The sequence below is a fragment of the Homalodisca vitripennis genome, chromosome 3 (assembly GCF_021130785.1).
Source record: "Homalodisca vitripennis isolate AUS2020 chromosome 3, UT_GWSS_2.1, whole genome shotgun sequence".
NCBI lineage: Eukaryota > Metazoa > Arthropoda > Insecta > Hemiptera > Cicadellidae > Homalodisca > Homalodisca vitripennis.
In genome coordinates, this window is record NC_060209.1 from 161,814,008 (window position 1) to 161,958,186 (window position 144,179).

The 144,179-nt window shown below is 32.6% G+C and overlaps 1 protein-coding gene and 1 non-coding gene across 2 annotated transcripts; one reads left to right on the plus strand and one right to left on the minus strand.

Moving 5' to 3' along the window:
- Nucleotides 1–24,892: 24,892 nt before the first annotated feature.
- Nucleotides 24,893–75,281, minus strand: LOC124357711 (adhesive plaque matrix protein-like). The gene is made up of 3 exons (XM_046809719.1): nt 75,241–75,281; nt 66,402–66,488; nt 24,893–29,190 (listed from the first exon to the last, which is right to left on the minus strand). Exons 1-3 carry the CDS (start codon nt 75,253–75,255, stop codon nt 28,408–28,410), a joined length of 885 nt encoding a protein of 294 aa, XP_046665675.1. The 5' UTR covers nt 75,256–75,281; the 3' UTR covers nt 24,893–28,407.
- Nucleotides 75,282–80,611: 5,330 nt separating this feature from the next.
- On the plus strand, nt 80,612–80,685 carry Trnai-aau. The gene has a single exon. It is a non-coding gene; the product is annotated as a tRNA-Ile (tRNA).
- Nucleotides 80,686–144,179: the final 63,494 nt, after the last annotated feature.

Here is a 144,179-nt window from a genome sequence, read left to right on the forward strand (position 1 = left end):
AGCTAACACAATAAACCAACTCAAGGTATTTAGCCCAAATATAAGCCTAAATACTTGAGATGTGTTGTGGGCAATTTAATGTCTTCAATTTCCAAAATTATAGGGCAATGTGTAAAAAGTAACTACACAAAACAAATTGAGGACAATATATTTGCACACGTGAATTGAGGATGTTTTTCTATTGCACAATGGACAATAAGTTAGTTTTGATATTTATCACGTCAGTCATTGACTCAGAGTTGAACTTTTAGCCAAAGTTACATAATTAACCAATTTTAAATATTTAGCCAAAATATGACCCTATACACTTAAGGTGTGTTGTGAGCAATTACATCTCCTGAATTTTCAAAATTATATTGTAATGGGAAAAAGTGACGACACAAAACAAATTGAGAACAATATATTTGCACACGTGAATTGAGGATGTTTTCCTATTTCGCAATGTACAATAAGTTAGTTTTAATATTCATCACGTCAAATTAGTCATTGACTCAATGTTATATTTTTAGCAACATGTAATACAATAAAGCAATTTTAAATATTTGTATAAGCTTAAGCACTTGAGATTTGTTGTGGGCAATTTCATCTTCTCAATTTCTAAAATTGTAAGGAAATGGGTATCGGTACAAAACAAATTGCAATTAAATCTGCGCACACGAATTGCGGCTTTATTTATTTTACACTATGGACAATACATTAGTTGTAATATTTAGCACGTCCAAAGTTAACACAATAAACCATTTTAAAATAAAACACATAAGGACTGGTTGGTCTACTTGGCATTCAGTCTGTAGATGATACTGTTTCGCGTATTTTACCCGAATTTGTCGACATTTAGACTTTTGTGCATATGTAATTTCGTAACACTCTTCTAGGGTATTTAGACTTACCCTGGACATTTTTACGGCAACATTTGGTATAAAATAAGTCAATACTAAAAAATATATATTTAATAAGTAGGCAATTACACACTGAACAACATATAAGTATGAACGCTAAAACTTTTTACAGAGTTTTAAACTTATGTTTTACAACGTTATCGAGCTATAAAAATAATTTTAATACAAGTTTTCATACTCAAGTTGTGTTTTGATTCTATAATAACTACAATGATATCAATATGGGTCAGTTATTATGTGATCAAACAAAATAACAACATAATTTAGCGGGATATAGATATTCATACAAATTACGTGAGATGAGAATGCTTTTGAGATAACAAAAGTTAGAGATTTAGGCAGGGTTTAAATATTTAAACCAGTGTGTATACAACTGCTTGTCAGCGAAACTTCAGTTTATTCCACAACACCAACATTTGTCTTGAAGTGCTTAAGTATTGTTGATGACAAGAGTAATTCCCATCTCCTTATAACACTACTGTCTGCGCAAGTCCCTGCTTAACTCTCGTTTGTTTAAACTTCTTGAGAAACGTTTCACTGCCTTTTCCGCAAATAACCGTCTTTCAACGTTTATCTTGTGGCATTTATTTTTCATTGATATTTATTTTACTCGTAGAAACAGTGATTGTTTGAGTATTGTAAATAGAAAAATAAAACTAAAAGAATAATAATTATAGGTGAGCAGCTTGTATTTTAATGCAAGATTTAACACATGTTGGTATTAAATAAAGAAACCCTTTGAAACAATCTAAATAGAAACATTTGGAAAAATTACAATCAGTAGTTAAACCATTAGGTATCTTACACAAAATGGAAGAATTAAAGGTATTCAAAAAGGGGTGATTTTCAATAAGTATGACCTAAACAAAGTGCACGTCAAAAACGCTGAAAATCCAAAAATATCAGTTCAAAACAATAAATTTAATCTTTAATTAATAAGAATATTTTGTATCAAATTGCACAAGAATATAGAATTAATAAATTGCCAATATGGCCGACTTCCGTCTTAAACTAGTAAATTGCCAGTGTAATGAATAGCTAACGGAAGTTGTACCATACAGGCCACAAACTCCAATATGTCCTTCACTTTCCCTTCTACAGATTTGTCAACACAGCTTATAAAGTAATATTAATATTCAACAATAAGCCCAGACATTTTGTTAAACTATGCTCATATATAACAGTGTTATGAAGCTAGACATATCATCTGAAACTAATTTAGGTTAAAGAAAATAACTTATCCATTTTGCGCAATTGGGTTATTTTAATTTTTGTTACGTTAAATTTTATGTCACTAACCTTTTTAATTACAGACCATCTGCTAGATGTGGCCTGAATCAAATTCTTTTAATGATTTAATGAATCCGATTGCCCGGAAAATACGGAGACCATGAAACCCCTTGCGACGGTACAGAAATGCAAAACCTTATGCAAAAGTAGATTAATTAGATTGCGTGGGTCAGTATAATTAAAGGGTTGAATTTAAACTGGGAGGAGCACGAAACTACCCAGTAGTCACAATGTGAACATGAACAAAAAAATTTTACACACAGCGATGTTTTTTTGGTTAGCTGGAAATAATTTTCTAAACGTAAGAAAAGTTCAATCCTAGTAATAAAGTGTTTATATTTCTTATCACAGCTATATTTTTTATCTGAAAATAGACATTGGATCTAAATAACAGGAAACTAACTTCTACTGTGTTTTTTTAGATTACTGATAATAACAATATCAGTTATGTATTTAAACAATAATTATTACACGCAGGATTTTACGCACAACACATGCCATCACATGTTGTGTCCTAACTAGCATTTATGACAGCAGTATTATGTGCTTAGTGGCCTATAAAGCTATGATACGGTGGTGACATTACGATGTACTCTGTTTCTAATACAAGATTCACGAAGGAGCTACACCAAGCCTTAACCATGTTTCAGTCTTACAACAGTATATATGTTATAGAAATTTTATCCGTAGACACTTAATGTTAAAAAAATGCCATTTAAATGTATACGCACAGATTCCAGGCTTAATCTTTACCTACGTACTTTAGTGTTTTTCTTATTACTCAGGGAAGTTTTACATATATGTATTTTGTGTTTCATTACAATTATTACCATCTAAACTGAAAAAAATTAAACTATTAAATTAATAACATTTATCTTTGTCAATAACTAATGTAAGCAACATAATAAAGAACAGTATAATAATTAAAGGTGAATATTAAGTAACATGCATTGACTGTTAATTAAGTTCACTAACAAAAGTGCCTAGGCAGTTGTTTAAAAGCATCCGTTTTATTTGAATATAATTTGTACCATGAAATACTATATTATGTACAAATTTCAAATTTTATATCATATGTGTTATTAAGAGATACATAATAATAAAAATATAAATAAAAAGCAAAACAATGAAAAAAATAAATTAGCATGTTACATTTAAACTATACCAAAAATAATATTCCTTCAATGCAGCCTTATCAAAGGCTTGAAGACTAGAATTCCTGCTTCAAAAATTCTGTACCAAAAACAGTTTTCAATATGATAATTCTTATTACTCAATACATACTTAAACACTATCCTTCTCGAGAGTAATACGTGTAAAGACAATACATTTATAGAATAAACAAACTTGTGACAGTATACAACCATTGATACATAATAAAGTTTAGATGTAAGCAATAAAAGAATATACAAACTGAAAATGATTTAAACATTCTAGCACATAACTCGAGTTGAAAAATGTTAACATAATTGATTTGCAATGCCGTTTTAACCCTTAACTTAGTATGTATCTATCTCGTATATATATATATATAGTACTCACCATACGAGTTAAATCAAACCAAATCGAGAAACTGCAAAACAAGCTTTCATTTATTGATATGTAGAAGGTGGTAGAAAGTTGGAGTAGCCTCAATTCACGTGTTAGGCAGAGTTTATCTGCCTGCCTCTGGATCTCACTCTCATCATTAATTTTACTCTCATAAATTATTTACCGTTGAGTCTCGCTCGTAAATCTACATCGACCGCGGTATCAGATAACGGTCACGTGACGTGGCGCCAAAATAGCTACTCGGATTGATTATTAATAGAAGGTGACAAAAGTATCAGAATATCCATTGAATATGCGAAATAGATTGGATTTATATATGCAGAAATCGAAGAAATAGTTTACCTAGTCCTAGATCGCTATTACGTTTTCAAATGTTGAAATATTACAAGTTTATGAGATTGAGGATGTTCTATTTGTATATCACATAGTCTTCTTTTCTACATTAAAAGTAAATTCAAACATCAATTTCTCTGAAAAAACTATATAATTAAGTTAAATATAATGTAAATCGCTCTACCACAGGTAGTACGGTAACAAATGCAGAGAATTTTTTTTCCAAACACTGTCTATAAGTATTTACTAAAATATCATAAGATATTACAAAATGATTCACTCGTGTTATTAATAATTTTAATTATAAGTATTGAATGCTTAATTGGAATTAATTAAGCAATGCATACCATATCCACCTAGAGCTAACTATAGTAATATAAGTGAATCAATCCAGCCAAGCTGAATATTATAATTAAGCCAACCATTGTTACATCACTAATGATTTGAACAGAAGGCATAATTTAATTTAATATTAAAATCAGTCGTATTATTAATGATGGCCTTCATCATAATTAAACTGACTGTGTCATTACCAAGTACTATATGCTCTGCGTACAGCCTAGAACAGTCTAGAATGTGTATGCTGCTGTATACGTTGAATGTCCAAACCAATTATCACATGTAACTTCCACAACCTTTCACAACGTATTTTAGTTGATTCGCCCATTTTTTATTCATTCTGTTATAGATTTAAACTTAAAGTTACTGCCCTCTGGATGTCATTCTTAGTTTTCTGGATTCAATATTCCTTTAAAAATTATATAACTCGAGTCATACAATTTTCAAGTTAGTTTTTTATTATACACTCTTCATTTATCCAGCTTTGTTTGTCTCTAGAGATTCTAACTCGTAGGCACTTCAGCAACTCGAACAGTTTTGTACTAGAACTGTGTCAACTTCATAAAAGCATTCATAAGATGTTTCTAGTATTTTTACAGGAAGCGAATCAGAACTATCCGTTTCATCTTCTTGCAACAAAGGGTAATTAGTAGTTTATTGGTTAGTATCTGTCCCGCAAGTCAATATTATAGAACCATGTTTGCCTAAAATTCACATCATATCTATATATTTTAATTAAGACACATAAAGATGAGTTATTCTAACAAACTTTTCTGGGGTTCCATTCCTTTAACTTCAAAGACGGTAATAACTATCCAACTGTTCTCTCCATAGACCACCAACGGTATTTTTTATTAAAATACAGGCATAGGGTTGATATCTATGGTATATATATATCTATATGAAAAACTGTTTACCTTTTTCAGTTCAAGGGGAGGTATTTGGAAAAGTCCATGTTTACATAAAAAATCAACGCAATATGTAACTTAGATATCTAAAATAGGACCATTTACAAACGATCAGTAAATAAGACACGTTGCACGAACAGCCATGATTGCATGTACTGTATACTAACCATATTCTGTCACTTATGAAAAGTCCTATATTGGTATAGAGCGAATGTATTGTCTTTGTTAACTATACACAAAATATAACTTCCTTGATACGAAATGTTTTTTAGTTTACGTTTTTAATTTACTAAAAACTAATAATTTAAAACTCCATACATTCCATTACAAAAATAGGGACCCAAAATAAGTAAATACAAATTTTAAGTACATTTTTAAATTACGACTATGGCTATTTTATATATGACTTAACTTAAGTGCAAACGATTTAATTAAAAGTAATGATATAATAGTGATAATTTCAATATTATGGACGAATATTATAACTAGAATATAAGAACCTAGTTTACTCAACATAACCCAACAATCAAAAAGAAGTTAAATTCACGAAGTGGTGCACAGCTTATTTTTTTCTATCAATTAATTGACAAACGTAATTTTAAAAACATGAAGTGATTTTTTTTACTTACAATTCAATGATTAAAATTTTAATCCACCAGCTAAGAAAATGTTAATTATACTAAAAAAACAGACAAAGAATAAATTTTAGCATGCATTTCTGGAACGTTTGTCGAGAATTAGTTGCAAACGTCATATTAAATTAATATCTTAGGCTACTAGAATATAGATTACTAATCCTGATCTAATTCGATTAATTAAATCTGACCGACGATAGTTTCTTGCTGTCTAAGAACATTTTTAATCAACAGGTATCTTTTTTGTACATAATTATTGGCGAATCTAGTGGAGTGAGGATGAAATTTTCCTTGAAATTGTTTTTAATTGATGTCTTTAAATTAATGAGAGAGAACTCATTAATGAGAGAATTAATGATACAAGAATTTTTTATCAATAATAGAGTGCACTCGTGGAATATTTTGTATTAAATCAGCTATGTATTTCTAATAAAGATTTTACAGAGAGAGTTAGTGTAGATATATTCATTTTGTTTCTCTGCAAATATAGCATTTTCTGACTTACTATAAAGTGATATACATGAGTCACTCTTTTAATAGTTTTGTGAACACGTGTGTGTGGCTTTAAACATAGCATATAAAGAAATTAGTCTAGAATTTAAAGTGCTTGTATGTTCATTGATAACAATTAGTAACATATAAATGTTACTTTACTGATCCATAAACTATGAAACGATGATGTGTTAAAAAGAAGCCAAATAAATCCGTTAGTACGAAATTTTTTGTTGATAATTGGATTAGGGCGCCAATCAGTCTAGGATCAGCTCTCTCTGGCCTGCCATGGTGATTGGCAGTTAGTCTGGCTGCAGCTCGGGGTACGCGATTGTTATCGAACTGATCTATACATCATCCCTTGAAGAGCTCTTTACTGACAATCCGTTTACAGGAGAATATCTTACTTCTTCTAAAATGCCAATATATTATAATCTGTTATTATTCCATTTAAAATACCGACGATCCATTGAAATTCTAACCCTTATTTCCAAGTCCCAGGAGGGTTCAGATAAAAACCAACGTTTCAAATGTATATGGTCAACCATCTGAATGTCCAAGAACGGAATAACACTAATCGCAAATGTCGAGATATGGAGGTAAAAGGGTGGATAAACAGGTCTGGACTAACGCGGAGGATGGGTGGAGTTTAATGTAATGGTCAACTTAGAGTTGAATTTCGTAAAATACCTTTTTTTCTAATTATGCCTCCTGTGCGTGGTCTGTAAGGCCATTCCATTAAAATTAAACAAAATAATGCTAGTTAAATGGAGCAAAATGGGTCATGCATACTTTTATGTAAGTATGATTAATTTTCAGGACGGTATTTTTCTTATCATAATTTGCAGTTTATTCATAATTCAATTTTATGTAAACATTACAATTATACTTAGATACACTACAAAGTTCTAAATTATTCACATTATTCTGCTAAATCGAACAAAGTAACACATACGCTTTTCCTCTTTCTTACTGGTAGAAAAAATAACACTCCATAAAATACAAAATTTACCTTAAGTTATTTCTGCCCTTTGCATTTATTGTGCATTACGTTATTATTTATTCAACCAAATTTTAATGAAACAAAATGTTTATAACATGCTTATAACACGATTTTATGTGTTCTTGAAATACAAAAGCGTGCAAGTTAGGCCATGTATTGTTTCTTTGATGACGTATGACACTCACGAGCTGGATGACGTTTGAAAGCACACCTCGAGCGATTGGATTTTTCTCCCAACTCGTTAGTCGTCAACACCCTGGCAAAATATTTTCGGATGCATCTAAAAACCTATCGACATTTAACTTATCAAGTCTTGAAACATAGTTTCATTTAAACGCAAACAACAATGTATAAATGTACCATCATGAAAGTTAAGTTAATATGTACAAACATTAAGTACGATATCCGTCTACTTCTTAAATCCTATGGCAGGTAAATTTTCTTCCTTCAAAAACTAATATAATTTAATTGTATCATAGTTTATTGAGTTATAACTTTTTATGAGTGAATTAAATGTACTGCCAAAATTAATATCTACATATTTTATTGTACCTCCAACTTTTTAACATACAAGTAACAGAATTCTATGATTAATTATAACAAAAAAACAACAACAAAATAAGTCTATTATCGTGCAAACTATATACCATCAGAGTACTCCTATGAACTTGTTCTAATTTTGCCTCCTTCTTTCTATTCATAGCTGCTGTATAAGAAACATAGTAGCCCCGCTCCATCGATGGCTCACGTCCAGAAGGATCAGGTAATGTCCATCGTGTCAATAAAGAAAATTCAACATTACAAAGAAGCCCTTTTAGGATGGAAATTTTAATTAATTAGGAAACATTTTAGGGAACTCTAGTTTCTAAATGTAGGATGGGCAACTGTATGTCTCTCAAGAAATGTGTTTATGTACAAAAGTTTTTTAGGGAAAGTACATATCTACGCCAAGGAATTATCTGACTAAAGTTCAAAGATTATTGAGTTAAATAATTAATAAAAATTTTAGCAAATTCAGATGACGGTCCCGTAGTCAAAATTGCAATTTATTAAATATGTGAGTCAAGATAAAAGTAAAGTACGTGAACCTACACCCAGTCAATGTGTTTATGGAAGGTAAATGTCAGTAATGGTACATACTTTTTCAGTGTTTATTTTCTTTCGCTCTGTTAAATATTAAAAGGACTTCTCAGATAAGATTGATCCTCCTAGATTAATTAACACGACAGAGACAGAGTCCCTTACCTCTCCACCTTCCCCCCTTCCATTACTCTTGCCCAATGTGCAAACCGCAGTGGTCTGTAATGTAAATGCAAGCACTTCCACTTTGCTATCAAGACAGAATATCTATAAGACAGTGTGATGACATCGCGGTTGTGAAAATTCCCACTGGAAGTTCCCCTAGTCTCAACATCATTTATGTTAAATTCGTGTTGCAAGCATTTTCATTCACTGAATTATCATCTATCACGAACAAATCTAAATATGGCACTCACTAACTGAACTCAAATGAATATTTCCAGCAAATTCTCAAATAAAAATTGTCTACAAGATTAAATTCTTAAATCCTTTACTAACCACATATAAGAAAACAAATAGTTACTTTTAACATACAGGTATATTAGAACATTACATTTAACTCCTATTTTAATCCTTAATGATTAACAACGGCAATGTACTAACACGTCTTTCAAAATCAATATATAGGGAACTGACGCAATACAGTAATAAATATGTGTCAGCAAGTGAATTAATCTTTACATTAAAAATATATTTTTGTGTTCAATACACTTCACATAAAAGTGTGTTCAATAACGATAAAGGTCAAAACCTAACTCCTAAAATCTGCAAGATTACAATTTTAATAATTATTAGTTTTATTAGCTTTATGTATTTCAAGTATTTAGTACAATAGTCGCATCGTTAATTGAATACCCCTACTCTTTTCATGTGTTTAGTCTAGTTATAGTGTGATTTAGCATGTGTTTATAATAGTCGGGGAGCAAAACCTTATTTTGCACGGTTTCAACACACAACCTTGTTTCTCTTGAAATCGGTAGAGACATTTCCTGTAATAAAAATCTATCATTAGCTAGGCTAGTTATTGTGGTATTGAAATGGGAGAATATAGAAAGAAATAAAAATATGAAACTATTATTTTCTGAGATAAAATTAGTCCTAGTTTGATACAGTCAACGCTGACGTCAGAAACTTAGGGGAGTCGGATTACCCTATCTTTCCCATGTTAAATAGTACAACTTTATGTACCATTTTCTAAGAAACCGTTACAGATAAAAACTTAAACCTTTTTTTGTTTTATTATGCATATATTGTTGTACATTTAAGGCACAGCATTTCAAGGTATCATATATTTAAGTTTTTTTTTAAAAATTTTTATATTTTAGCATAAAACATTTTAAAAAAGTTACCGTTTGAACGTATGTGACTTGGAACTGAAAATAATAAATGTAATTTCCTGTGCCTTAAATCTGTATTTATATATGCCAATCAAAACAAAAAAATTTAGGGCAATATCTTTTTTGGTTTAGGAGATAAAGGTATACATTTGTGTAAAAAAACACCGTTTTCCGGAAAACGGATTTAAAGTCAAAACGCAGGTTATCATATGACAATAACTCACCCTAGTGCATTCCAGCTCCATATGCAGGGTTGTCAGGGTCTTCCTGCTGTTCATAATGGTCCTCTAGTTTCCTTTTAGCTGAGGTCAATTCCCGACGACACTTTTTCTCTATGTCTTCTATTGCTTTATCGGCTTTCCAAATCCTAGTATTGTCCAATCGCGTCATCACTTTCACACAGTTTCTCCCTGGTCTAATGTTTAGCTTAATCAAAATTCTACACTTAGCAATGTTTCCATCGTTATAACAAGCTACAGCATCATAAGCTCCAAATTCTAAAGTGGTTTTCATTATAAATGTAGTTTTAGGGAGCCTTGACCAGATAATGCTGTTCAGTGATTCGCACGGGTTTTGAGTGCCTCCATGTAAACATTTAGATAGGAGACTTGTTTGGCATAAGTCTCTGAAAATTGGTTTTATGGACTCCATTTACAAATGACTCCATTTTGCTCACAGTTTACAAAAAGCTGTATATATAATAATGTATAATGTTGTACCATAAGTTTGTTCAAACAGCTGGTGACTGCCGACCGACCCCACTAAAAGTTGAGTGCGCGCATTTATAAAAATGCCAATAAAAACTGTTCTAGATGTCAGAACTTAATAACTTTGGTGTCAAATGAAACTTAAAAGTCCAAATAATAAGAAACACGCAAAAACTAAAAAAACATTTTTGCCCAAAAAGTCATCCGACTCCCCTTATAATGTTTATGTCACTATCAGACGACTACGTAAAGAGAGTGAAAGTCTCCACTTTAACGATCTGTATATGGTCCACTGACACTGATTTAACATTTATTTGTATGTCACTATAACTTGAAAATACTTAATTTGAGACTATAAATAAAGATAAAAATCAACAAAGAATATTTTGTACCGCATATGGAACTTACCTTGTATATTATGCGTTTCATAGTTGTATTTCCTATACCATGTGGCAATCATATTGACTAGTTTTTCTTCTTTTACACACATGGTGCCTTCGCTTTCGAAGCGTATATTTAAAAATCAACACGAATTATAAAATACGCTAACTAATAACAATACTTATACTTTAATGCGTAAACTATCATACAACTACACAGCATACGTTAAGGCAACTGCTACAAGAGATACGCCATATCACGTGACGTGTGATAGCCTTCGTCAAGGATAGAATGAGGGATATCCTATGGAGAGACACGCATCATCATCGAACTCGATACTGTTATTTTATAAAGGAAGTTTCGTACAAAATTAAAAATATATAACTTAATTCATTTTTTCGAGATATCCTTTCTGAGATAGGCTTCGCTAACGCTTAACCAAACCCGATGCAAGGACATGCACCGTCACCGAACTTTTTTTTGGGCAGCACGCGCATTTCCATCACAAAACCCGGAAATAAAGTGCATATCAGCGTATTCTCGAGTAGTGCACTCCATGGCAGCCCACACTTGACTAAATTGAGCAGAAAAATAGTTTATTGGAGGTAGAAGTAATTCATGTGGACACTGGTCTTACAAAACAAGATAAGGAATAAATGTACAATACTGGTGAAAGTGATAAGATAAGGAATTAAAACATTGATAAAGGATGTGACCATTAATTCGTAACTAGCATCCACAAATTATTTTAAACTTCTTTACTCTTTTCTTCAATTCCTTGTTTTATGAGGCAGTTGTATAAAACATAAAAATTAAGTACAGTTGTTATTAAAATTAGTTAAATTGATTAAAAAGATTAAAATTTAAATTGATTTAATCTTTTCGTAGCTTGCATGTTTTTTAATATTCAAACCGATAAAAGTAGGTAACCGAATACTTAACTATGGTCATATGGCCTACCATTTTAAAGCCTATTAAATGGCAAAGTTTGTAATATCACTTGACACATTCTTGTGTACAGGGTGTGGTAAAAAGATGGGGTTCAATGATATTTCAGTTTTTCTGAAACTTAACAACTTTACCATTTGAATCGACCTGAAGCCTAATTTTCTTTTCTTACCGTTTGAACCGATAACTTTTTCAAATTGAAAATTTAACGGAAAATCTAAAAATGATGTAGTTCGCTCACATATTTATACGTTGCTGATAAATATCAGAGTTACGTACAAAAACACGGGTTTTTTAGAGACACTGAAAATAATTCATTTCAGACCTAATTTTTGGAGTTAGACTTTTTTATAACCGTATCACATTTACATTGCATTATAACCCAAAATATTTTTTCACACCAAGAGCCACTCACCCTGTATAATAATAATAATTAATTTCCCCCAAGAAATAGTTGGAGAGCCAGCTGCGTTAGTTGTGTTGGAGGTCTAAATGGAATGTTATCATAAGGGTTAACAATGCGAAATGCTAACTTTTTTATTTTGGTTAGCTTGACACACTCAAACGCAATCGCCAGACACTTAAATAAATCTTAAGAATATTACAGGCTTTTCATATTCTTTTACTACATAACTCTTTAAACAGAATACAAAATTGAAATTAAAAGCTTTAACAACACTTAAAGTGAGATACAAACTCTGAGTAAAGCTAGGGTCGTACTGAGTTAGTTACATCCTGTAACTCATTAGGGTCCACACGGCTAAGGGGCTTAGTTAACACAATATTATGTCGGCAGCTCATTGTAATTACCACATGTATTCAAGGTTATCTTGCAGGTAGAGGCTAATTAATTTACCTTAAGAAGAATTATTCAATGATATAAAATATTTTTAAAATACATTTTATGAAATTTTACGATCAATTAAAAGATGTTTTAAAATTATTAAATGTATTATGGTGTAAGTTGATATTATTTTATTTTGCTTTTTGTTTTGTAAATCATAATATGTCAGTATTATTTCCATATATTAGTAATGCGCATATAACATTAAATTTAGTAATTCACATGTTGTTTGTTCAAAATAATGAACAGGCTTATAATACAAGTATATTGTATCGTAATAGAGAGATAGCATTTAGTAAATTGTCTTTGAAATTGATAATATATTCTGCGATTATTTTTAGAGACATTTAGTTTTTTATAAAGCTATAAGGTTATGGACACTTCATTTTCGTATGAAGTTGAGAATCAAACATAAAATATGTGCATGCAAATTAGTTGAGCCCCGAAGTCCCATTAATCACATCTAGTGAAAAACTGGAGCCAGTAGACTTTCCAGTTGCGCTTGGAACACCAGTGTTAAGGTTAGATTTTTATTTATATTCTCGTCGTTGCTGTATGCAAAATTCAAAACAACTAAAGGAAGACATTTATTCTCTCCGTCCTTTACATTCAAAGTTGGTTGGATGATATTCTTATTCCGGAATATATATGTTCCTAAGACTTTCTTAGTTTTTAAATGGTTTTATTGTTGAACATTGTGATTTATGATAAAGCTAATTTGTTTCTAAAGTCAGGCTAGATGTGTGGTACAACAAATGGTATTTAATTTATATTGTATCTTTTGGTTGAGTACAAAACAGATGAACAGTACTTTAGCAAAAAGAAACCGTACTATTTTTAAATCCGACTTATATTTTACAGGTTACTCAATCATATTTATTTCAAAATATTAACTATATAAGTAGATATTGGTGAAGGAAAAGTATAAAGTGGAAGTCTAAGGACTGACCTATACCGAGAGTAGGTATGCATAGTACACAGTGTCCCACGAATAGGTATATTCCTCTACCGATTTTTTCAAAAATCCACACACAATCTAGTTACCTTAGTACTAAATGTTAAGCACAACTCTCTAACGCTTACAGAAACAAAAAGCGACCGAATGAATGGTTTAAATGAATTAAAGTTATGTTTTGTTAGATTTATAAAATATACTTGAATTTGATTTGATACATATGTTTAGAAAATAAAGTCTGAAGACAATTTGTTTTTTATAATCAATTTATTCAAACTTACTAAACCACAGTAACACGTTGTAACATTGCAAAACAAATTACCCGTACGTTCTGCGAAAATATATTCTAAGTTATCCACTGATAAGTTTATTTTTGTTAACTCATTTTCAAATCCACATAGTTTTTTTTTCATTCTCACTTCTTTTAGGTAAAATAATCCCCTATACTTTGCGGGATATTGGAATTAAGAATAAAAAAATTTGTCTAATAACCAACATGTTTTTTGGGCTCCAAATTATGATCTGATTGTGAGAAATGTATGATGCTTTGGCAGACTTGGCTACGCAAAAAAACTTTCAGGAAAGAACCATCCCATTAAATACCCATGTATGTACAGAGCTACATAGAGCTTTAGAAACCTAAAGGAAATACATAATTCTGCCAGACCTAAGTATGAGTAAACTTATTTTTTTATCCACCTTCTCACTGACTTGATTTTTCATAAAGAGAAATTTTATCTTTATTAGTTATCGTGATCACAGGACAGACAAATCATACGAGAAAACATCTTCACAGAGTGGGTGTATATCGAGATATATAAAGAAATGTGTTACCTACATGTACAAAGCAGTTACAATAAAATCAAGTAAAAGAACAATATGTAACCTCAATTAATTAAAAATTTTAGTACTTTTTGGACATACGGTTAGCCATAAATACAAGTTTTTTTGCTACAATAATAAGGATCGAAGGCCTTTAAAGTACCACATAACCTACGTATGCTATTTAAAAATACTTAAAAATCGAGTGAATTTTCAAAATTTGTTATTTTTTAGCGTGTTCACAAAATTACTTCCCTGAGTTTTCTGGAGTCGAGGATTTGAGGTTACATTTGAAACAGATAGTATTTCAATTCGTTTGGCTGGTCAGACAGGTAGAGTCGCAGATATACTAATACCCCCTGTATAACGGCAAATGATGATTATTATTAAGGCCTCTGCGCTTTGCGACTATCATAATCAATAAAAAACGATCTTGCACGGCAAAAGATGATGGTATTAAAGACAACACTATACTACTGAACAGGTTAAATCTCAACTAATGAGTATTTTTACATACGGCCACCTGCTGTTGTTTAATAAATAATACTTTAAGAACATATTGACGAGCTTACAATATCCTTCATCATGTTGAACAACTGCTCTTGAGTCACAGCGCTGACAGCATTGAATAAAGTTGCAGCCTGCGTGTCCTATTCAGCATCATAATGCCTTAATGCGACCACCATGCGTTCGATGACACCTCTGTATTGCATGGGCATCAGCCTCCAATACACGGTAACGGGCGCAGAATAAGGCATCTACGTATACATTCTAGATGGAAGGTTATTGATGTACAAGTTGTCAAATGCCTACAATTCCAAGGTGTAAAGCCCATTCAGGGTACATTTGGACTCACTCTAGGAAATGCTCTAGACTTCATTTTTGACGTGACAACGTCTTAAATTAGGTTGCGGCTCGGAGTCACTCATGAAAAAGTGTAACGCCCGGTAACGTTACGATGCCCGTCCAGTGGGTCCGCCGCACGGGATCCGCACGGGATAAAGCAGATAACTGTGGGTCCGCCGCACGGGATAAAGCAGATAACTATGTTTATTCGTGAAAATGTGGAGTGCTTAGATTCGTCATTTACAACAACTACAACAATAAAGGTAAATAATTGTACACTGATATTTCATTATCGTAAACTATGATTGATTGATTTATTGTTAGATTGACACAAAAGTTGAGAAACTGAGTTTATAGGTTATGTCATACTATTGACAAATGTTGATAGTGTTAAGTAAATTATTAGTTTAAATCACTCTGCAATCAATCGTAATTCAGTCGATTGAGAAGAAACAGCGCGTATTGCTAGTCAAACATTTAAAATAACAAATTATAACCTCTAACCTGTCATAACAGTGCGACCAAACAAACGAACTAAACCGACCAATCACCACACGCGAAGTTAGAATTTAACTGTGTTTAGCAAGAATTTCAAATTCCAATTTTAGTAAATGTTTTATTCAACTTTACCATTTACAATATCAAATTTTAATTAATTTCAAATTATGTACAATGTTTTAGTAAACAAAATATATTTCTATAGTTAAAATTTGTGCAATTCTTATTTTCATTCAATTCCTTGTTCCTATTGTCCAATTTAATAATATTCATATCAATAAATATTCTACCGAGAAAAAGACGTTGTCACGTAAAATCTTCGCCCGTAAAACCGACTTTACAGGCAACCATAATTTTTTTTTCCGCAATATTTTGCTTCCAATCCTAGAATTTCGCCACTGCAACTCAATTGATATGCGAAAGTGTTATAAGGAACTGAGATCAGATAGGCTGTTTTGGCAGTGATTTTTGAACTTTTAGACCTTAGGAGTTCACTGGGCCTCCACTTTTCCCCCGCAGGTGTTTTACAAAGTTTTCCAAACTGACATGAATAAATGTATTTCAAGCCCAAGAAGTTTGCTGCTCAAACCCACTCGGAATATAAAACGATTATAAAAAACTGAAATCACCTAGGAGTCCTTATAGTCTGTTTGGCCAGTAACATTTGGACTCTCATTAGGGACTGCTATAGTCTCTACTTTTCCTATAGGTGATTAAAATATGTGTGAACATTTAAAGAATTTTAAATATCAGTTGTAGCGGTATGAGACGATGATAATCTGTATAACTATCACTCATATAACAAGGGAAGTAAATAACTACAGTAGATAGTGGACGCTCAGGCCACCATAGTTCACTATATCAATCGAAATCGACAGCAATTTGGCGTGTAAAAAGTTAGTTCCAATTAAACTACTTTAATTCCAATTCCAATTAAAGTAATTGCAGTTCAACCACAACGACAGTCTGCCGTTTTTACGTAGAGAATTAATCCTTTTTTCCGAATTCTATTCAAACTTTTTTCTGGACGTCCCTACATTACTGATTTGAAAACATTTAATTGACTCTAGGTCTTGACTGCGGGTGCGGATACTTCTCTAAATGTAGCGTGTACTCATAGTTAAAGAAAATCAAGTTATTCACTGATACATGATGAATTCCACCATAGCGGGAAAACCTAACTTTTTATGGCGGAGAGTCTCTGATCACATCTGAGACTATTTATTAGACCTACAATATATCATATATCGACCTACAATATATCATATATCGCTTAAATAGCCCGTATGATCTCACGATAACCAACAGAAATCTCGTCAATTTCTCTCATCATGTCCAAAATCATTCTGAACATTATTGAAGATCATTTCAGGAAATCATCAACACCACAAATTATTAAAATTTTATTTGCTACGAGGCTCTCACTGCAAACTCTTACCTACAATTTAATGTGTTTATGATAGCAATGAAATTTTAGAAACCTGTAATGGAAAATCTCACTACCCCCCTCACGCCATGGCCCATAGCCATGATTTCTTTCTGAATTACCAGGGTATTTATAAGAAACTATTCCCCGACAATCTTACCAAGCTCTAAAAAAGTATACTCTCTTGTATACCATGAAGTTATTACGGTACGCTACAGTCCACTCCAACATTCAGTTTTTCTGCTAATTCGTCAAGTAAAATTGGTATAGATAAAAGGGTCATACTGTCGCCACGCTGTTACTGCAGGCAATGTTCACTCATATTGTACTGAGCAACTAAATGATCAAATAATTATTGATATGATCAAATAGTTTTTTATAATAAACATAAATTCAAGTACATACTGCTATTGAAAGTTTGAAAGATAATAGTATAGACAAATTATATGTTATAATAACATAATTAGATTATATTCGTTTCATTCACCATTACGATAAAGGCTATATCAAAACTTACAATAAATAAAGTTATTAAATCCTTTGGTAATTGCCTGGCTGAGCGTTAACGAGTATTTTAACATTGGTTTTATGGGTAAACGCGATGACAAGGAGAAGTGGCAGGATAAGTTAGTATGTAAACAAATTTAGTACAGTCATAAGACTTTTTAACATATGACATATATTAATATCTGTAGCTTAACACATTAATACATTTTGTGGTGTCATGGTATGCAGGCTTTTCGTTATTCAAACACTGATATGAGTCCCAAATTAATTAACAAAAATGAGAATGTATCAATATCTCAAGAAATATTTTATCTTTATACTTTTGCATGAAATTACATTGCGACGTTGACAATAATGAGTTCTATGATGGTGCATGTACTACCGTGGTATTTGGCTGGCCGTCTTTTAAGCCTATCTTGGTCACACTGGAAGTTGACATAATTTTTCTTTTGTTTTCCAGGAGTGTAAACATATCATTTCCGCAAGATTAAATGTCAATCTCTCTGTCATTATGGTAATGATATAAGCCATATATAGACTTATAATTTTTCTTCGAACCTCATCGAATCCTGTTATGTGACACATGGTGTGGAGTAGTCATACCTTGTATATTAGTTCACACGATCTAAATCTTAAATAAAACTAAGAGTTATAAATTACAATTCAGTTATTAGAAGCAAGTACAAGTATACACCGTATCAAAATGTCTAAAGAGTAACCAAGCTTTTTGTTTTATGCACAAGATTGCTTCTGATGCCAAAGCTTCAAGAGCGGGAATTGTATGCGAGGTACCGAATGAGGGCTTAACATAACTGTTTGAGTAGCCAGGGTTAGTGTTTATGTATTCACGTTCAAGTTAGCCATCCTAAAGCTTCGAGAGCAGAATTTGTATGTGAGGTACGAAATGAGGGCTATACATGATTTTCTGAAAACCCAGGGGTAGGGTTCACGTATTGACGTTAAACTTAGTCATCCTACAGATTCGAGAGTGTGATTTGTATCCGAGGTACGGAATGAGGGCTTAACATGATTGTCTATGTAGCCACTGGTAGGGTTCACGTATTCACGTTTAAGTTAGTCCTCCTACAGGTGCGAGAGCGAGATTTGTATGTGAGGTACGAAATGAGGGCTAAACATGATTGTCTATGTAGCCACTGGTAGGGTTCACGTACACGCGTTCAACTTAGTCATCATACAGTTCCCAGAGCGGGATTTGTATCCGAGGTACGTAATGAAGGCTTAACACGATTGTCTAAGTAGCCAGGGGTAGGGTTCACGTATATGCGTTGAACTTAGTCATCTTACAGATCCAAGAGCGGGATTTGTATCCGAGGTACGGAAAGAGGGCTTAACATGATTGTCTAAGTAGCCAGGGGTAGGTTTTGCGTATTTATTTATTTATTTATTTATTTCCTTCCAACGTTAAAAAACCAATTTACATTTGTTAACTTATAATAGGATTAAATCATTCTTAAACAAAAGGGCCAAACCAAACATGCAACTGGACTCTAAATCAGATCTAGGCATAATTAACGTATAATTAATTGTAATAAGAGAGTATAAATTATATTAAAAATTAGTGAAAGTATATAATAAATTAGTGATAATATTAACTTAAATACACTACTGTAAGATGTGATACCATATGGAGGAACAAACAGACAAACAATAACAGTGCAAATAAACTATAAAAGTTATTAACAACAATGAAAGATAAACTTTAAATGAGTAACAAGAGTAAAAAATATTGAAATTAATGACTGATAGTGGTAAATAAAAAAAATTGAAAAAAAATATATAACTTAAATGCATGCACATTATTGTCTAAGACGTGACATATGAATAAATAAAGAGATAAATAGTAACTGTGCAAATAAACTATATAAAGTAAACAACAATGGGGAAAAATACTGTAAATAAATAACAAGAGTAAAATATATATAGGTACCAACAGAGAGAAAAAACTATAAAAACAACAAATGCAAGCAATAAGTTAAATGTAAATATATAACCAAGAGGCACAGTCGTAATTATAAATGTGTAACAAAAGATAAGCAGAAACAATAACAGAGCAACACAACAAGAATAATGGGGTAAAAGTTCAGACGATATGTAAGTCATGACAGGCCAGTCTCAACTCTCTCTTGAAGGCATCACAGCTCATGTTAAAGAAGTCCAGATGTCTGGGGAGGTTGTTTGCCAGGCGTTGAAGACGTGGAAAAGCACTGTGAAACATGTACTGTGTGGTGTAGTGCCGCCTTGCAAACAGCTGGGGGTGACGAAGATGACGTGATGCCCGGAAGTCCAGCAATTCGAGCAGATCAGGCGCATCAATGACAGAGCAGATCAACTTCTTCAAGAAAATTCACGTTCAAGTTAGTCATCCTTCCAGATCCAAGAGCGGGATTTGTATCCGAGGTACGGAAAGAGGGCTTAACACAATTGTCTAAGAAGCCAGGGGTAGGTTTCACGTATATGCGTTCAACTTAGTTATCCTACAGATCCAAGAGCGGGATTTGTATCCGAGGTACATAATGAAGGCTTAACACACGATTGTCTAAGTAGCCAGGGGTAGGGTTCACGTATATGCGTACAACTTAGTCATCCTACAGATCCCAGAGCGGGATTTGTATCCGAGGTACATAATGAAGGCTTAACACGATTGTCTAAGTAGCCAGGGGTAGGGTTCACGTATATGCGTTCAACTTAGTCATCCTACAGATCCAAGAGCGGGATTTGTATCTGAGGTACGGAAATAGGGCTTAACATGATTGTCTATGTAGCCAGGGGTAGGGTTCACGTATTCACGTTCAACCTAGTCGTCCTACAGATTAGGGAGTGGGATTTGCAACCGAGGTACGGAATGAGGGCTTAACATGATTGTCTGAGTAGCCAGGGGTAGTGTTTACGTACACGCGTTCAAGTTAGTCCTTCTAAAGTGGAGAATGCTGCGGGCCTGCGGTTCATCTGACAACAATATTACAGCTCGCCTGCTAAATCTTGCCTGCAGGCCATGATGCTTAACTGCGATTCATTCATTGTTGTGGCAGTTATTCGTGTAACTTTCTGATCATATTTCTAACCATGAAGTTATATACATTCCATCTGGCAAGTTGCTTAGTTTGTAACAGTGGAAATAAAAACGAGAAATGTAAATTAATAAGTCACCCTTTATGTTCAAGAGTTGTACAGGAACTTTATAAGTGGAGTGAGTAGAATTTTCTTTACCACAATATTATTACGAAGAAGAATATAGTAATTAATATCATTCTACCGCAGAGAATAGTGTTATCTTTTAATTAATCTAAGATATACACGAATCTATTGAAGATGAATATTCCACATCTAATGCATTAAATATCCGTTTTCATGATTTTTAATTTAACAGTACACTAATAAGTTTCTAAGATGTATGTGGATGTTATTTACAATAAACTAAACAACAGGTATAATCATTACGGTGAATAGGAATATTGTTTAACTACAGAGAAACATAGAAATTCCATTGTATAATATTTATAACTTTGTGTCTTCATAGATAAGTTATTTCACTTTTAGATTGATTTAGTTCCAATTTTGTATTTTTGTACTTAATACTCAATAGGTTCCATTGTAATTGGCTGCATAGAAGCAGATGATTGTGTAGGATCAGGTGATTGCTTTCTGATTGGTCAACGCATTAATTGGCCGTAACCCTATATACGCTACTGACATTGTGAGCTCGGCGAATTCTAACAACCAGCTAGCTCAATCGAATTTTAACAATTTGGAGCTAGAGGGGAGTTAACGGCAAAGAGCCGACGGACAAAAATATTGATTGAAAGCTAAAATAAATATTATTTTTGACTTAGTATTGGTATACGATAGGTTGTAAACAAATAATATAAACAAACAATTATTGCACCCCAACAACAAACCTCATCAAACAGAAAAGGGGGAGAGTCGATATAGGACAAGGTCGATGATACTGATAAAACTTTCTGAAGTCACAAACAGAAATTTAACCTGCATAATCTCGGGCATCAGAGGTCCCAAATGATATACAGTGCTGTTAAATAAGCAGCTGATAATAATGGTGTAGGACCATAATAGTAAATAATCTAATGATATAGAACCGGATGTTAGGTACACTTAAACAAATTATTAGTGCTTCTTTAAAAACAAATACTCGAATGTACAATGAGATTAGTTAGTAAATTCCTGATAATAGTATAAGGCCGTATGTTTAATACACCTAAAACAAACAAACAGTTATTTATTGCATCATTAACAACCAACACCTGGCAGTACAAGGTATTTACTAAATCAGATCCTGACTTTGGTATAGGACCACCTGTTTCATACGAAACTAAGTTCATTTGAATTAGCTTTTTAGTATCTAAAATAATCGAATTACTTTCTTTTTTTAGTAATACTCTCAAGTATAAACTATATTTATTTTTTTTTTAATTTTCTATACTCGTATATAAGGATAGTATAGATATAATTTACTAGGTAAACACAAGTATTAATGTTTACTACACGTTACCTAGATGTAATATTTTGGTACACAAGTCGAGTAACAAGGAAGTAGGTAGAGTGGTGGTGAAGGGGCGGAAGTGTGGGTGGTTGAGCGGCTGCCGACAGTACTTGTGCTGTAGTCGAGGGGAAAATTGATGACAAGCAAGAATGTATCTTCTTCTTCTGATTCTTCTTTCTCACATCTTAATCTGATAAGAGGTGATATCACATTGTCATTCTAACTTCCTATTACTTTTTTACCCTTACCTCTTTAACATGTGTACGCATTTAAATGCAATTTATATCTAATCTCTACTAACTAAAAAATAATTTTTAGTTACAATATTTTACTTGTACTGATTGTTAGAAATAGCATATGATAAATATTAAATTCCGTATCGTCTTTAAACTAAAGAACACGTCTAAACTTTAGGTTTAACCAACACATGCGAAGACGGGCCTATCTACAAAACAGTAATACCTAATAGATGATGAAACCAAATAATAACCGTTATAATAATAGACAAAGTACACTTAATACTTATAATATGTGTTTTAAAACCTACTCAACTGTAGTTTATTCAGAAAAATTATTAGATTTAGAAAATCTGTTTGAGGGCTTCATGATTTATATTATTCTATATTGTACTGTGTTATTGTGTTATCTTTTCTTTAAATAAACCGCGTTTAATGGCACTGGCAGCGTATATTTCGTATTTAATTTTATACATAAGGTTTTGATGCAGCTTAACGGACACTGTTACGTGATAAATGTATATTTGCATTTAAAAATAATAAACCAACCCATATATTTGTTTCAATGACGTGATTCCAGTTTTTTTTCTGGGTTGGTCTGGATTTTTATGTTTTAAAGATTCGGCTTACAAAATTAAATAACCAAATGCATTACGATATGTACTGAAACTTGAAACTAATATACAACGTGGCTGAAGCTAGCTAGCCCCTCTCGCTCGGTCATATATACACAGAAACACTGTTGGTCCCCGTGCTTCACCTCGGTTCTATCTTGGACTTAATTAATCTTGGATTTTTCCTGGATAGACTAAAGAGAGTATTTCATTCACGGAGGATTAAGCATTTGAAAATGCAACAAAAATTGTGGTTTAAGCCTAGCTATTTCCCATGCTCGTATGAAAAATGGAAACTGAAATAACGTCAATGTGTTTTCTTTCAACCTTTTTTGTGTATTTACGATTAAATTGTATTACAATATTTAATCTAGCATATCTTAAATTTATGATTGTTATCATAATTTAATAATAGAAAATTCAATCCTTTCATATCTCAACCTTTGTAATATACTCACAAACTCATCATCATGTTTTAATAAGTTAAAATTAAATCTTTAATTTGCATACATTTATTTTTAAATGACCAAACAACTTGGTACAGAGATAGTACTTGCATATAGCTCGTATAAGTTCTTTAGTAAGTATTAACCAATTAAAGTTTCAAGATGGCGGTTATTAATACTCGAGCAACCATTTTAACTCAACTCATTCTCAACATTGACCCAAAACTATTACATTTTTACATATATTACGTAATTAAAAACAACTTTTATTGTTTCACTTCTTTCCATATCTCTTAAGGTATTAAGATGATGGTCATTCTCAGTTTAGACAATGAATTATTATGAATAAGTTATTATGCGTTATAGTGCAAAACAAAAAAGTAATTTAGAAATCTCAGGTCATTTACAATAATGTTTGTTTCAATGTGTTTTTGATATCATGTATGGTTTCGAGATAGTGGGCATACACAGTTTTATTCAATATACAAGATAGTAGGAATGACATTGCCAGCACAATAACTATCGTAGTTCAGATACAGACTAAACTATAGATTCAGACTGTACGTCGTTTTTGCAGTATTTGCATGTATTTTGGATGAGTTCGTCAGCCAGTCTTAAATAATAAAACATTTCAAGATGGTGGTCATTCACAATTAGGCAGTATTTTTCTCTGTAGTATTTCTCAATATAAATCAAAGTTTAAAATTGGTAAGTAATTCCTAGTAATATTTATGCCTATTTATTTTTAGATAATTTTCAATTTTCCAGGTGGTGAGCTTTTTTAATCTTAGAAAGTATGCAATATAACCGCTATAAGTTTACAGTGTAGTAGTTTACAAACATACTGTTCGTATTAATTGTAACTAAATCAAGTCCACGTTTTTACAAAGAAGTTTATATGCTTATAATAATTTTGTCTTGTAAGGTTTCAAGATTATAGACTTTATAAACGTTTGAAAGTGTTACGATTACAATCATATGCCAACATTGAAGTTTATTGTTATTTTCTAACGAGTTATATACGAATCAAACATCTAAACTAATAATGCATCTTCATTTTTGAATATCAAGATGACAGCCACATGTGAAATCTACCTTTCTTCCGACTGAGTCGGAAGGTATATTTAAAATCTACCATGCCCATGAAATATATATTGGTCTTGAGAAAAAGAAAGAAACGTTCCCAATCTTGCTGTCTATCACAGACGTGTTATCACGGTGGTAGTTTTGACCTACCCCACCGTGCGTGCATATAAAACAAAATAAAACAAAACAGTTGTAACGAAACAATTTATTATTAAAACAGGTTTCATTAAATACAAAATATTTAAAAATAAAACAACAAGTATAATCTACTCTATTATAAATTGAAGAACCTTATGCTAATTTCACTTTTGGTTTAGATATTGCACACAAAATAAAGTAGAAACTTACGTAGACTAGGTAGGACCTAAACTACCAATAATAACTTACAACTAATTAAATTACAATATTGCACAAAAGAGGGAGGTAGCACTGAAAGACCAAATTATTACCATAAATGACTCAGACTTGATATTATTCACATATGCATTACGTTATTCTTAATTTTTCAAATAGCAACATTATGTTGTCAAAAATTAAACAGCACGATTATAAATTAAATTTTCATCCTGAACATTTACTCTGATATAATTACATTGGGAGGATGTAATTCGGTTTTCCAACTACTCTTAGTTCAATATCAGATTAGAATGTTGAAAAATATTTTAAATTTTTATATTTAGTTATAGTACAGATTATACAAAAAGGAAACATGCTAAACGTTCTGTGCCTCCCTTTACATCTTTGGTGACATCTATAAGTTAAGATAATACATAGTTCCTAACTTAAAGTGTAAATAAAATATATACACAACAAGATATTGTTATTATTGCATCTCCAGGACATTATTTAGTATTTAGGCTACATTATTTTTAATAATTAAAATATAGATTTTAAAAAGTAAAAAAGTTGTCAATATACTATGAATTAATTTATAAGTTAACATTTTTACACACACGAATAACGAGAACGCTACAACTGAGATTCCAGAAGAACATTTTTTATTTGTGTTACATTTTTAGTCAAATAATTTTGATTGTTATAGGTTATAAAGCACTAATGTAGTAAATAAATATTAGCAGGATTTACTACAACACACGATTAATTAAAGTTCAGAAACTATGCTTAAAATTTAAAAAAACTCATGACATTTCTCAAAGATTTTAACAGATTCTTAAACAGGTATATTCATGTATAGAAACAGAGTAGTACGTTAGGAAACAGTAGGCCTACTTGTCTGCTTATTACTCCTTAGACTTTCATTATACATTTTCATTATAAAAACATGAATGTAAGGTACTCATAAGCAGTAAGGATTACTTGACACATTCTACCACCAAGAGAAGGGGAGCGAGCGTGCTTGTGTGTGCTCGATCTATGGAATTGTCACTTTCACAGCTTTTCACCGGAGATATAAATATGGCCACGGCTTCTATCAGACTATCCAGCCTCTCCTGAGTATCATCTTATCTACCTTCATTAGCTTCTCTAATAATTCTTTCTTCCTTAAATTACTCAACTCATTTACCGCAAGCAATACAATTGGATGAGTTTTACTGTTCATCTCATATTTAATTTTCAATCACAGGATTTACATTCAAATATGTACATAATGAAATGCATAATAATTATTTGGAATTGCGAAAAAGCACGTATTCTTCAAAAGCAGTTCATTAGGCTACTACATTTTCTTTCTTTAAATACTTCTTTGTTTCATATATTTATGTAAATTAACTATTAATAAAATATTTTTGTGAATTAGATTTTTTCTTGGTCATTAACAATATTTCTATTCAAACAAGACCTACAGAGCAAGTTACCGATAGTCACATGATTGGGACAGTAACGTCGTTATAAGAACTCTGGGTTTAAATGTTCACTTACAGTTAGTGGTTAACATCTTAGAAATTAGGCAGTCGGGATGATGTATCTATATAGAGCTATGCTTTGGAAAGGGTTAACCAGTGATTGTATTAAGTAACTGTAAAACAGGTACTCGTTCTTGTAATTACTGTTAGTTCCTACTAAATATTTATTTAAACTGTGTAAAAAAATCTACTTCTCCAACATTGCAAATATTCACTCAAGTAATGTGAATACTTTTAGCTAATACACTGTATCTCGGACATGTTCTCAGGTTCTAACACGAGTAGAATTGTCTGAACTGAAAAATAAAAAAATCATGGGCGTACTAGTATGATCTGCTTACTAACATTCTACATCATCGTACAGGTTTTTAATGAGAAAATAATTATTGGCAGGCAAAACAGTTTTTTAGAATAACTCACAAATCAATATAGAAAATATTCTAAGCTGCTAGTTCATTTCAAACTAAATTTTAAATATGAGCTGTAGTACATCCCATTGAAAATAAAACAGCACTAATATGACGTACGGTAATTTATTTTGTTGTGTGATTGCAAACTCTCAACAGCTTTAAAGAATATATCTTGATAATAATTATTTAAAACCGAAAAAGAGTGTAAAACACGTTTTTCTGAGTAAGACAATTAATCCTCGTAGTGTTCTCGGGAGAAGGAGAAACCGCATTGTATGCTTCGCATAAAAGGGTAAATCTGATATTCTGCCTTAAAAGCATTACCTTTGTCGCAAGGGACGTTTTGCATAAAACATGAGAAAACAATGTCAAACCCCTGACTGAACGTACCCCGCGAGACACTCCTGTATTATTGAACCATGTAATGGAGGACGAGGAGCTCGACTGCAGGTTACGAGGATTTCTACTGTTTCATAGCGAATGTGGCAGTTCGTGCATCCTTTAGTTGACATCCATTTTCCTACTGTACATACATCATGTACATCATTTTGTACTCATGTGTCGCTGTCGTGTCATCTAGTAGTGTTAGTCTACGTGTAGTACAGTGTCTGTACTCGGCAGATGAGTATTTAAGCAGTTTTCCACACCTCACTAATTATGCTTTACAAATTGCTGTCAAACTGACACAGTATAAACCGTTGTTCATTAATATGCAAATTAATATAAGCGATCCTGTCTTTAAATTTTATCTGAAAACGGAAAACAAAAATAACAAAAACGCAAACCGTTTCACCGTGCACATGGATGTATTACACGTGACCGTTGAAATGTTTTGCGAGAAGCTTACTGTTTAAATACATTTGCATAACAAGTGAGGTTGCGCAATGCTGAATACAGAAGCACGAGTATTTATTCAATCGTTGAAAAATATTCCTTAGTACTAAATATTCATTATTCTGTGTGATTCAGTCATTTATGAAGATTTATAAACTGCAATATTTCAATGTAGTCTGAGAATTTGCTTTTCGGTATTAATGTTATTCTTTTCACAAAGAATTTAATCAAATATCAAGCATTAATTAAACTGGCAGAAAAATGTGTACGGTGTAAAACCTTCAGTTGTAGATAACGAGTTACATTTTTAAAATAATAAATTATATTAAAACGCTCGCACTGCTCGATTCAGCTGACACTTATCTCAAATATCTGTACCATCGGTGAAAGTTACAGTCATCTTTATTGCAATATTTGGTAATAAATTTTACCGAACCAAGGTTTTTGACCAGTGTAGCGTTCTCTGTGTCAATATTACCTAATCATTGCGATTACTAACTAAACTTGAAGAGAAGGGATCAACAATGAGGTCACGGAACCAGGATATGGCGTCATTACTCTAGACTTTGGATTCTACTACCGAGGAATAAGAGAGGCTAGTGATACAATCGAACAGCGGGCTTGGGATAGGAATATCCTATGCTGGAGGAAAGAGACAAATGGCTCCCAGAGGATGGGCGGTGTTTTCGGACATTCACAGGAGTCCTGAAAGCTTTGGGTTTTCTGCTAACTGTGACGACCTCTTTCGGAATGACAACTCCTGAAGTCTGATCAGGAGGAGGATTCTCTAAGTCTTCCCCCGGAATCTTGGGGAAGAGAACTGGTCCAGGATTGTTCACGGATGGGACCTTCGGCTTCGGAGTCGATAACTCGAACTTAAATCCATCTATGTTTGGGTACAGACCACTCGAATACAGAAAAGGATATGTCCCCACGGAGCCTCCAAAATAGTCAGGATAAGAAGGAGAGAACGGTTTAAACTCCGTTAGGGTGGGAGTGAGAGGCTTACTGAATGAAGGATACAAAGGCTGAAAATCAGGTTCCAATGTGGGAGGGACGTAAGGAACTTCTGGATAGAGTGGTTTGTGCACAACAGTAGGGGCGTAAACCGGTTTGTATGCCGGGACTACCGGCACGACCGGTTTTGCAACCGTTACAACCGGTTTGACGGCATGTAAGTTCAGGCCTGTTTTGGAAACTACGGCGTTGAAGCCATTGTGATCGTCTGCCGTGTACTCCACAGTCCGTACAGAGCCGTCCGCCTCCACAAGGCTATACTGGCCTCGCACCTTGTCTCCGTCGCGGTGCTCCCATTGTGACTTGATGTCGCCAGTCTTCAGGTCGTTCACGCCATAGTTAAATAGATAGTTTGGGTGGGCCTGCAACAAATAGAGAGTATTAAGTTGGGTAAAATTTCTCAGAAAATTACATATACAATATATCTCTCAGGAAAAACTAGAATATTATACTTATATAGAATAATTAGCTATTGAAGTGTAATACTCTGACATCAATTGCAAGAAGTAAAATCTTCCAACTCAGAAGTATTAGCTCCAATATCCTAAAATCAATTATGATGTTCCTACCTAGCAATATTTAGTTAAATTAATCCTTTGGAAAAGAATTTCAGGTAGCACCTATGCTCAAATCAACATCTAACTGTCTGCTCCAGAAACGCAGGAGTGATACAACTACTACTACTGTTTATTTACGTTCCAATTTCTAATAACTGCAGTGGCCACCTCTTTAAGAAATCGTTTAGTCGTTATTTGCTGTTACCTTAAACATTCTAAAACAACTGTTAACAATGTCGTATGGTAGAGTAGTTTGGTTTCTGAAATGTATTACGAGCCACTAACCCACTATTTTTGAACAAAATTTAATAAAATATAAGAAATTTTGAAATGTTTTACCTACGAAATTAAAGGTGAGTTAAAAATACGATAGCATCCGGGCATTAATGATCAGACTGAGTAGAATGATGATCTGTCACTGATAGACACTATCTCAAGAATGGGTATACTCGTTACTTTTGAACGCTACAGTGATGATTAGAGAGATTAGTTCGGCCAACTACTAGTTCCTTTCTCGAGAATTTCTTTTATTTATAGTGTTTTCAACACCAAATCGTTTTACTCTGGTTTCGTTTATAAAATGTACTCGCTTCCAATTTTGCAATATCCAATGCCGATGTGCTTAAACAATATGTAAACGCTCTCCAATGTTATCTTGTAAGTCTTGGACAAGTAGCAGATCATCTAATAAGTTAGATTTTCGGAGAGAGCGACGAATAGTACTAGTAGAAATATTGATACCACGGACATTTCTAGCCCATTTCTCAAGTTTAGCATGTGTGATGATACGATTTCCCAAAGTACGAAGTCTCAAAACTAAGTCTCATCCCTTTGTGGCTCTAGGAAAACCTTGACCACACGTTTTAAGATCAGATTCATTGTCATGGAAACGAGAGACTTATGTTAAATCCGATACTGATCTAGTTAGAAGAAAGATAACCACTCCACAAGGATGGAAATGACAAAGAATTAATCCATTATAACACCGAATGTAGAGACTAGATAAGCTGACAAAGGTGTATCTGATAAGGGTGACATTTTCCTGTGACTGCTTTTACATTTATCAGGGTTGATTAATCATTTCTTTATCTCTTATTTTATCTTGATACGTCTTATCTTTAGTTCTGTGAACCTTATTATTAAATTTTTGCATACATGCTTCATCTGCTAAAATATATGGGCAAGCATTAATTTTGTCCGGAATTTTATTCAATTGAATATAAAATGAATCCTTTTACCAAATTCTTAAATTAAAAAAACTCTAAATATTGTTGTTATTGGCTAACCCTTTAAACACCACCAAAATTAAAATACAGAATAAATCCTTAAACCTTCCAATAGGGACTTTTTCTTACAATACGTGTTAATTTATTTTCATTTAAAAAAACTCTTCCATATAATCTTAAAATTATCTAAAAGTCTAAAAATACATATATTCAATTTTGTATAACTGTCTAAATAATGTGGAAAACGTTTCTCTTAATTAATTTTCGACTTAGATCTTAAATGCTCTGAAACATAAAATATAAAAAAATAAGGTTTACTAATGAGGTAAGTCTATGATTTACTGTATATTCACTTTCTAAAAATATTTCAAAAAGGTGCTAAACAACTTAAAAAAATTTCAAGAACCATGGCCTAAAAACTTGTAATGTCACATTTAGATACTATTGACCTAGAAGCGAATATTTAAGTATTATTTTTTAACTACCACTGTTCAAAAGTTGCTGGAGGGAGACTTTATGATCGTTCTCAGTGTATGTGGTGGTAAAGTAATGTACATCTATAATTAATTAAAAGCAAATGTCTCCTTTACATCAATTTGTATAAAACGTACCATTGTGTAAAGTAAAAAGATATAATTAATAAAACAAGATAATCGGAAACACATCTGTAGCCACAATTTTTAACTTTTACTTACTAAATGTAGTTATTCAAGCACATTTTAAGTAGTCTGTAAAGCAGTTGAGTGATTTTACCGGAATATAACCCTTTTTTTTAATTAAAAGCGAAATTCTCTGCGCAGAATAGCTCGTAGTAAAATATGAGCTACTAATGAAAGAAAAACATCCCTCAAGCTAGTAATGATCGGTAACTGGTATTTATTATTAATGTTTACGCGGTAATGATCGATAATATCTAGAGGGTGTTACACGTTCATGCCAAAATTGGTAATGCTGGCAAGAGAAATGCATATTTATAATTCGGTATTAACATCTCTTATATTCCAATATTTTGATACCCAAATAACGTGTGTACAGCCTTTATTGAAGTCTATTTGTTATCCATTATAAAGAAGAAACAATCGTACAGTGAATATAATTTAAAATATGCTAGCTAACGTTCCGGTTGAATTCTTAATCGCGCAGGTTTTCGTGGAGATAAAAATTAAATATTTATTAAAATATTACTAATATTAAAATAATGTGCAGGAAACATTTACTTAGCTTGACAAACCCAAACCCATCCATCAGACATGTAAATAACGGTTACATATGTTTCACTCAACGGGATGGAAAAATAAGGATATAGCATACTTTCACCTTAACATGAATGTAAAACTTTTGTATTTTAAAGCTATATTAAAACCTCTGTAAATTGTATACATACAGTGAACCATAAAGTCATATTTTAGTTATTTACTTATAGGTTCTTTCAAAGGATACTATTTATCTTGTGTAATCCACATTGTTTGCCTTTTTATCGTGCACTGTAAAATGTAAAAAATAATTAATTAAAGTAATTTTAACAGCACATATTTGGGCAAGTGTTCAAAAGTGTATTGGTCTGTTATTAATGACAACAATATTATTTATTTCATTGTATCTCTCATTAAATAAAATGAGATATTCCCCTCTCTGCCTTGCCATTGCCAGACATATTTAGGTATCAGTGGTAATAATGATGAACTTAGAAGGTTACACAATTATAGAAGCACTAGTCACTCAAAATTACAAGTTACGTCAGGACCATTTCATTCCAAATAGCAGTTCAGTCTATCCTGAAGTGTGGTTCAAAACTAATATAGCTTTGACTGCTGCCAGACAGCCGTAGATCAGTAGTTACAGACTCTCAGTAATTATGGATGGTATTATATTGTGGACGAACTGATGTCAATGAGATGTCAGGTTACGTGCCATACATTCCACAAGGGATCAGCTCTGAATATTTACTGTTCTGAGTTGTACAATATCGTTCAAACCTTGGATACCTTTTACTACTTGCCAACATTGACACTTGATAACTGTGTCAGTGGTTACAGTCAATGAGTAATATTGGAGATTAAGATATTGAGGACACACTGTTCAGTCAATGACTAGAAGTCAGGTCACGTGTCACATACTTCACCGTCAATCGGACTTACGCTATTTGAATGGCGTGGGTATCTAACTGTAAATAACTAAATATTCATGGTTCTTATATTGCCTTCCCCTAACTTGCAATCCTAGGTGTTTCATATCGTTTGCAAAATGGCGATAGGGTATTCGTCGTTACGGATTCTATGGAAACAAGTATGGGAGATGGCGCTTTGGCCAGACAGGATAGGAAGTCAGATCACGCGCCAATCAGTGTTCAATATTTCAGCTTTGGTATTTGTCCTGGGGAGTTATGGGTTACACAATATCGTACAATCCCATGTCGCCTCCATCGCTGTCGGTAATGGTCGATATCCGATATCGCTGTGTTCCGGATATAACGATATTTCCATCTTTCTCACTTCTATAAATAACCATATTGCAACAAAAATAGACAACAACGTAATACTACTGAACGCATTGGGAGATAAAATGCAACCGACCGACCCAAAAATCACAAAACACAAATTCGTCACAAAGTATAACGAATAAACAAGTTCATCTCTCTGCAAACCAAAATATATTTTGCAGGTACTCTTCAATTTAACGAAAAATTAAAATTGTGTGTATTTGAACATTTGGTGTTACATTCGTTAAACCGTCAATAACCGCGTAGACATGTAGTGGTTATATAAACGGTTGTAAATATTTGAACCGAAATCAATGTAATACTATCATACGCTGCACCACTTATCTCATAATAACAACACGATATATTCAATTTGTGGTTATTTGACTAGTAGTGTCTTCTTTAACCATATCCTTGTCCGTCCGTCTATGCCATAACTATTGATAGTATCACAAAGATACTTTTTGGTCCAAGAAAGAACTCCGGGGTCAAAAGATAGAAGGGCATTCCATTCGTCTGTGCGATAAATTTCTCCTTACGTGCTCCAGGATCATTATATACTCCGTTATATTGGTTTATTAATTAATTTTTGTCTTTCTTGCAAAAGAACGATATAGTTCGAAAAAACGTAAAAAACTAATTTTTAACAAATTTCTTTGTTATATTTTTGGATTAAATGAGCAAAATGGATTTCGATGTTCTTATTCAAGTTTTAGTATAAAATATTATTCTTTGTAGGAAGAAACGACATTAATCTAACTCTTTTGAGCTTTCTCATGAGGAATAGAACTTCTAACACGAACTTGTATAAAAACTTTGATTTTCTTTGCATTTTTAACTATTTTCAATAGGCACTGTGGCAATTTTCTTCTGGATGACACAGATCATTCCGAGGTATTTAATAGATCACTTTCCACTTAAAAATTAAAAACTCAGATCTTACCAACTATCTACACCTTTCTGAAAACTAAATTATCAGCGAGTTCACGTCATGAGCACTTGATCTTATTCAAATTTGACTTCAAAATATAAAGGAATATTAGGTAAAATTTTTAACAATGTAATTTATCTAATATTTTGAGCTACTTTGATTACTTTGATTTTATTTGGATTTTAACTGTTTGCTTTTGGATAAAACAGGTCCTTCAGAGGTATTTAAATCTCGCCCATAAAACACATTTCATTTAAAAATTACCAACTCTGATCTTACGTAGCATATTATAAATATGAAGTAATGTACACAGGTAACAGATTCTGGAATTCAATTGGTATGTATTTTATACAAGTATTTACGTCGAAGGAAGCAGACGGTCAAACTGATAGCAACCAGTGGTACCTGTGTGCAGTTTTATCAGCAAGTCATGTGCATTCGATCTTCTTATTCAAGTTTTAGTTTAAAATATAAAGGAATGTTACGTAAAATGTCTAAAATCTAATTAATATAACTTTTTTGAGCTTCGAACTTTAATTTTATTTTCTTTGGATTTTAACTATTTGTTTTGGTTAAAAAAGATCCTTAGAAAGAATTTAAATCTCATTCATAAAACACATTTCATTTAAAAATTATCTACTCTGATCTTACGTAGGGATTCAATTGATATGTATTTACTTTGGAGGAAGCAGACGGTCAAACGGACAGCAAACAGAGCGGGACCTGTGTGCAGTTACATCAGTGAGTTCACGTCACGCGTGACGACGCGACGCGACGGACGCGACGGAACGTGCCACGCGATACGTGTACGTGCTACGTGCGCACGTACTGTGCCATTGCCACTGCGTGTGTACAGGCAGTAATCCGAGCACATTGGCGTCACTTGCGCAACAGGTGATGTACAGAGATGCTGTAACCTGCGGGCCGGCTGTTGTCCAGCGCCAGGGTTCATTCTTATCAAAATTACTATCACAGATTGGATCACGGACGGCTATTCCACGGAGGTGGAAACTCCGCCAAGTGAGGCAAGAGTGTGCGCTCTGTGAATGTTGAACAGCGTTGTCGAAATCTCGTACTAGGCCCACCTAGACGGGAGATGCCAGATAACTTTCGTTTTTACCTTCGTATATTCAACGACAGGGAATTCTGTTAAGTTGCTACGAATATTTTGTAACTGATTCAGACCAAACTTCTATTTTTCTAATTTTATTCTATACATGTTGTTTGTTCTTATGCAAGGTAGTGATGGAATTCACATTTTGCTAAAGTGTTGTCAACACAACGTAGGGCAAATTTAACTTTTCTAATTTAGTCAACAGCAATTAAATAGCCTCCTTTCGACTGTACGAAAAGGATACATTTCATTCACATGATAATTTATGGACTCGTATTTTTTTTAATCCTTAACTTTAAAAAAGTTAAAACGGATTATGGTCTTTTCATTAAGAAAGTTGCATACAATGATAATTTGTTATCTTCAACAAATAAAACCGAAAAATCTCGTACTTACTATTACATTTTGAATTACAATGTGAACTTCATTGGGCAGATTAGCAGCAACCAATGCAATACAATATAGGCTATCAATCCAAATTTCCTTAAGTGGGTTATGCTTTGAAAATTAAGACAACGGTACAGTCACCGAAGTAGTTAGAAATCGTCTCACAGATTCCTAAACTCTTCCTTGAAATGGGGCATAATATCGTTTTGTTATATTGGATATGAGATTTCTTTCATTTTTATTTTTACATGCAAGAGCTCCTCAAGACAGGCGCGAATATTTGATATAAATAACACGGTGTTTGAAAAAAGAAAGGTTTCCCTCGTTAGTTAGTTTAGTTAATATTAGAAGTTGAAATTCCGAGAGAGCCCAACGTAGTCGCCACCTTTCCGTAGCTAAAACGTTTAAGACGGCCGAAGGTGTTTGAGCTGTTCAGTATTATAATAAACCTTGTTTACATATTCAGTGAAAACTATATAAATCAACCAATATTAAAAACAAAACTTGGAAAGACTGGTATCTACACGGCCTAAGGCGTTGGGCTTTAGATCTAAACTAAAGACAGAAAAGGATCAAGTCTTTCTCGTGCCGATTAAGTTTTTATCAGTATTACGGACGTTATATTTTACTGACCCTTATTCTATTTGATAAGATCCTAGAAACAGCCCAGTGTGGACAGGTAGAATATGGCTAAAAAGGCTCTTCTTTCCTTAAAAAAACTAATACTAACATAATTAATTAATTATATTAGTATTAGTATTAATTAATTGTTTATTACTTTCTATTAAACGATTTTGAGACGTTACACACTAAATAGAAAGTATGATCTATCCATATTCAATTGACATTAAATCTCATTTGGAGTCACATGTAACAATAGCTGGGTGGACTGTTAAGGGATGCCACCCCAGTTCATCATTTGATTAGTCACGTGACACACCAGACATCAGACAGGACCATGTAATAGACGAGTTTGACGTCACCACAATGACATAATGTGGTCTCTGGTCATTACTAGTACAACCACTGATTCCATTAGTCAATCAACTAGCTGAGAGGGAGGGGTCTAGGTCCCCTAGGTGTCAATGTCACTTATAGATCCTACAGAAACATGGTTACGTTTACTAATAAGCACATACGGATAGTAACGAATCGAGTACCTATTTCCAGTGCTATTCACCCTTGTTGGGCTTAGGAGCCGAGAGCCAATATGTATTGCATACGCACAGAACCTAGTTTTTCTGTAAGTCGTTAGAGGCATTTTTTTCTAGGAGAGAAATAGATTGTTAGCACGCTAATATTTGTGGGGTTCGTAACGAAAGGGTATTGAAAGGGTTAAAATTATGAAACGAAAGATTTTTTTTTTTTTTTTTTCAGAAAATAATTTTTCCATGTGTTTAAGATGCGCTTTTGGTTTAAGTGTACTTATCTTCAGACATAAAGAATACTTATATAACAGTCATACAATTACATTTTTTTTTTTACTGAAAGTCACCACTTTAAGGGTCTATGTGTGGATTAGCTGAGGCCTATTTATAATTTATCAAAGTGTCTGACGGTTGAGTTTAAATGTGCCAAGCTAAGAAAAATATGACAAAATATTAATTTCTTACTTTTAACCCTTTTTTACAATCCCGCTTCGACCTCGACATAAACTAGCGTGGCTGGCAATCAATTTCTGTTTATGGGTCATTTCTCTATATATTTAAAGAAACCATTAGCTGCTAATACAATGTAAATTTGCTCTTGGCTTTTTGACTTCTCGGCTTTAAATGCAGTTCCTCGTACTTAAATTTGTAATCTTCAGGTTTTTACGAAACAATATTAGAATTTTGTATTTATTGGGAACAAAGCATTGTAGAATCAAGCATTTTACTTACACGTTTCCAAGTGAAGATGATATGTTAAATAAAAAAACACTCATGTCATGAGTAGAAGAGCACATGACTAAACAAACTAGCAAAAAAGTATCTCATTCTGAATTAACTAAAATAAATATTACACTGATAATAATTTTGCCCTCGTCCATCATTATTTCCTCAATCCCAATCCCCATATCCGAGATACTTAAATCCTGTCGAAAAAATGTAAAATCTGTAACAATCTACCTATAGACCTTTAAACAACACTTTAAGTACTATTCGTATATTCAAAATTGTAACTTGTCATTTAGGAAATAATTTTATTTAAATAACATTCATTAATTGCATTAATTGTTTGTTTATTCTTTTGTCGACAGCTAAAAGAAGAAAGGAATAAAGTATCTACCATAATACTTTAAAATAAATCCTTAAAATAAACGGTTGGATTGCTCCCTTCTTGAAACTTGACTGTTTAGTCTGAGATGTGTGTGAAGAAATATGAGTGTGACGCAGAGACCGGAACTCCTGTATTCTCGTAAATCTCGAAAAAGTAGATTTTTGCAATATCATTACTGTTTTTAGCCACGGTATTGTATTCATATTATAATGCATTGTATATTATCTTGCGCTGTGCGATAGCACATAGCAATCCAGAAGTCCTACGAGGTAACACCGGATTTAATTGGAAGAAATATAGAAGTAAAAAAAAAGGACAGAAGGAAATACGACTTTTCAAGTGACGAGGACGCATAAGAGCATAAGGACAGACTATTTCATGCGTCACTCAGCCTTTATTTCATCCTAATATAATTATCTATGTTATTTTAAATTGTGTTATGATTTTAATTACTCAAAAAATAAACATACGATTTTTTCATATGTGAAACTTGCAAATTATTTATTCAACAATGACAGAGTGACAAGTTGACAAGTGACATTCAACAAGTTCCTTGTCAAATGTTTTAATTTAATTACAGTTTCTTTTCGGGACAATGGACCACAAACAATTATTAAAAATTCGGTGGATAGAACACCTCCATAATTCACTCTACAAATAGTTACCATTACCCTTAATACGTTGTTTATCTTCAATATGTAAATATACAATTTTAAATAAGAGAATTTTTCTATTAATACAATCAACCAACCTCAAGATATACAAAACTTTACATTGTTGCAGATATTACATACATAATGCAAAATTTAAATACCGAAAATTGTTTTGTACAATTTAATACGGTTTGTTATTAGTCAAGTTATTTTCTTTAGCGGTAACTCTATATCCTGGTAACACAAATAAACTGCTAACATAGCTGCCGGCATTGTATGGAAATACTAGTTATAGCATGGTTAAGATTACCGCTAAATGTATGTCTGGAACCAACGACCATACAGTCCATTATATGCAAAGCTTTTCAAATAAAATTCACATACTTACGTCCTTCTGACAAAGAAAATACTCGAGTTTGGTAGTAACAATTTAATCTGTACTACAAGTACAAATTTCTAAGAACCTTAATACTACCATGATACTAATATAAATTAACCCTCTTTATTTGCTGACCTAAGGATTAATTTTTTATTGAGCCGAGTACCGTGCATTCTGGTTCCTGCAATTTATTTTCTCAGTAGTGTAACTTGCAACACAAGAAAAGAGGATTAAAACTGCATAGGTGAACAGTTAGGTTCTTTTGATGAAAGAAATTTTTGAAGCAGACCGGAAGTCTCTGAAAGGAACCATTTACATGTATTTGCTCCTTTTACATGGCATAACCTAATGGTGTAATAAAGTCATTTTGCTAACTGGATATCATGCCGTGGATAAACATTCATTAAATGCCTAGAACTAAAAGTTATAAGGCTTTAGTAGTAATCAATTGCAATAGATATCATATATTGCAATTAATTTTATTTTAAATATTCCATATAACTTAAATTATTCACACTTTTGTGCATCAATACGTATCACAAAGACTTTCCATCCCAAATATAAACTGGTAACTGGTTTTTGGGCTTATATTATTCATCTTCCATGTCCTTGAACTTACATGACCGTTCTCGTGATTAACTCTTTACTTGGCAGTAGGTCTATATATCGAATGAGACACGGATTAGAGTAGTCATTGTCAATATGGTGCATCTAAATTGATAGATGTCAAGTAAAGAATGTCTCACAGTAATAACAAATATTGTAGGTGGAACAAACAATTACTAACCGTAAGCAGAATAGAGTGCATATACATTCGGTATAGCAACTAGTTTGTCAAGAGTTTATATGGTTGAAAACGGTACATTCGATTTTAAGTTAGGAAAAGTTGTTTTAAGTTAAATTAATAGCTCTTTAAACTATCTTCCCTGAATATAGAAATGTGGAAACAAGTTTTTAATCACTCCTCGTGAAATTTAATGTAAGAAATCTTGAAATTTTGTTATTCAGGCCCAAATACAAACTGATTAAGATAAAAGTCCGAAATCTTTACGGCGTGTAAATAAATTATTATTTCAGGAAGTGACATTGTGTTTATCCATTTATGACAAAAGAATTAAACTGTTTTAATTAAATACTTTTTAATAAAATTACACGGTTTTAAATATATTTTCATAACGAAATTAAACATATTATAAACCCATGTTACTCCTTGAATGTATTACTCACGTACATAATGTAAAAAAATTCGAAGTTTTTTATCTTCATCCGTTTTTATTTGGTCCTGATTACAAAGTATCCTAAATTGTTTACTTTACATGCCCGTAATATTACGTAGAGTGATCTTTTTTTTCTTTTTAGTATTCAGTTAACTTAACATCTTCAATCAATCTGATTCTGCGTCAGTAAGGATTCTGCCGTAATCAATGTATTAAACTACTGTATAACTGTCTAGCTGTCATACATTTAGTTAAGGGCTACAACAAACGATATTTTCCAAACCCAAAACCGATTGATCCACCTTAACTAAATGTGGTCAAGCGTGCTTCAAAATGTTGGTAAGAACTGAAGTGGGTCAAATTTTCTTACAATAAGATAGTAACACGAAATAAATCCACAATGTGTTCACAATTCAAGCAGTAGAGAATATAGTGAATCATGAGGATACTAATATTCATGGATTTTACTCGTTTTAATTCCTGTAAATTCTATAAAATAGGACGTAATTGTGGGATATTTTTTTACCCTTGATGGCTATTTCACACCTATGTTCACAAACGCCATCCACAGACATTCATGAAAAGGCATCATGCATTACGCACCTTACTGTTGAACAGCATTTTTCAACAGTCCACAACATCAGCTCTTACCAGTCTTAGAATGCAGTGCGATATGGTCTTGTGATTCTCTTTTGTACTAAGTGGATGATGATTGAAGTGCTCTAAAGTGAGTGAGAACCAACGATATTTACTTGTCTTGTTTGCGGAATTAGAGTTAGAATTTCATACAATATTGAATGAAAAAATTAATGAATGAAAATTACCTTTATTAAAGAGGCGGAGTTAGGGCTATCAAGCCCTCTCTACCACTGAACCAACAAACAATATTCACACTAAACAGCTTGCACTAAGCGGTACAAGCGCAGGCATTTCAGCCAAGTAGCGAGTATTGCTTCCGTGCTGGTCAATTCATGAAGCATAGTTACACCCAAGATCATCTGGGATGAAGGTACTTTTTATTCGTAATACGTCTGCTTCTGCAGAGTGATATTACTTCACTGTAAACTTCACTACAAAACAGAAAAAATAGTGAGAACTTTCGTTTTTATCTTTCCCGGATAACAAATGATCTTGTAAATTTCAGCAGTGCTTGAATTTTCTACTCCTTCTTCCCTTTCTCCTTATGATTATTTTATATATTATTTTATTTATATATTCAAGTTGGAAAAGAACAAATTACTTTTGGATCTGTCTCTTGGTTTCCTTTGATTATTTGTTTTAGTGTTGGGCCTGTACCTAGTGATTTTTTTCACGCCACTTTACCCGTAAATTTCTATTTTTTACCATATAAATATGTAAACTTTTTCTTTCATAGTACAATATTGACTTTGTTAATCGTATCTTTATCATGCAAGATCACTTGGTGTGGAATACAGTACTCTCAGAGAGTAGGTTTCTTAATCAGCTTTTGTCCCAATTATCGGATGCTTAAAGCATTTAAATGAATTTTTATAGACGGAACAAGATGACCATTTAGGCTGCGAAAGAGTGTGGTGTCAGCAGTACATACAACCATACCACTCATGGGTGGATTCGAGAGACCGCGAGTTAGGCGTATTAAGGCACTTTTGACAACCACTATAAGCTCTCTTTATAGTTTTTGCAAACAGTCCACAAATCATACTAAACAGATAATCCAAAAATGTACTGATTGCAATAAAAGGTATTTATTTGAACTGAAATCCTCCAGCATGCGTAGTAGTAAACAACAAGTGAGCATGAGAAAAGTCGACAAAGGTTCAGTCACGGTTCACAAACATTGTAATCAGCAGCAATTCTAATACACGCTTAATTACACATGAGTGAACATAATTGTGAAAGCAAACCTACTTAATCTTGTTTGTGCACCAAAATGACGTGTGTTCCGAGAAAAGCTTGTGCTAATCTCACTCGATTTTATGTGTCACTCCATTGTCTGTGTGGAGAAATGTAAACACTTTAATTACTGTTTCAGTATGTATAAACTACATTTGTCAATTTATTCTCAAGGTTCTTCCACCTTATGTTTGAAGAGAGAATTCTGTTACATCATTTTTTGTTCTAAAACTCCAAGGAGCGGAGTTTTGATTGAACTCGTGTTTTTTTTATAAAAGCTAGTACTTGAAATTCCTTTACAATTACTATCCAACCCTCCAAGTTAAAATATAAAATAGTAATATTGTTTATTGTTAAATAATTTTAATTTCTTATTATCAAAATGTATAGCAACTTGACATATGGTTCTAGCTTAATGCATACTATTTGTACACGAACTGCATGATTACAATACAGAATAGAGTTCGTAAAAATGTTTTTCATCATGAACCTTCCCTTGGTGAGGAACCTAGTCGTCTTAGAGTTTTTGGCAAGTTTGGATATTACATATTGAATGCGGAATAACAACCAGAGTTATTTGAGACATCCATATGAACTGTAGTTGGTTGGACATTGTTGCCACCAAAGCCGCAAGATTTACGCGTCGGCTACCTAATTCATCTTTTCATTCATTTCAACTGTTTGATTCGGTTAGCAATAAAAGTATCGATAGTGTATACTATTATTATTTTCATCATTAACTAGCTTATTTCCAAACTTTTCCCACCGTCTATTGTTGAATATGTCACTGGTAGGATAAAGTGAGAACTTTTATACAAAAAATGAAAAAAATTAAACCGTTGGTGACAGACATGACGTATACTTCAGCATGTTGAAACTGTGCATACGTGACAGCTATTCAAATTTCATCGTTATTCATTTATTCACTAAAGCGCTCAAGTTGCCTCATCCATGTCTCTAAATGCATTTATTTACTTCAATAAATGTATGAACGTACAAAATGAAATGAAATACTCACATATTCAATATTTAATTTACGTATTGTGTAAAACCTCCTGCAATGGCCCTATTCTTTGTTGTATTTGCTGTATTTTCTCAACAGTACGAGCCGTATAACAGTGGTTATTTTTTATTTACGAAATAGAGAACTCCACATCTGCCATGATACCATACAACACTGAATAGAAAATAAAAGTACATCAAAACACAGGGGAACGAGCACGTGCTCGAGAAGTGGAAGTAGGAATTGTGTTCAGCAAGAAACCCCCAACGCCTGACACCAGTTTACGCTCCCAAATTCGCATTCCGTGCTCTCGTACAGTTTTTATGCACTGCTCATATACCCAGTCAGATACATTTTATGGAAAGCGTCACGTCCTAACTACACTCTTCCATTATCATAATCGATTATCTCTATTGTTTCTGCTCAACTGCAAATCAAAACTCGATTCTCCGCTTGTGTCCATCTCGTTCCCCAGATGTGAGGTATTGAAGCACTCTGTACAATTTAGAAACACTTAGACGAAGCATAAACTTTAACTGAATTACCCCGCGAATGTCGCGTGCACTATACATTGCGGCAGAGGCCATAAGGAATATTATGAGCCATAAAAAGGAGAAACAATAGAATAGCTCAATCGCCATATCATTGAGTTAGTCGTCAAACCTCCCCACTTCGTTTCTCTGTTCCCCTTAGATGCACTAAATATTTTATCGAGGTTGTTTAAAATGCCGTACATTTTTCGATACTTAATGTGTTGTCTTTACTTACAATTTAAATCCATTTTCTTTTAAACATAATATCCTGTATAAAAACACCTATTTTAATAGTCTTTTAATCAAAATGTACTCGTATTCCAATGTATTTTATAACAATTATTATTTCCTTCCAACCTCCGATACTTTAATACTTTTATTTTCACAGATTTGTTCTGTTTGTTCTCTTTTATTCAAATATTAAAACGAAAGTTAGCAAAAGCATGCCCGTAATATAGTAGAAATGAAGTAACTTTCTTTTTTTAATTTGTTAATATTCGGAATGGAATAAAAAACCTAATGGATGTTTGTTACTGGAGGATTGTTTAACATTTAGTTTGTTTTTCTTATTTCACCAAAATTAGGAAGAAGATGGATCCGCTTAAAAATTTCACATTTCAACCAATTGTTATAAATCCTTTATATTGAAATAGTACAAAATGTAATTCCAAGCCACTCACAAAAAAAATGTTCACTGCAGATAAATAATTTTCACTTAAAAATTTAAACCTCATCATTTAATTTCAAAGTATGATTACGTCATACCATATGTCGCGTAACAGCCTTCGCTTATACTATGTGCATATTTATAAGTGAAATAACTATCGAGATGTCCTGCGGATAGATACACAGACACAAAATCGTATATAAAATAGATTTTTACGTTTCCCCGGTATACAAAAAGAAATTGTGTCAGCCTTCTGAGCGACAGACTTCAATTGTGCTTCGCCAAATGTTAAAATATTTATGTTAATATTTTTAGTCTGTGTTATACATTACTTTAATCTGCCATTTACTTGTTGTCATCGTGGGTATCCATTACAACAATTTATAAATGTTTGCGAACGCTAAGCCAAATTCAACGAAGTGGCATGCACCATAATCTATTTTAGCATTTTCTATAATGTAGAAATGAAGCTTCTTGCAAAATTGTATATCTATTGGTTAGTTTACTTTTGATATATTGTATGTACAGGCACACAGAAATTAAACTTTTCAGCCCTTCGATTAATAAACAACTCCTTTCATAACATAAGTAATGGAATTTGAATAAGGAAAAAGAACTTAGAGCAACGGCGAATAATCAGTTATTTACCAAAATTGTATCATGTAAAAAATCAAGAACTGTGTAGACTCAAGAATTCTTCTACAACCTGAAAAACTTTGCTCTGCCCTACACACCCCCCTCCCCGAGTTGTGTTTCTGACTGCATCACTGATGCGAGACGAAGGAACTATACTAATTAAGCCACACAACGATTCCAATAACATTTACAAGCACAAAATTGTATCGTATCGATTATCATTGACGTACAAAAGTTTCTAATTTATTAAGATATTTTTATTTATTTATATGACTGAAGACAAACGTGTATTCTTTGCTTTCCTTGAAACGAATGCTCAATTCGTGCATGAATTGGTACAGAATATGGTGTGCAGTGCATAACATGTTAAGGTTATGAAGCGCAACACAGAGTTGTTTGGTTAAGTTAGAGTTACGTAAACTGCGCCTAGCTTGCAGTAGAATAATGATCTGTTTCAGAAAATAGATCACCAAGTCTGTGGTATTCTTTTACCACTTTTATACTATTTAGCTTTATTGCTCTATTAATCATTGTTATTACAATATCATTGTCTGTATTCTACTGTTATTAATTTAGCTTGGCTGAAAAACGTTTTAGTTATAGAGTAAAAAATTAAAAAAATAGTCTATGTTAAAATTTGTTGCAAAAATTTCAACGCATCCCATGTTGTAATACTCACCCTAGCTCACCTAAAACTCAAGGTCCTACTTTCCTGCACCTTATGAGTAGCACTAATTTCAAATTTACTGTATTAACACTATATTGATAACACCAAAAAAACGAGAAATGATTCTGTCGACTTTAGTTTGTAAATATTTCGCCCCCAACGTTTAGTTGTTTCAGAGAGTAATATGTTTAAACCTACAACTTCAATTCCCATACAACATAAAATATGTTAATAAGTTTTTAATAAACATAGTTCTCATTAAATTAGTTAAACATGAATAAATATGGCTATGTATATAAATCATGCTAACAGTAATTGTAACTTAACTACAAGATCTGTAATGAAAGTAAATAATAATCACATTGATTTATTTTTACAGCTGATATTGAGGTATTAATACTGCAGTGCACCCCAGTAAGTAAACTGGTACTATGACGGGTGTGGTACCCAACTAAAGTTTAGCATCAAGTAAAAATTAATAATTTTAAATGAAAAGTTTAAAATTATGATCAAGTTAGTGGCTAGGTTACTTTTCACGATTTGTTTACAAAACTGTTCAATACCATACAAAGTATTGTAATTAAGTAAAATCATCACAGGTATTTTAAAATTCACAACATTTTTAACTAAAAAAACTCTGTTAGGAGAAACCAAAACGAATTTATTACGTTTTTCAACACCTTCTTTGAGTCCAACAATTAAACTTATAATTAATTAATTATTTGATAATAGGCTAATATTGGTAAATACTGACATGAATTCACAAACTTGAGGATATTATGAAAGGATAAAGGTCCAGAAACTATAGGAACGAGTTGAGCAAGTAGTCGGGACTTACATAGAATAAAAATATGAACAACTCATATTTTTAATTATATTTTTCAATCCCAAAAAGGTTACTGAAAACTCATATTTGCCTCAAAGTGAAGGTGTTTCTTCCTAACATATATGTAATATGTTTTTATTTTTAAAAAAACATAAATGCAAAAATTTAGCATAAATAAATATTTTCTATTCTTTGCATATGCTAAAGACTGATACAAAATATACTTGGATAAATGCCATTCTTCCAAAATGAATTTACAGTTCGAATCATGTCTTGAATAAGTCTGTGGCTACAGAGACAAGAAGATTCTCACAGCAGAGATCTCTGTAGAATACAAACGGCTGAAATGTGAGGCAACCCATAGAGGAGTCTGTACGGAGCAGAGCTGTTACTTCTCACTCGCCCGGCCTTGTTCGGAGATATAAAAATGTAGAAACCAGTTGTGTGAAAGTGTTTTAAACGAAAGTCAAGACGAACAATTGGGGGACGCGGAGAAATTCTCGTGTGACAGGTCATAATTATTGACTGCCGTGTGCCGGGTTTCGTTGGGGCTTAATCCTCCAGGAGATTACGGGCTAGGGCACTCCCTGGGATATGGCGACAGGACCGCTCCAAATTACTGACAACCGGAGACCGTAACGTCATGTGCTGTGGATCAACATCCAGACCGGTTTCACCGATAACTAACGTGAAAACGAACCTTCGTTTATACTTGGATCATTGCTAGATTATATTTGAATTAATTAATATCCAATAGCAATTAAATCCCTTGATATATGTTTATGGCCAGGCTATGAGTGTTAAATAATCTGTGATATAATTTACAAGTAATAGCAGTCTAGGAGGCGAGAGCCAGTTTCAATTCTATAAGCACACAACCTTGTTTTTCTTGAATTCGTTAGAAATGTGTATCCTAAAAGACAGAAATCGGTCGTCAGTTCGCTAGTTTTGGTGGAAGTCGCAATGGGAGGGTATCGGAAGAGTTAAGTGTCAAACGATATTTTTACTCAGATATTTTTGCTAGTTTGAATCATTGAAAACTAATAGTGAGACACAATAATACATGTTAAAACAACGTTAGCTGACCATATACAGACTGACTGGCGATCTAATCTTGATTTATATTATATCTATTTCTTTTATTATGATAGCCCTGAACTGTGTATAGCATTAACCCATACCTTCGTCAAAGAATTCGTAAAGAACTGATTCATGACTACTATTTCAACTGTTTGACGAACCTATGTGTCATATTAATTTATATTTGAACCCTTTTGATAACTACCCCTTCCTCATTTCAAACTACAACAACACTAGCGCATCTGACGATGGATTCCATTCTTACGAAAAATGTCTATATGATTGTAATGTACCTGTTAATTGACAGCAGATAATTAACATCAATGTTTTGAACTTATATTAGACTAATATGTTAATTAGGAGTCGGAAAGCTTCTGTTTCCTGTTGCTTGTAATGATCAGACACACGTGTTATGAGCGTGTCGAGCACACATAAGGGAATTGAGTTACAACGTCAGCCATTTCAATCATGAGAGTCAATGTTGTACGTTTCAGTCAAGCGATTGATTACATTGGATTGGATTATAATCGAAATTCCAACTATTGGGTAGAATTGAAATGACCACAGAGTAAATAGCAAAAGTAGATTCGAAACTGTTAAAAGCTGTTTCCTGGTTCTTGCTACTGTCTATTTGTTCGTGCACGCCATGAAAAACACTGCGCACACTCGAAATTCTTCTTATGCATTATTTTACTTCTAATATTACGTGTTAAATTTTTAATTGCTACATAAATTATTGTTTTTATAGAAGAAAATTACTTAGTTTCGACAGAATAAAGCACAACAAGATGGTTGAAAATGGAACCTTTAGTGAAATATTTAAATTACTTGAGCGTTAATACTGCCATAAGCCTGTATTAAACATCAAATGTCGATAGAATGGTATTTAACTTCCTAAAAGCTCGTTAGTATCATTGTTAAGACATATTTGTGAGAGAAAAGAGCTAATTACAGAGTAATCAATGGAGGTATAATAATTAGAGTTTGCTTGCCCAGTAAGTGAGAGATTCAGGTACGAGTCTCGAGAAATCGATTTTTACTTGAAAATTAATTTAAAGTTTTCTTCAAATTACATTAAACTTAGACGTTTAGCAATATTTTATTTTCCCATCACAGGTAGTTTTCATTCTACTCGCGGAATAAGCTTTTCCACAACTTCCGCAATTACCACTAGTAAAATATCACAACTTATGGATTTACTGAAAAATCACAAAATCTGTGAATTTACTCGACTCTTTCAATTGATTTGCTAGGTTCTTCCTTCCTAACAGCTAAACTTCAAATTTTTGAAATTGGGCAGTTTGTCATGTTAAAGCTACTATTCGTTTAATAGTACATTATGCGTTCAGAAATAATGAATCTACATCAACATCAATAAAACATAACATGAGTATTAGTGTTATACCTGTGCCACTTTTATGCAAATTATATTATACAATATTTATTTGCTCACTATTTAAAAAACCAAAAGACTACGTACTTTTCATGTACATAAAAAACAATAAATAAAATGTATGAATATAATTTTGTTCAGTTGTTATAAACGCTATAACAGAACACAGTTCAACTTTAAATATTGACAGGAAATGAAAGTTACTGAGAGTTGTGGCCAACTTCACAACTTAAATAGTAATTTAATTAACTAATACAAGTGCAGTGCCCCGACTTCCTACTTTAAGCTCTAACTGTACAGTTTCGCTTAAAATCCCACTGTCTCCATCTAATTTTATGTTTCGTAATTATTTTAATATTTTAGTAAGAATAGTCATAGATTTGTGCTTTACCGACCAATAATGGCCAAACGTATAAATGTTGTTACAAGAAAACTTCTAAATGCCGACCATTTAAAACAAGTAATTTACCTCAGAATGGCCGTTTCATTTATTTCTTCATATAATAACATAGCTTTTAATTTCATGTATACTGACATTTAAAAAGGAACTATTTATAAGTATGTGCATTATATTTAATTGAAATAAGGAATATTGTTCGCATGTTGTTCAATGTGTCTCTAACGGCCGTAACAGGAAACATGTGACTGTGTCAATGCAACTGCGAGGCACCACAACAATACCAGTTATCATTTTCCGGATCACTGGAGACAAAGTCACACATCAATGAATGGTGTTAAGAGTGATAAATATTACAGCCCTATAAATATGTCCGCTTGTGTTCCAGTTAGTGAACTTCAGACCGACTCTCTCTCTCATCTCTTTGTATTGAACCAAAGCAGTGTGATTTTGTTGTATCACTATCATTGTAAGCAAAATATTGCTTATTACGATATAAATCGTTAAACATTTTTAAATGCCGATTAATTGACTAAGCGTTAGGTAAGCCTTTCACTTGAGGGGCTGAAATCAATTCACTACTGTCTGTTGTCCGCCCGAACGATATCTCAAGAACGAATCATAGACCTAAGGATTTCATATTTTGAATAAAGCTCCATTTCTACTGCTTGTCATTGTACAAGATTTGGCTATAAATCTGTACATGAAGCATTAGTGAAAATTCTTATATTGGTCTTATGTGAAACCATGATGGCAACGAGAAAAACGCCAAATAAACAGATTTGTAAACAAATTGAGTATAATCATTTCAACATGTTACATAGTAACACGTGTAGCCTAATGAAATGAGCTATATTATGTACTTAAATGTTGGAGGTAACATAAGCATGTTACCCAACATTTGGTGCGGCGTATTAATAACTTTTATAAATTATAAATGGCTTTTTATTCCTACAAGTGTTATTAAACATTTTAAAAAAGGTTAGTTGGATGTATATAAATCTATTTTACCCACGTTGGTGTATGAGACACGTGCCATGACATATTTTCCAATATGACCTCAATATAGTGAGAAAATGCTGTGATTTCCTTTATTAACATTTCCTAAACAAAAATCAAAAATAAAACAGTTATCTACCTTATTTTTAATCATACAATACAAGGAGTGGACAAAGAATCTTGGCTCAGATTGACAAAGTTATAATTAACATAAAACTTGACTCTGGATGTTATTCAATAAAATCATTCTCAAATAAAAAGCAATAGCTATTCCTGACGTTCCTAGTTAATAAGTTAAGTTTGGAATTGTAATGTTGTCTATTTGACTTGACCTAAACAAGATTTTGTACTAGAGAATGGATTTTCCTATTATTAAGTTTTATATTTATGAACTCTTACAATTCTGCAATGAAATTATTAAAATCGCACCAAACATTTCCACTTTAGATTTTATTTTCTTACTATTTTTCAGAGAAATTATTTCTCTTCGCTCCAATGAACAAATATAGTACAACTGGTTTAAGAACATGACAGAACGTACATTCAATGAAAGAGTTTCCATTTTGTATTTTATTTTGTTTCCTGAACTTTTCTTTGTAATTGTATGATTTCACTTCCTGTTGTGAACCATACGCAATAACGATTGAATATTTAGTTAAGACCATTCATACTCAAGACCTTCTGCTTGATAAAAACGTGTAATCCAAAGCTGGGCTATTGTATTTATTGTAATCAACTAGAGGTACGCTTTTCATGATTGAATTATTACATTTGTGTTTGAGTAAATACAAAAAAATTGAAATAACATGTTTTATGTTACTATAAATAATTTTATATATGGAATTCAAGGCTCTAATGTATTTTAAAAGTATTCAAACCATACTAAATTTTTTATAGTATGTTATAACATAAATATTATGTGTTTCAGAATATACGTTAAGTAACTGTTTCTGCCCAAAAGCGTATTTAAACCATGTATAACCTTTACATTTTTATACATCTCCATAATAATTATGAAAATCCAAAACAAAATAGGCAATATTTTTCAAAATAAAACCCTAAAATGCAGGTTTATAACACAAGGTAAGTTTAAAAGAGCTATTTAAAAAAATGGTTTAATAAAGATATTAAAATCAAATTCCGGAAAGCAGCTATTTTCTTAATATAAAACTACTGTTTAGCAGTTGGTGTTGATGTTAGCCAACCATCTGATTTACATATTCATTGTTTGTTATTGTTAAAATAATAATGGCGGAAAAATACACACACAAATATATATATACCGCATACCGTGACAGAAATGCAGTGTACTATCAACAGCTGTGCACCTTACTAAGCGGTAAATCTCGTTTAATTATCGGTAAATCATCATAAATAAGTTTAATACCACTAGTGAATAACAACACGTATTCCAATCATCAATTTAATTTTGCGACCTTTCAAAATCAAGGATTCCTTCGTCAGGCAACTTTGTAAAGCTGGGACTCAAGCTTATTTCGCTAAGGTAAAACAATTCCGGGACAAACTTTGTAGTAACACATTTCAAAAGCAAATTGGCTATCGAACATTTTGAACTGAACCAACACTGATTTATAAATCTTCAATGATTTCTTCTATAGTTAATCAGTTGTCTTCCGTCACCAATCTCTGCGTTGTTTCAATACTTTCTGACTTCTACACTTCTCGTCACATTCCACACGTTCACAACCCTCATTAAAACGTTCAAAGCACTCATAAACTTACAAGAGTACAACTAAAAGCAAGTTATAAGTTTTGATAAGACTCTTTGCAAATATGTCCAAATGTATGATAAAACACGAAAAATACTCAAATTTTACAAATGTATCAAAGTACGGTGGCTAAAAACAACTTAATTCAGTCATAGAGGGGAATAAAGAACGCAGATTCACCAAATCTTGTAAATGTCAGGTAGAGCACAAGTGGGTTTAAGCTAGGTTTCATTGTCATGCATTGCTTATTAAAAGGAGTAAAATAATAGCCATCCATATAATTTTTGAAAATTAAAATTCATTAAACAGTTTTGTAAGTGATCATTGTGTGATAAAAACAAATAACGAAAAGTTTATGACACACTTTGTAACGGCGAAGAAACTTCTTTTCAAAAGTACCAGGTAAAAGAATTTCTTATTTCGACAAGGTTGGGGCTACGCCTTCTCTGACCCCCAGGAGACTGACAGTTTAAATGAAACTTCCGATCCACCACCACTGGGCAGGCGGATTGCTTGTAAGGACATGTCGCTCAGCGTTACCCATCCAAGCAGCAACAACGCCGCAACGTAACCGCTACACAGTACCATAGATTACACAGCGCCTTTGGCACTCACTGTGTAAAACATAAAAGCTGGACTTTTATAAAGATATCCTTACTTTAATCAAAATGTAAGTAAGTAATAATTAACGTATTGTACGTTAGAAACGTATTCCACTGAACAGGTTGCAAGTTACATAAGCTAACAACATCTAATCCAGGGAGTTCTGTAATAGATTATCTGTTGAGGACAGAGAGCCGCCTACCGAATGTCCGTTTCGTTATAAATAGCCGCCTTTCCGCTCTAATAGAGCCATTTCCCAGCGCAAGTTCAATGCGGAGCCGAGAGCACAAAGCTGTTAGTGAAAACAGCGCAAACTGACATTTCCATGGTTCAGTTGTATAACAATCGACACACGGGGTGATTACGGGTAACTAGGTGGCTACAATGGGCTTATGTGACAGAGACACGGCTTGCTCGGGATATACTTAGTTACAAGTTTAGAAAGCCTGTTAAAGGGGTTTCACTGTGAAACTGAATGGATTTTGTTCTGACCAGTAGTTTGTTAGGTTCTCCGTTGTCCAAATGTATATATCGTCAAGACTGTTGTCGATTTCACCGGTACACAAAGCACAGTATCAGTTCAATACTACAATACTAGTTTTCTTGCTACAGAGAAGCGAGAAACGTCTAATAAATCATGAATATGTCCGTCCGCCAGTCATATTAGAGTTCGTAAGCATTAAATAAAGTAAGTTTTAACAATGAAATTTATATTCCGCCAAGAGTCACTCAACTGAATTTACAAACTGACAGGAATGAACAGACAGGGATATACTGTTTCAAACAAATCCAACAAAGTTTTACCTCATCTTATTGTTAAAGATTTCGAGCAGCAAAGATTTTGCCTTGCTTTCTTACTTTCAAGTAAATATCTTTTGTAGTGAGTTGAATCAACTGTAGGTACCTACTTACAATGTTCCATAATATAAAAAGACAGCATAACACCACAAGGTCTATGGAACTGTTTTCTTAATCAGCCAGTAATCTCTCCTTTTTCAGGGCAGAAACCAAAATAGAGTAAATTGTAAAAATTTTAGACAAATTGTAAAATGAAATGTTCTAGATTATTCGAAGAACTTCGTATGAACGAAAAGTGTCACACCATTTTAAAGATTGAATATGTAAAGAGATGTTTCAAATCATCATGAGGACTCCATGGCGTCCTTAAAATATGTAACATTATTTTAAGGCTACAAATGAATAAGAATAGAAGTTACTCACTATTTTAAGGACTTCATGTGTAACGTGAACCAAAGGTTTTACGCCATTTCTAACAATTATATAACAATGTAATATAATTTTAAGGTTAAACATATAAAATAAGAGATGGAACTCTATTTTAAGGACTTCATATGAAACTAGTTGTTTTAATCTATTTTAAGGACTCCGTGTGTAACGAAAGATTTTGTACCACTTAGAGATTCAATATGTAAAAATATTATTCACACCATTTTATTGAGGACTACATATGTAACGATAATTTCTACATTAATTTGAGGATTAAATTGATATAATCATTATTACATGGAATGTTTAAGGAATTTAAAAAAACTATAAGTTACTCCAAATTGCATAGTCTTAATGAGGCGGGTGTTTTAAGTTCGAGAGTTCAAATAATTGGCTATCCTGGTGAATGGTTGTTTTAACATAACATATAATACGAAGTGTACAAAGAACGCCACCTTTAGAACGTTATTCTTTAATTACATTACTTTAAATATATAACACAATATTACACAGATATTTAAAATCACGCCCTACATTACTCTCTGTTCAAAATATTTAGATACCTGAGATTGAAACTTAACTATAAAATATCCAGCAGAGCTGCAATAAAAGCAGTGATAATTAGCTTGTTGATAAACTTAGCTTGTTAATTTCTGAGTTTATGCATGTACAGCAAATTATTTACAAACGATAACATACAATTCTTATGTTGACAACTACGAAAAAGGTGCCAGTTTATATATATATATATATATATATATATATATATATATATATATATATATATATATATATATATATAAGTTAAACAAATTGCAACTTTTATGTATTTTTAAAATCGGCATTGTCTTATTATGGAACTCTTAAAATCACTATATTGCAAGTTAATTTTTGTAAACTACTAATACTAAAACGTTTACATTTTAACAAGCAGGTATTATTAATTTAACGCTGCCGCGGCTTGCGCGTATAAACGCCTAAGATAAAGACTGTCAGTGTAGTTGACTTTCAAACGGTTATCTACACTTTTCGACCTAAGAGTAGTCATTAAATAGCAGTATTATTCATTGCTTGGAAATAATTCGCGTGGTGAAACCATGTTAGTTAAGTTGAAATGAATGCCGCCCGGAACGAGCTCTGAGGGAACTGTCTATCTTTGTTGTAACCCTCGGTAATGACAGTTTCTCCCTCAGGGTCATTCATTCATTCTGCTTAGTTCCCACATTCAATATGAGACTGTCCCACTTAACTGTTTGTTTTCGACGCCAATTTCGCCGACCCGCGAACTTGACCTGACTTTCTACGCTTGTTAATGCCATTCTGTTGCGAAATCAGCGAAATTCAGTGCGATTCTCGTTTTGAGCTTTCTTGGTTTTTACTGTGGCATGCTATCTAAATCTGGTGTATCGGTGAAAATATAACAAGGGAGTAGTACGATACAGCACGTGAGGCGTAGCAGGTTTCGGCTTCGATTACACGAAAGATCAGTTGCACATTTCATTCTCGTTATACCCTGCGGGCAGAAATACAGAGAATCGTATGGAAAAAATTATTCAACTCTCCCCCTTCCCTCACATACCAAGGAGACATTATGCTGGCCAACGCAGTGAATTGGTTTCAACAACGCCGATCAGTAGAACACCATGAAGCCCCATGAATAGAGCTAATTCTTGTCTATATAGAAAAGAATCTCATGCAAAATTTAGAGTCTAAAGATGAAATCTTCCTAAAATATATTGCGGATAGTTAGGCTACATTAGTTACGATGTCACACGTTAAAAACTCATGTTACTTTATTCAGTTTGGTTGCGAATTTATTTACTTCGCTGGCATCAAGGTTATATTTGGCTTATTTTTATACAATGTAATCATTTTCTAATACGTTCATCAAAATATTGTGAAGTGTTGACTGTAAGGAAATGAAGCTCGATGAAAACTTGTCTATAGGGCAGTTCGTTATTAGTATTACACACAATGTATTACAATTTACAGTTTACAATGTATAATATTATTCTTGCGGACACAATGATAATCAGACAAATGCATAGGCTTCGTTAACAATAGACTAGTAATAGTTATATGCTATAGCATATCTGAGACATGTTATGCTGTGAAAGTTATTTCTTTTGGGCTCCTTCAAGATATCATACACGTTTAATAGCCCAACGAGACCTTTATCGGAAGTAATTTATGGATAGCTTAATTTTGGTTATTGGTTGTCTATGATACGTGTGTAACTTCCTCGATAACACTTATGTTTCTCCCTCTCTTAAAAATAATCAATTTGCAGGCTTTTGGTACACTGTCAGATACTAAACATAAATTGCAGTAATTTAAGGAACTCTTTAAAACTATTTTATTTTGCTGAAGGCACATATTTAAAAATTCTGGGTGTATTTCATAATTTGAGTATCAGTTGATTTACTAAAGGCCTGTGAATTGATGTTTAGATGAAGAGCACATGAGGAAAATTTGGGATTTTTGGAAAATTACTGATATTATCATTGAGTTCTCCAGAAATTACTTTATAAATATCTTTCGTTGTCTGAGCATAATCATATTGCCTCAACAAATATAAAAAAAATAAATTTGTTCATTACTTGAACTGTATTCATGAAGTTTTATACACTTTTTAGGAGTATTTAATGCATGATTAACGAAGGCAATTTAAACTGTCACAAGTGGCCGAGACGCTCCTGTCAGACGAGTCCAGTTTCACGACTGGTTATGCAGATTTCACTGGAGATGGAGCCTATCTCCCAGTTCCGTGGACACTCCAGGATACGGCCTGGATCCTTTCACGCGCCTTTCACACCTAATAGAACATGCTACCATATCGTCTCTCGTGTTTTGTTAAACCAGATCGAAAAACCAGCTTTATTTCGTCTTTAACTTCAAATTTTGCTGGTTTTGTAATCTTAGTTAAATTATATAGAATGTTTAATGGCTTTTATATTTTACGTACACCTCTTATGTTCCAGACAAGAACAACAAAACTATAAGTGTGGTAATTTGAATTATTGTAATGCGATTTTTTGTCAATGAAAACTACCAGATCATTTTAAAATTGACCCGTGGTTAAAAAGGTTTTAAAACTAGAAATTACAGTATTATAATAAAGCACACTTTGCACGGCATATCTATACCATAGTTGGGAGGGGGAAGAGTGAGCTACGGAAACTTTTCTAAACTCACGCCGATTTATTTCGTGTGACTAAATTCCGTTGTTTTATGTTTTTATAAACTATTTCAGTGATACGCTTTTTAAAGCAAAGCTATGTGCTTTCATGCAGACTTTTTTCATAGATTTCCTCAAATTATTATTATTTGGCTAAGTGTACTGGTTAAATCAATTAAATCAAATCATTAAACAATCCAGAATATAATCTAAAATTAAAAACAACATATTACAGACCATGTGAGGGAAAACATTAAAATAGTGAATGAAAATACCAGTACCCAAAGGGTAGTGCATATACCCAAAAACATTTGACTTCACTTTATCGCCCAACAAATTATATCCTGAAGATTCAATAAGCAATCGTCAACGAAATTTAGTTGAAAAATTCTAAACTGTCTCACACGAGACGCTTGAAGGTTAAGACTTATAACATTATCACATGATTTCATTGTTATAATCGTGTAAATATGTATCCAAAAATTTTCTCTAAATTGAATAAAATTGCCTCCTGACTAAATTAGGAAATAAATATCCTAATTGTAGAATAAAGTTACTTACAGTAAATAAAGTAGCGTATATTGCAACACATCTAATTATCATTGTGCTACGTAAGGTCTTGTAATATCATAGATGAATCTTTTTTAAGTTTAAAATGCAGAAATAAAAAACAACATTAAACGAGAAATTATGGAAAACATGTTCTTTATAAATTAAATTACCATGACAATTTTAACTAGGATTAATACCATGGCAATGGGATTTTGGAATCCAGAATAGGACAAAATAGACTGAAAATTGGATTCAAATTTAATAACCCTTTAACCTGAAAAACGGATGGCTGCACTCTTCATACATACGCAATTTATATACAATTGGAGATTATATATAATATAATTTATATCGTCGTATATAGTTAATCTTACAACAGACGGCAACAAAAAATATGAGATATTTCAGTGAAATTTTGATAATTGACATACTTCAAAATCCACTGAAGACTTAGCTTACTATTGCAAACTGTTGTCGGATACAGCGAATCCAGAATTCTATGCATTCAATCAGCTGTGAGTGTTACGATGTATATATATAAGTATATTTAGGAAATAACACAATTGTAGACCTTGTAAACTAGTAGAATCATTAAAAGGTAAGATAGTGGCTTGTACAGAGGAAATTTGACTTATAAAGCTAAATATTTGTGTTACAAAATATTTAGATTTAACTCAATTCAAAGCTAATACGTAAAATTTCGAGAAGCGGAATACGTAATTAAGTGTATGGCTCTCATTTTGAAACAATAATAAAAAAATACATAAAAAGTTCATCAAAACATTTTTTTATTTTAAACATTCCTTTTATTGACGTGACAACGTCTTAAATTAGGTTGCGGCTCGGAGTCACTCATGAAAAAGTGTAACGCCCGGTAACGTTACGATGCCCGTCCAGTGGGTCCGCCGCACGGGATCCGCACGGGATAAAGCAGATAACTGTGGGTCCGCCGCACGGGATAAAGCAGATAACTATGTTTATTCGTGAAAATGTGGAGTGCTTAGATTCGTCATTTACAACAACTACAACAATAAAGGTAAATAATTGTACACTGATATTTCATTATCGTAAACTATGATTGATTGATTAATTGTTAGATTGACACAAAAGTTGAGAAACTGAGTTTATAGGTTATGTCATACTATTGACAAATGTTGATAGTGTTAAGTAAATTATTAGTTTAAATCACTCTGCAATCAATCGTAATTCAGTCGATTGAGAAGAAACAGCGCGTATTGCTAGTCAAACATTTAAAATAACAAATTATAACCTCTAACCTGTCATAACAGTGCGACCAAACAAACGAACTAAACCGACCAATCACCACGCGCGGAGTTAGCATTTAACTGTGTTTAGCAAGAATTTCAAATTCCAATTTTAGTAAATGTTTTATTCAACTTTACCATTTACAATAACAAATTTTAATTAATTTCAAATTATGTACAATGTTTTAGTAAACAAAATATATTTCTATAGTTAAAATTTGTGCAATTCTTATTTTCATTCAATTCCTTGTTCCTATTGTGCAATTTAATAATATTCATATCAATAAATATTCTACCGAGAAAAAGACGTTGTCACGTAAAATCTTCGCCCGTAAAACCGACTTTACAGGCAACCATAATTTTTTTTATATACAACTAGCGGGCCCGGCGCGCTTTGCTGCGCATTTCAATAATTTTTTGCAAAAGTTGCCCGCGGCTTCGCACGCAATTTCCCGTTGAAAACAGTACACTATATTCACTTATTCTTTTTCTATCACATTCTAAACATTGCTGAGATAATTGATAGTCGTTCCATCGTGAGCCTCTTGGGCGTATTATGAAGGTATGTACCATATTCCTGCCTCTATCTAGCTGTTACCCACGGCTTCGCACGCAAATCTTAAGAACCGAAGTCCTTATATTACTTAGTAAATTTTTTTTTTACTATAATAAATTTTAGATTAAATTAGTTATATCTCCGATGCCACGATTGAGCTTGCTTTGTTGTCTCGATCGAGAGAATATGTACACACGGAGTTTTGAGAACCATACTTCTGTCAAAAAAAACAACTAAGGTTGATTTTATAACATTCTTTATATTTGTAGCCAACGTAAGATAGTAATTATGATATCTGCATTACTCTTCTGATCAAGCATGAGCATGGTTTATATTAAATAAATATTGCAGTTAAAGGTGAATTTTTACGTCAAATTTGAATTGTATTATCTGGATAGTAAAGTCTATGTTTAACAGTGATTGCAAAAACAGTTTAAACAAAATTTGTCGTTTCTCTTAAGCTTACTCTATGCTTTAAAACTATAAGTGTAATATATGTTTACAAAGAACAGCTGATTAAAAATTTGAAAAGACGTTAACATATGTTTGCTGCAATGCATTTCTTATGGGTATTTCTGTAACCAGTGGGGCGGAATCCTGAATCGGGAAAGGGATGGGCATAGCTTATAAACCTTCTCCGTGGAAAAATACATATACGTACAAATTTTCATCATGATCGGTCCAATAGTTCACGATTCCATAAAGGACAAACATACAAACATTCATTTTTATATATATAGATTAATAGTACGCCGTTGCTTAAGAATGTTTTGTCTTGGGGTTTTTTTGTATTAAAAATGGCCCAAACACAAACTTTAATCTCAAGAATAAGCACAGAACAAATATTTGGTGCTGTTCCATATTTAGTTAAGTTATTACAGTATTTAGTTTTGAAACGTTTTAAAATGTAATTAACTTTTAGTTACTCAAACATTTTCAGCTCTTTGAATTTATGTATTAATATAACCTAAGTTTCCATTTAAAAATTCTCCAAAAAGCACTAATTGGGCTCTTTTTGGGCATTTTACGAATATGAAATAATTTCATTTGATTCTGTAAGGTCGAATTAGGGGGAAAGGAGGAAGAAAAGTTTGAAAGTTCGTTACTGTAACAGCTATACATATCGCACAGATGGCCTGCCTTAAGCATTTATGGATTTGAATAGGAAATTAATTATGACTGTGTCATGCTAATTACGGAAACTTATTATAACTGTAAATAATAATATACAAATAAAAGATTAAACAAATGTTTTGGAATATTTCTATTGTTTTTGTCTAATTTAAATGTTATATACTAAAACTTCCTAGGTAGAACCTCTCGCTTCAAGACTGACAGTTGGCAACATTATTCGGAAAGGTTCGATAATTCAAAAATGTAATGTTATGAATAAGGTGTCAATAAATCAAAGGTACAAACAGTTGTGTCCACTTGCCCCATTAAATATGATAATGTGGATTAAAAAAGCCAGTATGGGTATGTATGGTTTCATTACATACTAACCTAAGACATACCTATGATCAATGTTTGATACACTTTGGCCTCTAAAAATACAATTCTAACAATCTCATATGCACTACTATGTAAACGTTACTGCTGAATGGCAGAACTTTACCGCATGACAGAAGCAAATAGGAATGCTGAGCTGGTTGCTAATGACTGACCCCGGAGGTAAGGGTGCCGTTCGGGTCGTTATTGGGCCTTGCGGGTATGGAATCGGTTTTCATGTTTAATATGCAGGTTTCATATCCCGAGTGAAATGGGTCAGAGTTATATAAAAAGTGAAACTGGCGGGACGTCCTGGAAAATTATATTTAGTTACCGGGTAGGGTACGATAAGCGGACCCGGTTTTTTATATCGAAGAATATAAGCATCGATACCTAATATTCGCAACTCGGATCCTAGACTATTAATTGATATAAAAGTATGTATAGTCCTAAATAAAAATTATATGTTTTAAATAAAAATATGGTTATATAGGAAAATTCATAAATAATTAAGAAATGATGAATATTAAAGAACTAGAACGAAAACTCAGACATTATTATGAGCCACAATTCATATGGTTTATGTCATAATTATTGAATTGTTTATAATTATACACACTTAGTTTATATATTAATACGTGTGTGTATAGTTATTATTAGTATATATTTATACACCGGGTCTCTCGACAGAAGTAGGTAGTTTTTGTAACAACTGAAATATTATGAATATTATCATGGGATTTACGTGTATTCAATATGAAAATAGTTTGAGAAGCAAAAAAATTTTAATGAGAGAAAATATATGTGTTATAGTCATTCCAGAACCTTTCTTTTTTTTTGGTTTAATAAATAACGAGCTAGATTTTTTTAAAGTTTTACAGGCCTCAATATTGAAACGTAGCGTAGCAAGAATGCTAAACAACTTAAATAAATATTAAGAAGATCAATTTTTGTATCAAGTGTTTTTAACTTGTGCTTTTTGGGAAATGTGTAAATATTTGAAAGGGTGAGGGGTAGTTTTACGCTCTGGAGGTCATGTTCGGTGAAATTATGCTTAAATTATCGGTAAGTGCTACCATTGAGGATAAATGCAATAGACTGATCTTATACACAAAATTTACCTAAAATGAGAAACAGATTATTATTTTCAAAGTGTTTAACATGTGTAGGTACATTTTTAGTTTTTATCTCGTATCTTTTTAGTCAATGATTTAAAACATTACTACTAAATAATGTAAATTCTCACAGTTCTAACTTCTTTATTAAATATTGATTCTAAATTTCTATTAATTAATTTTTATTATGCTTCTAAGTAAGCTTATAGAGATTTAGTATAATATTTTAACATTTTTATAGTGTGCTTGGAAATGAAGTATATGTAATTCATTACGTATTGGTCAATAATAGCAAATGTTTCTCCTTAATTATTTATATGTGGGAATAACATCTTTAAGTAGAAAATTTTGTATTATTCTGTTATGTATTTTAAATTATTGTATTTTATGCATTTCTGTTTGCTTTTATTAAATGAAGTAATAAACTTATGGATTAAAATAAATGTTTTAAAGTAAACTTTTGATTTAATAAATTAAATTAACCTCAGTTAAGTATTTCATAATACCCATTAAGGTTGGTGAATGAGAATGAAATAAAAATATTCATAATTTTGGCATGCGAGGTATCTTGGAAAGATGTCCCTTAGCCTTCAAACATTTGCTGGTTAAAGTCCATTACCCGAACTGTCCTATTCCCATAACCAAATCGGGGCTTCATTTACTCAAAGTAGCAAAGACATTATAAAAGTTTTAAATCGAAATCATTAAACTACTTTCACAAGAACTAAGTTATTATTCAAGACGGTTGCTAACGTACGAGGACATGTCAGCTACAAACCAAAATGCACATTAGCCTATAAGCAATAGCACAATATATTTATATTTAAATAAAAATTTAAATTAGTATTTAAAATCAAAATGCACAATCATCTTTGACTTATAAAACATATATAAAATCTTTGTTACAGTTCATGATTGCTTTAATATTCAATATGTCTAATTTTTATAGTATCATTTTTATTTTCAATTATTTGAAAGTCTTACGAAGTCAGGCTTGCTGGTGTAGTGACTCATGGAACAAAATTATTTTGTATTACCTAATGTAATTTTAAACTCAAAAAAGATATTTTTAACTCAGCTCTATCGTTAAAAAACATTATACCAACATAAAATAAATTATTGTTATAAACTGTTGCTTAATTATTTTAACAAATGTACTAAACTTTATATCTTAAAACCACTAAAGCAAATACTATTTGTAAGTTGTCTGTAATATTTAGCTTCCTTTAGTTTTTGAGTAAGTTTTTAAATTTGTAAAAATATGAAAGATAAATTGAAGACGCAAACTGTGCAAAAGGAAAGCGTATAAAGAGCGTTATTATCAATATGTAACTTGTTTGAAAGCCAACATATTTATCATTGTTTAAGCCGACGGGCGCCATCGTAAAATCGTTGTTTTATTTTCCCTCAGTTGAAAGTTACAATAATGTTTACTTGTGGAAAGTTAGAACAGTTTCTCAACTAATCTGTTTTGTCATAACTTTTTGTTTCTTCTTGTGTTAAACTGTTGCTGTATGCGGCATTTGTTCACATATATCATGTGCTGTTCTCAAGGTCTAAAATAAATGTTATCTTATATAAATCCTTGTAAAGCATTATTCCTAAGGCTGAGATAATAGATCAAATTAACGTTAACACATTGTTGTCCCTATTATATTTTTAAGAGTTCCAAATAACGATATTATTGTATTTAGTCTCTTATATAAATTAAATACTTTTAAAAACGCATGTTCATGGGTTATTTATTGTTCTTTAAATAGCTGCTCTTAGATTTCATGCACATAAAAATATGAAATTAATTATTATTTCAGTTATGAAAATTGCAAGGGAGAGAGCAAATGAGATCAGAACAGGATTAACCTACGAAGCAGATGTGGTTTCTCTTATTTGTACGTAATTTTTGACAAACATGAGGTTATAAATTAATCCTGCAGCACTTTATAAGGACACCATACCATTTGAATTTAGACACATACATGTTAAAAATATTAAATATTTTTACCATGTGATTTTGGTTCACGTGATTTTCTACCAAATGTCGTCTTTTGTACAGATTACAAAAATTGAAAAGGCCTTGAACATCACCATGACGGTTTGATGTTCATTCATGTCACTTCCAAAATTTATTTATAACTTAAAGCAGTTACAAATAAAATAGAGTACGTATTCAACATTTCCATTGTAAAAAATATGCAGGTAGTAAAAACTATTAAAATACCACTTTTTTGACGGAATCTTCGAAACTGATCTTATTTCATGAAATATAAATACTCATCAAATTTACTGGTGTGCTCTTATTGCTACAAGGTTGGTGTACCCCACACCATGTGTTGCGCAACAGGTCTTGCTGAGGCTAAGATCGTTGCTATGTGATTAAAATGTCAAATAATTGTTCTCAGTTTCCTTACAAATTGACTTATTTTACTATTTTCTTATTGCCATCATGGTTACACAAAATTTGAACGTAAAAATGTTCGATAATGTTCGGTCAAATATCATACACCGTTATCAAACTCAATGTTGCTTATCCTCGAGATATGTCGACAGACAGACAGAAATACAATCGTGATGGTTAAATTAAATTCCACCTTAACTGATCCATCCTCTCAGACCCAGTATATTGACGTAAAATTTTTCCATCAGACCCAATATCCTATCGCACTGCAGGATGATCTCCAGTAGCATGTACCGGTTACGTGTCTCGAGACCTGTTCTAAATGACGGTACAAAGGTGGCGCCGCCGCTTCCTGTCGTAATTTCGATGATGATGTAGACTGGCCGGTCCCGCTCAGGGTCTAGGTTATTAATTTTCACAAACAAAACTGAGAGTGGCCAAACTAGCTTAGCGCTTTCATCCTGCCACCTGTGGAATAACGTTTTGTCATCTTCCCATGTAAAATGGTTATTTCACCTCAATGCGGATATTATGTGACGGCTCCCATGCGTGAAACGGTTGTTCACTTTGATATACTACATTAGTTCATGCCAGGATGTCAGCTGGACTTTCCGACATTGTGAGGCTCTAGACGTCAAATCATTCCTGGTTGGAAGGACAAGTGATGACATTACTGGCAACACAATTCTGTTACTTTCCTTATACATAATGCTTACTATACGGGGTGTATAAAATATCTGGAAACCTCCAAATATTGTTTCTAATAACGAAAATTTAATTTTCTATATTTTGTGATGGAGTGATACCAAAAATATTTATACTGTTCGAAATGGTGGGCGATTGAAGGTTTACTACTGATCTTATATCAAGAGCCCCCATGTTGTTATAAATTTAGCTTATGAAGTGGGGTTTCCGACAATACGTCCTAATAATTAATACCTATAAAATGATACGCTTATTAACCTAGACTTACATTTAAATTCCCATGACACTCCTCGCCAGCCATACTCTAATGAAAATGTATAATAGTTATTTCATAAAAAGTAGTTTATACGGCCATATAATATTATACAAAATGTTTAGATTGTATCTGCTTTGGTTCAACAATTTCCAATGAGTTTCCAAGCATTGTATACACCCTTTATTTGGCGAAAAATTTACTGAGTTATAAATACGCATTTTAGGGATTTTATAAGCCTGTTTTAATAAGTTAGACCGTATGTATACTTTATTACATTTTCTTACTTTCATGGTTTTTTTTTACAGCAAAAATGTTTTATCACCAATTAAGGTTTTGCATATAATTGTCCAGGATTTTCGGTTTGGTGCGTCGACATAGGTAAGTATTTTGAAACAAATATGAAAGAAGGGTGATTGCTGCATTGGATAAAATACACTTGGTTAAAGCAAGGTAAAACCGATTTTCTCAAGTGTATTTAATTAATAGCCCAATAAACAATGACATACTTCCAAAAAAACTGCTATAGCATTAGGTAGGATCTGAAGCATGTTGATTTCCTTTCACTACCGTTCGTCTTCTCTTGATACTATTTCTAAGCTTCATAGCCTCGACGGATTAGGATGAACGTTTGGCGATACAAAATATTTTATTTCAACAAGGACGTAACCTAGTCAAAAGACCTTCATCCTATATTTAAATATTGCCGGATGCTGTACTCTTCCGTATCATATTACAAAATACAGGACCTTAGAAAAATATTGGTTAATAGACCCATATGGTTACCAAGGTGGTTGAAATCGTTATATTCTCTACTTACTGTCAATGTTACTTAACATGTTACTGTCAATTTTACCTCTCTAGGTAGGTCAATATAACATTAAAATTTAAGATTGATTTAAAGATCGATATTGGCAATGAAAGATATGTAAAGGTGTAAGGACATTTTCCACCTTAATACGTTACTAAAATAGAACAATACGTTTCTATTATTAAAATCTACCCTCTTCCTCAGGTGTCAAACGTTGGGTATTTTAGTTAAGTGAGTGGCAACTTCATTGCCGAACTGTTTTGTTCTTTTATACATTTTGAATATTACGTATTTTTTGTTTAAACCACCTGAAAAAGATGGTAGATTCCAATCCTTGGAATGCAGCTACAGTTTAGTAATATAAAAAAACTATGGAAAATATTCGAATCCACTTGTTGAAAATGTTAGTCTACTTACGTAATGGTCATGGACGCTGTGGGGTGCGTACAGCAGATGACTGGCGAGGGTCTGTGTTATTGACACGAAGCATATCGTGCTGAACACCTGAAACAAAACTTATTTTACATCTCACATTTAACAGCACGCTTTTGGTCGAACAATATGACTAAGTCATAATGCATAATAGTGTTGGTCAAGTCAAGGTGGATTATGAGGAAAACAATCCATGAAGTCTTATACAATTGGAAGGAAAACTTTATTAGGAAAATTAATCTGCTCTATAACAATTATCAACCAGTTATCAACTAGACAATTTATATTTGACGTAACTCCCAAGGATCAGTTCATTCTGGGTTTGATCAATTGCGTTAATTTATTCACTACCGGTAAACAACACACTCCTTTAAAAAGTCTGGCTACTCCAATGGTGGCGAGTACTTCGGTGATATGTTCTTTTACAGTTAATTAGATCATAGGTCCAGCAAGAACTCTGATTAACATAAAGAGAACTTAATGGGAAATGTAATATTGTCATCTACCATTTAATCCCAATAATCTTTTATTAGGATACGGAAAAATAAAGAAAACTGAGTAAAATTGGTTGGTTTTCATATTAGTCGCTTTGTTCCTGTATATCCATAAACACGGAACATTCTTAATATTTTAACGAAATATGAGGGGGCAGAAGTTAGCAAAAAATTCTTATTTAAGAATTTAGTGATGTTTAAGAGAAATGTGTATATTTTATATACAGAAATGTTACCTAAATGTTTAGCTGGCTATGTATTTTTAGATCAACGACTATCTAGACGTCTCACTAAGCTTAACACTAAGAACAATAATTAGATTTCGTTAGTTATTCACTATATCCAGTTAATGGTAGTTTGTATCTTTGGCCAGAGGATCACGCTGTAAACTGTGTTTCAGAGAGACTTATTTGTTTTACGTTTTCTGTGGTGGAAATGTTACACGTAAGTTTGATAAAAAGTTGGATATTTTTAAAATTCAAATAACTTTAGTTAGTTATAGATTTATTTAATACTAATGCAACCAGTAAACCATTAAAATTACTCAAGAAACAAAAATTTAAACATTACATTTAAAGATTTTTTGATATTAAAAATTTTAACATTGAAACAAAAATAACCTAAAACAACAAAATAAACGTTTATAAAAGCTCATTCCTACTAGTCTAGTCAATAAATAGCCAAATGGAGTATCTGGAAGGAAAGTCAGTAAGCAGAAAAGACCAATTATGGGACGTTGTTCGGGTACCTGGTAGTATAATATATTAAAAGTCCTCAACCCTACGATGGAAGAGGGGGAAGGATTTTAAAGATCCCTCTTTTGGGGTTTTTACCTATATATCACTATGGGTTGCTTTCACTAAAATTGTAAATGTATACAAAATTAAAGCTGATACAATATCCTACATCTTGTGTTATTATATTTAATTTGCTATATGCTACCGTTAATGGTATAATCGTAAATAATCTCGTAAGTAATCTCGTAAATTTATAATTTTAGAAAAACCAATCTTTCCCTAAACAAGAAAAAACCTTTTTCTTTTCATGTTTCCAGTGCCTCAAGTATCCAATTCACAGAAATTTGTCAAAAGCAGAATTGTAGAAAATTCAATTAACTTCAACATGAAATTTTGTTTTATAGTTTAATAGAAAATTAAAATACAGCATTACGTATGTCCACGCCGTCACAACATGGAGTATCACGTCAGGAGCATTCCACAAGAGCAAACTTGCATTTATCTAACTGGTCAAAGGATGATGACGTAACATATACTGCTGAGATCTTCAAATTTTTCGCCAACCTTCAGTCTCAACAGATAAAGTACAGTTCTGTAATAATTATCAACACAAAATACCTGTTACTTTACAAAGTTACATTTTCAAGATCTATTTAAACTTTTAGATGTCATATCTAATGGTAAGGAGAGCTAATTATTTAACTTATTGATTCACCAGATAATCTTGATTCAGTTATTTTGAAACATTATCAAACATTTAGCAAACAAAACTACCGATACTACGGTATTGTGCTACAGGATGAGGAAGAATGTCACCAAGCGGGGTCACCAGATGAAAGTTTTACCTACGAGCTACCTGAGACACTCGGACACGAGGTGTAATTTATAGTCACGGTTCCAGTGAGTAGAGGACAACATGTATAATTATGTCCTCGAGCACATCTTTTACAGGGAAAGCATAGTTCAATTACAAAGGCAAATCTATTCAGCCACTGGCAAACGCACTGAAAGTAAAAGTCACTGGGTAGATGAAGAGATCAAAACATGGCGCGGCCGCGGCGCTACGCGACAGAGACGACCGACAGGACGTGGTCTGTCTCCGGACAGTGTCTCCGGATCACACCCTATCACGGTAATGGTAGAAAGGCCGCCGACACACTTCCACCTACGTTTTGACGATTCACCGTGATTTCTCCGTAATCCTACGATCACACCCAAGGCGATTCTGGTTTCACCGCGGCGGCCGGCACGGCGGTAGCAGTGGCCAATTGTGGAGTACGTGATCGATCGCGATGATGGTCGAAATATTCGATCTGTCAGTCAATTTATCATTATTAATGCTTTTTGGCTCAGCGTTAACGAATACTATCACTCAAGGGGCTGGAAAACATTCATTTCTATCTATCTGTCGGCACGATAACACGAGAACAACCTGAACTATAGACTTGTAATTTTTGTATGAAGCTTCATTTCTTCATGAAGACAAAATTGAGTTTGATGATAGTGGAGGCCACTTAATGGGATTTGGCTACATGTTGGCGAATATTGTATATTGGTCGTTATTCGTCGGTCGTGGGTAATCATGACGACAAAGAGAAAATCGCAGAAGAAGTAAATTTGTAAACAAACTGAGTACAATCATATGACGTTTTAAAATGTAACACATATAGATTAATAATCACAATGTGAAAAGCCTAGTTAGCATGATAGACTAAAGTTTTAACGAATGTCTACATATAAAAGAATGAGTTTAATGGTTATCTATACCATATATAGGATTTCACTGAGCCGTCACTTAAAATTCTGTGACCTGGTACAGTTGTTCATTTGTCTACTCGTGGTTATAAAAATACAATTTTTGTTATTATGTGTCTGCCTGTTCCTCACCAGAACATCTTAGGAACGAAGCGCGGCTTCTGGAGTAGCATGATATTCAGGATACTTAAGATAAGGAGATTGAGGTGGTCTTCTGCCGATAGGAGTAGTAACAGCCACCGAAAGGAGTAATAGTGGGACTATCTTAGACATGCCATCTTGAAAAGAAAGCAGTCTAAATTACTTGAACTTGTAGCAGCCAAAGGTGGCAGAGTTCTCTCGCTCATGTGTAGGATTGCTAAGTACTTTAACACTAAGAAAGCACGATCCACTCCAACAATAATTCTGCACATTAACACATTAACAGCCTAGTGCAGCCAAGTGGACACAGGGATAAATTTATTGCTCACACAAAGTGTTCATTTTCCTCTTTATTATCTGGGTTTATATGGTTTAAACTATAACTATTCCTTTTGCCTTGCATATCTTCGTTTATTGGTTTTATCGAAACCCAGTGTAGGTTCTGGATACGGTACTGAAAACTATAAAAAGGTCCAAAGTGGTCCATCCACATCCTCTTATCTTCTGAATATCAGGGTAAGCTGCGACTATGCTACCACGCAAGCGCTCGCGCGAATCAAGATTATGTTTCTTGGCGGATTTTTGTGTTTTTATACGACTGTACTTTCTTTAAAAAAAGTCATTAGCCAAAATCTCAATCTAAACTGGAAGATGTTTTAAGCGCCATGGAATTAGAATGATTTTATTAACTACTATCATTTTAGTCGTTAATTTTGATTGCATCACGTATTAACTTTAATGACACTAAAACTTCTCATCTGTTTTAATTTAATATCAACAGACTGGTATAATTTTTGTCGATATTTTCCACAAACATGGTTTCCATATGACTGATAAACACTATCCTCTAAATGTATGTAGGTATGATTACTTATAACTCGACTGGTGTACTTCACTGTTTACAAATATGGTTATTTCGCAACTGGCTTAGAAAGTCATAACGAACTAAAGATGGAATTGGACTACTCTCAATAAAAAGATTTGGAACATCGTAGTTGAAAAAGCGGAGAAATAATCATAGGAACGTAGCTCAAGACTACCAGACTACCAGATGCTAGTTTCATCAGGTGTGTAGTTATATCAGTCATATTTATACATACCGTAACTCTCCAGTGATTCTCGCTATCTTTCTAGGACGCTGAGATAATTTCCTGAAAAAGGTAAACCTAGAATAATAAAAACTTGCGAAGAGATTAGTATGTCGTTGGCTCGTAAAACGTGTAGTCATGTAGGTATTCTACTAAGTGTTAATCTCGGTAGTCATATAAAATGGACCAAATGTTTGTGAAAGTTACTTGCTCATCCAGTAACTTTCTAAACTACTGTATGTAGAATACAGTGATATAATATTTACCTTTTCACTTGAAACGTAATACTGAATATCACTTGCTAATCATGTAACTTTCTATACTAATGTATGTAGAATACAGTAATATAAAGTTTAACTTTTCACTTAAAACATAGAACTTAGTAAAACTTAATAAAAATGTGAACGTAGGTATCATTTCCTTTCAGCGAATATGTAACGCATACCGTGAGGTCATTCTTTCAGCAAATTGTACATTAAAATTATATATAAAATGTTTTGCAATATCAACAAGTAAGTTTGTTACACCGCAGAGTGTCTGCTGGGGGAGTTAAATGTTTGTCTTGAGTTTTCGATGACTTCTCAAAGCTTATAAATTGCGAAGTACCTCGTGTAATATTCAAGTTTACAGATTTTATCTACAGAATATAAACTTCATAACACCGTAGTCAAGAGTATTTTTACGAATCTGAAAATTAATGCTCTTTATACGCGATCACTATGTAAAAATATTATGTTTCTCAGCTTTTGCATCCTAGATTTTACAAAATTTGTATACAAAATTGCATTTTTGTTGTTGTTTTTATTCTTTGAAATATAGATACAAGTTGTACTCTTGTTCTTTAGATTCTAAAGATATTATTCCACTTTTTTTATTAACCCACAGTCTTATCTGTGTATATTGCACAATTATTTTAATCAATGTTTAAATATTTTTTTCGATTTGAACATAACTTACTACTAGCATGCTGCAGAAAGTTATACATTTGAATAGGATTCAAAATTTAAAATTCTATTACATTGGTCTTATAGGTAACCAAATTTTACATGGGAACAGCCGGTGTGGCTGTGCGGAAGGCGTCGACCTTTATGTCTGAGGAGTTAGAGATGGCGACCTTTAGAATTAGAATTAGTAACATCGACCTTTATATACCGACTCTTCTTATTCTATTTGATCAGTACCTCGCACATGCCAGTGGCCGATGAGAGCAAGTAGAATAATGTTGAGTAGAATACGGAGGGAGATCAGCCTATACTTTTATTTTTTTTTTTTTTTATTAAATCGTATGAAATTTTTCACCAAGTTACCAAAACGTGTATTCAGGTTACTTTCTTGGATCGGTTTTATTCGTAAAAAGATGGCATATTTAAATTGACCTGCAATGTTGTCCTCATAATAAGCTAAACGGCATTAGGGTGACATTTTTACTGTGAACTGTTCATTAGGATCAATGATAAAAAAATGGGATGGTCGGAGCACGGGTCCCGAGTACAGTTGTTCGAATGCCGAATGCGAAACTGTTCGTACCTGTCTGTTAGTAAAATTAATAGAATAGAACTTGAATAGATGAAAAACTAGAAGTGAACAAAGAACAAAGGAAACTAATTTAATAAGATTACAGGTCTCGAAACGTAGTATTACTGATTTCTTGTATCACTGAAGGATGGCAAATGTCCATAAAATCCCGTTACCCTCACATTCCTTCTAATCTTCAAAACCGAACTCATATGAATGTTTGCGCGTATCTAAGATTGCACCATTGAAACAGAGGGATTGTAGTACCACCTGAAAATCGATCGATGTTTGTCACTGGCCTTTATCTAATCAGAAACATGGTTTCACAGACGAAAGTGAAGTCGGTTTCACAGATTGTTTGTTGAATGTGTACAAATAAATGTTACAAACAAATTTATTGATTAAGAAGTCTAAATTGTATTCTAAAGGCATTCCTATATCGAAAATGTACAACGAAGTTTAGTAATTTATCATTATATTGCTTCCGTTTTTGTAACAATAAAGTAACGTTCAAGATAGTAAGATTAATTTTCTTTGTTACTTTATTTGCATTGTTTCTACAGTAACTGTGAAGTAATACATTACTTGTAGGTAAATTATACTAAATTATACCACAACAATAAATTTTAGAAAATAATTTCGTTAAAGCAAAAATATTTTAACCGGGTTTTAAAAACAGGATAAGGGAATAAAATAATTTGTCCTATATTCAAACATATTTAAAATACCACTCAGATTATTATTAAAATGTGTAATTGTGAATTTAAATAAAGAAGATAATACTTTTAATATTAATAACAAGATAATGTTCAAGCACGAATACATTATTTCCAATTGTTTTATTTAATATTTTGATTCATATGAATGAGAAATTATTTTCCTGTCTTGATACCATATTAATAGTTTAAAATAATTTTTTTATTAATTACATTATTTTGTTGTTGGTCTGGGGAATAATATGTTTTCACACAATATTCATATAAATTCTGTGAATTATAATTCGGGGAATTATACTGATACAACGATATTGTCAGAACTGAAAAATAAAGATACAGTAGTGTGTAAACAATCCAGTGAACACATCGTTGTATGTTTTAATTTGTAACAATCAACGTAACGTGTGTTATTTTTAGTATTTATGGATTATGTAGTTAAATTAAAGACAAAATTGGGATATTTCATGAACCTGAGGCACAAAAGTGACAAGAGGGTTAAAAATGATATTTTGTAACTTTCTGCTTTGGATACAACTATTTTGAAACACCGATTAAAGATATGGCATGACAAGGAACTCAACATGTGTGTGTATATATACACAACACATTGTGTTGTTTTTTTTTTTTTATATATATATATAGTCAAAATAGTCAGAATACTGATGAAATAATATATAGTAGATGAGGCAATGATAGGTCAAAATGCTGGTTCCCAAAATACTCGTACTAATGAATCGTTACAAAAAAAAGATTGACATATTATATACCCCCCCCCCTCAGTTTATACGTTGGGCACGCATCTACATATAATGATAAGCCTAGTAGTTGAGGCATTAATCATGATTCCTCTATGCAATGTATATTTAACACTCATAGTCTAGTCAAGTTAACTCTCATACACTGACTAGGGTAGTTCTAGGAGCGAGAGCAAGCTCTCAAACTCAAACTGAGACGCTGATTGCTACCGTGTTGAGACTACCGGTAGCGCCAAGTCATTGTGTATTATGGAAGGACGATGTTATTGGCTTTAACATTGTATTTATTACACAGAAACACCTCCAGTGGTTAAACTCACCGTTTTATTAAGTCACAGTTTCTCCATTATTATTTATCGTTTATATGTTCTAAAATGGCTTTCTCCTTTGAAATGTAACTCTGACACTTCTTTTTACCCTAGAATTTGCAGATTCCGAACAGTTTTTTTGTTTTATTTCAAGAAATATTTGCATGATTAATATATTCAATATTTCTCTTGAGAAATTAACAGAAATATATTTTTGTGGCCATGTAGAAAAACTGAGTAAACAAACTTAGGGATTTAATACTTTACATGAGTGTAATCGGATAGTTAACACTACAAACATTCCAAAATAAAACAGTTTATTTGTAGATGGCAAAGAAAACAAACCTAAAAAAGAGTATGGGAGTTTTAAACTAAACAAAATTTAGTTGTGAATTTCAATCATGTTTGGTAGAGAATATTTTTGTAATCTTATTAAAGTGGCTTTTGCAGTTTAGTCCTCAGTTACGTTTTAAACTTAAAAACAAAGAGATATCCAGTACCTATATTATTTTAAAAGGTTGAGTTGTCCTTATACGATTATTATTTTTTGCTGTGGAGTAAAAAGTAAAATTATTACATTCATCAGGCACAATCATTTAATGACACTACACGAAATATGGAAATAGATTTTTATATGGAAACAGGTCCATCAATTAGGTTTTAAATGTAAGTATCCAACTGGGTTAAATTTAAAATTAATATATGTTTCTACATTTAAATTTGTGCCACTAATAATATAAAAGCTGGGCGTTTCACTGTTTTTATGCTTAACATATTAATAGTGCATTTATATTTGTTGGGTTTTTTGTATTTAATTTAGACTTATTCATACTCCTTTATGCTTCCAGACAATGTAGGCATTAGTACTATTGTTGATACAACATTAATCATTACTCAAAACGATGTTACTACATTTTATTCATTAAAAAACCTTTACATTCACTTTTTGTACTTATCAGTTTGTACAGTATGTTTATTTCACAGATAAATACTACAACATATATTCCACCCATATTAAACATCATGTTCAGACCATTCACAAAGCTTGAAATTGAAATTGTTAAATCATCTTTTTAACAATATCTAAAACTGAACCAGTTTTCTGCAAGAAACTCATTAGCACACCAAAATTTCCTTAATTCCTGGACTGTACACTAGGCAAATGTCAAACGGAATTGAATGAAGACCAAATGCACTGAATGGTAACCCACAAGAACGAACTGGCTCTGGTGCACAATTACAGTGAGCAGGTTGTGACAGGAGTAGCTCGTATGATAAGCAAACCTGATAACAGTTATCCAAGGTCAGTACGCACCTGTAGAGACGCCATGGGTAGGACACACACTGACCACTCTCTCTGGCAGGACAGTCTTACATTCAGCGCCCCCCTCCTTCACCCCCCCCCCCCACATTACACAGGGTTACGGTCACAATTTCGTGACACTGACTGTAGCAGACCCTGTTGGTCATCTCCATATAACTTTGGATTATGTGAGTTAACTGTCAATTAACAAACCGAACTAGTACACACACAGTGCTCTTGCAAAACTGAATGGACTTTCTCATAATGTGAATTTAGTTATGTATTATACAAAAGGGTTCTAACTATAAGCTACCTAGGAATTGTCATAAAATTCTTGAGTCCTGAAACTTGTACTTTGGTAAAAATTGGTTGCTTTTCCTACAGGTCTTTATTTTACACTTTTGCAATTATTAGTTTTCCGTGCTAGCTTGAAAGAGACCGAAACATCACATTCATAAGATTTATTTTGCTTTTTTGAGATATAATTTTCGGATAACTTGATTTTGTTGGAATTTAATTATTTGGATTCATATTGGGACAAAACTAATTTTCCTATCAATAATTATCTAGACCGTTGCAGATGCCATACACTATAAAAATCATAACATAAATTTCTAGAATATATTGAATGACTAAGAGACTACAGATATAAGTTATATTTCTATCGTAGTTATCCGGGCGATTAGAAAACTCCGGTACCTGAATTCCATGGATCCCCACCCACGTTATCTATTAGTGTAAGATAGCCACATCTGAAGAAATCTACCCTCGTCGAATTCACTGCCAATACTACTTACTATCAACTGCTGCCAACCGAGAAAGGTTAGAAATGGGCTCTAAGAGCCACTTGCCTCTAAAGCCACCTGTGTAGAGGTGTGATTCAACCGGCTTCTGAGAGCTTTTGATCTCTTCCTCTGGCCAAAAATCTTTAAACCTTCATAATTCAAGAGCTTCCCACTTCATGCTACGATCCATGTCAAAATAAATCCTAAGAATCTGCTATCTCTAAAATTTCATGACGTATGAAGGTTTCTGGCCTTTAGAAACTCACAGCCCTTATAGCCTCTACCAAAGTAGAATCTCTCAATCACTGAAAGCTACAAGTATTCGCCCCCTAAGAACTCTCTTCCTTGAAGGCTCTAGTTTCTACGCTTATACTTACTCGAGACGGTGAAAAGAAAAACTAAATGCTTGCAAAAGAGTTGGTGATCGGTCTACTTGGAAGTCTCAACTGGTTTTCAACTAGGGAGAGTCCGAATGTCTCTAATCGGGGCTGTGTTGAGTTCACGCACGTTCAACTCAGTTGCCTCTAACAAGAATACGCACTTTGAGAAAGGAGACGATTGGATGGTCAGTGCCGAACAGGTCGCATTGTGTTAGGTACAGCCGACCATGACTGTATGGAGATAACCAGTCAATGAGACGAGTTTTGTCCCAACAGAACAGTGTCTAGGTCAATAGTATCGTATTTTCGTCATGCACGATCACTTGATGCAGGATTTGGTTGTTTCAGATTACAATAGTTTTACGCTTGACATCGCAGCTTCTACACTTTAGCAGTTTCGGACTATGAGTAGATTCTATCCACACGAGTCCTGGGGGATGTGTCTATGCAATTCTGATTTCCAGACCACTAAGATTTCTTAGTCTCTATAAACTTCCATACGCTAAGAGCCGTCAGCTTCTTTTCGGATTTACGACAATATTCCGTTCTTTAAATCTTCTGGTACATACTATTTTCTATCCTCTTTCAGGGTTCTAAGAGCTCTCATACTCTGTAATGTCTCCGTTTCTGACATTCTATTAAAAAAAATTTCTGTTCTACTGTATAACCCGAACTCTCCAAAAAGTGAGGTACGGTCTCTGGACATACAAAAGACCTTTTTAATTGGTAGCTTTTGTTCTCTAGAAGCTGTCACCACTGAAAGCTACTAACCATTCCAGTACTGCGATCTGAAAAACTCTTGGGAGCTACTAACAAGTGACTGAAAGTTTCCCACCTATAAACGACTGAGAAGTTCTGGCCTCTTGAAAATAACAGAGTCTATAAACTTTCAGAATCGAGAAGCTCCCAAAGAAAAGGTCTTTAGAATCCAGCCTCTAATATTTTAACGTATACAATTTTTTCTACCTCGGAGAAATATATTATTGTTAACAGTTTACATATATTTTCAACAATATTGTTGCCTTTACTGAAGCGAGTTCAGTGTTATCGATAATTAAATACTTTTGAATGAATGAAATCAAAACTTCATGATGAATCTAATTAGTTCCTTTTAGAACTATACAAAAAAGATATAAATTTCTCGATCAAGACAGCAATTAAGTTGTATATTAAAACAAGTGAGTTTTGATTATCAGTTTCTCCATTAAATGAATTACTTGGCTGATCCTTTTGACCGGTTAAGAAACTATTTACTATGCTTTATTTATTTTCTAATATTTAAGAATATCTTACTATCATTATTTTCAATGCAAATCAAGAAAATAATTTAACACTAGTGTTACTTATATTGCCAATAAACTCGGTAACTATCGATTTAATCAAACAAAAGGTTGAATTCCCAATTAACAAAATGAATGCTTTATATGTCATTAATAGTTAGTATACAATTTCAAAATAACGATGTATCTCCGTATAGGATTGAATAATATGTTGGTTTTAAGTGCGAATTTCATCATTTAATGTTTTTAATACTGTTATGCAGACACTTAAAGGCAAAAACCACATGAAAGATTTTAATTAAATAAAAATTCCATACATAAAATAATTTCAAAACTTTGGAAAAATGTAACAAAACACTATGTGGTTTTGTAATTTTTTGAGAAATTTTGCACTCTAAAACAGGGTTACCGTGAATAATGAGCTTAAACTTTTTATACCTCAAAATAGTTAAAATTCCCACCCCTTAATAGTCGTGCCGAGAGCCAATTAGCATTGCAAAAGCACAAAACATGGTTTTTAGATTTAATTTAATTGAGGGATTTTTACTAAGGAAGGAATTGATCGGCAGCCCAACTGGTGATAGAGGTCAAAATGGGAGAGTAATAAAAGGGTTAAAAATATGAGACGATTTTTTACTCTGTTCATATTTTTACTAGATAGACACAATCAAAACCAACCGTCAGACATAAAATAATTGTTATATCTATCGATGTCAATACAACTAGTTTGCTTGTACTTAAGTTTCTACCATACATTTACCAGAGTGTCCTGGTCGATAAATTTATGTTGTTTTGATGTTTATATGGTTTACTACCAAGAGTTAATATAAACACGTGTTTCCAAACAAATCCCACATATTGTTAGCTACAAACTTCAGTGGTCTTTAGTGCTATATTATGGTTAAACACATTTTTACTATCGTGATTTAATGGAACGACAGTGAGATATTTCGCAGTATCAACGAAGAAATAAGTTCTTAACTAGTCACAAAGTAAATCAGCCATGTTAATGGCCTGATTGAGAAATTTATAATTAAAACTCACTTAGTAACATTTTATCGAATTCCTTGCTCCCTCAACCAAGAAATGTATTTCTGTTTATTTTGTTTCAGAGCACTAATTAAATTGTGAAGTATCGAGAAACATTTCATTACATTTTGTGAAACTAAGTTGCTAAAACTTTTAAAGTATTAATTAAACTTCATTCACGGAAGATAAGTTAAAAGTTATTAAATTCAAATTCAGAATTATATTGGTAATGCAATAACACTTAGGAAATGTATTCATTTTTTCAAGACACAAAAATTATATTTTCAAGATTTATGACAAAAACAAGCTACTACATAAAGCACATGATTTATATTAGTTCCCAAATTATAAATGTAATCAAGCTGGAATTGTATATATTTACAGAGTGTTATGAATACAAGTAGTTTTTTTTTTTAAATAAAACCATTGAAACACTTTGGGATTTTTATTAATATTTAGTTTATTACTTAGATTTCAGAACCAAACAATGCTGCTTATTTTATATTTTGGAGGATGTTTGTCCCGATAACAACTATTCAAACTTAAATATATTCTAACATTTTTAATACTATTCAACTATAGTCTAATGCATATTTTTCTTGAACTAGTGATTATTTAACAACACATTTATATAACAGATAATATGACTATTACTTAATCAAAATCACGTTATTTTATATCCAACTCGATTATTAGTATTAATACATTTGGAACTTTCTTTATTCATGAAAAATATAATGCTTATCAACAACTTTTAGTACCAATTATTAATATAAAAACATATATAGATTTATTTATAATTGCATGACAATATATCTTATAAACAACTGGAAGTTCTAACTGATTTTAACTGCATAATTCTACTGGGTAAAAGAATATTGATAATCAATAATGTGTAGTTTTGTTGCAACATCCATAGTGTAATAAGGTCCATTCTCTCTCCTGGTTCCACTCCAATTCTTCGTGTATGATTTGGCAAACTCTGCAGGGTTGAGTATTATCCTGTTTCAGTTAATATGCCCAGTGAACTCGCTGCAATCGGCAAGGCAGCTCTTGACAACGTGATTTGTGAAGCATCATTCTATTGAAAGCATTTGCTCTGGCAATGCAGCCATTTGGTCATCCCGGCTGAATGCTAGAGGCGTTGAAAAAAACTCGCATTGCTGACGGGAAAGTCCTTTTGTAAGCAAGGCTGGTAATGTGGGCTCCGTCAGTGTATAGACCCTCTGTCCTCACTAATTCCATCTTCCCTATCTACTACACTCCATGGCAATCAAAGCTGCAGGGAAATTTCCCAGTTGGGGAGTAAATTCCTGTTTGGGTTCGTAACGAAATCCAACATTAGAGACGTGCTTTGCTACATCCAATTCTCAAAATCTCCAATACATTCTGTAGAGAAGTAAGGACTAAATATTAACAGGTACATTATCTATTCTCAATCAGTAATTTCGAATGCAATAACTTTATGCTGTATGCAAATTACTCGCATGTAATTACTCAATGGTTATAATTATCACCACATTTGGTGGCTCTCAAAGAACACTACAGATTTATAAATGAGAGTAAGTTAGTTCTTCTCCCGATTAAATCAATTACGTAAATATATAAAACATAGAAAATAGAGGAGATATAGAATATTCTATCTGTATCAGTGGTATTCAGGAATACAAGATCATTGTTCAGTTAGAGAGTGAATTCCTGACCGGGTCCTGATCAATGCCATAATATGAATGCGAAATGTTTAATTAGGAATATGTCCGTTGAAATAATAATTTGGATTTCAGTGTAAATGTCATCTTATCTAGTCATAAACAGTAGCTTTCATTCACAGAGAATCTATAAATACTGCAATAGCATTGTGATTTCTCATGCTACGATAAGATTGCATAGACACTACTTCAGTGAAACTGGCCCATTAGCTCAGTTGGTTAGAGCGTCGTGCTAATAACGCGAAGGTCGCGGGTTCGATCCCCTCATGGGCCACTAATATTTTGTTCCTCTGATTTGAACTTTTAGCCCAATATTGGGGAAGTGCTTGTGCTTAGACCTCCAATCCTCAACATCTAGAACATCTCCAATACATTCTGTAGAGAGGGAAGGATTAACTATTAGTTTTTACTAACACTTAATCCTTACCTCCTTCTTTCGATTTTATCTATTCTCAATTAGTAATGCCTAAAGCAAACACACTTGGGAGTAGACGTTTTGATGGTAAAGATTTGCTCGTATACCATGTATTCAGTGGTGCCAACTATCACCACATTGGATGTAGATAAACGACTACTACAGATTTCCAAATGACAGTAATGTTAGTTCGACGTAAGCGTTCTTTTTTCCACTAAATTATTTCGTAAGAAAACCCTTTCCATACAAATCTATATAAACTAATTGATTCAACAATAAAACATCAAAGTGTAAATTATTTGCTTCTTAAACACTTGAATGTTCAAAAGTTGTCCATAAAATGGAATTCAAAATAATACAAACAAAGAATGAATTAGTAAATGTTTTCGATGCAAAAGTCACAGTAAGGACGATTACGGTCATCACCACTGGTGGTATATGCGGGTTATCCAGGGTATTAGAGAAAGTAATTGTGTAAATATGTTGCTCAAATATGTGGGCAATAATAATGCTGAGTTGCTGCATGCTATAAGCTGTACAGTGGCCATGGCTGTCGTGAATTTCATTCTAAATTTACTATCCCTTAAGGAATATGTATTTATGGTAATGTATACCATTGCAACTGATCTAAAATTGCTTTTTTAATTGTTACCAGAAAATGTTGTATACACCCCTGTTTTTCACCCTCTAGACAAAGCATATAAAAATTACCACTTCTACTTCATAATTGCTGTATTAAAGACCAGTTGTTCGTGTGTAGTCTAGTAAACATGTATCTAGGATCCTTGTACCATCTTACTTGTAAATGTGGTGTAAGAAAAAGAAAAACCACAATATTTCACAGTAAACGGGAAGATACCGGCCATTTGATCAGGGTTACAACCGTCTGAACCGAAAAGTAATATAAATGATAAAACTTAAAAACTACAGTAAACCAAATAGCTGTTTTACAGAATCCCATAAGTAAATATACAAAAAAATAATTCTACCTGTAAATCGCACTGGAAAAACGTGCTTTAAAATTTAAAAAATCTTTTTTTTTATTTTTTATTGCCATATAAACATATAAATGCATAGCAAACGTCTTGAACATATTTGATATACAATGGTATTGTGCAAACTTAGCAACTAAAATGTCTTATCTTTTATAAAATCGTCAACACAATAATACTCTTTGTTTATTAAAATTTTCTTTAAAATATTTTTAAACTCATCTAGGCCTGCTTCCATACATCTCTTCCATTTTAATTCTTAGGACTCATGAGTATGCTTTAATACCACATGCTATCTATGAAGTAATGAGATTCTTTTCGATCGTTTTAACGCAGGCTTCATCGAATATACTCGTATTGTTTCTTGCCTCTTCACCAATTAACACCATTTAAATTTATAGAATGTCTTCCAGTATTCAAAATAGAAAAATCACCAACACAACTTTGGTATTATTCGCCGGGTATAGAATTTGTGGGCTGAAAAAAATTCATTTCTGTCTGTCTATCTGTCTGACTGTCCGCACGATATCTTAAAAATTAACTAACCATTTGATTTGAAATGTTGCGTGAAACTGATATTGATGATGGTGCATTTCACTCGATGGGATTCAGTGTTAGAAAGTATTTTTACAATTGTCTTATGGCTAACCCTGATGGGAACGAAAAATAACAGAATAAATAAATTTGTAAAACATCTCATGTATAATAATATAGTAACTTCTAATTCCGACCTTTATTATTTAAAACTCATATGAAACCCAATTTAATGAAAAAATCTGAATGTATTATATGACAAGATATGTCGAGAAAGATTTCATATGTAAATGTTGCGTGAAACGCAGCGAAGCCTGTTACGACACGTGGTGTGGCGTATTTCTATCTTGTACACAATCAGGTTTAGAGATCAAACCAATGACACTTAGGATAATATCCATCGCATGCAGCATTGATATCACTTGCTTTTGATCAGCGGCCATTGCTCAACGTTCGGCACAAGTGGTCTTGACCCATTGCATTGGCTCTAAGAGCACCTCCTAGTTGTAGACTAAGTGTTCTTGGCACAAGATATATTGAGATGCCACTCTAAAATTTCCATTTTCAATTCTATATTTAGTTTCCCTCGCTCTCAATTCTTTGGAGGTGAGGGAGCTACCCCCCCCCCCCCACCCCCCCCCCCCCCCACCCCCCCCCCCCCCCACCCCCCCCCCCCCCCACCCCCCCCCCCCCCCACCCCCCCCCCCCCCCACCCCCCAAATAATTAAATGAGTGCTCAGCCCTGACAAATAAACATGAAAATTTTCTGTACCTTAAAAAAATGGTCAATGTTGCAATGTAATGCGGAATTGTAAATGAAGTGATAAGGATTTCATGACGCTTCTGAAGTATTCTGGCAGTATAAATAGTTTAACGTCTTGGCCATAAAACGAGGTCTACGCTTACAGTTCTTTTTCTTGACAAAATAATAGCTGTAGAATATCGTGCAAGTTTAGTGAAATTAAATTGTTAGAAGATCCTCCCAAACACATTACTATACTATTAAAAGATAATAACTATAGAGTGGTTTTCCCAATTTTATGCGTTGTATCCTTGATAGAAAGTCACAGAGTTTTTAAGAACAAAAGACATTTTTAATACTTCCACATTATAACTTAATATTGAAAGCGCTTTCGTTGGCTCAGTTATGCAATCAGTTAATGTTAAACAGAAAAACGTGTTAAAAAAAACACGATTAAAGCAGTTAAAATAGAATTTAAAAACTAATTGTACGGACCGAGAAACTAATACATATATAAAAGTATGATATGGGAAAATACGGTTTTACAATTCATAATCTTTGAAACGGATTTCTTCTTTTACTAGAATTAGGAAAAATGTCACTAAAATTTGCAGAAGTTTGGAAAATACATTCATATTACATAACCATTATACATGGTTTTAAATGACGAGTTCCTCAAGATAATAATTCTCCCAGTCTGGTTTTTAATTTAAACTTTCAATCTGGAAGAAAAACATTTTAGACGCACTGAGAGGAACATTTTCTGTTGGAACTTTCCCTCAGATATTACCTCTTGGGTGATCTTTTTAGTAAATCCAGATACAAATATTACTCGTCATAAAATTGTGCAACGTGTGAAAGACATGAAGAAAGCCTAACCAAATTGAATACTCTGTCCTGATAAAACAGTGTACATGTAAAAAGCCGGATGCAGGTTCTACTAAGTAGTATACATTAGACAATTGGCAAAATAAAGAACCAATCCAAGATTGGTTGCGCATCGGGTGTGAATAGACGTGACAAACAATGGTCAGTAGTTCAATAGCTATTGTGTGCTGCCTTGTCGCATCACTTGCTCGCCTCTCAGCTGAACTGGGTCGTATCATCTGATTGTCGATATCGTCTTGTGCTGGGCCTCGCAAAACTTTTACAGATCAATCTTTTACGATCGATATACTAGTTACTATTAACCATTCTAAAAGATATGGATAGTGCCCCAGCATAAATGATAATGTTCATAAAATAATATTTACAGTTATGAAAACACAAGTTAGAATTTAAAATAAATATTCATACCAATATCACAAGATATTGCTGTGATTATAGAATGTACTTTATGGTCTTTAAAAATTAAGGCAAATATATGTTATTGGTTCTAAATAATGCAGTACATTGGTTCGGTTATATTGCTAGCTCACATAACCTCTCGTCTTGAAGGTCGGAGTTCCATTAGGCCGAGTATTTCCAAACCCTTAGAAAATCCTTTAGGTCAAGAACTCCCACAATATCGAGTCGCCGAAATTCCCGGTTACGCTGAGAGTTTCCATAGCTTTTGAACTTATACAGTATATGAGCTTTTTAAATTAGGATTTGTTTATACATATCATACAACGCACACTGAAAAGGGGAAATGGTTAATAATAGGGGAGAAAAGAAATGACAGGAAGAACGTTAGTTTCCACAATACCAATCCATTTTAATTCGCCTCACTCTCACACGTGGGGTGGGCGAACGGTCTATTCTATTCTACACGGCCTGCTCAGACCTAGTGGTCATCTTTTTACTTAGACAAATTCATACCTGCCACGGAGAATTGTATTGGTTACAACTTATTATAAACTTAGCACTTTGAATCGACTAAATATCGGCCCAAGGTATCGTCCATGACCAATAAAATATATTAGGAGCTACGGTATTACATTTTCGTGCTAATATATTATTTTTAAGGCTGGATCGTTAGACGAGAATCTTTCTGCATGGAGGAAACTGGCCGTTAGCCGGTGTTACCACAAGCCGGTAGCTTCCTTTTACACTCAAACACACAACCGTTTTGACCGCTTTCTGGAGAACTCAAATATTGAGAGTTCACATGGGTATGGCGCTTCCAAAGTCCTAAAGTTTATATGTGCTAGTTACTGTTATAAGGCGAAAACCTTCTTTAAAACATATCTTCCAGAGACTACCTTGTTTGGGAATTAGAAGACTAGGAACTTAGAACTTAGGAGTTTGTAGAAACCAAGAGCTCTCCGAGAGTGAGAATTCCCAGATTACGAGAGCACTTAGAGATTTGTAGTTCTCTGAAGCCAGAAGAACTAAGACGCCAAAATAGCCAAGAGAATAAAAAAGATACAGACCAAGATTTTTTCTATATAATTATATGAAAGTTGGAGTCATCTAGATTGCAAGAATTCTTAATTATTAAATTGATCTAAAAATGTGAAATTTCCAGCGTAAGAGGGAGTCCCCACGAGTCAAGAGGATAATACAGAGTGTTTTGACTCTTAAAGGCCAGGTTTTCTAACATTTATATTGCCTAGTAACCGGGTGAATTAAAAAGTAGAGGATGGATACTTCTAGTGGGCGGATGGTCCTGTGATCGGTGCCTTTAAGAGTCTAGGTTTAGTCACATCTGGATAGCTCTAGAAGTTGAATGGTTGGACAGGCCGTTGAATCCTAGAAGTTAAGTTTCACACATGTGTTGAACTCTCACAGCTCTCGGGTTGTTTTAAAATTTCATGTATGTCATGAAGTACGGCGGAAGGCTAACTTCAATCTTAAAGCCATTGTTCTATACAATATTTTCAGGTTTAAATTGTAAAAAGATCTTCCAAATCAAATTTAGGCTTTCACGACATACTACACATTACATTATTCAACATGGTTTATAAATAAGTATTTAAGAAGTGACTACATACTTTGAAATAGTTGAGAAGTAAAGATAATCCAGAATAGATTTAAAAGATAACAGGTAAAGAATATCTCATTTCACTAGGTGAAAGGGCTAAGAATACACGGCTTAAACGTGACTTCCGAACCAATAACAATGGTCGTGCGAGCGGGATACTTGCAAGGACAGGTAAACAGCGATCAATCGTCCAAGTAGAAGCAACTCTTGACATTGCTTGGTTCGGCTACCTTATAATAAGCAACGTCGTTCCCGCTAAATTGCTCCATTGGCTAATATTGGATACTAATCCATCTAAAACGTGCCTGGTTTTACGAATAATCTATTATATTTCGCTCATAAATATTTGTTAAAAAGACTTATGTATTTTCAGAAAAAGTTTTTTGTAGTTGATTATTATTCTTTAAAGCAATAATAAAACAAGACCAAATTGTTTTGTTTTGAGGAAGAAAATTCACTCGTGCTACTGATAAAATATTGGTAATAATCTTGTAAACTGGTATGTTTGTTTTTAATCTGGCAACTAATTACCTTGGTTATTGGAATTTTAAATGTTCCTTGAACAAACAAATTCTGAACAAGAAATTCTGTAAATGGAACCCGCATATTTAATTGATAGCGTATTAAATTTTAGTATTAATGTATTTTAGTATTTAGTTTTGCTTGTTTTTACTGCAGCAAACCTAATATAAATGTTCCAAAAAATGTACATACACACATATTACATCTCATGTTTAGTATTAACGATGGAAATACATTACCAGATAGACTCACTTCTAGTTTATAAGAGTATTCTGCTAGAGATAGAATTGGCTCATTTTTTAGATTCCGAATAATTGTTTATTTATATACGTTTCTATGGAAGACATTATTTTGCACAATAAACAATATGGACAAATAACAAATAACATGTGATTTAAAAACAAATACAACTATAACGATACAAGTTTTAATGGTCATAAATTAATGTTTAACAGATCATATAATAATTATCAAATTCAGGTATTGCCCTAAGGTTTTCGTGACAGGCAACGTCGCAAACTTCCATTTCCCAGCCGTAGAATTCTCGGACTAGAGATGTAATAGAGATAATTGTGACTCAGGTGGCCCAGCTCGTACAAACGATGAGGTCTAGTCATTAAAAAGAACTCGAAGTCTGATCCGCTCCTAAGGAGGGGGGTAGGACTCTATAAAGTTGAGCGAATTGTAGAGATCGCGATATCAGTAACCTGCCATCTAACCACCAAAGGGTGCAGCCTTTAGGTATCAACATTGGCCATAGCTGGAGCTGAAGGTTTCTCTAAAATCCAGCTCCATTAATATTTGGTAAGCTTAAAGATAAAAAAAAATTGAAATTGAGAATATAACGTATATTATAATTTTTTATAGGAATATAAACATAAAGTTTTTTCGAACTAAAAGAGATACACAAACACACTCCTTAAGCTTACTGTCGTATGTAATGTTTGTCTATGGTTTGAAGGTGTTATACAATTTTTCCTCAGTAAATAATATCTACTAAGCTAATGATTAACGCTGTATTCATTAATGTACTATATTTTATTATAAACATAACAAAGATTTATGTGTTTACGCCACAAAGTCTACATAAAAAATTGCTATGATAAAAAATTGCTGCCATGTTAAATAATGTTCAAGCTAAAGTGATTTATACTTCTTAAACAATTTTCTCGAAAAAGGTTAATTGAAGTATTATAAACAAAAAAAGCACCAGCAAAACAATTATTTGAGACACTCATTGTTACTAATCAATGTTAAAAATTATAGCATGATACCAATACAGTGAAGAATTGTGTGTTTATTTTAACTATTTAAAAACATTGAACTTGTCTATATTTAACAATTTGTATCTTTATAATTTCTTGCGTGATATTTATCATCCAAATACTAAAACCGTACCACCTATAGATACATGTAGGAAGAAGAGAAACATTACAATGCCTATTGAGTTTTCAGCAGATAAAGCCCAGTACTGTATCTTAGATAATAAAAGAGTTATCGTTTATTGCCTAGCATATCTGCAATAAATTCCAATTCGATCATTGACTTCACGGATTTATATTCAGTAAAAAGATTGGTTCAACTGTATGCGATTTTGAATATATTTTAATTTAAAATTATTTATTTATAGCGTATTCAGAGAGTACTCCAATTTATAACATAAAAATTTAATGGCGTCTGTCTGTGTGTTTTACTCCATATTGTAAATAATACTAGACCGATTGTACTGAAATTGTATATGGACGTTCTTTGGGCCCTGGTTAACACATTGGTCTATTCTTATTTTGAAAATCCAGTGAAACTACGCCCCACTGGTCTCTAAAGTAGCGAAAAATATCATCTTGGTCTCTAAAGTTGCATTAGAGAAAACAAATATTGTCAACTAAATTAGCCTGTTAAATGTAATCAACTGTTTTGTGTAAACATTGTTTTACGACAGTATAACCATATGTTTAATTCCTTTAACCACTATTTTCAATTTGCTTACATTTATAGTATTGAAAGCATAGAGTGAGTTTGATAGTAACGAACACTTCATATTTTAAACTTTTCTCTAATCGCTATTGAGCACAGACTAAGAAAATATTTAGATGAAGATAATTAAGAGTTTTAGTACAAATATAATTATAACTGGAAATTTATGCAAATATTAAGTATGAAGTGCTTGGTCAATACTCTTATGCAAATATGAAAGAGAAAGTTACTTAAGTTATACTATACATTTAAAGACTTCAGAAGTGGGCTTCACAGAACTGTGTATGGACAAAAAAATACTAAGACCCGAGTACATTACAATGGCCATAAATATATACCTTTTGATATGTACTTTTTGGTTTGGTTGTGACAACAAAGTAAAGTGAACATTAGCGTCCGTAAATATAACTCACTCAAACCAGAAATGCTCATACACATACAAAGCCTACAAAATTGAGTCCGAAGGTGATGCTAACTGCTAGTATTTCATAAATATACAGTTTCCTCATTAAGTTGAGCAAATTTCGACAGGGGAAGTTTGGAAGAATGAAATATTTTCGATTTTACCAGACACATGGTTCTTTTCTATGTATGTATTTTATAGTCTGGTGTTCAATCCACAATTTTATGATATGTGTTTGACTATGTTTAACTACCTAGATATTTTGGTATATACGTTGTGTTGTTTGCATTATTAAATTATAGCGTTTTAGCGTTATAGGATGTTTGGAATTAAAAGGTAATTGATAAGTATTTAGGGTTGTTCTTTATGTAAGAACCATTTTTAGGATTTATTTCATTAGAAAATATAAGAACGTATCGTTTCTGTAAAGCAAATTTAAACTATTTTGCAAATTCAAATACTAATTAGATGTTACTGCATTATGATACTAGACCATACAGATCAGCAATAGTCTTGAGAACATCGATCATTTCAGCTATCACATCAACGTTATTGAAAATACGACGAGCTGAAGTTGCCGGCATTGATGTTCCACTCCTCTATTTTGACATTTCAGTAAGCAATAATGTTTGATATAATTTGATACCACTTTCATGAGTCATCTCTTTTATTCTCGCTATTTTTATTTTCTGTCATGGGTTGGCCAATACTTAATATGTATTTATTTTAATTGCGAGTAGCAAATAAAAAGACTTTCTTGTCACGTTTAATAATGAAAAGCTTTGACTATGCTCTAACATAATAGACATGTATTATTAAATCTTTTGTAGATTTTCATCACTGAATTGTGCCATTGTTGTAAAGTAGTTGTGAGTGACAGTAATATAAACCAGATACAGTGTTACGATGGATACCGACAATAACCTCTCTAAAAGCTCATAGATAACTTAACTATTGGTTTTCAACAGGCAACAGTACACGTGACAAGGCATTTAATATTCGCGGCTTTATCCTAAATGTTATATTCCACTGAGTCTTGGTTTACATTTGTAGAGCCAATATATGCCAACAAAGTAGCGACTCCTTTCCGACTCTGTCTTAGCCATTATTACATTTTATAAACAGTTTTATTATACATCGTTTTTTCACTGAGAGAGGGAAATGTTTTTGCCTCTATACACGATATTCGATATTAACGATTGCATAAATTGATTTATAGCTTTTGGTTAAATAACAAAATTGTATTAATACCTTACTTATACAGAATTAATACTGTATAAAAAATGTGAGTACGTGGTGATACGCAGATGGTTCTAATTCAAGGAAATGTTTAATTTTAAATAAACGTCCTTACCATTTCCTGCTTTTGTTTAGTTTTAGAATGTTTTTTTGCTTAAAAACGACAAATTTAGAAAAAAGTAAAATTTTGATTCCACAAAAATTTAGTTTTGAAATTGTAATACACTTTTTCCTACCTAAATTTAAATTTGTAGAGCCAATATATGCTTAACAAAGTAGCGACCCCTTTCCTTCTGTCTTAACCATTATTATATTTTATTAACCGTATTGTAATATATGATTCTTTCACTGAGAGAGGGAAATTTGGATGATAACATTTACTTAGAACCGCATATAAATTAACATTTTGGTCTAATAAATAAATAAATAAATAATATGTAATAGAAATATAATATTTAATTTAAATTTTTAAATAAAATATAGCTAAAACCAAGCGCAGAATAAACAAATTAATAAACAAACATATATTTAAAAAATTAAAAGTTTTTCTTACAAACACTCGATTTGAATTTTTAATAATTTAAAAAGTAAACAAATGTGAAACAGATATTACGAGTTTATTTAGAAATACTATTTCAGTCTGCGTCGTATGCGAAGAACCATTATTAATGCCCATGTTTGTTCGATTTTCTCCTAACATGCAACAGAGCTCCGTCAGGAAGTATTGCAAAATGACGATAACACGAAGAGACCGATCCTACACATTCTCTTGCAGCTATCGTGTTACGATAATAGGGCAATCTGGAGTCGGAGCCAAACGACCTTCAGTCACGGTTTTGGGAACTCTCCTCCAGGAAACTTGAATAGCGGCCGGAAATAAAGGTTATGATGCAATATGGTTTCCTGCAGCGAAAGTAAGCCTTTCAAAGACTACACATTACATAATGCTCGATAGAAACTTTGATGGATTACTCGGAAAATGGACTCTTTAAGCAATAAATTGGCAAAGGTAATCTACTATTAATCAGTTTAGGTTTCATTTAAGGAAAATTGTTCAAACTTTTCGGGCACATTTAAAATAAATAAAGAGCTACAATCAATATGGAATATAACTTTCCGAATTGTATTCTACAGGATTATATGTACTCAAGTAGTAGTGTACTCTTACATTAAACTGTGGCTTGTTAACCAGCAGCTACTGCTTTGTTTAAGAATCACAGACATATGCATTTTGGTTGATTAGAATTAAATATTTTGTGTATATGTTATATTTTTGGGGTTATTCTGTTTCTTGGAGCAAGCTATATATCAACAGGTTAAATGCAGAATACCAGTACCGCAATCAAATGAGAAATACGTGGGTTACATAATAAAAAAAATGTTACAACATGATCGACAAATTTAGGACTTTTTGTAGATAATGGAATTTATGAATTGAATTATATTAATATTTACAATTTTTACCTCTTTGTGTCATGTATTTACTTGAGAAAAAGAATCATTAAATAATTAAAACATTACAAAAATTAAATGCGTTTTATAATATACTACTAAATTAGTGTTTATACATTGAAATTGATTATAATGTCATTGATATAGTACTAAAAGTGTGTTATAGCAGATTTAATCAATATGAAAGTTCTAACTTTGTAAACTTATTCAACCCAGTTTAAAATTCAAACACCTAACAAAATATTTCTACAACAGTGGCAATATTTAAAAATAAGAAAAGTTAAAAAATATGGTTAAATCTGTTTGAATAAAACTTAATACCTATCTTATATACATATACATATATACTGTATAAATATATATATATATATTGTGTGTGTGTGTGTGTGTGTGTGTGTGTGTGTGTGTGTGTGTGTGTGTGTGTGTGTGTGTGTGTGTGTGTGTGTGTGTGTGTGTGTGTGTGTGTGTGTGTGTGTGTGTGTGTGTGTGTGTGTGTGTGTGTGTGTGTGTGTGTGTGGTGTGTGTGTGTGTGTGTGTGTGTGTGTGTGTGTGTGTGTGTGTGTGTGTGTGTGTGTGTGTGTGTGTGTGTGGGTGTGTGTGTGTGTGTGTGTGTGTGTGTGGTGTGTGTGTGTGTGTGTGTGTGTGTGTGTGGATGTGGAGGGTTAGAACAACTCCGTCCAATTTAAATAATTTATTCCATTAACTTTTTAACTTTTTTATTTATACATTTTGGAATGTTTTACAATGGATCCGGCAGAATGCGCTACGACACGTAATACAATGTCAACAGATACTTAAAAGCTGTTAACACTTTCTGCTGAAGTTCCTCAAACAGGCAGAAACATCGGTTAACATTTAAATTTGAGAAAATATCAAAATATTGTAAAGTGTTTTGATTCAGTAGTGTAATGCAGATTGCAAAAACTACTACTATCTAATTTAAAACCTTTTAAGACTATTATTATATAATTTTAAATTTTCAGATGCACCAATGATTTTATGAAATAAATTGCCGGTTAGAAATATTATTTAAACGCTGTTATAAAATGTATCTTATTGTTAAAAAGCTGTGAATGTTTTCACATAAGTTAATCGAGCTTTGAGTGACTATCAATTATCTCAGGAGCGTTTGAACTGTCATAGAAAAATCATACATGAATATATAATAATGTGTTTTGTTTTCTACAGGAAATTGTATTCGAAGCCGCGGGTAACTGCTAGTTGAAATATAAATTTTAGTATTACAGTAATACGACTACCAATATTGGTAGAGAGTTCTGAATTCTCGGTTTGTGTGTTATGTATGGGGGTATGCAGCCTAAAGCGATCTTGTAAAAAACGGCAACTGACCTAATTAATTAACATACAAACAGTATAAAGTTATTATGTACACGTAGCTCGCGTATGTGTGTTAGCCAGAATCAACTAAAAGCGTAAGATGCCAGCCGTACGTATATGTGCAAAGTATGTAGCTAGGATAGGAAGGGTTAATTAATTACGAATCAATCAATTTCAATTCTGTGACAGCGTCAGATTTCAGATACTGTGATAAGTGGTACGTAAAATGGAGCTGAACTCAACATTCGTACACGGCAAATGTAATAAATGTTTTATAAATATTAGTAGTTTGTAAAACTTTTATAATAATGTATTTTCTATATCTCTTAAGGTTTAAAGGTACGGACCGTTCCAAAATTTGTAACAAGAATATTTATATCTCAGTCATTAGCAAAGCACAGCACAGTAAAAGGAATAAGATTGGTTTAAAATTTTCAGTATTTGTTCAGTATCAGTATTTGTTCTTACATCACTTTTAACATCTCGCAAGTTTTCAAAGTCCACGTACTCATAATTAGATCCACTTTACGTCCTTAAAACGATTCAAATGTTTTAGGACTCTGAATTTCTAAATATTTCTAAGTTTTGTGAATTTATTAACATAAAAAACTATCAGTTGAGTTTATTTGTGAATTAACCTTGAAAGGTAACAATGCTTTCTTCAGTTTCATATTTTGAGATAACAGTTACACATGAAATCTACATTTCTTTCCCATTGAGTCGGAAATAATATTTCTATATCTGCCTGGCTTCTAAACCTGTGAATTTGTTTTAAATGTGGTATCGTTTTGTTTATATCTTGCAAATATCTTTGTCTTGACTTTTTTCGTCAATTAAAGACGCGTTTGCTTAGTGGTTCGAATATTTTATGTACAATTAAAATTTACTTCCATTAATATTAAAACTAAAATAACATAAAAAATAAACAATCCTGTTCAGATATTTTAATTTGATTGTTTATTGGATACTCCAATAAACTAGTTTCATTATTGGTACTTAAAGTTTTACGATCGATTAACGATTGATATAATTAAAATGTACAGTTTGTTTGTTCAAGGTATTTGTAAAATGTTTTGAGGAGAGGCTGTTTAAAGTCTTCTTATGCCACGAATTGTGAAAGTAATTAAGCTTTGTTTAAAGTTGCCTTAATATCACGTTTATTTAATGAGTGAAACATCCAAGTATGTTATAGAGTGAAACTCGTTCTAAAGAGCCTGGACAAGATGCCATTGCGTGGGAGGTTGTACCTATCTACAAATTGAGTTAGGAAACAGAAAGGACGGATCTATCGAACGTTTCCCAACACGGATTGCGGGAGAGCGGTACGAGCTCTCCTTGGCAGGATTGGGTCAACGTGAAATGTGGAGAGAAAGAGATCGGAGGACAGCAAACAAGTGGGCGTGAAACGTCAGAAGAATAGAAGAGTCCTTGAGACTTGGGAAGATTCGAGCGACAATTATCGGGTAGATTGCCGGTCAGGACGGCACCGCCTCACCGAGACAGCGCTGCACCGTGGCGTCGCGTGGCGCTTGTCTACTCATCGCGCCGCAGTGTGGAGTTGGCAACAATTTTGTAGAGTTATATTTAACTGGCGCTTGTCTCTATTTATAACAGTCGTGTATAAATAGTGTTAATTTAAATTCATATGTCATACATCAGATTATGACAGAAGTGAATTTTAGAATGTGTGGGTTTCTCGTTGTAGTTTTGACAACAAAATGAAAATATTGTGTCTCAGATTATGTAAATATTGCGTTTAGCTCTAAGATAATAATAAAAGAAATAATAAAAGTATTCTCATTTTCTCATCAGGTGAAAAATTGATTGGACAATGAGGACAATTGATGAGACAATGCGACAATACCTCTTCACTTACATTACACTAATGTTTTGTAGTCTAGGTATCTCTGATGTCGAAACGATGTAAACGAAGTTTATTTTTAGCTTCTTCGTTGCCGACTTGTTTGGTTTTTTTCAGCCGAACGTCACTCTCGAATCGTGGAGTCAAGTCTGTTTCAGCGTCAGGTTCCAGATGCTGCACTACGAGGAAGGTGAACTGGATCTAAACCTAACGTTCACATTGAATCAACCCTTCCTACCATAGCTACGTTATGTGTAGAACATCTCAGATTAACTAGTTTTAGAAAGGGGTTAAGCATAGACATGTAAGGTCCAATTATCGTCATTACAGGCATTTTCAGTTGGCGTCCTTAGGTACTAGAACATTTCGCACTACACTACACTCACCAGTCCGTTAGCTAAATCGGAAGGCTCACTAATACTATTCTTGGTTGCATAATAAAGCCCTTGGATCTAAATTCTTGAACGCCTCTTAAACGACGAATAAGGTATTTTATATTTCAGCAGTAGTGAATTCATACGGGTATTTTCACCCAACGCTACGTTTTCTCCATGGCTTTACCTACATAAAATAATCCAGAATATTATTGATATGTACAAATAGACACAATAAACAGCGGTTTAATGTATCGAATTAAGACAGAAGTTAACCATTAGTGCTCTAAATATGTAAGTAGGATGAATGAAGGGAGAATCATTATGTTTTTAGCTAGTCAGTTTATATCGTTTTAAAAGACGTTACTTTATTAGATGTAGTATACGATGTTACTTTTAATGTAACAATGTTTTTAAACCCCCCCCACCCCCCCCCCCCCCCACCCCCCCCCCCCCCCACCCCCCCCCCCCCCCACCCCCCCCCCCCCCCACCCCCCCCCCCCCCCACCCCCCCCCCCATGTTTTTTTGGCTTTAGATAACGTTTTGCAAAAAATTTTATTGCAATAAATTATAAAACAAATAATATTGTAAAATCATAACGTAAAGTGTTTCAGGAATTCCCTTGGGCAAAGTGACACTGATATCTTTTTTGGTTTGGAAAATAAAATATTAGAAATTTAATTTTATTAACTGAACGTGAGTAATGTTTTTATTATCTTTAATTAGGTAAAATAAATTAAATTAAACATTCTCTACTACATATTATTAAAACGCAAGCTAAACGAGCAAATTTCACATATTAGTTTTTGGTTTAGGTCTAAATAAATTTAGAACATATACTTATGACTTATGGGTGTCTTTATTGTTTTAAATCCGAAGTGTAATAAATTCTACTGTCTGAAAATTGCTTGTGAAGATATTTCTTACTCGCGGCCAGGATTTAAAATAAATATAAAACAGTGTAGTTTGCATGGATTGATTTCGATAATATTGTTTGAATACGTAAAAAAGGACATTTAATAAAGAACAAAATCTTGGAACAAATTCCAAATTGTGTACATAAATAAAAATCGAAAAAGAAATTTACACACTTTAAATTAAGAGATGCTTCATCAGAAATGTCTGAACTAATAAGTTCACAATAGGATAAATTGATATATTATATATATATATATATATATATATAGATATATATATATATATATATATATATATATATTTAAAAACTGCTTGGTTGACAATGGAATCCTTAAAGGGCTAATATGGAAGGTACATATGTAAAATCTAACCGATGTGATATCACGGTAATAGTGCCAAGTCTACGTGTGGGAGTTTATTATAATATTAAATTATTATCGTTTTTAACCCGCGCCCTTATAGCCAGCACATAAAAAATACCACAATACCTTCCTCCTGATTCCCCAGGCCGTAACACGTAGCAGTTAGCAGTTGTTAGTGTAAGTGTTACAACTATGCCAAATACACCTATTGCCTGAAATACGTCAGTGTTTAGAAAACCAAGATACAGTTTTACGAATGGTTACGAGGTAAAATGTGGGAATTACTATATTTTTTATTGCAGAAGTTTGTTTTCTACAGAAAATAACAGTATGAAACTATACTCTGAAGGGATTTTCTCTACAATACGTAATTAATATTTTACGTTTGTAGGGCGATGTTCTAAACAGCTAATGAACCAATGTTATAAGTAATGGGGACTATATAAAGGTATTGAAAACATTTTGTTAATTTTAAAAGTTTTACTAAAATAGAATTTACCGGGAAAAATCCAATAGTATCTTTAACATGTAATTAAATTATTTTCCAAAAGGTGAAAAAAATAAGAATTTCTTAAATGTAACAGTATAAAAATGTAAAAACTAAATTGAAATATCAGCCGTAAAAAAAATATGGAGGGTGAAGCCCTTTATTAGCAAACCTTTTAAAACTTTAAAAATGCTTTATGAGTTAACATCACGAGAATAAATAAGTTTTGAACTTTAGAATTTTTCCCAATAGTGCATATATTGATTCCTGAAGTTGGGGATTCCACACCCTAATTCTAGAGATTTGCAAAGTCAAATGACGGGGATTATTTCTCGTAAGTATAGTAAATATATTAAATCTACAAAAAAACTGATATAAGACAAGAATGGCTTTCTAGAATGATCAAATAAGGGGACTCTGCGTAGAGTGGATGTAAAGCCCCAAACGGGTGCGGTACACTGTTGGTTTTTACCCGTATGTCTCTACCCTTTTACCAACCGCAGGAACCAAAAGGGTTCCCAATTTTTTAAAGATTAAAGTAATATCGAGTGTTGTACATTTATGTGTACTTTTAATTAAAAAATTGAAATTGCAATATTTTCGTCCTTAAATAAGATCATAAGGATCCGCGTGTTTTGTTTGTAGAAATTCTTGTTTAGGTTAAGTTGTTTATAAGTTAATTATATGAATTTGAATTTTAAAATGGAGAAGTATGTCCATTGGAAATAAAATAAAAAAAAAAAATAAAAATCCCCATTCCCACACAACTTTACCAGAAGAAAACGGGGGGATTCCCCGAAAGTATAAAAGCAGAATTAATCTTTTCCACCTTTTTTTTTTTTTACTAATACAACAAAATGAAATTTAAAAATTATTTTTAAATTTTAGAAATATATATATATATATATATCATATATTTTTAAAAAAATTTTTATATAATGGTTTTAAAAGATTGAAACACAAAAATGAAAAATTAAAATATATAAAATATATATATATTTATATATATATTATATAATTACTAGTGACCTGGTGAACTTGGGTTTCATTTACTTCTTGGCCATGTCGCTCCCTTTTGTTCCCATTTTAAAAATTTATCGATTTGACAGAGTTCCCAAAATTCCCCCATTGATGTGAGTTTCAAAATTTTTGGAAAAAATTTTGGCGAGTACGGCACACCCCCAACGTTTGTCTACACCAAAATTTTGCCCTTTTATCTTAAAAATTAAAGATCGCCCACCGTCCTCAACTGATTGCCAACGATAAAACGGGGAAACCCAAATCTTTTCCCCAGATGGTTTCAGCAATAAATGCTCTGGGGTTTTATCGCTTGAACACTTGCCGCGACCAAACAGGGTGGTTTTTTTAAAATCCGCAAGGTCCATGTGTCAAAAAGTTTACCCCCCTTCTGCATGCAATTTTGGGTCAAGTAAATTTTATCGGGAATCTCCCGGGTGAAATTATGGAATTAATATCTTCTGGTCTTAAGTTATCAACTAACCAAACTAATATTTTACGCATGGGGCCCCCCCCACGTTTTTTCCACTAAACCCCAGTACACCCCAAAAAGTACTTGGCCTTTTCACACAAAACCCAAAAAAAAATTAAATTAAAGTTTTTAAATTTTTTTGGGTTTTAAAACCCCTGGCAGTGGGGTTTTCCTTTTTGGGGGCCCTTTTTTTTTCCAACCCTTTGGGGGTTTGGTTTGGGGGGGGGGGGGGGGGGGGGGGGAGTAAGCCCCAATTCTTTCTTTTTCCAAAAAACCTTTTTGTGGGTTTTAAAACCCGGGGGAATTTTTTGTAAAAAAATTTTTGGTCTGGACGGCCATATTTTCTAACATACGCCCCTCGCATCTTGCCCCCTATTTTTTGCATTTGGGCGGGTTTTTCCCAAAGTAAGTGGGGGCCCAAAATTTTTTTTTTTTCCCCCCCCCTGTTCGGGATTTGCACGGCTTTAAAAAAAAAAATCACGAAGATAAAATTTTATCTTCAAAACGAATTTTGCTGTTGGTTTTAAAAGGGAAAGGGGACGTCAATCTTTTGGTCTCAATTTTGAATACATGTAAAAAGGGAAACGATAAAAAAAACCGTTGCCCCCCATCAAAATGTGATTTTACTTCACCTTCCGGATCAGGGGGGTCTGCTTAAAAAAATTTTATAGCACTGTCTTTTTTGTTGGTTTCAGCCCCGGAATCAGAAATGTTTAAAAAAAAGACTTTTTGAAAAAATTAAATACAAAACATTTGTTTTTAAAATTTTTTATAAATTTAAAAATTTTCCCCAAAAATTTTCATCTTATCAAAAGGGGCAAAAGGCAATAAAAAAGGGGAAAAATACAGGTAATCTTTTTAAAAAATTTTTTTGGAAAAATAATTTTTTTGTATTTTCTTGGGGTTTTCCCAAAATATAAAAAAATTTTTTTTACTATGTGTAAAAAAAAAAATTTTTGGGGCAAAAAATTTTTGGGGGGCTTTTCAGGCCCAAACCGACAGAAAATTTTTTTTTCCATCAATAAACACATTTTTTTTATCAGATCAAGGGGTTTCTTTGGGGTTTAAATTTTCCCCATTAATTATAGCTTTTGGATTCGAAGTTTGAAATCGAACAGGGGTGTAGCACATCCTCGGCCCCTGTCTTCCCTATTTTTTTAAAACCAAATTTTCCCCGGGTTCGAAAGGGGAAAAAAAAGGGAAAAATTTAAAAAAACAAATTTTGGGAAAAAAATTTGGAAACCCCGGGGAAAAATTTTTTTTTTTTTTTTTTTTTTTTTTTTTTTTTTTTTTATTTTTTTTTTTTTTTTTATTTTTTTTTTTTTTTTTTTTTTTTTTTTGTTTGGTTTTTTTTTTTTTTTTTTTTTTCCCAAAACTTTCCCCGGGGTAAGTGAAAATTAGTTGACCGCCTCAGGGAAAATTTGCACACAGTTTGTCCATCAACTGTTCTCAGTTTTTTGAAAACGATGTCGGGCCAGGGAACTTTCCCCCAATAACAATCTAAGATAAAAAAAAAAAAGCGTTATTTGGATGTGGGGGTATTTTTAATCGATTTCTGGATCGGGGGGAGAATGCTGCTCGTTCCAGGTTAACAGGACATTTTTTTTTTGGGGGAAAAATCCCCCCAATTTTTCCTTTTTTCCCCGGGCAGTGCTGTTGTGATCAAATCCCCCCAAACTCGTTGTTTTTTTCCCCCTTTCCACTTCATTCTGATTTACTGTAGAACCCCCAAATGTGATCCCAATAGGGACGTTTTTTTTTTATCAGTTTTTGGGGCTGGCCATCATGCGATTACGAAAAAGGTAGCTCCCCCGCACATTCGATCTACTTCGACGCCCTTTTGTTAGGTCTTTTTTTTCCCCTGGGCATTGTAAGCAGTTTTAAAATTTTAAATTTTTTTTTCTTGCACTTTTAATGTTAACCTATAATGGCGACGCTTTTTTTTACCCAAAATTGCATGCAATAGTAAGTAAAAAAAAAGAAACTGAAACACTTCGTCATTAGTATTTTTTTTTCTGTTAAACTAATTTTGGATAGGGGGAACATCAATCAAACGTTTGACAGGTAAAAAATTTTTGGGGTATGGGAAAATAAAATTTGGGGGGGTTTTTTTAAATTTTTTCCCTTTAAAAATTTTTTTGTTTTTTTCCCCATGTTTAAACCTTCCCTTTTTTTTTCCCAAAAACATTTAAAGGCCCAAAATTTTTACCCAAAGGGGGTTTTTAAAGCCGTTCTCGAGTTTTAGCGAGACTAACGGACGGAAAAAAAATTTTTATTTATATAGATATATGATATATATAAAAAATTATAAAAAATTTAAAAATTTTTATAATATATAAAAAAATTGTTGTATTCAATGCTTATTAAAAAATTTTAAATTTTATGAACAAAATAAAAAAAACAAAAAATTTTTAATTTACTTCAAAATTTTTTAAAAACGGTTTAAAAATTAATTTATCCCCCAAATTTTATAGTAAAAATGTATTTTTATATGAATATACATTTTCATGTCAGCGTTTTTTTTTTAATTAAGTTTTTTTTCCCCCCTTTGGGGTTTTTTTTTAATACAAAAAAAAAAATTTTTCCCCCAAAATTAAAAAAAATTTAATTTTTTTTTTTTAAAGGTTTTTTTTAATTTTAAAAAACCCCAAAATCCTTCTTTTTTTTATGCCAAAATTAATCTGTTTTTTTTAAAAAAAACCCCAAAAAAAATTTTCAAATTTTTTTAAAATTCCCCCTTTTTTTACGAAATTATTCGTTACTTTCATCAGTAAAAAAAAATTTTGTTTAAATTGTATTATTATAAGCCCCTTTTTAAATTTTATCTATGTGTGGAGGTATAACATAACAATACCTTAATTAACTTTTAAAAATTTTTATTAAGGCTATAAATGAAAACCCCCCAAAAAAATATTTTATATTGTACAAAAATTTCGTTTTTTATTTTCTTTTCCAAAATAAAATTTTTATTTTTTCAAAAATCCCCTCTCATTAAATTTTACAATAAATAAAAATTTTCTATTCCCCCTACCAAAATTAAATTTTTAAACGATTTGGGTTTTGGGAAAAAAAATTTGAAAGCCGTTTAAAAAAAAGGGAAAAAATTTGTGGTTAAAAAAATTTTCTCGGGGGTTTTTTTTCTTACGGGGGACATGTTCCACAAAAGCGCTTTTACTAATTTTTTAAAATTTTTTGTTTCCCCAAAACAAAATTTTTCATATCTTTCACCCCCAGCTTTGTTTTTTTAAAAAAAATTTTTAAAAATTGAAATTTAAAATTTTAAAAAAAATTTTTGGGTTTTTCCCCATATTTTTTTTTGGTTTTTTTTTTGTACAGTACTTTTACAAAAACCCTTGAAAATGTCAAAAAAAATTTTTTAAAATTTTACCTTTTAATTTTTAAATTTACCATTGATATGGGTATGCCCCTTTTTTTTTTTTAAACTAAACAAAAAAAGGGGGTTTAAAAAAAAAAAAAGTTATTTACAAAAATTTTTAATATTTTTTTGGAAATTTTTGGGGGGGGGGCTTTTAAAACCCCAAAATTTTATCATCAGGGGGCTAAATTTTTTTTCCTTAAAAATTACAAAGGGAAAAATTGACGTAGGTCTATACTTTTGTGATTAGTTTTTTCCATTAATTTTAAATCCATGTAAATTTTTGAAAATTTTTTTCAATTTTTTAAAAATGGTAAATGTTTTTTTATTTTTTGGGGGAATTTGGGTTTTCCTGAAAAAAAGGGGCCCCCTTTTAAAAAGGGCTACAAAACAAAATTTTAAAAGGGCCCCCCCCCCATTTTGGGTGGGTTTTAAAAAAAAAAAAAAAACACCAAAAAAAAAGTGGGAAAAAACCCCTTTTCATAGAAAAGCTCTAAAAAATAAACCAAAAACAACTTTTCAATTTCTCCCCAAAACCCCCCCATTGGGGTGAGGAGGAGAGCAGGAGCGAAAAAACCCTTTCCCCGTATGTAACCTGCCCAAAATCGCCCTTGGTGACTTCAATGAAAAACCCCCTTTTTTAAAAATTTTTTTTAGGCCTGAGGTCCTATACGTGATAAAAAAGCCCCCCGGTGTTTTGTGTAGACTTCCATCGAATTTTTACGGGGGCAACTCTAATACAAAAAACTATTAATGCGCTATTTGTAATCTTCACTCTTTTTAAAACTTGCATTTGGTCTCCGAAAAAATAGGGGCCCCCAAGCATCGCAAAAAGGGGTTTTTTCCCCCCCAAGAGCCGCGGATCGGTCCCCTTGGAAAGAATATACTCAGACACAGACGGAGTCACGTCTCAAAAAAATTCCGCAAAAATTTTCAGATAGCAATTTTAAAAAAATATGTTAAAAGCATTATTTCGAATAATTGCATTTGGGGGGGTTTTTTTAAACTTTTTTTTTCGCTTTGAAGAAGAAAAATAATCTTTTTTAAAAAAGGAAAAAAATTTTTTTATAGAATTTAACGTAAAGGGGAAACATTCAAAAAAAAAATCAAAAAAAAATTTTAATTTTTGAAAAACAAAATAAAATTTGAAAGGGAATCCCCCAAATTTAAGATTGTGTTGTTTTATGAGGGGGGTTTTTCCAAATTTAAAAAAAAACATTTGGCGGGGGAAAAAATTTATATGCTTCGTTATTGGAAATTTTGGGGACAATTGATATTTTAAAAATTTGAAAAAAAAAAATTTTATTTACAATAATAAAAACCCCTTTCCCCCCCCTTCCCCCCCCCCAAAAAAGGTCCAGTGTTTTTTTTGGTTTGTGCTGTTTTTTGGATGATTTTCCTTCAATCCAATCTTGCCAAAATTTTTTATCCGTAGCCCCCCAAAAATTTTTTGTGCTTTTTTCTTTTTGATACTCCCCCCTTTTCATTTTTAATTTTTGGGGGGTTTTTTTGGTTATAAGTAAAAAATTTTTAAAAAAACAAACAACTTCCCCTATAGTCAAAGATCAACCCCCAAAAAAACCCTTTTTTGCTTTTTGTTAGGGGGGAACAGTTTTTTCCCACCCCCATTCATAAAAAAATTTGACGATTATGTATTGAGGAATTTTCTAGCAAAAACGTCCCCCCGTGGCCCCCAACAATGCATAACGAAATTGAAGAAAAACCCCCTCCCCCAACCCCCAATCTCAAACTTTTTTAAAAAGACCCTCTGTAACGCTTGGTTTTTCAAGAGGGGTTTCTAATTGATTGGTTTTTTTTCATTAAAAATTTTTTTGGGGAAAGTTCCTTTGATTTGGCTTACATTCTGCGACGGTAAAAACTAAATTTTTTTTTTAAAATTTTTCTACTTTGTATGCAAACCCCCCCCTTCACTCAGACACCCCACTGATATTTTATTTTTTTTAAGGCATTCATTTAAAACCTAAAAAAGGGTTTTTTACAGTGATTTTTTCCCCCACTAAAAAAAAAAAAATGATAATATTGAGTAATTAAATTTTTCAAAAACCCCCAGTTTTCAAAACGAGAACATCCCCCATTTTAAATTTTTTAAAAAAATTAAAAAACCGCATTTTAAAAAAAATTTTTAAAAAAAGCGTTTACCAACAAACAAGCGAAATATCATTTTTTTCGCACCCAAATTTTAAAATTTTCTCGTTTTTTAATTGACGTCAAAAAATCTAAAAAAGCCCCCAAAAACCCCAAAAAAACAAGTCGACTGTGGATTCTATATCAGTGGGGGCAATGTGATTCATTACTTTATCTGAAACGAGACTGAAGTGTCCTCACCGATGTTATTGTAATACTGATAAAATTTCATAAAAAAATTTTTTTTGACTCATTCCCCAAACACAGGGGGAGCCCCCAAATTTTTTAATTTTTTGGGCCCAAAATTTTTTTCTGTATGCTAAAAAACATAAACACAACTGTTTCTGACTCGCTCCCCAAACAAACTTTGGAGGGGCCAAATTTCCCCAAAAGGGGACTTGAAAAATATCACTGACGGAGAAAAAAGGGGGGAAGCCCCCAAACAAAACCCATACGGTTTCTGCCCCCCTACCCAGCAGACTTTGGGGGGGCCCCCAAAATTTACCTGACAACACTTGACAAGTATCACTGACGAAGTTAACTTTTGGGAATGTCAATACATAACCCCATATTTTTTTTGACTCGCTCCCCCCGCAACTTTGGAGGGGCCCCCATTTACCGAAAAAACTTGAAAAATATCGCTGACGAAGTTAATGAGGAAAAGTAATACAAAACACATACTTTTTTTTTGCCCCCCCACCCAGCAAAATTTGGGGGGGGAACAATTTTAAACCCGACAGCACTTGACAAAAACCCTGAGGGGAAATTAAAGTGGTAATGCCAAAACAAAAAAACCCCCTACTGTTTTAAAACGCTACCCACCCCGATTTGGGGGGGCCCCATTTTTCCGGGGCAACAAATTGGGGAAAATACCCCTTTACAAATTTTAAAAGTGGTAAGGGGTCAATACATAACCCCCCCCCATACTGTTTCCTGACTGGGGAAAACCCCGCGGGGTTTTGGGGGGGGCCCCAAATTTTTTAAAACCCGAAACATTTTTAAAAATATCGCTGACGAGTTAATTTTAAAAAAAGTCAATAATAACACATACTTTTTTCTGACCCCGCCCCCCACCCCAAAAATTTGGGGGGGGCTAAAAATTTCCCCCGACAGAATTTAAAAAGTATCACTGAGGGGGGTTAATGGGGGAAAAAAATCAATACAAAAAAACAAAACTTTTTTTTGACCGCTCCCCAAACTTTGGGGGGGGGCCCCAAAAATACTTGACAGCACTAAAAACGTGCCTAAAAAAATCTTTAAAAGGGGTCAAGGGAAATTTTTTTTTAAAAACTGGAAACAAAATGTTTTTGAATCGATGCCCCAGAGGCCCCCTTTTGGAGCCAATTTACCTAAAAAGCATACACGACAAAATTTTTTCTTTTTAAAAGAGGTAAAATTTAAAATTTTTTTTTAAATTTGGGAAAAAATGACTGTTTTGCCCCCGGGGGCCCAGCGGGTTTTCGGGGAAAACCCAAAATTTTAAATAAAAATCGTTTTAAAAGGGGCGAAGTATCGTTAACGAGGTCAAAGAAAAACCTGTTTAATACGGGAAAAAAGGGGCTGTATTCGACTCGATGCCCAGAAGGCCCCCGGGGTTTTGGGGCCAAATTTACCTGACAGCACTACACGTCCCCCGAAATATTTTAAAAAGGGGTTTTAATGCAATAATTTTAAAAAAAGGAAACTGACTGAAAATTCCCCATTTCGATGCCCACGGTTGCGGGGGAAAACCAAAAATTTTAACTGACACCCCCAAAAAAAAAAGGGGGGGAAGGTTTTTTTTAAAACGAGGTCAATGCAATATTTTTTAAAATACTGTAAACTGACTGTATTCGACTCGCCCCCCAGCGGTTGCGGGGGAAAACCCCAAAAATTTTAAGGGCCCCCCCTTTTTACACGGGGCTGAATTATCGGGGGGCAAAGGCCAATACTTTTTAATGGGGGTAAACGGGACAGTATTCGACTCGATGCCCAGCAGGCCCCCCAAAGTGGAACCAAATTTAACTGCCCATCGAAAAACAGGTGAAGAAATTTTTTTAACGGGTCAATGCAATATTTTTTAAAATACTGTAAATAACTTTTTTTCGACTCATCCCGCAGGTTGCAGTAAAACCCCAAAATTTTAAATGCCCCCCCCGCTACACGAGGAAAAAGTATCTTTAACGGGTCAATGCAATACTGTTTAATACAAAAAAACCGCTGTATTCGACTCAATGCCCGGGGTTGCGAGGGGGGCCAAATTTAACTGCGCAAAACATCCCCCGGGGAAATTTTTTTTAAAACGAGCCAAAAAAAATACTGTTTAATACTGGAAACTGACTGTAATCGACTCGCCCCCCGGCAGGTCACAAAGGGGCCCCAAAATTTATCTGACAGAAATACAGGGGGGGGAAATATGGGTTAAGGGGGGAAAAAATTTGAAAAAGGGGGTTTAAAGGGGGGGGGGAAAAATAAAGGTATTCGACTCGATGCCCGCAGGTCGCGATGGAGCCTTTTTTTAACTGACAACAAACGTGCCTTTTAAAAACGTTAACGGGGAAAAATTTTGCAAATTTTAATATGGAAACTGATTTTTTTCAAATGGGGGGGCCCTTCGGTCGCGGGGGGGCCAAATTTAAAAAAAACCCCCAAACCCCCCAAAAAATTTTATGGGTTCGGGTCTTGGCAAATGGGGGTTTTAATACGGGAAACGGGGGAAACTATTTGGATTGGAAGGCCCCCAAGCAAGGGGGTTTTTTTTACCGGGGGGGGGGGGAAATTTTTTTTAAAACCGGGGGGGGGGCCACCGGGGGGGGCAAAAATGGGGGGGGGGCCGGGGGGGAAAAAAGGGGGGGGGTAAACTTTTTTTTTTTTTTGGTTTTTTTTGATTTTTTTTTTTTTTTTTTTTTTTTCCCCCTTTTTTTTTTTTTTTTTTTTTTTTTTTTGGTTTTTTTTTTTTTTTTTTATTTTTTTTTGGGGTTTTAATTTTTTTTTTTTTTTTTTTTTTACGCCCTTGTGGGGGTTTTTTTATTTTATTTTGTATCTAAAATTTTTTAAAATTTTTTGTTTTCTTTTTTCCCTTATATGTATATATTTTTTGGTGAAAAAAAAATTATTATTGAATCAAACACTGTATTTATTTTAAATTTTTAAAAAACCAAAAATTTTAAAAATTTTGAAAAAAAATTTTGGTTTTTTTGGGGAAGAAACAAAATTTAAAATACACATGGTTATTCCAAATGTATTGTTCCTTAAAAGGGGGTTTAGAGGGAGGTTTAAAAAATTTTTTTTTATTAGGGATCCCCCATTAAAAAAAATTTTGGGGAATTTTGGGGATCTCTGGGGGTTTTAAACCCCCTTTTAAACTTATAGGACATGTCAAAAACAGATTGAAAGCGCGCACGAAACCACTATTTTTTTAATTTTAAAAAAAATTTTTAAAAAGGTTTTTAGTAAATTACCAGTTTTTTTAAAATTTTAATTTGGGAAAAAAACCCCCAACCCCCCTTTAACCCCCCAAAATGTGGGGTGACTGGCCGTGCGGGGAAAAAAAAAGGGGGTCAGCACCCCCCCCAAGCAGGGTCGGCAGTCGAGTTGAGGGTTCGGAATAGGCGGAGGGTTTGGCAATGAAGAGTGTGTAAGGGGAACCCCCAAATTTGGTGGAGTGAGATGCGAACCCCCCGGTCAAAAAATTTTTTTTTTGGGGTTTTTGGCCTACCGAGTGTTTTAGTTTTTTTTTGAATATAGATTGGCTCAAACAAAGGAAAAAAACTAAAAAAATTTATTTAAAAACCCCTTTTAAAAAACCCACTATTCAAAAATTTTCCCTTCGAGTAGGGGGGGCGGCAAAACGCTATCCCCTTTTATAACCCCATGAGCCTCTCTGGCTAATATCGGGGGTTTTTTCAGGGGGCCCCCACGGTGGGATACGAAAATTTTAAACCCAAATTATTTAAAAATTTTTTTTAAAAAAATTTAAAAGAATCTAAAAAAAATAAAAAAGGGGGTACCACTTTGGTTGAAAAAAATTATTAAAACATTTTTTTTACCCCCCATTATAAAAATTTTTCCCCCCCCTACTTTTAAAAAATTTTCTTTAAAAAATTTTAAATTGCAATGTTATATTTCAAATTTTCGAGAAAATTAAATTTTAATAACGAAGATGGACTTGGATTATTTCGTGTGCTTATTCCCCCCATGTGCAACGCCATTCCCCCAAAAAAAAGCGGAATTTGGCCCGCCATCTTCATACGTCATCTTAAAAACATAAAAAGGGAAAAAAGGGGGGGCCCCATTTTTTCCCCCGGGAAAACATCCATGATCCAGCCCGGGAAAAAAAACCAAACCCCTGCCGACCACTGTTCGCAGTTTTGTTGCCCATCTCCGTCAAGCCCCCCACGATCACCCCACAGCCTTCGAGTTTGGTAGCCCTGCCCACTTTTGGTGAGGGGGGGAATTTTTTTAAAAATTAAAATTTAAAATTTAAAATTTAAAAATTTTTTTGGGGAAAAAACCCCTAAAATTAGACCCCCCTTTTTTTTAAAGTAAAAAATTTGGTTAAATAAGGGGGTTTTAAAAATTTTTTTGGGGGAAATAAAAGGGTGAATGCAGCATTGAGGCCAGGTTTAAGCATTAAACTTTTTTTTTTGAAAAAAAATTTTCCAGAATTATTTAAATAAAAAATTAAAAGGTTTAACATCCCGTATTTTATTTTCCCCAAAGCCTCCATGTCAGGTCGTCCCCCCAGGGCATTCAGCCATCATTTTTTTCAGCGTAAATATAAGCAGAAAACGTGTTGATTAAAACATTTGCTTGGAAATAGGGAAATGCCAATGATTCCATATTGGGTTTGGGGGTTCCCCAATTTTGATTGATAATTCATTAATATCGTTTTAAAAAAAAACCCGTGGGAAATTTTAATTAAGTTTTAAAATTTTTAAAATTAGCAAAAATTTTTTTGGGGAAGTAATTGTTGTGCCTTATAAAAAGGGTAAATTTAAAAAATTTATACTAAAAAACAAAGTAAATAAAAAGTTAATTTTTTTTAAAAACTTTAGGTATTAAGTAATAGAAAAATAGTAAATCATTTAACAAATAGGGCCCTTTTAAAAATTTTTTAAATTGCTTTTTAAAAATTGATCACATTACAGTAAAAAATTTTCTTGTATATCAGGAAATTGTTGGGACTTTTGTTTCCTTTAAAAAATTAAATTACTACCGAAAATTTTTTTGGGTTTTTTTTTTGGGGGAAAATCGAAAAACTTTATTTTTTTTGGGCCATTAAAAAAATTTTAAAAAAAAAGGGGGGAAAAAGTTATTTTAAAAAAAAATAAAAAACTAGTTATTCACTTTTTTGCTGTCAATGTTTTTTGGGGTTTTTCATTTGGGGAGCGTTTAATTTTTAACAATTGAATATCACTAAAAACCCCAAAAAAAATTGTATACTACTTTTTTTCCAAAAAGGGGGGAAAAAAACCAAAAAATTTTTTTTTAAAATTTTTTAAAACGATGGGGGGCACTGAAAAACCAAAAAGGGGGAAGTTTTTTGGGGGTTCCAAGCCCCCTTTTTTGATGCCAAATCGAAAAAAGTGGGGTCGCTTCAAGTAAAAACTTTTTTGAACGTTAGCCAACGTTTTAAAACCCTCCGGGGGGTGAACAAAACTGAAACACCCCCAAAAACCCGTTTACACCCCCCTTTTGCGGGACAGCAAGCCGTCATTTGAGCTTGTCTCAATATAGCCCTTTTGGGGTGGAAAGAAAGCAAATCTAGTCGCCCCCCTTTGAAAAACATAAAGGGAAATTTGGGAAAAAGTCAGCAATTGGGTGAAGCTAAAAAAAATTCAATTTTTTAAAAATTAAACAAAAAAGGCAGGTCTACAGTTTGCAAAGTAAAAACCCCGGGAAAAATGTAAAAATCAACAATTTTTGAAGAAATAAAACTGCTTTTATGGAAAAAAATTTGGGGATACCCCCCCAAAATCTTTAAAATACTTCAAAACAATTGGTTTTCATACGAAAAAAAAAGAGGAGAAAACAATTGAGCATTTTTTCTGCCCCAGAAAAAAAAGGGGTCAGTGATAAAACTCTAAGAGTTACAAAAAACGCTGAAGCAAACCAAACCCGAGGGGAAAAGGCCGATAGAAAGCCAGGGAAAAGCCTTTGAAAAAGGTTAAAAAAGGTGAAAAAAGGACGGCAGCCCCGGATCAATTTTTCCCCAAAACATTCGGGGGAAAACTGTAACCAGGGCCCCATAGCCCCCAAAAAACCCCTTTTGAAAAAAAAACCCCCTCCGAATTTGAGGAGAAGAAAAGGGCCCTTTTTTTGGGAAAGATCACCGATATTAAAGGGGTTAAAATTTTTTGGGAACCAGGCCATAAACCCCGAAAAATTCCCCAAACCAGGCGATTTTGATATTGAAAAGTTTTTTTCATGTAAAAAAAAAGGGGGACAAAGAGGGGGTTTGGGGAAAATTTTAAAAATGAAAAAAACCTTTTAAAATTTTAAAAAAATTTCCGAAAAACCGGACACACAGCAAACCCAATTTTTGGGGGGGTTTTTTGGGGAAATACAGCTTTTGGGAAAAAGGGGGGCAGCCCAGAGGAGGAACCTTCAGGAGCGGGGGGGTATCAGCTGGGGACGGGGATCAGCTTCGAACCTTAAAACCACCCCCGAGGGACCCACCCACCCCCCTGGGAAAAACCTCAAAATCATTAAAGGGGGAAAACCCCCCCGGGACTCAGGGGGGGCGAAGAAAAATTTCAAAGTTTTCCCCATTTTCCCCCAAAAAGAAAATGGAGTGAATTAATTGTAAAAAGGGAAAAATAGGAGGAAAAAACGGTTTTTTTTAAAATCGAAAAAAGGGCAAAAAGTATCACTGATGATGGGAAAAAAGGCTCAAAACAAGCAAAACCCCAAAGGGGGAACCCCCAAATAGGGGGTTTTTCACTGGTGCGGGTTTTTTTGGGGGTTCCCCCGGCACTGAAAAACCCCCTTTTAAAAACGGGTTTTTAAAACTTGTTTAAAAGGGGATTCGTAGAAAACAGATCCCCCAAAAATTTTTTAAATTTTGGGGCCCCCCCGGGGGAAAATACGATGTTTTGAAACAAAAAAAAATTTTTTGTGTTTCCCCCTTGAAAAAAAAGGGTCTCGGGTTTTTTGGAAACAAGATGGGAAATTTTTTTCCATGAAAAAAGCCCCCCCTGTAACTCGAAGCAGGAAAAAAAGGGGTTTTTGGGGGCTTTTTAAAAAGGGTTCCCCCACAAACCCCATTTTCAACAAACCTTCCCCCAACCAAAAAAACAAACCCAAAAAAGGAAAAAACCCCCTTTTGACTTTTTAGCGTAAAGTCGCACAAACATCAAACGTGCCTCCCTTTTTTCAGAAATGCTTATTAAAAAAAAAATTTAAGCAAAAAAAAAAAAAGGGAAAAAAAAGGGAAACCCAAGGGGGAAAAGGAAAAAAAACGTAATTTAAGAACCAGGTTAGAAAAAATTTTTTCATGGCTTCAATGTCGCAAAAAGCCCTTTCAAAAGTGAAAAAAAGGAATGTGTTCCCCCAAAAAAACCCATAAATTTTAACATCTGAAAATTTGTGATAAAAAAAAACCCCCGTTTTCTAAAGAAAAAAAAGGGGGGGCCACACAGTGAAGCAAAAAAAAGGAGCATGGAAAGGGTAAATCTAACACAAAATGGGGACGGGGGAAAATTCCCCGGGGGAAAAAACTTAAAAAAAAATTTAAAAAAGCACCTCCCTTTTTGGAAAAACCCCAAAAAAAAATTAAAAAAATTTTTTGTTCTCCAACGCAAAAAGCGTCTATTTGGGGGGAAAAGGAATAGGGGAATTTGGGGGGAAAAATTTTTTTAGTTACTAAAAAAATCAACACGACCAAAAAATTTCCCCCGTTCAATAAAAACCTACAGAGTGCCACAATCACAGAGAGGTACTCAAAAAATTTGAAAAAAGAAAAATTGGAAAAAGGGTTTAAAAATTTTTAACCCATTTTTTTCCCCCCCGGTTTTCCACCCCCAAAAATCATTGCCCCCAAAAAAAGGGGGCTCTGAGGGAAACCCCCAATCAGTTATCTTTTTAAATTGTAGACTATCGGGAACTCAAAAAAATTTTTTTCCCCCGGAAATATATCCCCTTCCAAATATACATGAAACTTTAGACATTTTAAAGGAGGCAGTCGTACTTCTCGGCACGGATCTGAATTAAAAGGGTTTTTAAACGGGTTTTAAAAAAGCATCCTGAAAAGTAAAGGGGGAAGAGGGCCCCTTAAAATTAAACCCCCAGGGGAAAATTTTAAAAATACACGCTTTTTAAGGGGGGTTGCCCCAAAATTTTTTCCCTTTTGAAAATTTTAACATTATTTTATACAAACCCCTCCCCCGGTCAAAAGGGGAAAAAAAATGTTTGCCCCCCATGGATGATTCCAAATTTTTGTTCGGTATTGATCACACGCTAAAGATTTAGTGAATTTCTAAGAAAAATTTTAAGAGGAAAATTTTTTTGGGATCCATTTTTAAAAAATTGCCAAATAGAAAGGGGGGGGGAAAATTAAAATTCCCTGGGGCCCCCAAATTTTGGGGTCGAGAGAGGGAAAAACAAAACCATGCAAATAAGATTAAAAATTTTAAAAAATTTTTTCCCAAAACCCCAAAGGGGAAAAAAAAAGGAAAAATTCGGGGTTTTTTGGCCCCATGTATTTTCTATGGGGGGGCTGTAAAATTTTTTCCCGACATCGCTAAACCTCTGAAAAAATTTAAACCCAAAAAAAAAACCCAAAAAATTTGAGTGGAACGAAAAAAGGGGAAAAAATCTTTTAAAAAAATTTAAGCCCCCCCTTTGAACTAAACCCCTTTTTTAGTGTACCCCCAAAAATTTTCCCCAAGGGGAATTTTGCCCCTTTAAACACGAGGGGGGTAATTTTGGGCACTCGGCGCAGTATTGGGGGCAAGTGATTAATGGTAGAACCCCCAAACCCCTTTTTGGGGCAAGACATTTAAAAAATCTGTGAGCAGAATTATACGTAACAGAAAAAGAACTTTAGCGTTGTAGGGGGGGGTAAATTTTTTTCCGATGTTTCCCCGTAGGGGATCTTTTTTCCCCTTTTATCCCCAAAAACCCCCCCCCAATCAGATGGCTGCTGTCGTAAAAATCCTTCGAGTAGTTTTACTGAGGGGCACTAAAATTTGGGGGGAAAAAAAGACTACAAGGTATTCCTTTTAAAACCCGGATAAAAAAATAAAAAGGGGTGATTGTTGACAGAATTGTGTGCAAAGAATACTGGGGAAAAAATCTCCCCCTTTTTTTGGATGTGGACAAATTAAAGAAAATAAATTTTTAAAGGGGGTAAGAGTCCCCCGGGGTTTAAAAAATACCCCCGTTCAAAACAAGCCCCCAAGGGGGCATCTTTAAAAAGAGGCGGGCCCCGACAACGGTTAGTCGTTCCAAACGGTTAAGAGAGAAGGTTTTTCGTTTACCCCCCATGTTTTTCCCGACAGCAGGTCAGGGGGGTATAAGAAGCAAAAGTTAAGAATCCAAGAAAAGTTTTTTTGGCCGAAAATAAAAATTAAAATTTTTTGTTTTCCTTTTTCAGAGCATGTAAACCCCCTGAAAAAAAAAGAATGGATTAGGGGAAAAAATAAGCACCTTTAGGAAAAAAATTTAAGAAATTTACAAAATTTTTGGGGTCCCCCATTTCTTTTTGACTTGTTGGCCCATTCCCCCTTTTTTAAAAATTTTAAAAAACAAATACAAAAATGACATTTTTTAAAAACTTTTTTTCAAGGTACGGAGAGTTTATTGCATTCCCCAAAAAAAATGCAAAACAAACCCCCACACTTTTTGCAGAGGAAAATTCCCAAGATGGGAGTACCCTGTAAATTTTAAATTATGTTTCAAGGCCAAATTTACATCCAAATAAGAAAAGCTGTGTGTTTCTATAAAAAATAAAAAACTTCAAACCACCGCATATCCCCCAAGGGAGCGGGGGGTTTAAAAAAAAAAAGAGTTCATAGAAATACCCAAGATGCTAAGTCTTTTAAAAAACCAAAAAAAAACCCCGGGGACTGGGACGAGCTCCAACCAATGGTAAATATGGTTATAACTCCAAGTGCTTTTTTTCCCCAACGGGATTTTCCCCTTTAAAAAAGCTAGTTTTGGGAAGAGAGAGGAAGCCCCCCTTTTTAGAAGATGATCTTATGATCAAGAAAAAATTTTTTTTGGTTCCCCTGATTATGTCAAGATCAAAAAAAAAAAGAAAAAATCCCAAAAAGGGGAATTTTTGTAAAAACCAATCCCAAAAAAACCCAAAAAAGAACCAGAAAAAAGGGGACAAAACAAAAAAAATTTTTCTAAGCTAAATAAATTTGAAGGGGGCCAACGAGAAAAACCTTAAAAAACGTCCCCCAAAAAAAAAAGGAAGATTGAAAAAGTTGTCTAGCCCGGGGGAAAGGTCCATACACAATTGGGGTTTTATTTCAATTTGAATGTGGGTACTAAAAATTTAAAAAAAGGAAAAGAAAAAAAAGGGGGACATGTGAATCAAAAAAAAAACCCTGTCACCGAGTTTAAGTTGCAAAAAAAAGGGGGAAGGGGGGGCCAAAATGTCAAAAGTCCCTCGGTGCAAAGAAAAAAAAGGGGGAAGAAATCATTAAAAAACCCCGGGAAGACCATAAAGAGGCATTCAATAGGGGGGGGCCGGACAAAATAAAAAACCCCAAGAAGGAGAAACCAAGCCCAGGAACCGAAAAAGAGCGAGGGGGGCCCTTTTAGATCCATAAGAGATAAAAAAAAACCCCCCTTTTGTTTTTTTAAAAGGACTATGTTTTTTTATTAAAAAAGGGGGAAAATGTATAAAACCATTTTTTTAAAATGACAGTGAACGTGTTTTAAAAATCGTTTATTTAGTAGTTAAAAATTAAACGCTTGTATTGAATAATTAAAAAATTTTTTTGTTATTTGGGGATGTTATATATACACAAAAAAATTTTCCCCTTTTTTATTTATTTCTTGTCTGTTTTGGGAAGTAAAAGATTTTTTTTGAGTACCACGTACAAAAAAATTTTCAAAGTTTACTCCAAATTTGGGAAGGGGTTTTTATCCCGTAGAAAAAAAAGTTTTTATGCCCCGTAAAAAAGAATGTTGATGAAATGGGGTTTTCTGCAAGGTGTGTGGGTTTTAAAACCCCAAAATTTAAAAGGGTCCAAAAAATTTTTAAATTTTGTGATTGATTACACTAAAAAAGGAAAAAAAGTTTTTATCTACGCGGGGTTTAAAATAAGAAACATAAGATAAAACATTTTCGTAATAAAAAAAATTTGGGGAAAAATTTTAGGATATTCATAAAAGGGAAAAAAAATTTTTGGGGTTTAAAAGTTTTTTTTTGGGGAAAACTTTTTACTCTTTGTCGAACGGGAAAAAGGCAGAGAAAAAAATGACACGGGGGAAACGTTTTCAAAAAAAACTTCAGGGGCCCCAATTAATTCCGGGGAAAAAAATGGGAAAATTGTATTAGTTTTTAAAAATGATAAAAAATAAGAAAGGGGAAAATTGAGTCCCCTTAAGACATTGTGCCCAGAATTTATTTTAAATTTTACGAACACTAGTTTTAAATGTGTGGGATGAGGACTTTCCCCTTTGGGGTTTTAGTAGAATTAAGCCCGGGGGTTAAAACCAGTAGGGGAATCCGATGAAAATACTTTTTTAAAAATTCACCTACAGAACGCTCCAAAGCGAGGCTATTGATGCAGGAGGATTTTGCAGAAATGGTTGTTTGGTGGGGGCCCCTTTTGCGAAGATATGGAACAATTTTTAAAAGAAAAATTAAAAAAGATAAAAAAAATTACCCCGGGTCCCCGTTGATTTTTTAAAAAGAAAACCAAATAAACCCTTTAAAGAAAAACATGAATGAAAAGATGGTAACAAATACTAAAGAAAAACAGAAAAAAAGACTAAACTTTAAACATTAAAAAAGCATTTTTTAAACACTTCACCCCAAAGGGGTTCAAAAAAGGGGAAAAAATTTAAAAAACCCCCTCTTTTTTTAAAAAAAAAACATTTAAAATCGGCCCCGTCTGCACTCATTTGGGGAAAAAAACCAAAAAGTTTAAGCAAAGTTAAGAATTTTTTGGGTTTTGGCAATTTTTTTTTTTGGTAAACAAAAAAGGGAAAAAAGCAGAAAATATTTTCCCCCCCCCTTTAGTTTGAAAAAAATTTTGCTTGACATAGGAAAAGTCATCCCTCCCTTTGGGGACTAATTTTTTCCAGTTAATGAAGGGGGACGTTTTTAAAAGTTTTTTCACCTTTTTATGCCCCCTGCTTTACCCCCCAAGCAGGAATTTTGATTAAAAATTTAAATGTACCTTTAAGTTCGCAAGACAGACGTCTTAAAAATTTTTAAAGTAGAAGTTTTTCCATTTTTTCCAAACAAACCTTCAACTTTGGGTTTTTAAAAAGGGAAGTAAAAAATTGATTATTTTTTTTTATCCCCCCAAAGAAACAGATTATGCCCAAAAAATTTTAACACACTAAGTCAGGGGGAGCCTAAGTATTTTTTTTTGGGTCCTAAACTTTTTAAAGTATTCATAATAGCTTTTTAAAGATTGAAAAATTCGTCTATTCATGGGATCTAACCCAGTCACAGAAAAAGGGTTTTCCCAACCTTAACCAAAAATTTTAAAACCTTAAAAAGTATGGATCCAAAACGGAAAAAAAATTTGGTTTAAAAAGCCAAAAGGGGAAACCCAAAAAAGTCAATTTTTAAATTTTATAAAAGGGGTTCTGATGGAGAAAACTCGTTTAATCTCTCCACCAAATCTAGGTTATTTAAAATTTTAAATTTTAAAAAACGGAATATTAAAAAAAAGGTTTTAAAATTGCCCCCATTTTTTGGGAAATTTAAAATTTTTTTTTTTAAAAAAAAAAAATTTTTTTAAAAAAATTTTTTTTTTTTAAAAAACAAAATTTTTGGGAAAAAAATTTTTTTTTTTTTTTTTTTAAAAAAAAATTTTTTTAAAAAAAAAAAAAGGGGGCCGGGTTTTTTTTGGGAAAAAATTTTTTTTTTTTTTTTAAAAAAACCCCAAAAATTTTAACCTTTTTTTTTAAAAACCCAAAAAAAAAAGGGGGGGGGGTTTGGGGGGGTTTTTTGGGGGGGGGGGGGGGTTTTTTTTAAAAAAAGGGGGGGAAAAAGGGGGGTTTAAACCCCCCGGGGTTTTTTTTTTTGGGGGGGGGTTTAAAAAAGGGGGGGGGGGCCCCTTTTAAAAAAAAAAAGGGGGGGGGAAAAAAAAAAAAAAGGGGGGGGAAAAACCCCCCAAAAAGGGGGGTTTTTAAAAAAAAAATTTTTTTTAAAAGTTTTTTAAGGGGGCAAAAAGGGGGGGGGGGGGGGGGGGGGGGGTTTGGGGGGGAAAAATTTTTTTTAAAAAAAAAAGGGGGGGGGCCCAGGGAACAAAAAAAAGGGGGGGGGCGGGTTTTTTTTGGGGGGGGGTTTTTGGGGGGGGGGGGGGGGAAAAGGGGGGGGGGGTTTGGGGGGGGGGGTTTAAAACCGGGGGGGGGGGGGGGGGGGGGGGGGGGGGGGGGGGGGGGGGGGTTTTTAAGGGGGGGGGGGGGGGGGGGGGGGGGGGGGGGGGGGGGGGGGTTTTTTGGGGGGGGGGGAAGGGGGGGGGGGGGGGGGGGGGGGTTTTTTTTTTCCTTTTTCCCCTTTTTTTTTTTTTTTTTTTTTTCCCCCCTTTTTTTTTTAAAAAAAACCCCCCCCGGGGGGGGTTTTTTTTTTGGGGGGGGGGGGGAAAAAAAAAAAAAAATTTTTTTAAAAATTTATGGGGGCCCTTCCAAAAAAAAAAAAGGGGGGGGTTTAAAAAAAAAAATTTTTAAAATTTTTTTTAAAAAAAAAATTTTTTTAAAAAAATTCCCCTAAAATACTATTTTTGTCCTTTTAAGTTGTGAAAAAATGATGTAAATGTAAAAATGTTATCCTATACATTTTTTTTCTGAAGTATTGGTAAATGTTTGTTTATATTCTGAGAATCTAAGATGTATCACCATGAATTTCTGTATGATCCATCTTTCCTGAAAGGGAGAGTGATGTAGCGCGCACGCACACTACTATTTTAATTATAAAGTAATTTTTTAGATGGTATTTTAGTAATTACACAGTGTGTAAATTAAACTGGACTAACCCAAGTCCCTTTAACCGCGGTGATGTGAGGTGACTGGCCGTGCTGAGGAAATGCAAGGGTCAGGTCACTCGTCAGCACGGGTCGGCAGTCGAGTTGAGGGCTCGGAGATAGGCGGAGGGATTGGCAATGTAGAGTGTGTGAAGTAAGTCTATTTTGGTGGAGGTGAGATGCGAACACACCGGTACACATATAGTAGTTTGGGGTGCGCCTACGAGTGTTTTAGTGCATTTTGAATATAGATTGGACTCAAACAAAGGAGTAAACGTGAGTAATTATTTCAAGACCCTTCTCAACCACTATTCTAAATTTCCTACTACGAGCTAGGGTGGTGGCAGCAGCAAAACGCTATCCCTTTTATTAACCATGAGCCTCTCTGGCTAATATCGGAGGGCTTACAAGATGAATGATAGGAGATATTATAAGTTGGACATTGCACGCTATAACTCATCACGGTCAACAGTCTGACTTGGTTACTGATACGGTGAACAACCAATCCAAAGTGACTCTCTGAATCATTCATCAGGGGAAACAGAAAAATCCCATCTAGTGAGTTGGTTGTGTAGTTGCAGATATAAACTGAAAAAAACTTCACTGCCTGTAGATTACTGTTTCTTTTGTATTCTCAATTATTGCTATTGTAATAAAATTTAGTTAAATTATCTTAAACATCCGTTTAAGTCATATATACAACCTCTTTACAGGGTGTTTCTGAAAAATGTATAACCAAATTTCAGTGGTTAATAGTTATCATTATTTCAAACAATAACCCCCCTCAAAAAATGATTGAAGTTTTAATACCAGAAAAAAGGTAATTTGTTGCAAGATTTTTGAGTCAAATAATTCCAGTAATAAGTTGTTGACAAAAAAACCACCACATATTTCAGATTATTTGTATTATTTTAAAATCAAAGTATTCCTCCGTTTTATCACAATCTCTGTGCAGAGTTTAATATCTGTTGTTTTACTATTTCTAGAGATAATAATGTTTTGTAAATTATAAAAAATAATAGGTATTAGTGTCATAAAATTAGCCACATAAGGTTAGTGACACCCTGTATATGTACATATGACATAATTCATTAACGCTGTTGTTATAAACAATAATTTATAGTTTTTTACCTTTTTTAACATTTTATTTTCGTGGTAAAAGAGAATTACAATTTAAATTGAGAATCTGGCAATGACAATGGGAGCAATGGTTTTAACACCTTTTACAGACACGTAGATTATACTTATAAAAAATGTTATGGTTACAAAAAAAGTTGCACGTGAAAATGATCTAAAAATTTGGGTTAGTTCCATAGTTTAATATTTGGTGAGTTAGCGGTAGAAAATATTTGCGTTATAATATTTTATACAAAGTATAGCTTGTTCTTAGCATTATTTTATACAAAAAAAACAATCGTCTATAAAATGCCTACAAAAACCATACTAATAATATGAACTTTTGTATAAAAGTTTCTTGGTTTTCTAAACAATGGAGTACACCAACCAATCATTGTCACAACTAACAACTGCCAAGCTACGTGTTACGGTGGGGAATCAGTCCCTGCAATCGCGTAATTTGAAATTTTTACTGCCCCAGTACAGTAGATCAGTCACAGAATAATACTCGAGTGGAGAACTCACAATCCTTCATTTTTCACAGTAAAATTAATTATGAGACGAAAGTAAAGTGGGGACTTCTATGTAAGAGACTGATAGGGCGCTAGTTTTTAAAACGATATTTTTTAAGTTAATACCACCGTGATGTGGGTATTATCAGGCACATAGGTTAAATTTTACATAAGGAAATCTCTTATCAGAATATTTAAAAATATCCTTTAAAACCAATAGTAGTTAACAGTATTGCATTATGTATTCCTGTTCCTCTCTCAGCAATTCTTGAATAAAATTTCCAATGCATAACTACACTGTCAAAATATGTCATAGGTAATTGGTAAAGGGTTAAAGTTTTTCAATATACAGTGATGAGAACAACTCTACGACAGCGGAATAATTCTACGATGAAATAAGAAAATGTGCAGTTATCAACAAACAACAATTATCCATAACAATATTAATAACACTAGCAAGAGTTGAAAAACGCACCACGACATATGTATAAATAAGTGATAAATAAAACAAGTACTTTTATCCTTTGTGGTAGCAATAGTCGAGACATTCTCAGACGGAAAACTTATTTCAGTCACGGATTACTGCTATGAAAACTACAAAAACTTTTATGGTTACAAAAAACAGTTGCACGTAAAATGATCCAAAAATGTGGGTTAGTTTCAAGAGTTTATCATTCAAAGAATATCGAAACTATGCTCATAGAGAAACTCCCGCTTTGGTTCGATTAGATTCTCTGCTTATACAGCTGATAGATAAAGCGCCTGATGCAAGGATAGGTTTGACGTTCGTGTCTTGAAGTGGGACAAAAACCGGCAGATTTATCAGCGATTGGTAAGTAAAATTGTTGTAGTTAAATTTATTATTATTGTGTGGGAGGTGGGGAGGAAAGGTGATTTAGACTACGGAATGCATTGCTAGCTATTGATTCTTTTTCGTCAGCCCAGTGCGATTGTATTAGTTTAAACATATTTGATAAAGCCGTTTAAAAGTTAATAAGTGTTTTAGTTGTCTTTCATTGTTAATTGTTGTAAATAATTTTTTTACATAATCTGCATTTAGTTCCTAGTTTTTGTTGGTATTTTTACTACTAAGTGTTACGTTAAGAAAGAATCTTATAGAATCAAATAGTTCCAAAACTGCCATAACTTTACTTAAATGTTACATCGAGTACGAATAAGAAATATCTTTCAAAGCAGATTCCAGACAGTGGAATTAATTATTATTCGGAATTAAAACATAAAAATACCCCCATATTGAATAAATATACGAAATGCTCAAAATATATTTATTTGAAGATTTTATAAAACTAAAATGACATAAATATATTTTGTAAAAATCGGATGTCTTAATTGGTATTCGATAATGTATATTATGACGAGAGAGTTTTCATCTATTAGAGTTAACTAACTAATGATAATTAAAGTGCTACGCACTTTCAATTAATTTATGCAATACTATATTTTATGTTCCCAACCAAATAAATATAAGTGCGACTCGCCCGAGCGAATTCTTTGTTACTTACTGTTACTCTCCCATCCAATCATTTCACAAATACTGTTGTTGGGAAATTTAATGAAAATCGGGATTATTTTGGAAAAAACTTTGCCAGAATAAATCAGCTATGGTTGGTTCTAAAACAGCTCATAAATCTTTGAAAATGGTTAAAAAACATTACTCTTATGTATACCATATATAAGCCTATACGTATGTCTGAAAAGTCTGCTTCCGTGAATAGTTGATAAAAATTATCTTTATAGTGCGCTCTCAGTTGTTGCTAAAATTTTACTAACAATATCCCGGCAATTAAATTTTACTTTAAGGGCTGCAGATAAAAAGGAGTATGTTATTGAATATTATCAATTTTTTATTGAACTATTATTAGGTTGTCTCTTGTAGCTAGAGATGGTAGTGCTCCAATATTGAGTATTATGTTTTAAAACCTTGCTTTACACGACCAGCAACAATGGATAAGTCACAAAACAATCTAGCATCGAAAATCTGTTTGCCAATTTATTTTTGCGAGGAGTTTTAGATAACTAAACTTCAAATTAGAACTATTTTGTGTTTCAGTTAGATATAATGCAGGTTCAAATCATGCCTTCTACGGACGGACTTTTTTTCAGAAACGTCTACTGTACTGACTGTCCTCTACATTCTCTTGAATTATATATATATAAATATCGTATGGGGGACAAAGGCAGCTATCCATAAAGCAGAATCGGATAATATTTCTCTTGAATATAATCCCTACACAAGATGGTGTTGTGTCATTGTATACATTTCTTTTTCGTTATATTTTGATACAGTGAAGTGTAAACCAGACAGCATCTCGGCTCGATGAACTGTGAGTGCCTTCAGTGACCAGTGAATGGACTGATAACCTTGTCTACTCTTGGCTTGGGTACGTCATCCATATAAGTGTTTCACGGTTTCTATATATTCTATTGCATACTGCGTGTTTGTATCCATTGTGTACGTAGCTCCCCTTTTATCTTCTGCAGAGTACACGTGTTGTCTGTATTGTTTAATCAAATTGTGTCCTATCAATAGCTGTCTCAGTGTCAGAGTATTCAATTGTTTAATATTCTCTCCCCGATATGCCCAACTATCTTTTTAATGCTTAGCGATACTAAATGTGGAATAGGTTTACACAAAGCATAAAAACACCGAGTAAGGCCAATTTGCTTTGATCAAGCGATTGAAACCAAATTAAAATGACTAAGTTCTATTTCTATTTTATTTTATTAAAATAATTACTACTAAGTTTAGAATGGTCATGTCTAATTTTTAATATACTATATTGCTTCACACCCTAAAGACCTTTATTTCCTGAGTCTACTGACGTAATAATAATAATGGTATAAAATATATTATTTTGTTTAAATACAAATTGATGAGTTTTACTTTGTAATAGAGATATGAATTAAACAATAAGGAATTTTTAAACCTTTTAAACCTTTAAGGACATTGTTAATATTCTTTCTTATCGGAATTCTTTAATTAATTCTAAAACAAACACTCTATTAATAATACCATTTTATTTGTTTACGGCCATTAATTTTCAAATAAATCATCATCAAACCCACTACTAAAAATTAAAGAGTTGCTTTTTGTAACCACTTTAATTTTTAGTTGCACGTCTTATCATGATTTTATTGAAAACTCTATGCCTCTTGTTATTTTAATCAATTCAAGAATTCTAATATAGTTCATAATTGTATTCTTTTTAGAGAGTTTTTAATTAAATTACGGCTTAAAATAACATGAGAAGTATAAAATACAGGTCAATACATTAAAATAATGCCACGGTATACACAATTCATTGAAACGTTGATTATACAAGAAAATACAATTTTCAGGACTTCGATACAAACTGTTTAATGCATGCACCGCGCTACGCCGCGACAATAACTTCTCGCTTCCTGTGACACTTGAAACTCGGTTGTACGTAATAGTATTCAACGTATAGATTGTTTTCACTACTATGTAATAAATAAACTATTTACTGATGAATAACTGTGAAAAACTTATATAATCGTTCAAAATGATACATTATAAAAACGGGTAATCAGTGAGTATTACTATCAAGTTCGCTCAGGTTAAAGAATCCGAGATTGATATCTAAAGCGTTAACAAAACCAATATCCTTTAACCCCGGGTATTGAGAGAGTTGATGTATGTGGTACGACTAAAAAGCTTTAAATTTTCTTAGTTTTTATCAAATGAGATACAAAACTTCATTTTTGAATTGGACGAAAAAATGTGAGAACTTGAATATTCCAGTTTTCCTCAGTGATTCTTGTTAGTTTGAATTGAGTTTGATGTCACGTAAACTAGTTTCATTTCTTACCGTTTAAAATAATTAAATATATTTGCATAACAACTTGGAATGGTTTTAAACCAAAATAAAATTTTTAATATAGCATTAGTTCGTGAAGTGAGTGACTATATATTTCTCTGAAATCCGTGTCCACTGTTTATAATATGATTTATAGTTAGAAACATAATAGTAATGCATGTCGATAGATACTACAAACAAATACAGGTTGTTAAATCACGCACTCCAATTAACGTTCTCTACCACTCTAGTCGTAAACCTTGAAGCTTTGAATAGGTGATCTAATTGAAAAGGTGTTTCCGGGCTTGTGATCTCTACTTTAGTACGGTGGATTGTTGATCTAGGGAATGTACAGAGTCTTGCCTTACTAAAATCTTAAGCATGATTTCTTTTTATTTACAAAAAATGGAAACATAATTTATAAACTAATAAATAGTAAAATGTATTTAACATTTACTTTATTTAATTAGTGTAACAAAGTTGAAGTACGCCACACCACGTGTCGCATAATAGGCTTCGATAAAGTTACATGCAAATTTTAGAACTCTATAGCTGTTTTTATTTTGTAGATTTCACGAAGCGTTGTTCACTAATGTAATTTTTTATTTATGAATAAAAAAATGGCAAGTCATATATCATTAATTAAATGAAAAGAATTTATGAAGAGACGGACGACAGACTGACAGATCTGACACCGCAGTAGAGTTGTCATGTGACACAATACGCACCTTCTCTTCTTGTTATATTTACACCTCAACTACCCCTTTCACTTGCAACAATGTCCCCATTCCATGACTACTGAAAAATGGAGATGTCTACATCTGTTACATAAGTAATATACCCAGTTTCCCTGTTGACAGATTGCAAAGAGGTATTATACAAAACAATGCTCAAATGTGTTCGAATATGTGGTGAATAAAGTTTATAGTACGGCTTTCTAAGGAACTATTATTGTATTTTAGGTGCAATAATACAGTATATTAAAATTCTTTCATCCCTTTCTATCCCTTTATATTTATTACTTAAGATAATTCATGATTTATTCTAAGTATTCATAGATATATTTAGCTTTTACTGAAAAACACGTGTGATGAAGAAACGCATTGAAAATAATATATCATTTATATATTTACGCTATGTAATTATTTGTTTTGCACTTTTTGTATTCTTTTTCCCTATACTAATAATTGAAACTCTTAAAAAAAAAGGCTTGTATTTATAAATTTAGTAGTAAGTGCAATATAAATTCTGGATTAAAAACACAAGTATACAATAATGTATTAAAAAATCAAAAATATGTGACAAATACAAGCTGCAAGACGTTGTCAGTATATCAGGATTTTAAAATTGTTATAACAAAGTCAACAGTGAAAAACAAAAGAGGTCTTAGATTTATTCGATGATAAAAAAATTTGCCTAAACTCAGGAATTCAATTAAGACATTCAGGTGCAATTAGTAAATGCAAATATAATACATTTACCACACCAACCAGTGCCCCCTAAATTTTACCTTGAATTCCGATTTGTTTTAGACGAATTTTAGGCAACCAGGGAGGTTCCAAAATAAACTGGCGCCGACATTAAAAGGCAAACCTGCAGCCAAAGCCGACTGGAGCTGTGTTTGTCGGAGGTTCACACACGTGTTCGGGTGTCGGGGATCCCCTGTGTACCATTCATTAATTACTGATACACTGTTACATTTTGGAAAACACAACAGTTTATACTGATGGTGGTGTTAACAAATTTAGTTCTTTGAATACACTTTTATAAGAGTCTCGTTTACCTAACAATAAACCTATATTAATCTGTGCTATGAATTAGTATAGACCCCAGACAAACAAACTGTGTCTTAGGAATGGCTCAACAAGGGAGCAGTAAATATGTTTAAGCAGGAATTTGGCAAGTTGGCACATCAATAATACAGATGAAGAGACAGTTTGACACACTTGGTTTATAAAAGTATGCCAACTGAGTTCATCTGTATGTACTTTCAGATATTTATCAATTCATTTTACTGTACTGCTGCATTTTTAGTTTAAATGTTAGGTTGAATTTAATTTAACTCACTTAGAAATTTCTATAAAAAACGTTTTTTTTGGATATTACTTTAAAGTATTACTTTAATTTATTATACTCCAAGTAAGCCATTTCTTCTTGAGTTTATTGAATGTTTTTTTTATCTTCATACGAGCAACTGATCTTTGGAAAGTTATAATGCACTAATTAATTAAAATACATATATCAGTTTTGCTCTTCTACATAATAGTAAATTAAATACGGTTTTTTTAAACAAGATTGGAGGACATCACACCACGTGTCGCGTAACAGCTGAAGTTGCTTACAAAAATTCATATATAGTTAAATTTTATTCTTGAGATGTACAGCGGACAAATATATATTTGTAGAAATACATAATATCACACATAAAATACATTTCTAGACTCTCTACAGGTAAAAAGAAAATTGTGTCAACCTCCTGAAAAATAGACTTCAATAATGTTCAGCCAAAATTTCCATGGTTGGACCTGCACCATCATAGAACCTCAATATTGTCTACGTAGTGATCATTTTGTATGCAAGTTTACTTATATAACTTTCTTGATATATCATGCCACGTGGTTTCATTCATAATTTTGTTCATTAGTTCAGTTTCAAAGCTTGAGTGATCTAAGAAGGGTACTAAAAAGCAAAATTGCGATGAAATAAAAATATTAGTAACAGATATTAAATGTTACAAACATATAACTCTACATTTCAAGAATTTTAATCTTCTTTTATATTTCTTATAGCTGTGCATTATTTTGTCAATCGATATTATGTTTAAAGTTTTTTTTTTGTGATTTTACGAACATGTTACTATATTTTGATGTGTTCTGATGCTATACTTCCCATGTTCAAGTTTAATTCGCCTACTATAACTCAATACCACCACGATATTTTATTTAGGCAGTTTCCCTTCTCAGAAGCACTTATTTAATATTTAAATTTGGAACCACTGAAAACTCAAAGGAATAAAACCACTACAACTTGAACCAACATTTAGCCTACTCTATATAAATGTTTACTATGTTAAAAGGATAAGAAAGTATTTATTCTATAGGATTTATAATCAAAAACCATATCACCTGGCAGCTCTATGAATATATCTTGTTTCTACCCTGTTTTAATCCTATAACATGTTTGTTTCGCTCGGTCTACTGAGATGAAAATACGTGATTATTATCTAACTGAAGGAAGTTTAAGAAAGATGTATTCTGCAGCTATAAGTAGCAATACGCCTCGTCACGTGTCTCGTAAAAGGTTCGTTTATGTTGTCTTTAAAATCTTAAAATATATCCTGCGGTCAGACACACAGAGTAACATTTAAAAAAAGAAGCATTTATATGTCCCCAGCACTATGTTTGTACCACACCCGAATAATACATGAGATGTTTAGTATGTTTCAAAAATACTATAGATACCCGTACCACTGATATTTGCTGCTCTTAATTATTAAATGAATGAAAATGTTGAGAACAATTTAGACACTTAAATATTTGTTTACTTTCAATGCTTTTATAATAATAAAACCTCTTATTTCTATATGCTTCTTTTACATTCAAAGTATCTAGAAAAAGACTTATTTTACCAAATTTTTCATCATTATTGTTGTTTGTAGAGTTCCTTTAATAAAATAATTAAAGGTTTTCGTAAATTTTCTTTTAAGTCAAGATTTTAGAACAAATTGAGTGGCTGATCCGTGTCCTACTCATAATATTTAAAGTGTCAGGACAGTATAAACAGAGAGGCGAGGTTGTCACGTAAAAGGCCCAGATCAGACATAACGAGCCTATATAATTAAGGTTAAGGTTCTTGTAAAAAACGAGCCCGTATCTATTGAAAATGACACAACAATAACACATCGTACACATGTTGTAACTTTATCAAGATTCAAGAAAACTATAAAGTGCTGTGAGTATAGTAGAACATATTGCGTGGGGAGAGACTGGAGAGCAAGTGCTAAAGTTTTAAGAGCATAAAACTTGTATTGAAGTAGTATAGTAAAAAAAGGAATTGTTTCCCATAGGTCTTACACCGTTCAACAAGGGAAATGTAATCCAGGTAATGAATTTAAATATGAAATCCATAATTTAATTTTATTGTATCAAACATTAAATTTCTAAAAAAAATCTAATATTTTAAAGCATGAAATATTTATTCCAAATAATCTATCCTTCGATTTGTATTTTCGGCGTATTATTAGATTATAATTTATTCTAAACTTAAGAATAAAGATTTACAAATTGTGAATAGTTTATAAGATGTAAAACTTAATTGCAGATGTTTTTATTGCATTATTTCAATTGTATAATCAAGATCTATTACTGTAGTATATATAATATTGTTTACAAAATTATATATTGGACAAAGATTTTTTTATCATTACAATTTCAGCTTGTTGTAATAAGCTACAGCTTACTTTAGGTTTATGCTAGTATACTACCAGTTTAACTTGAAAGCTATATAATTTGAAATATTGCCTTAAACTTATTGAAAATTTTAATAATAGGTCTAAAGAACGAACAGTTTTTTTTTTATTTTTTAAGTAAATATTAGGCACGAATTAAAATATGAGCCGGTTCAATACCTATATCTCCCCGGCTCATGTGTGTTTTATATAGTGTATGTGTGTGTGGTTTATTGGCTGCAGAGGCCACTGACCATTTGAAGGCGTTTGGGCCTTTCCGGGAGAGTGGCAAAGACTCCGAGCCGTGGTGTACAAGTTAGGAGTAGCTCCAGTTAAAAATTTTGTTTAAATAAGTGTTTTATTTAGTTTTGCTGAGCTATTCTCCTTCTGACATGTGCGGCTAAGTTTACGGCCCCTCACTGATGAGGTCCAAGAGAGGAATGGTTTTTCTCCTGTCTTCTCTCCATCATGCGTGGTCGCAGAGAAACTTCGCTTTTGCGCTCTGCTGAAGGACGGCGGCCACCATGATGGACATTTCTACCAGTCAACATCTGTGATACCCTGTGATATTGTTATTGTTGCCATTTATATATTTTATATTTTGTTATTTAATTTTTAAGTTAGTTTTAGACATTATTTAGTTATTTCTTGGATTTCATTAGGAGCCCGCCCTTAAGCCGAAGGATACCGGTGGAATTGGCTTTCCTTGTTTCAAATTATGGCGTTTCTAATTTTTGTATGCAGGTGCACCTGACAAGAATAATTGTTTGAGGTATCTACTACTGCAGGCACTTTTTTTTTTTTTTTTTTTTATATTTATATAGTATATATACATATATATTTATATTGACTGATAGGCCTATGTGTGTCTTAGTAAATGAACCTGAGTATACTGACCACGGTGTTCTTTTTTTTTACCTAGTTTTGTCTTGATCCGGCATCCCGTTCGCCACCATGGGCGCGCGCTTCCCTGTTGGTTTGCTGTGGGTGTGCGAGCGGCGATGTACGGTTTCAAATATTTAAATCTATGTAATATTAAAATATTCGTCAGCAATACGACAATAAACCTAACGAAATTTTTATTTAGAGGCTGTGTGTGGAGCGAAAGTTCTCACGTACATATGTCAGAACAGTTTTATAACCATCTCTTTGGTTCTTTATGTGTTCACGTGTGTTTTGACATCCAACTTCGTAAAAATAACACTTTTTTACAACTCGTAGAAAAAGGTCATCATAAACTTCAATCATGTAAAAATTTAATATTATATAAAATCAAGACGATTTAATCTTTTAAATTATAATCTTCAATACTACCATATACATAAATAAATATTAAATCAGTGTTAGCTAAGTTAAACATATAAAGGTCCTCAAATAGAGGAGTTTAAGAACCTTTATTTATTTACCTAACGGTGATGTGCTCGATCAGGTACCTGAAGATGAAATTTCTGTATTTAAATGTACAACAAATAAAGCCTTATATATAATTGATATTTTTTACTTTGAGATATCGCAGAATAGATTCCTTAATATAACTTCCTTATTTGTTTTATTCACTTGAAATAAAACATGTTTAAATATATTCATACTGCTTTATTCACAAATTATGATTTACGATGGTTAATTGAAAGAATTCTTGGACATTTCATATATTTAAAATTGCAACACAACGTTTCATGAGTGAAATAGTTCCTATTTTTCAAGTGCTATAAACCTGAACGTATGAACTTAGGTTAACTCTAACAGATCGTAGTTAGCACTATAACAAGTTGTGAACCGAAAAGAACTCAATTTAAATTTTTTTTCTTGATTTTTGTCATATATTTATGTTTTATATTAGTTTCTTAAACCTTATGTAAACATACTGTAAGTAAATAGATATCGTAAATGATTGTAAATTAAATTTATATCTATCATTTATATTTAATTTAAATTTTATTTTTCAATATTCTGCATATTACTTTATATTCATTATTTATCAATAAATTAATAATTATTACTAAATGAAACTTAGCGGACGATTAATTTCGAATAAAAAATCTTTTTAATTATTAGCCAAAGTGTACAGTTACACTAATAACTCTTAATTCCCCAATTCTGTTAAAATCACTCTTCATTTGACTAAAATTGCTCGAACAATATGCGCTAAAAACCTTCTAATGAGTTCGCAATAGAATTTAATTAAGCCATTAGCTTGTTACATTGGAAAAATTCAATCAATTTGCAATTAAACTCTCGTATTCTAGTAAAGGTTTCAAACAAAGGGAAGGTGACAGTCTTCATCAATCGGTTATTAAACTTTATCAAACTGTCTTAAAAAGACAAAGATGCCATTGCTTTGAAAACTGAAAATAGATTAACCAAGTTGACGTTATTCTTTAAGATCTTGCTTTAGTCGGTTAGCAATCATTAGTAAATCGCAAATTATCATACAAATAATCAATGTATTTTATTAAAAATTATTATTATTATTAAAATTTATTTATTTTTAGAGACATGCAACCATCGTGCATTGCCATGCAGGATCACTTTATAACAACTGAATTACACTTGTCAACAGAGAAATCATTTGAATACAAGACAAATGTTATCTGAAAAAATACTGAAAACTGATAAAAACATGTGTGATTTAAAAATAATAAATCAAAGTACTTTTCTCCCAACTAAAATGTTCATAGATAAAAGTTTTTTTAGTAATGAGCCACGTTGAAATCCACTTTTAATTTAAAATGTTTATTCTTTCTATGTAAAATTCTAAATTATTACGAAATTTGTGTATACAGTATGTGCCATAAATTTATACACTTTTAACAAATATTTTTGCATTCATTTTTTATGAAAATTGGTTTTAACAGGTCATGAAAGCCAAAGAACAAACGTTTTAGTATAAAAAAAAACTATATTTTTACCTCAAGAACAAATGGAATTGACGGAAAACAACCTAATCCGGATCTTTCATCATGTATAACGTAATAAGTCGCATACCTGTTTCATAGTAACTGATACTAGTAATTGTATCATGTTTCCTGTAATTACCTGTTTCATGTAATTATGATACTAGTAAGTAACAGGCTAAAATTTATTAGAACTCTGTGCCCGAAAATGTCAAATATTCATTACAAGTAAACGATTTTACCAATCGAAAAAACGTGTTACTTGCACATGTACTATTCTTCAGGTATACATTAAAAATATTCTCTTTCATTGTAAAAATTTAAAAAGTCGAATTTGATTGTCTCATAATCAAGAAACTCTAAATATGTACGTCTAGTTAAGAATATATATCTTTAAGATATATATTTTTTATACATTTTTTTAATAAATAAGGACAGTTTACAACGACTTATACACCACCTAATTACAATATGTATTTTCTGGTATAATTCAACATTTAATTTTTCCTTTAAAACCTTTGTTTTTTACAGTGCTAAAATGAAGATTGCCTATATAAAATATTCAAGCCAGCAAACATGAGCTAAATTATCCTGCCTACTAGAGTAAAATACCCTACTTAAACAACAATGTGGATTCAACAAATCCTCTATAGACGAGAAGATCCAAAATTGGATATTGTGCGTCATTACGCCACTTGAGTGCAATGTCAGCTCGAGTGCCCTTACCGCCTGTCCCTGGTTATTGATTTGATACAAATGCATACTTCTTCTCAGACATTATAAAGTGAATTCGAACCTGTAGACTCAAAATGGGATATATCTAAACTAGTATGGTTCTTGAGTGGCTCATATACGTATATTTACTCCCTGCAACAACTGGTTGGTTCTATATTTTTGAAACAAAGTTTTGTTTCCATACGAATTAAATCCATACAAGCTGACGGAACAGTGGTATATTTTTGTTCCTGTATTTTTAAGATAAAAAAATTATTTTACGTGATTCACTATAACTATATTTTTCCATAATATCTACTTGGCTTACAATTAGTGTGGGTTTGGGAATTGTGGTGGACGTTGGCTTTACTATAATAGAACTCATAACAGAATTAGGATAAATATCTCTTACAACTGACTCTACAGGGTTAATTTGACGTAGGGTAGGCCTACTAAAGTTAGGAAATAGTCAAATAGCTATTGAACTGTGTTTATTGTATTTCAAGAAGAAAAATGTTTATAATGCAAGTTTGAAAACATGTATTGACTATGTAATATCTTTTATTATTTGTTAATGTTAATAATTTTAACATTTTGTAGATTGTCGGCCTATTAAATTAAATTTTTTAACATGTGGACGATTTTGTGAAATTTAGCATCAGCGTTTATAACAATCGCCATTTTAGATTTAGCTGAGAAAAGGTTATTTATAATAATCTTCACACTAGAAGCGTGTGTGTTCAAAATTTATTTTTATAGCTTGCATGCTCACTTAGGAAACACAATAACATAATAACAGAAATAGATAGACAGAATATTAAGCATTTTAGGCATGCATTTGTAGGAACGTGTACATTGATGTTTCCTTCTCAGAAGCACTAATTTATTACTTAAATTGGAACCATCGAAAACTCAAAGGAAAAAACCCACCGCTACTTAAGCCAACATTTAGTCTACTGTATGTAAATGTTAACTGATAAAGATACGAAGGTAATCGCTGTACAGTATTATAATCAAAACCATATAGCTCACCCGACGGCGCTAAGTATATATGTTGTATCTGCCTAGTTATGTTTGTTTCACGGGGTCTACTGAGATGAAGATATGTAATATGTAACTGACGGGAGTTTAAAAAAGAAGTATTCTGTAGCTACAAAGTATGAGTACGCCACTATATGTCGCGTAAAAGATTTCGTTGTTGTTGCCTTTACAAAGTTTAAAGTCTATTCATCATTTATTTCTTGCGATGCCCTGCGGACAGACAGAATCTCTTAAAAATTGTTATTTTCCCCGGCAGACAAAACATTGAGCCAGCCTAATTGGTGATACGCTTCAGTGACACTCAACAGAATTCCACTAGCGGCAATGTCCTAAGAGTTATAAGACAGTATTCTTGTTTGCATATCTCAGGGAGGGAGATGCAGTACCTTCGAACTCAATCTTTTCTGTATATAAATGAAGCTTCGTGGATAAATAAATAATAAAAAAATTTCCTGTTTCAACTAATTAGTTTGCTTTTTGAAGTTATATATACCTTAACGTATGTTTTTAGGTAATGAACTCTACCAAATCTTGGTTAGCAATCTAAAAAGTTGTAAACTGAAAAGAACGCAGTTGAATTTAATTAAATTTTTTGTCCCTCATATAGTTATGTTTTCATATTCGTTACTTAATCATTATGTAAACATAATGTAACTAATGTAGTTTATCCTGAACGGGTTTTACTTAAATATATATATATTTATATATGTATATATAATCGTACATATGTAATTTAAATTTTATATTCTGCATACTATATTATATTTACAATTTTTAATATGAATAAATTATAATTACTAAATGAAACTGAGAAAACGATTAATTGTGAATTCAACCACACATTTGTTTTTAATTATTAACAAAATTTAAAGTTGAACTAATAACTCTTAAGTTCTCACATTGTGTTAAAATCTCTCTTTAATTAACTGAAATAGCTCAAACAATATACGTTAATAAGCCTTCAAAATAGTCGCAATAGAATTTAACTAAGCCAATTAACTTGTTACTCTGGAAAATTATCAATTTGCAATTAAACTCTCGTATTCTACTAAAGGTTTCAGATAAAAGGGAAGATGCCGGTCTGTAATTAAACTTTAACAAAGTGTCTTTGACAGAAAAATATGACTGAATATGAATATGACGCAATTCGTAACTGAATATATAGTAAATCAGTTTACGGAATTTTAACATTTTCTCGTTGACATCATGGTTAACTGGCATCCCAATGTCAATAATTTCGCTAACGCTCAGTCAAATCCCATAGAGTGACATTCACTTGGTGTTTCTCTTATATAAATGAAGCTTAATGCGAAATTTCATATCTGTACTCCGTTCCAAAGAATCATAGGGACAATCAGACGGACAGAAATGAAAATTATCCGGTCCCATGAGTCATAGTCTCCAGTAACTCCTAGACACTAGTTCTGTTATTTCTTACACAATCTTCTTCCTTCTTTCTTAAACAAACTCTAAAAATAAAATAGTTATAATCAGAAAAAATATCTTCCACATCGAATAATTCAATCTTGAGCACGGTTCATTAGATCACATAATGAGTAACATATAATAGTATAATAGTAAAGTGTAGTGAGCGCACACGTATTGTGAAATGCATGATTGTGAACTACATAGCCCAAATACTTCTATATTAATTACGAAGTAGTTGCATAGCTACAACCAAATAGGTCAATACTAATGAATATTACTAGTAGTATTGCGTTTGAGAACTGGTACTAGGAATCAAGCCATGATGCAACTACTCGTAAATATTAAATCTGTAACATTATTAGCTCTACACAAAGACCACAGCAATATGATTCAAGTAACAGACATAAATATTTATAGGTAACATCAGCGAAGCCTATTACGCAACGCATGTTGGTGTTGATATTTTTGTTGTCTTATTTTGTTGTATCACTTGTTATTTTTTTACGTGGTTATGTTACTTTTAAAATGTGTTAATTTTTTTAATTATAACCTAACCAACACTTAAACTCTGTCCAAGTTGCTTTGAAAGTTTTATCGTTTTATGGAGACACTCCAACTATGAAAGAAGTAAGTTTGATGGAATATGACCCTACAATCTGGTATTACAGAACCAAGTTAAGAGTAGCAGAGGGACAATCCAATCGCAGGTAACTGGGTAACTTTTACTTTATAATATTTTCTTTACTTAATTGTAAAATTAGACTAAAAACTAGAATACAATTTACCAATGTTTTGTATCTAGTATGAAATAAAATGCCATCAATAATTACCAGGTAAATGATATGCTAAAAAGCAATTTGATCAATTATTCTTATTCAATAAAAAATAGTTTCAAATTTCGTATTGGCTGAGCGTCAGCGAAGATTATCACTCGAGAGGCTGAAAAGTTCATTTCTGTCTGTCCGCACGATAACTTGAAAACAAACTGACCTAAAGACTTAAACGTTTAAATGAAGCTGCATTTTTATAGGGGCAGAACTGTATTCAATGATGGTGCATATCCCTCCATGATATTTAGCTGAACGTTATATAACTTTTGTGCAAAATTTGTAGCGGTATAAATGGTTACCATGGTGACAATGGGAAAATTTCAGAGCAAAAAACATTTGAAAAATAACTTAGTGCAATCATACTAATCGTCTAGTTCTGGCAGATATTTTGTATTGAAACTTTTATTGGTTTATTCAGACTGTAAACAAGGTAAAGTTTCAATTTTTAGAGAAAAAGATTATTATTTAAAACTTTAAAATATTAAAAAAACAAAAATAAATATTTTTAAATATATATATATATATGATTCAATTTTATTATGCATATTGTTCAAAAGTTATGTTTTCTTAATAGCCAAATTTTAATTACCTAATATAAATTATTCGTTCGTGACCATATCCATAAATCTAGTTAATTTACACTAATATAAACTGATAAGAAAGTTAAAAAGGACAATAAGATAGAGTTTTGTTCAATTATATATCAAATATATCAGTTGATAAATATGTAAATAAAGACGGATTTACAATCAATATATTTTTAGTACCTTTAAATAAGATTAAATACGAGTAATAAGAAACTATAAATATCAAAAGTAAAATAAAGTATTGTTTTTAAATTTTACTTTTCACTAAAATAAAATTATTTATCCTTTTCACGATAAATCATATACTTTAGTGATATGATTACTATTCTATAACTATCTCAGAATAAGGGCACAAATTATTCATTATAGTAATTAATCGTGCACTTTGCGGACAAAATTGCGAAATGTAGTTTACAATTTTTATCCCCTAAAAGTTAGCTAAAAAATATTATGATCAATAATGTGTATTTAATCAATCGCGTTTGTTATATAATAAGTACTTAAAACATCTCATAATTACCATAAGTAATTTGCAATTTTATAAGGGTTCCTTAAAAAAATGCCTCTATGGTAATTCGTTTTACAAAATTGATATCCGTTTTTAAACACATTTAACAAATTTAACAATGTTTTTTTTTAACACAATCTAAAAAGACACTTGGATAGCAGAGATAAAAAAATGGTTTACTATACGTATGGTATATATGGTTTGTGTGTGTTGTGTGGTTAGATATTAATATCACGTTTTGCTTTATAACACAGTGGATACGATTTCCTATCAGTATTCACTTTACCTATGATCGCAATTATCTCGAGACTTAAGCATTCTTACTAATCTGCAACTCACCTAAGTATAATATGTAGTTCAAAAGTTCTGAAACATAGGATGTGTTAAAGTTGGTCTGTTTTGAAGTACAGATAATGAAGTGCTACAATACTACTGACAATCTGCTAGTTCTATTTCACTGAGTATCTGACACTCAACTGACTGGCTGCTAGTCCAAATCTATAGAATTCAAATTCTTCTATCTTCATGAATAATTGACAATATGTATGTTTTGAAAGCATTAAGAATTTAATTTTTTCATTAATCATCGAATATATACCACAAATCCACTTCACTGAGTACCCTAAACTAAACTGCTACCATTGATCTGCTCACTGCTTCATCTATTCTAGAGCATTCAGATTTTTATTTTTCATTCACAAATCTACCTCAATGAGGTTTTCTAAACTCAACTGTTACTATTGATCTGACCGACTGCAACTTCAATTTAAGAATATTCAGAATCTCACTTTTTCATTATACATCGAATTCATAACACAAATCCACCGATCTTATCATAATGTCAACTGTTACCATTCATCTTGCTGACTGCTATTTCTATTCTAGAGACTTAAAATATTTCCTTATTCACGTATTATTCACAACTCAACTTAAAAAATAAGAAAAGTTTAATTTTAAAAATTTGTATCAAAATCAACTATTTGATTTTTATACAAATTTTACGCGAAAATTGAAACTGCCTCCTTTTATGTTATGTCTAGAATTTCATTATTTCTTCTTATATAAAATTCATAATTGGTGTTGGGACTGAGATTGAAGTAGTTGAACATATTTTCAGTCTTATGAGAAGCTTCACTGTAAGGTTTTATTTAGCAAGACATGATTTTCAAATAGCAGGAACCTTCACTGATATATTTTGTTTACTTAGATAGGATATAAATTTAAATCTGGAATTTCAATATTTAAGTTATTGCAATTTTTTATTTCATTCCTTAGATTTGTACTAGTTTAATATTTCTGTACTTAGTGTTTAATTTATTTCATAAATTACAATACATCTGGATAAATATTTTTATGATGTGTTATTCATAAATCAAAGGAATTATTGACATCTAATGATTGATAGTTTGCAGTTTTTTATACAGGGTGAGTCAGAAATATGGTAAAATATTTTAAGACGTGATTCCAGAGCTAAAAATAAGAAAAAAATGTTATATAAAGGTAGGTCCGGAAACGCTCCATTACTGAGTAATGGCTGGCGAAAGATTTTGCTTTGTTTTCAGTTCACCTGGTGAAATTAAGTAGATTGTAGAGAATTTAATTCTGAAAACAACCATAATAAGCAAAGTTAGCTAAATGTGTAAAAAAGTTATGAAAATTGACTCCTCACGTATTACACTACACAGCAACTTTCGCTGTTTTAATAATAAGGAATGAGTATCTGATTGGTAACAGCTGGTTCAAAATTTTATTTTTAAATACAATAAACATCTACAATCGGTTTAAGTCTCTGCGGAAGATTAAAATGATGCTCTAAATGACCTCCATTGTTCAAAATGCACGCGTTCAGGCGTCTTCTCATCAAGTTTCGGACCCGTTCAAAAACTCCCAGGTGTCTGCTTAATGGTTTCTATTCCATTAGAAATGTTTAATCGGAGTTCTTCAATTGTATCTATTGGGGAGGAGTAGACTAATGTTTTTAAATGTCCCCAAAGGTAAAAGTCCAAAGGATTTAAGTCAGGTGATCTTGCTGGCCATGAAACCTGGTCCACCTCGGGCCTATCGATTGATTTGTAAAACTCTCATTTAGGTGTCCACAAACAGCCAGAGAGTAGTGCGCAGGTGCCCCGTCATGCATAAACCACATGTTTTGGCGAAAATGGCAGAGGTACATCATCAAGCACGTTAGGTAGCTTGTCTCTTAAAAGGTTCAAGTACACCACGCCATTAAGCCTGGGAGGAAGCACGAATACAACTAAATGATCTGCTTAGATTCCAGGCCAAACATTTACTGAAAACTGATGTTGTGGGCGATTAGGTTTGATAGCATGAGGATTTCTGTCTGCCCAAAATGTGGTTGTTATGTAAGTTAATGATAGCTGTTTCTTGTAAAGTGAGCCTCATTGGTAAACAAAATTGTATTTAAAAAGTTTGGATCAGCACATTTTGACAGAAGAACAACAACAACAAATCGACAAAAACAACATGGGGAGCGTAGTCTCGTGGCAAAAGAGTTTGGACATGCTGGAAGTGGTATGGGTTTAACTGGTACTCGTGTAGTATTCTCCGAATACTAGATTGGCTGAAATTGAACTGTAGTAACAATTCTCTAGTGCTCTTTTCAGGATAATCAGAAATTTCATTAAGAACCAACTCTTCTAATTCAACAGTTCCTACAGGATCGGGCGATGCCTGCATTACTATGCTTCGAAGACTTCAAAGAACCTGTTTCAGATAGGCGTTGATGAATAGTGGCAAAAATCTTGCGCTTGGACACCTGCGGTTAGGAAAGTTCTCTTGATACAGACGTCTTGCTTAAGTACTATTGCAGCGTCCCCAAACCATACATTAAAATACATGTCTGCTAATTCAGAGTTTTGAATACACATGAATATTACTGTCCATTTTTTAATAAATGGAACACAAAACACAAAAATCACTAATAAAGATGGATGGAAATAACTGGTTTAAAAATACTTAACACAAGCACATAGTATCTTTACAGTTTGTTGTTTTGTTCAACAATGAGGTGACATATGTCATCTAATAATAAATGCCTAGCTGATTATTATTATTTAAAAATGTTTAAACAGTTGTTGCTTAAATGATTAATTATTGCCAGCTGTTACCAATCAGATACTCATTCCTTATTATATAAAACAGCAAAAAATGCTGTGTAGTGTAATACGTGGGGAGTCAATTTCATAACTTTTTTACACATTTAGTTAACTTTGCTTATTATGGTTGTTTTAAAAATTAAATTCTCTACAATCTGTATTAGGAAAAACAATTTGTTTATGAGTTTATTTAACAAATGTTATTGGACATCAAACATTTTAAGACGGTATTTTTGTTATTAGATTTTTTGGCAAATTTCATACTTTTTCTCAAAAAACTGTTCACACTACAACCTCTAGAGTAGTTTTTATTTGATTTTTCCAGGTGCTTTTCCTTATAAATCCATCTTATTTGAGTTAAAAGTAAGAACAGAACCTTTCAGAATCACTTAATTCACCAGGTGAAACTGAAAACAAAGCAAAATCTTTTCGCCAGCCATTTACTCAGTAATGGAGCGTTTCCGGACCTACCTTTATATAACATTTTTTTTTCTTATTTTTAGCTCTGGAATCACGTCTCAAAATATTTTACCATATTTCTGACTCACCCTGTATAGCTGAAAACTAGATTTTTTTCGTTTCTACGGCTTCTAATAATCTGGTGATTGATTAATATGGTAATCCTTAGACACGGGTTAATATAATATTAAACATAAACCTTTGGTTGTTTTACTGGTGATATCTAGTTTAGTTAAAAATAAAATATTATTTTTACAACAAATACTAAACTGTTTGCACTATTCGTACCTCAGATATTATGCTATAACCATTAATTAAACTAACAGATAATAAAATTGACGAGCGTCCTCGCCGTTTGTTTACCTTGGTTCCACATTAAATATTAATTGTGGCAGTCCCCAGACTGTACAATTCTTCCACTTTGGTTACGTTCATAAACACGTTATACGATCAGACATTAATGTTTCTTTTTGACGCTGTGTCTGTTAAAGAACACTATAACGTATATTTCTAGAACTTTTTATAAGCAACTCGTATTTTTGAAGACCAAACTCGGCGAAGACCAAATATAACATATTTTATAAGTAGATAATTTGGAAATGTGTGATTATTATAATGAAACAATAGAATAATAACGGATATAGTGGAAATAGTGTAAGATTTATATCAGTCATGTTCCAGGAGGATTGTTAACTTATAAATGACGTTCCAAGAAGAGAAATCATATTATTGTGATAAATGAAATATAATTAATTCACTCTCAGTCTGGTATAGGCGAATTTTAAAATATGCAACCTAATTTTGACTTTATAATAATAATCCTTATTGAAACGCATAATTAAAAATTGCAAATCAAATTAGTAAAGCGCTGCTAAATACTTTAGTCTCTGATATGTATCATAAAACTTTGTTATCGCATAAGATAACCACCGAATTCGGTAGAATTTATTGCTACGTATAACAAAGTTTATAACTACACAGTAGTGCAACATTCTTACATATTTGTTTTTTACATACTTGCAATAGATAAACCTGAAGTTTGGCAATAGATAAAGCACACGACGTGTCTAAAGAATTAGGGAAAACCTCACTTAACCACACTTTCAGTTTATATTTTAACTAACTAGGATGCTTTCATTTGGCTGAAACAAATAAGTGAACCTGTGTAAGATACGAATTATGGGTATGTAAAGTCTTAGTTGAAAGGAAAAGAGTGGCGTATTGAAGGGAAAATTTGTGGGAAAAAGTGAACTGTATGATAGTTTTTTTGTTATGAATCTACTTAAAGACTTTTATAAAATACTGATTCGTTGAGTAAATACCGAAAAATATATGACGTGATCTATTTGAAGCTAATACACGATAATCGAGTCAAGACAAACCACAGAAATGCTTTACTAAGAACTCCGCCCAGCTTAAATTGTGATTAAAATTGCTAGAGTCATCCTGTGTTAAACAAAAAACATCAGAAAAACTATAAATTAAATTTAAAATCATATAGCCACTTACATAAATAATAAGAACACAGTTTTTTTGTATTTTCATTAATAAAACCGAATAAAATTGTACAATAAAATAAAGTTATGTACCAGTACCAAATGGTTGATTACACGCAAGTTAAAATCATCTGTTTGTTAATCATAAAGCAAAGCAACAGCATTTTACAAACAAAACATACAGTATTTAATAACCGATGAAATATTGAAGATATTTTGTATGACAATAATACGATTAAGTGTGCTTGAATTCATATTTATTCCCTTTTACTATATGATTCCTTCCACTACTCTACATTTCATATTTAATAAATGTCTGATCACTTAATCCGTATAATTATATTCCAGATAACTACTTAAGTAACAACGGAGCGTATAAACTAACTCTACTAAATTTGCAATATTTCGTTTATGTTTTACTTTATTTACTAAAAAAAAACTTTATTGGGTTTCAAATACAGGTTTCTAAAAAGTTGAGGTTATTTTTAATGATTATTTTAAGTCACATGTTTAAATTGACCGTTATCGTAGGATAAATATAAAATTTCATTATACTACTTTTAATTAGACATTCTCAATATGAAAATCCATACAAAGTTTAATTTTTGTAACATGTAATGATCCTAAAGACTTATACACAAAGACAGAATAACAAAAACTTAAATTCCAAGTTTAGTGCTAGCTTGCTTTCAAAGAATTGTAGCCATGTAATAATTGAGTGTATAGAGTTTAGCTGGTAACATGAGAAAGTGGCTGTAACGTCAATGTAACACTTAGTTTCTTTGTGTAGTTACAGTATATCACCATTGGCAACCTTTTGTTACATCTGTAATCTTACTTCAAAAGCCTGATGACAGGATGTGTAAAGAATCAGGAAAACCCTTTTCTGGCTCTATGTTCAAGTTAAATTATTATGGCAAAAATTAATATTTCAAACTAAATTCTGTCTTATGGTTCAGCACGTTTTAATTAGGCAGTTACCAGTTAGTTGCTTTTGAAAATATTAGAGAAATTACTTACATACCCCCGATTTCACGTCGAATCTCCTGCTTTATATTGCCAATAAACAAACAGAAATTATAACAACTACGTAACTTGTAAGAGAAAGACAAATATTTATAACTCTGGTACCTGGGATACAAACACAGTACATTCTGATATATGATGGTTTTTGATGTTATAATGTTACATTGAGTAAGTAACTTAATGTTGTGCATTGCAAGTAATAAAGCAATTAGTACATCATAAATTGAACTTTTATTTCAAACAACTGCAGACAATCTAAAATCATGTGTTATGAACAACTCCATGTATAATGAGATGTATTATAATGTTATAAACAAGTTACTTGTTCCGTAGAAAAATAATGAGGACAATAAGTTATATATATATATATATATATATATATATATATATATATATAGAATATATTATTATTAAATTAGAATTTAAAAAAATTGCACTGAAAACTCTATTGTGTTTGTAGCTGCAAAAAGTGCTAAAAAAGTAGTACATTCAATGGATAATAGAACATTTTTTAAATAAACGAATTACAATCTAAAACAGGCACTTTGTAAAAAACTTTTTGCAGAAATAAAATTTAAATTTGTTGTAATTATTTCAACAGATAAATCAATATAAATTGTCTTCAGAAAAGAGAACTGCTGACCGACAATTATTAGAAAGATAGTCAAGCGAAAGTATTGATCTTGGGCTTTGGTTTAGTATATAAACGATATTACTAAAAAGTGCTATATGCTACATGTAAAAACATATTGTCATTAGGTTTTCCCGATTTAAGAAAATGTTGATTTTTGGGATTTTAACTGCTAAATTTTGGTCAACTGCCATGAACTGTGATTACTAATAATTATTTTACTTTTTATTTAATATTCGTAGATAAAAAATAACTAACAATTATGTTTCATGTATATAATCTAAGTTCGGAATCTCGTTTTATTAGTAGAATCTGTTTTTGGATTAAATTAATTTTTAAATATGAAATCATAAAAATTCTATCTGCTTCTTTTTATTTGAATATAATAATTAATTTAAAAACAAACACTCGAATATTTAATGAATTTTATTTTTTGTGTTTTAAGGAACACAGCATCAGACCCACATAGTTCACATGTTGCATCGATGTGGTTGTTTATAAATAAATTATTAAATCATAATTTAAGTGGAAATAGTACACGATTGACAAAAAAAACCCGACGGTCATCGATAAACAACAAATAGTTGTCTGAAATCCGATAGATGCCGCTTATAGGGATAAGATTATATGATAGCATAGATCTTCCTCATATTATCGTTAATTCCTCAAATGTTGATCATTATTGTTAGTTGATCATTGTTTATCCTTCATGATCAGATTGTAGCTCTTGAACAGATCGAGATCAGAACATTTGATCAGACCATAAATATTTACTAACGTCCAATATCTTCCTAAAATGTCCACTTTACAGTACATGTTATTTTTTTTTAATTAGCTCTACGAATTTGCTTTCTTGATACATACATTTTCAATAAAAAATTTTTATCAGTGATAAAAAAAAATTATTTTGTTTTATTAATACTTTCCCCCGCAGAACACCCACAAGCTCTCCATATGAGAGATACGTTGTCATGGCCTGACATTGTGTGGTTTACTCAACAAATAAATAATACAGCATGTCTATTCTTCAAAGATTAATGGTTACTTCATGTCATACTACACATTCGTATACAGACAGACATCCCTAACAGTTTTATATCCTAAAATTCCAATACAAAGTACACGAGACACACGCCTTTCATGTATTACCATTCTGGATCCATTTATAACAACTGGTACATATCCGTTGAAGAATTACACTTGTCAACTGAGCAAGACATTTGGATAAAAGCAAATGATTTCAGACCAACGCTGAAATTAAAATGTGTAGTTTTAAAAATTATAGACGAAAACACTTTCCTCCAACAAAAATACCTTTTCATAGATAGTATTAGATTCAGACATACTTTTTCTGCTCAATACAACAGTAGATATTATGAAATTAGTAGATATAGTATTTACCACAACTTTATACACTTTAACAAGGATTTTAGTATTTAAAATACGTGGACAGT

What these genes read in the sequence shown, in the direction of transcription:
- LOC124357711 (XM_046809719.1), bottom strand. An exon ending in ACAGCGTCCATGACCATTAC is followed by an intron (nt 29,191 to 66,401) that starts GTAAGTAGACTA and finishes TATTTGTTGCAG; the next exon opens with GCCCACCCAAACTATCTATT.